Source organism: Periophthalmus magnuspinnatus, chromosome 4, assembly GCF_009829125.3.
Source record: "Periophthalmus magnuspinnatus isolate fPerMag1 chromosome 4, fPerMag1.2.pri, whole genome shotgun sequence".
Classification (NCBI taxonomy): domain Eukaryota; kingdom Metazoa; phylum Chordata; class Actinopteri; order Gobiiformes; family Gobiidae; genus Periophthalmus; species Periophthalmus magnuspinnatus.
In genome coordinates, this window is record NC_047129.1 from 10,901,434 (window position 1) to 11,027,881 (window position 126,448).

At 39.9% G+C, this 126,448-nt stretch overlaps 11 protein-coding genes across 13 annotated transcripts; 6 read left to right on the forward strand and 5 right to left on the reverse strand.

Moving 5' to 3' along the window:
• Window positions 1–9,459: 9,459 nt before the first annotated feature.
• Window positions 9,460–11,518, reverse strand: foxd2 (forkhead box D2). The gene has a single exon (XM_033964963.2). It carries the CDS (start codon window positions 11,215–11,217, stop codon window positions 10,132–10,134), a length of 1,086 nt encoding a protein of 361 aa, XP_033820854.1. The 5' UTR covers window positions 11,218–11,518; the 3' UTR covers window positions 9,460–10,131.
• Window positions 11,519–13,514: 1,996 nt separating this feature from the next.
• Window positions 13,515–14,717, reverse strand: foxe3 (forkhead box E3). Its single transcript, XM_033964952.1, has one exon. It carries the CDS (start codon window positions 14,715–14,717, stop codon window positions 13,515–13,517), a length of 1,203 nt encoding a protein of 400 aa, XP_033820843.1.
• Window positions 14,718–19,356: 4,639 nt separating this feature from the next.
• haus8 (HAUS augmin like complex subunit 8) lies at window positions 19,357–21,851 on the forward strand. The gene is made up of 10 exons (XM_033964962.2): window positions 19,357–19,456; window positions 19,585–19,649; window positions 19,844–19,905; window positions 20,037–20,154; window positions 20,265–20,375; window positions 20,445–20,554; window positions 20,625–20,783; window positions 21,133–21,274; window positions 21,378–21,519; window positions 21,655–21,851. Exons 1-10 carry the CDS (start codon window positions 19,392–19,394, stop codon window positions 21,776–21,778), a joined length of 1,098 nt encoding a protein of 365 aa, XP_033820853.1. The 5' UTR covers window positions 19,357–19,391; the 3' UTR covers window positions 21,779–21,851.
• Window positions 21,852–22,639: 788 nt separating this feature from the next.
• Window positions 22,640–24,511, forward strand: sac3d1 (SAC3 domain containing 1). Its single transcript, XM_033964753.2, has 4 exons — window positions 22,640–22,685; window positions 23,036–23,429; window positions 23,568–23,850; window positions 23,956–24,511. The coding sequence occupies exons 1-4, from the start codon at window positions 22,651–22,653 to the stop codon at window positions 24,429–24,431; spliced, it is 1,188 nt and encodes a 395-aa protein (XP_033820644.1). The 5' UTR covers window positions 22,640–22,650; the 3' UTR covers window positions 24,432–24,511.
• A 2,144-nt stretch (window positions 24,512–26,655) lies between these two features.
• On the forward strand, window positions 26,656–52,135 carry cpamd8 (C3 and PZP like alpha-2-macroglobulin domain containing 8). 2 transcript variants are annotated; one of them, XM_055221318.1, is made up of 44 exons: window positions 26,656–27,229; window positions 28,347–28,498; window positions 28,698–28,720; window positions 29,226–29,391; window positions 29,509–29,561; window positions 29,902–29,919; window positions 32,674–32,728; window positions 32,803–32,916; window positions 33,115–33,199; window positions 33,333–33,441; window positions 33,532–33,759; window positions 33,829–33,999; window positions 34,073–34,201; window positions 34,314–34,503; window positions 34,631–34,797; window positions 35,729–35,878; window positions 36,077–36,238; window positions 36,318–36,460; window positions 36,977–37,039; window positions 38,491–38,722; window positions 38,807–38,960; window positions 39,501–39,631; window positions 39,706–39,757; window positions 39,827–40,125; window positions 40,740–40,808; window positions 40,881–41,037; window positions 41,116–41,292; window positions 41,519–41,600; window positions 43,965–44,125; window positions 44,232–44,302; window positions 44,853–45,018; window positions 45,125–45,211; window positions 45,291–45,427; window positions 45,514–45,669; window positions 45,985–46,047; window positions 46,783–47,033; window positions 47,109–47,196; window positions 48,075–48,149; window positions 48,239–48,344; window positions 48,508–48,618; window positions 48,704–48,916; window positions 49,418–49,492; window positions 50,964–51,153; window positions 51,232–52,135. In XM_055221318.1, coding segments are annotated over exons 1-44 (5,556 nt in total). In that variant the 5' UTR covers window positions 26,656–27,155; the 3' UTR covers window positions 51,233–52,135. The 2 variants fall into 2 exon arrangements, with proteins under 2 accessions (XP_055077293.1, XP_033820822.1); XM_033964931.2 differs by having other exon boundaries at window positions 43,965–44,121; window positions 44,228–44,302.
• Window positions 52,136–53,767: 1,632 nt separating this feature from the next.
• Window positions 53,768–54,817, forward strand: odf3l2b (outer dense fiber of sperm tails 3-like 2b). Its single transcript, XM_033964965.1, has 4 exons — window positions 53,768–53,804; window positions 53,884–53,994; window positions 54,151–54,264; window positions 54,330–54,817. The coding sequence occupies exons 1-4, from the start codon at window positions 53,768–53,770 to the stop codon at window positions 54,815–54,817; spliced, it is 750 nt and encodes a 249-aa protein (XP_033820856.1).
• Window positions 54,818–54,915: 98 nt separating this feature from the next.
• cks2 (CDC28 protein kinase regulatory subunit 2) lies at window positions 54,916–56,226 on the reverse strand. The gene is made up of 3 exons (XM_033964968.2): window positions 56,136–56,226; window positions 55,684–55,811; window positions 54,916–55,306 (listed from the first exon to the last, which is right to left on the reverse strand). Exons 1-3 carry the CDS (start codon window positions 56,192–56,194, stop codon window positions 55,254–55,256), a joined length of 240 nt encoding a protein of 79 aa, XP_033820859.1. The 5' UTR covers window positions 56,195–56,226; the 3' UTR covers window positions 54,916–55,253.
• A 2,252-nt stretch (window positions 56,227–58,478) lies between these two features.
• Window positions 58,479–67,949, forward strand: shc2 (SHC (Src homology 2 domain containing) transforming protein 2). Its single transcript, XM_055221319.1, has 12 exons — window positions 58,479–59,587; window positions 61,225–61,295; window positions 62,970–63,030; window positions 63,109–63,228; window positions 63,305–63,358; window positions 63,534–63,585; window positions 63,828–63,954; window positions 64,145–64,325; window positions 64,508–64,595; window positions 64,884–65,060; window positions 65,135–65,469; window positions 65,544–67,949. The coding sequence occupies exons 1-12, from the start codon at window positions 58,817–58,819 to the stop codon at window positions 65,670–65,672; spliced, it is 2,166 nt and encodes a 721-aa protein (XP_055077294.1). The 5' UTR covers window positions 58,479–58,816; the 3' UTR covers window positions 65,673–67,949.
• Window positions 67,273–76,152, reverse strand: ankrd24 (ankyrin repeat domain 24). Its single transcript, XM_055221361.1, has 21 exons — window positions 76,117–76,152; window positions 74,765–74,895; window positions 74,583–74,671; window positions 74,436–74,500; window positions 74,310–74,367; window positions 74,106–74,176; window positions 73,920–74,026; window positions 73,602–73,774; window positions 73,156–73,239; window positions 72,574–72,628; window positions 72,270–72,489; window positions 72,059–72,188; window positions 71,814–71,944; window positions 70,884–71,041; window positions 69,880–70,652; window positions 69,120–69,439; window positions 68,764–68,997; window positions 68,221–68,397; window positions 67,978–68,133; window positions 67,830–67,895; window positions 67,273–67,358 (listed from the first exon to the last, which is right to left on the reverse strand). Exons 1-21 carry the CDS (start codon window positions 76,150–76,152, stop codon window positions 67,290–67,292), a joined length of 3,303 nt encoding a protein of 1,100 aa, XP_055077336.1. The 3' UTR covers window positions 67,273–67,289.
• A 2,056-nt stretch (window positions 76,153–78,208) lies between these two features.
• On the forward strand, window positions 78,209–100,317 carry shdb (Src homology 2 domain containing transforming protein D, b). 2 transcript variants are annotated; one of them, XM_033964954.2, is made up of 7 exons: window positions 78,209–78,584; window positions 79,149–79,519; window positions 81,780–81,930; window positions 84,402–84,623; window positions 94,156–94,315; window positions 97,125–97,244; window positions 99,126–100,317. In XM_033964954.2, exons 2-7 carry the CDS (start codon window positions 79,190–79,192, stop codon window positions 99,310–99,312), a joined length of 1,170 nt encoding a protein of 389 aa, XP_033820845.1. In that variant the 5' UTR covers window positions 78,209–78,584; window positions 79,149–79,189; the 3' UTR covers window positions 99,313–100,317. The 2 variants fall into 2 exon arrangements, with proteins under 2 accessions (XP_033820845.1, XP_055077405.1); XM_055221430.1 differs by having other exon boundaries at window positions 79,152–79,519; window positions 99,126–100,030.
• Window positions 100,318–112,974: 12,657 nt separating this feature from the next.
• On the reverse strand, window positions 112,975–115,830 carry s1pr3a (sphingosine-1-phosphate receptor 3a). Its single transcript, XM_033964953.2, has 2 exons — window positions 115,641–115,830; window positions 112,975–115,147 (listed from the first exon to the last, which is right to left on the reverse strand). Exon 2 carries the CDS (start codon window positions 115,096–115,098, stop codon window positions 113,926–113,928), a length of 1,173 nt encoding a protein of 390 aa, XP_033820844.1. The 5' UTR covers window positions 115,099–115,147; window positions 115,641–115,830; the 3' UTR covers window positions 112,975–113,925.
• Between the last annotated feature and the right edge of the window lie 10,618 nt (window positions 115,831–126,448).

The window sequence follows — 126,448 nt, forward strand, 5'->3', positions numbered from 1 at the left end:
ACTTGAAAATAGGAGAAAAATCCTACTGCATGTGAAGTAAGAAAAAACATACTTCTTCTATTGGCAAATCTTATTTTAAGAAAGTTGAAATATACTAAAATCAAGATAATTACAACTTGATTAAGCACTTATTGACTTGATTACCTTATTTATCTTATTATTTTATTTTTTGCAGTGATAGTAGTGTTTGTACTTAAGTACAGATTACGAGTACTTCTCCCACTGCTATTATTCCAGTGTGTTCAGCTCCTGGTCCTCTCTCCTACTGGGGTCCCTGTGTGGCTATATGTAACATCAGTAAAGCTGTCAGGCTCAGGCCAAAGTAAACAGGCAAGCGCTGGTTCAGGGGTGTTCAGGGGACGATGTGTTTTTCCTCAGGACCCAGGGACCCTCTGAGACTCTGGGCTGAGGCCAGAGAGGGGCTGAGGGAGGGAGAAGATGATCCTATTAGACACACACACTGACCACTGTTTATCCATAAGTCAAACTTTGTATAGGGCTACATTTTCTGTAATGTTTGATCATTAGTAACCTAATTCAAAATACCTGGTATAATTAAGGTGACTATTTAATATTTGTAGTATCAATGAAATTAGATTTTTTTTTTTCATATTTGTAGAATGATTGATTTCAGACCACTGTCATGTGTTTCAGAATGAATAAAAATTAGCACTAACATACTGCCATAGCAATAAACAGTTGAAAACACAATTTTCTATCTTTTGAATAGTCATAAGTCTTTAAAATGTCACCTATAAACCCATGACTAGACAGGCGTATTATTGACACAACAGAAATAGCAGGCTTTTCTGCAGCAACTGGCCACACTAAAACCTCGGTATAGGTTTGGACTGTTGTGCAATAATGATTAGGTTTTATATCAGATGCCCTTCCTGACAAACCATCATAAGTGTATTGAACCTCTACAAGTAGAGTAAAGTGTTGTTTGTTCCCTCGGGCCCTATGACAAAGTTATGCTGGAAGAAGTAATATTAGCCAAAGCACAGATTTATGTTCCCACAGAGCTACTGGGTCTTACCAAACTAAATCATAACCTGTGTCCTTGTTTATATAAAGTATTCATTATGGAATAAACTCATAAATAAGATTTTATTTCCAAATACCTCTCATTGTGCAGTGACATTTTAAAGGTAGAGTGTGAGTGAGGTTTTGGCTGCATACACACTGGAGTTGGATTCTGAAATGGAAAGCTGTGCAGGACTACAGTAAAGGAGAGCGTCATATGCAGTAGTACGTGAGGAGAGGATAGAATTAAATACTATACAGAGAAGTGATACAATTCACCCAGGTCTGACCTCCCAGCCCCAGTGAGCTGCTCCCTAAGAGGCAGGCAGACGACTGGTGCAAGGAGAGAACCAGCATCCACAAGCTGCAAATCAAACACACCAGGACTGGAATGATGGGAGAATGCTAGAGAGATAAAAACAACATGGAAAACACAGAACAGAAAGATTTAGGCCAGAGTGAAGAAGGGAAAAAATACTAAACGAAAACAAGCCAAGAAAAGCATGTAGAATTGAATTAGGACTGTGAGAGCCACCAACTGACTATGAGGCAGGGCAGGCAGGGGTGAGAGAAGGAGGAGGTGGACCATTACTTACTGCATATCAACCGTTACATCCCTGAAAGTACTGCAGAGGAAACCACAGCAGATTTAGCGTAAAAAGAGAGGTTAAGACCAGACGTTATTTACAAAAAACTGTTTGTTGTGGCTTTTCCAAGAGCAGTTAGTGATGCTGAGAGATAACAAAATTAAGGGAAATGTGGATTAATTTAGGAGGCTCTGGCCTGGCTACTGTCCACAATCATGAGAGTTTGAAATAAGCATACAATGTTGGGGGATAATTCATAAGGATTTAAATGAATGAAGAGGCAGATATGTATAGATCTTTAATCAGCAGCATTCAGAAGCCCTTACCACTGTTTCAAAAAAGACAATGTCAAAAAGTCTCGAAGAAAATATCATGGGAGTTTATTTGTTTTTTCTTTAAAATGCTCCACTCCAATTCTTTTTGTTGGTGCCATCACATCACAAGTGTTATGATGGCAAACAATGTACCTTATTTCATTTAGCAGCATTATATTATCATCAGGTTGAATACTGTATAAACACTACAGCTGTTTTACCAGATAAACAAGCAATAATAAACTCAGTTCAGTAAACCTATTTACCAATTGTGCTTTCACCATTCTTATTCCATTACCTGAACAAAATCATCATAAAAAAAAATAAAAAATTGTTTAACAACAACAAGAAAAAACTAAAAAGTCACAACTGTATTTTCACATTTGCTGACGATGCAAGGAGAAATGTATGTAAACAACACAATTTTATTTGTAAGTGAAACACTGACTGTGTGTAAAACTCCTCAAACAGCTATCGTAAAAGATTGGGATAAAAGTTAACTAAGGATGAGTGTAAATTAGGTCGACATACTTGATGTTAAGGTTTCATTTTTAAAAGTTGCCCTCTGTGATTATCTTTAACTTAACACATCTTTATGAACTTTTCCTCTCTCTCCTTCGTTTTAACTTGTCCATTTCCTGTTTCCCAGCAGCCCATGCTCTTCCTGTTGCTGGTCCCCATCAATCGCATTCTGCCACAATGGCCCATGACAGCTCAGCGACAGGCTCGTGACAGGTTTGCCCCCCGGACGGCCAGTGAGTCTGTACAATAAGAGAAGACAAACACACAGAAAATACACTGGGACTAAACTGTGTGTGGCCCATTCACTCCATACACAGCACCTTTCTCTAACACAGCACCCATTCAACCTGCACATCAAACTTCATAAAACACACAATTTTTCACTCTGGTATAACATGCATATTGTGACTGTGGTATTCAAATGTACTAAATAAATATAAACAGGGCAAGAAAGTCATGAAAAGTATTTTCTACTTACTTTTATACAGTAACTAAAGAGCAAATGGCAAAAAAAATATTAAAAGAGTAAATTGTAATCTACTTGGCATCACTTTTGATATTTTCTGATATCATAAGACAGTACAGCATCTCAAAAGATTCACTTCATACTTCATTTGACATGCATTATGTTTAAACCCAATGCTGACATTATTTTTGTCTTTGGGCGATAGAAATAAATCAAGCATTTGCAATCAAAGGATATCCTGAAGTGCAGAGCTTCACACCATGGTCAGCTAAGTAATTTGTTATAGCAGTTATGGCACCTATGAAAGGAACACTGCTGTAAAATTTTATAAGGCAGAGTTTTCACCTTTGTTGCAACCCAGTTCACATGCAAAGTAGTACTGAATACATTTAATTTTAGAAGGCGTTTTCCAAGTTATCCATGTGATTTTGTGAATAACTTATGTAGGATAAAACAATATAACATCCATACATTTATACTTTTTAGAAGTAATTTTAGTTCAATTGTGATAATAAAGTGTGATAATCTTTTCAGTTGAAAAAACATGACCATAACAAACCAATCTGACCACAGACTTTATTAACAGACTCTACTGTTTATCCTAATTATATGTTTTCAGTTGACAATCTGATGAAAACTGGTGCTGGAAGAAGTGAATCACTTTTTTCTTCCATGTGGATTCATTTTTATACTTTTACCCAAAACCTGTGAAGAGTCACATCATTGCCCTATGCCTGAATTTGATGTCAAATATGTTGGAATAAATTGTGAGATGTGTACAATTATGTCTGGGTGGCACTTTGTAAAATGGCATGTGCTTACCAGTGTGTCAAACTGTGCGTTGGCTCTGTACTGCACACTCCTCTCTTGATCTACTTACATGTGCAATATCCAACTGCCACTTAACCTCACTTTCCCTACTCAGCCATCTGCCTGGTCCTTCAATCCAGCCTTAGCCAAATGACTCAACTACTTATGAACAACATTAACCTTACCCCTTCCAAACACACACCCACACACACTCACACACCCACCCCCACACACACACCCACACACACACACCCACACACTAGACCACAACGGAGGGAACAATCTTGGGTAGCTTCACCCATCTTTGTATCCTTGTGTTGGTGCCTATGTGCGTTGTGTCTTGGAGAGGAGCAACTTTTTCCTTTTTAATGGGATGGCTTTAGTTATAGGCTTTTGATCTTTGGTCTAATCATCTTGCATACAAGACAAACACAATGTTGGGTACATGAGAACAAGACCAATTGAGACAAATAAATGTATATAGGCTGTGCATTTTTTGTGTGTGTGTGTGTGTGTGTATATATATATATATATATATATATATATATATATATATATATATATATATATATATATATATATATATATATATATATATATATATATATATATATGCAATATTTTATTTACTTTTAAAACAGTGAGTAACTGTTGTCGCACACCTGTGCAGCTATACAAAAATAATAATAATACAGTTAGCCTTAGAATTCTCAATGACCATCGTATTATCTTGATTATTGCTTTCTTCAGCTGAATAATGTAACTTAACCTATACAGGCTGCAGATTGGTGGCAAATTGAATTAAAAATGTAATTATTCTCCAGGAGGACAATGATCGTGTGGCACCAGATCCCAGTTATAAGCTGATGGATCTGAAAAAGAAAAAATGAACATCTGAAAAACAAACGTTCAGAACGGCAGCTCAGTCTTGTGACATGTATAGCTACAAGGTAAGAACCATATTATACCAAGGTAATTTGGGGCAATTTACCTGACTTCACCCTGCACGCTGTTGCTGGCAAAACTCTACAGTGTTTGATAAAAATTAAAGCTCTGAATTTGAGGAAACGTCACAAACATATGTGACATGCTGCTTTTTGATGACAGTGTAATACAGCAGCTCAGTATGGTGCTATATACTGATGTGCCTCCTGTGTACTATTACAGCTTACATTTTATACTGAAGCATGCTCCTAGAGAGATTAGGGATGGTGCTCTAGGATATCTCCACCCATATCTCAACTAGAACATCACCAAGCTCTTGGGCAATTTTTGATTATTGAACTTATGTCTGGAAGCAATCAGTGTAGTAATTTCTCCATTCACTGGAGACAGCACATAACTTGCATATGTTCTTGTCGTGTGGCAGGTGAGGCTGGGCATTGTTCTGCACCACAGACAGGACCCCACTCAACCTATGCTTTTCCTGCCTGTGCCATGTCTTCAATTACAGGTATCTTCTCAACTTGATACAGGCCTCACCCAAATGCCAAACTGTTGAGAGGGAAGAAAGAAGTGCTTCTTTAAAGATGAAGTACCCAACTTTTTTTTTCATAAATCAGTAACTTATTCTTTCCTCTAAAAAGTGAATTGCAAAATTTGTGACAAAATTCAGCTATCTTCATCTAATTATAAAACATTTTATTTATTGCAAACATCAGCTATGAGCCATGAAAGTCACTATGTGATTTTTGGAGTGAAAGCTGATTGGCTGTTCAAGGGTGGGTCACCCTGTTTCATTCTTCTGTCTGAAAAGGCTGTTCTAAAGCTGTGCTAATGGCCAAATATTTCTTGCATATGAACACCAGTGATGTGACAAGATGTTTGTGAGACCTAGGGAATAGATAGATTCAAATATTTGCTTAATTTTTAAAGGTTTGACATGCAAACATTTTGGTGCAATGGCAAATACAAAAAATCCATTTGTGAAAATTTAAAATATAAATTAATAGGCTAGCCTTTTATACACTTAAAATATCCCAACAATATTGGCTTAATTTGACGTTTTTCTCAGATACTCATGGCCTACTCCTTCCTCCTGTAGGCCTACACTTCAATGCGCATGTCGAAACATCGCAGCATTGCCACTGTCCCTATGCGTCACCGCTGGCGGTGCAGCCAGAGGAGAGTGTTACGTGCTGAAGGATCCTGAGAAGGGAGGGGGGAGTTGAGGCAGAGAAGGGGAGATGGTAAAGATAGAACTGGACGGCGTGGACACAATGTCTAATGGCAGATCCAGCTGAAAAAACAAAAATACCCAAGGAACACTAAAACTTGAGGGGTGAAAAATATGCGGCTCTGGCGAGAGGTCAGATTCCCCACCGTATCTAATTCAATTTTACAAACTGTAAGAAAACACGCTGCTGCTCCTCCGGCCCTGGGGACTTGCACTGCAAAAAACTCATCCTACTATTTTGCGCATATCTACATTGTACCTGGACTTTTGTATGGACTTTTTAGGCTTGACGTTTAGTCACACATTTTATCAAACGCTATATTTTGAATCTGTAGTGTTGGTGAGTCTGTCCCATAGCACACATGGCTTTACAGATATGTTGTCGGTGGTCCACTTAGGCCTGTTAAACGCATTAGCCAGCATTTTGTTGGATCGGGGGAGTCCCATAGAAAGCGCTCGCGTCTCTAAATAAACATTAGTCTTAAAAAGTTTGCCCCCTCGACCCCAGCGAGATCACATTTCAGTATGGATAGTAAACTTAACTTTTATCGTAAGGGGGTCCGTGCATTCTGAAAATACACAGTAAGCCCAACTGCTGAAAATATAGGCCAATATTGGGCATTCATGTTGTTTACACATGAGGCTGTGGCAGAGGCCTAGGCTGTATCACGACTATCAGAGCTGGAGTTCATTTTACTCGTGCACGGCCTAAACAGCCAAGTTACTACAGTGTACATAGAAGGCGATGTTGCTCATGAATTAAACTGGAGAGCGGCCTATAGTTTCCACTTATCATATCAGTGAAAGGTCCAGGTTCTCAATACAATAAACCTGGGCATTTTTATGTCTGAACAAAGGCGGTTAATACAGCATCATCCACATGTGACTGGGGAAAGTGGCATTAATGCAGCTGCGCCTCTCAGTCATTTAGCGCAGGGAAAGTGCTCCACACGAAACCTAATTTTGTCACCTGAAGGCAAGTCATCATCTTTAAATTTCGGCCTGTATGAATTAACTGCTCGAATTGGTTATAATTTAAAATAATACTTAACAAAGACGCAAGGACAACCGATCATGCGCTGAATGGATTACGCGCATTTGGGTCTGCCCTTGGTAAACCCAATGTATCTGGATTTTTTTTTTTTTTTTTTTTTTTTTTTTTTTTTGCCGACATGCTTCATAAAATATTGTAAATGTTGACCTCCCACTAACATTTGCTAGTCCTGCCAAACACTAGTGACTACAGTTAAAGGCTGTCCTATTTGCCCATTAGATTTTGCCAATTAAAAAACAATGTCTCGGGTTGTAGCCTATTTAAGCCGTAACTTGAAAGCATTAGACACCACACCAGGCCTATCATTTCCCCTTTGTCCCTGTTTTAAGACTTTATAGCAAGCTCACAGGCTGTGCGCTGCAGCAGGTGGCTCAAAGCAGTGCGCGCGCCTCACGGTGGGCCACACATCTTCCAAAGTTAATATTGTGCTTTGAGAGAAGATGGGGAGTTCACTGTCTAGGCTTTATTTGCTCATTCTAAATTAATTAAGTAAGGAATTCTTGTGACGAGCAAAAACACAGCGAGAGCGAAGGTTTGTAGAAAGTCACTGCTTTTATAAAATGACACAAGCTTGTTGGAAGTCTTAAAATCAATATAAATGTGTTGCAAAGTAGGCTAATAGATAAATAGCCTAAACCGTGGCAATTTAGAGAAAAAAACAACAAACCAAAAACATAATTAGTATGCCTGATGGACACTGTAATTATTATAAGCCTAAAGTAATTATATATATACATACATATATATATATATATATATATATATATATATATATATATATATATATATATATATATATATATATATATATATATATATATATATATATATATATATATATATATATATATATATATATATATATAAAAATTATAGGAAAATACATAATTCATTTCAACTCTACACTGACATAGCCCTATTTTTTATAAACTATAGCCTAGTGTTATATGTCATGGACTCTAAAGCGCGTAGCATATGGAAGCGCTTTGAAAAAAGAGCTGCTTTTAAAAAATATAAATGTGCTTTTGCGTCTGTTGGGTCATTTGGCTGTCACTTCTCATCGCCCACACACTTGTTCCTCTTCAAGTCGATGCGTTGTCATAAAGTACAATGACAGTGTTCCTGTTGTTAAATAAGAACGCGTCTTTTGCGCTCAAAGTTGTGGGTGGTCTTCAAGTGACAGCAGCGCATAGAGCACGGTCTATAACGTGTCAGTGCAATCAGCATCAGCTATTTGGATATCAAATTAAAGGATTAGGCTGTGTCTGTGCGTGTGTATGTATGTGTGTGTGTGTGTGTGGGTGTGTGTGTGTGGGGGGGGGGGGGTGCGTGTGTGTGCGCACGCACGCACGCCGTTTGTGCACGCCGTTTGTGGTGTAAAGACGAGCTGTCTATTCCCTTAAGTTTGTAATTTTAAAGCCATGGCGGTGCGTAAAACCATGCCAAATTCCCAACGTGCGCCGAAGCAGAGCATGCGTACAATTATAATGCCTTTTATTAGTTTACGTTCCTGTAGTCGCTTAAATGGGTGTCTAACCACCTCTGCAAACGCTCCATGTGGATTTTAATGGAGTGATGCTGTGCGTAATAACTCCCAGTGCCGAATAAACTTCAATAGTCTGTTAAGGTTTTTTTAGCCTCGTTCTCCCCGCAAATTACACAGTTTGTGGGATATCAATTAACACTGCTGAGAAGAAAATTATTCTTATTATATTTATCAACGGCACGGGGAGAAATGCGTTTGGACAATGGAGCTGCTGGTTTTGGTTTCAAAGAGTGCGTCTGAGCCCGCCCACCCTCCTTCCCTTATAATCATCTGTCAAAACATCCACAAACAAGTTGAACCGTTTGCGCAGAGATCTGGTAAATAAAAAAAAAGCTTTTACGCGGCCTTCTGTTAAGAAACATGTGGTCCAACAACTCTGAAAAAGACCAATAGGCCCTGTTTTCTGTAGCCGGGCGAGTCCCGCTGCTTCTCTTTCTTAGACAGGACAGATGACATGAAAGCACAGGCCCAAAACACGGGCCTTTTGATAAGATTGCTTTTCAGACTTACAAATGTGTGTGGCAGAGCTTACACAGACCGCTTACTGCGTCCACATTCACTGCAGTGGACCAGGGGTCTGAACTGACAACATCAACAAACGAGCAGAAAGCCGCATTATGGCGGATTAGGAACTCGATGAAAAATGCTGCTACAAATTAGCAACGAAAGCCCCCAAAGACCGCGGCTAGATCCTTGTGCACTTTCAATTACGGACCTCCGAGGCCTCGCTTGTACCCCATTCATCTGGGCCCTTTGTAACTTACTAGAAAACGGTTCTTTACAAGAGCCATACAAGAGAGAAAACTTGCCCAGTGTTGCGTGATATTCATAGCTGTTTTACACACCACCCAGGTCTGGGTGAAATACAGGCTTTTATTTAACAAGGTTCGTATCAATTTGTCATTTAGAAAATAGAGTTCCAAAAATAAACCTTTTGTTGTAAATAATTTCTAAGCATGTTTTGGTTCAACAAACATTTATTACTTTGTCATTACAACAAAAGGACCTCTAAACATTTAGATGTCTCTGTCTATGGCAGCACATGACTTTCACAGATTAACTCGTGAATAGAAACAAACAACAATTCAGTTGAGAAAAAGAGAGGTACGACGTCTTTCAACAAAACAAACTTAAGCACTCCAAAACCTGTCTATAATAACATGGCGTGATGTCACAAACCTATTTGGACACAGGCAGATTATAGTGAGATATTTTGTTGCGCGGATCCCTTTGATTTCCTTATGTGCTTTTCAATAATAAACCTGAGTTTACCGTCTCTTTATGTCAACAATAACAGTGCCATTTTCTCAAAATGCACATGAAGGAAACAATATAAATCACCACATATTATTCTGGTGTCTGTTAAAAAGCACCCCCCTTTAGGATGCCAACTTTAAATAATAGGATATTTATATCCATTAAGACAAATGCCAAAGACCAAAAGCAAGAAGACATTAACGTCCTCTTCTTTCCTGTTTCTATTATACACATATTTACAATTATAAATAATCTCCTCTCCAATTACTGAAACTATAGGAGAAGAAAAAAGTCTTCAGAGTGCTTGTCCTACCTTCACGCGATGCAACTTGCTCAGGTCTATTAAAAGTTTTTTTATTTTTTTATTTTGTTTTTAAAAAGGGCAAGTGTTGACGTTGGGGCTTTTGCTAGTAAATGTCTGAGTCTGTGTTCCTGGTGAAACACTGTCCTGCGTTAGATTCAAATGTCCAGAGGCTGAGGCCAGAGTTGGTGTCAACATGGCCAAGATGTGCGCCTGTCCGCCCGGCTGCGCACTGTACGCGGAGCCGCTGGAATTAGTCGCGCCGATGATATTGTCTATTGAGAAGGAAGGCCGGCTCGGTGGGCTGCTGTCCGTTTTAAGAGGAGGCAAAGATGGACTTAACTGGGGATAGAATGGTTTTGCGCTTAAAAGAGACGGTAGAGGATGCGGTGCTGGGAATAGAGAAGCTGAGGGCAAGGTGCATGGTGAAGTTCCTGGGAAAGGGAACGAAGCGCTTGTGTGGTGCGAGTGATAAGGGTTGTGATGGAAGTTTTGAAGCTGGAGTCCGTAGTTGTATCCATAGGGGCCGTATCCAAAACCAGGCAGATACCCACCCGCGTCTCTGAGGATCTCATTGCTTTGGTGCCTCTTGAATCGTTTTCTTCTGCGCAAGAAGCTCCCATTGTCGAACATATCAGCCGAGTCTGGGTCAAGGGTCCAGTAGTTGCCTTTTCCTGGGTTTCCAGGTTCCCTCGGGATCTTTACGAAACAGTCGTTCAGGGAGAGGTTGTGACGGATGGAGTTCTGCCACGCAGGAAACTTCTCCCTGTAGTATGGAAACCTGTTGCTTATGAACTCGCAAATCTCGCTCAGAGTTAGCCTCTTCTTGGGACTTTGCAGGATGGCCATAGTGATGAGCGCTATGTAGGAGTACGGCGGCTTCACCAGTGCGTTCTTTCGGAGTTTGGTGTCGCCTACACCAGAGCCCGCACCCGAGCTGGAGCCCATCTGATCCGGGGGACACTCCGAGCCGCTATGTCCGGGGGAAGGAACGCCATCCGTCGCGTTGTGTGAGTAGTTATCGTCCGAGTCATTGTCCAAGTTGAAATCGTGATGGAGGTATTTCCCGTCCTTCCCGGATAAATCGCCCCCGACCACATCGATGTCCACATCCTCGGACAAAGCAGAGCTGTCGGACATATCCGTTCCTAAAGTCATCCTTTGCAGCGATCCTCTGGCCCAGACTTCCTCCTGCTCTGCTCAGGGACGAGCTGCAACTGAGACTGGACCTCCCCCTTTGCGTCTTTAGACCACCTTCAGCTGGACTCACACATGGCACAGGCGGAATGAATGAAAATGGCTTTTTCTTACTTGCGTTTCGACTGAAGCTCCGAGTTGTAAAATTTTTTGCCGTTGTGGGTCTGGATTTTTGGTGCAGCTTGAGTCTCCACTGCGCTCAGCAAGATGCCTTCTCCTGTCTCTGTCCTGGAGTCTTCTAACGCACGTGATTGGGCGAGTATCTAGTCGCACTGTCACACTGTCCACTTTAGCCCATCAAAGGTATTTATAGGAGCAAACAGGTCACGTGGTCCCAGAGTTTCTATCATCAGAAACAATTTCATTTTCAGTAATGATAAAATTTAATTTTAAAATCATTTCTTTTTACGTGTGGCTTTAATGAATCCTGTATTTTAAAAGTATTCAAACAACAACAACAACAACAACAACAACAACAGTAAATGTAGACTTATAATATAATAAATACAATTAAAAATTGAATAATTATTGATATAATTGGATTTTATATGTATAAGTAGCAATTAGCCCATTTTGTATCAAACAAACAAAACTAAAGAATAAGCTTATAGCATAGCATAAGAAGTTTAACATTTTTGAACTTAGTAAGAATTATAAAATCCTTCTTTGACCTCACTAGGATCTGCGGCCTGTAACTGAGAACGCTGTCGGCCTATAGATGAGCTAAGATAAATAGCCCAGTTCAATCCAGTACAACATTTTAATTAAGAAGTGCATACAGGTAAAGGTATATAAAATACGTAGTTATTTAAAATACCCTTTTTTCTCTGTGCCCGTTAAAACCTTACCTGACCCTCGAGTCCAGACCAAAAGGCACGGAGCTTTACGCGCAGGTAGTGCCACAGCCAAGGCACAGTGCTGCTGTAATATTTAACATAGGCCTGTTAGAGACTATCCAGAAATGCACCAGATATTTTTGATTTTCAATATTTTATTTTTTCCCATTTATTAATCCGTATATTGCTGTTTTAATTTTAACGTCTTGAAACAATAAAATGCTTAGACCTATACAATAATTTATATAAACTATATTATGTTGATAAAATGTTTTTGCAACGCTACATTATTAGGAGAATATAAATATAAAATCATGGAACCAATTTGACCCAGTCTTTCTGTTAGTGGCACAGTAGCACTAGGCAGGGTTTGTTGAGTCCTTGGATTGTTTTTAGTCCTAAAGCGCCCCCCAATGGATGTGTTATGTAAAACAGAAATAGAGCTGTAAATGGTTTCAAGGCTGTTTAGATTTGACTATAAAATATTAATGTTTTCACTTTAATTTAAACCAAAACTACGCGTGTTTTTCTGCCTTTGAATTTTAGCCTTATTTATTTAACACAGCCTATAGCCTTAATTGTGCCTCTGTGAATGTGTTGATTTAAAATTGCACTAGCCTATATATAACTTATCAGGTGGGCTGTCTCCAAAAACGGGTGTTTTATTGCCTATAAATTCGAGGTCTCCTCTCCACAGACCTGGCCTGTAACTTGGCCTGCAGCCGGCTATGGAAATGATTATGTTTAATGCCTTATTGTGGAACATTCTAGACAAAGCAAAAACAGGGTATAAAAAATTAGTGTATGTTTAACTATAGTCTATAGGACTATACATGTGTGTGAACTCAGGTTTTCTAAAAACTGCCAAAACTAAAATTGTGGGTGAAGTTTAAGGACAGGGTGAACACTGAAGAGGGTTTTAACCTTTACTTGATTTTTCTCTAGTTGGTTTCGACTGCACTGCACGCTGTCAGGAGCCAAATGCCTTCATGTTTTAGAGCTATAATTTCTGCCCTCTAGTGGTAAAGTTATGTAAGTAGGTAATACCTGGTAGAGTTTCACACGTTTTTTCAATTGCCTTCGCTTCCAGTTGTGTCTTAGAATCACAGCCTTAAAATCATAATATCTTTTTTGCGAGACACCCTTTAGCCTATCAACAAATAGCTATGATGTTATCTTATTTATATTATTTAAATAAAAAAGTGCGCAGAATGAACCGAGCTAAGTGGTATTAATCAACAAGAAGTAATTAAAATAATTTACAAACATCATTTATTTCGGCTAGACAATTTTAATTATAACTAACTATAAATAGGTGACAAAATACAAAGAGTGGCTTTACACCTACATGTTTTGTATGACAAAATAAACAATGACCAAAATAAATCGAGGGTGACATGTTTGTCGGCTTTATAGTTCTTTTCACATGTATCTTTCAAGACCCGAGGCAAAGTTGGCTTGTCTCATATACGAATTATTGTATGAGTTTATGTTGGTCAGTCCCAGCAGCTGTTCCGTGTGTTCGGCGCATGAGCTGGTGCGTATTGGGGGCAGTGTAACTCTGTTGGCAGAACAGTAAACCTGTGAGCCCCCTGGCGAGAAGCCGGACTGTGTCATAGTGGGAAGGTTTGGGGGCGATGCTGTTGTGGAATATGGGTACGAGATGTTGGCACTATTCCTGCTTAATATGTTAGTATTTTGAGTCTGAAAACATGCAGATGGGTCCGTGGGAGTCACAGAGCAACCAGGGTTCATAGAGCCAAGATCGCCTCCTCCTAGAGCTAACTGGGAGTTCAAGTCCGCGCCTTGCCCAGGTTGTTGGCTGATGATGTTGTCAATGCTGAACATGCGCGCTTGACCAGGCGCGACCCCAGCAGCAGATGTTTGGTAATGGTGCAACATGGCGGGATGTTGGGGTGCATAGCCCGAGCCTATCCCTGCGTAAAGCGTGTTGGGATAGGTGGTTCTGCCCATCGGAGTGGGGGTGAAGGCACTGGAGCTCTGCATGTAACCTGGATAGGTGCTCACATCTGTGCGCTTGAACCTCTTTCTTCTCCTCAAAAAACTGCCATTGTCAAACATGTCTTCAGCAGCGGGATCCAAGGTCCAGTAGTTGCCCTTTCCAGGTCTGCCCGGCTCCCTGGGGATCTTCACAAAGCAGTCATTTAGGGTGAGGTTGTGGCGGATGGAGTTCTGCCACTTTTTTGAGTTCTCTCTGTAGAAAGGAAAGCGCTCCATGATGAACTTGTAGATTCCTCCCAGAGTAAGCTTCCTGTCTGGAGAGTTGGCGATGGCCATAGCGATGAGGGCGATGTAGCTGTAAGGAGGCTTTCCTCTCTGGACCGGCCTCTTCCTCCGGCGGCTCCCAGTGGGCAGATTCTCCTCTGTTTGGCCCAGAGCAGAAGCATCTTCCACATTGGGGCTGCTGCCTCTAGGCTCAGACTTGATCAGAATGTTGTCTTTGGAGTGTGGCTGTAGCATGAGCGCAGAAGGCGCGGGAGGCAGAGACGAGTCTAAACTTACGTTTGGAGACATGACAACAGGACTGGCCTCAGCGGGAGAGTGTTGGTTCTCTGCAGTCATGTTGCACATGCCAGAGTAATAAGAATAGTTTGGTAGATTCATAAAAGAAAACCTGAAAAGTTACCCTCAGTTGGAAGTAGAAAATGTCACGTGCGTAATTTACGCGTAAGGACGGCTACTGTGGACAAACGAACCCCTATCCCGCTGTGAGTGAGTCTGGGGCAGTCAGGGCAGGTGAGAGAGACGTGGGCCATTTTATAAGGCCGGACATATGACGCCACTGAGTCAGTGATGACGAGGGGAGAGCGACCAGTGCACGAGGATCTGTGAACTCTGAAGCAGGATACATTTAAATTCATATTCATCATTTTTTTTACAAAAAAAAATTGAGAGTGGCCACCACATGTTTAGCAGTGTTGCAGTGTTTCAGTGTAAAGAAAACACCTGTGGTGTTGTCTATTTTTCAACTCTAGCACGCAGTAAGGTCACACATTCATTTAAACTTAAACTACTAAACGATGTTTGAATTGAGAATGAGATTTACAGATAACTTCTCTCTCTGAGCTCTCTGTGTATCCAAACAACACTGCTTCAGCTGCACTGCAATTCTTCACCAATCCACCAACTGAAAACGAATAACCGACCACTCAAAAGAACCAATCAAACTATAAAAGCTTTTGGACCTGAAAAGTAAATCTCCTCCTCATTTCATTTTCATTTTTAGAGACTGATAATCAAACAGTCCATGGGCTGTGGAGGGGAACTGTTATCTTATGGATTTTGAAGTCAAAACACACCTCTGCAAACAATTGATATAAGGACAACACCCTTTAAACACAAGCTTATTGTAGAATAAATGGTTAATTTGTTAAATGGGGGAGGGAGCCACAAATAAGATGTGATTGGCTAACTTTATTTATGGAAAAAAATAGATTATATTGAGTCCACCCATGATTTTCAACCAGTGTGTGCCTTGAGGGGTTACAGTAAAAATAATAAAAAATAAAATTATCGTAATTATAGTGATAAATTAACCTAAATTGTAGAACCATGCTCTTTCTTATAATGCTTTATGGGTTGGTCTACTTTCGATGTAAAATGGAGAAAAAAAAAAAAATCCCGATTACATCTTTTCCACCATACACCCTTTAATTATGTCTACTAAAGTGGACATTTGGTTATCATATGGCATGTACCAACATTTATTAGAATGTCTTTAGTATAAATATCAGAACTGTGTTCATCAGATATATTTCAGGGGAACAAATACAAACTTTAAGTAGTTTCAAAGGCTAAGGTGTTAACTTCAGGTGGACACAACTTAAGTATGCAATTCTTGTATTGTTAATGGGTTTCCACTGTATTTGACATCATACATGAAGGGATAAAGTACTTTTCAATAATAATAAATAGTAAGTGGAGATTGTTCTTGGTCATCCTGACAGATGCGCACACAGACTGATGAGTCTCGGCCACAGCTCAGACAGCACTAAGCTCGTGGAGCTACTCACAGCCAGTGTCTAACAGCTTCAGACAGGCGTGGGAGCACGGATGTATCAGAGAGGATCTGCCCTCGGAGCTGCCAGGTCAGGCAGGACAAACAGGGCTCAGGCCAGGAAACGGCCTCTGCCTCGGGGCCTGGCCTCCTGATAATCCCCTCTCACTGCCCCCATACCCCATCAGGCACTACTTCTGCACACCTCTGTCAGATACTCCACAACAAGGCCTCCTCAAACATAATGCCAACCTGCAGAGTAGTCTGCAGAGATACAGATAGGTTACATGTTATTTTCTTTTGCATATTGACTAAATTTAAAGACATTAGAGCTGCTAATGAGAATATCATAATATTTTGAACAATGATGATGGGCTCAAAAAAGCTCAACCATTTAATGTGATGATGTTGACAAAAGTTAACTGGGCAGATGAAGTTGCTGAGCAAACATCTCATCCATCCATTCATTCCCAAAAGTTGGCTCTAGGGCTGAGAAAGAGGGGGCATGAGAAAGAGAGGGGGATAAAAAGAGTGTGAGCTAGAGAGATAGGGAGACACACAGGAGAGAGAGGGGGACCTTTTCTTGCCCAAGCTCATCAAGTACGGGCCAGGGCTCCTGAAAACGCAGGGATTACAGGGTTCCACCACTGTACGGGATGGGGCCGCCTCTGCTTCGTCCTGCACTGCACGCTACACTGCTCCACTAAAGCACTGCACATGGTTCTCACACACACTGCTACTCACTCACGCCTGGTGGATGCTGGACTTTCACATCAGTGTCAGAACAGTGTCAGAACAATCTGCACGTCTATAGGCAATGAGTCAGTAAATAAAAACAAAATAAAAAACTATATTCCCTCTCTCGATACAACAGGCTGACATATTTACAATTTCAGTATAGACCTACACAAATCAATCTAAAGCAATCTGTCCCCAAGACACCTTTTTGCCCTTAGCAACAGGACCAAGGATTTTATCCACAAGAGCGAACATCAGGTTAGATTCACATCCCACTAATAAGCACCTTTATAAACCCTTTGGAATGTTTAGTGACAACTGTTTGTCCTGATAATGCAATGCTAAACACATAGAAACTCTTTTGATATTTGTTTTCACAGGGGATTCAAAATGTCTTGGCAATTAAGGTCCCAAGGAACGATGTGTAGTGTGAGTGTTACATTTAATCTTTTAAGCAGTCTATAGGTGTCAGTGATGTCAAATCACGCTTGTTTTGAAGAGATATGGGTTTGTTCCTGATTTTTACATGTACAGAGGGGGGTATCAGTGAGGTCATAGTGACAAAGATGAATCCTTTTATAGACGTCAGAGTTTCGGAGAAAGGCCGAAACAAGGACCTGCTTTGAGACACTATGAACGGTCTTTCAACATGCACTTCTCAGCCTTTCACCTCCTCCATATCAGCTCAATTGTAATTTTTCTACATTAAAAGAGGAAAATCTTTGTAGCAAAATTACAAAATTGGAAAAACATTAATGAGGAAATACACTATGAATTATGTAGCATAGCCTATAATTTCTTTCTGGATTCCAACAACTGTTCATCACTTACTATAAGGTATTGCTTAGTGAAGAAAGATTGATAGGCTGCACACATGGCCCACTGTTGTCTTATTATTAATTTGTATTATTATATTATTATATTATTATGGCAATATGACAGAAAAAATACACCTTATAAGTCAGAAGTCTATCCTATGATCCTGATATTCCTATTTACATCCACACCCACTAACGCTTTTGTCAAAACAGATGGGATCAGCACTAAACGCTTGTACAAACAACTCAAAAGAAACCTTAAGGAGTTTACTAACTCTTTTAATGCCTTCCTTTGTCTAACCATGTGCATTTAACTCTATTAGAACAAGCTTTTTAGAAGACAAGCCAGAAAATGTTACTGAAAGAACACTGTTACATCCCTCTAGTGGCTGCATTCTAATCCACCTGTACCTTTCGGTGACACCACCTTTCGGATGTGTCTCTCTGTGCTGGACTAGCTAAAATAGAATGCTCTTTCTGTAGTGACTATTTATCAACAAAACTAACAAACAAAAGTGGTGACCAAACTTAGGACAAAACACAACTCAAATAATCACTTTGGGCACTATTGGTACATGGTTTACACAGTAAAACACAACAAAATTGATGTCCAGGTCCAAAGATGCATTTTTTATAAATGTATTTCCACATGAGTAGGCAAACAAACAAGGGTACATGTTCAGCTCTACTTGCTGCCTCTCCTGCCGACTGGTCCAAACCATAGGCCCACCCAGGTGTGCTCTGGTCTACCTATACTGACCACTTTTATCCCCTGTGTCCTACAAACTAAGTCAATTTAAAAAAGAAAAGAAAAGGTGCTAAGGTAAACAAGGTAAGGTAGCAATTTAGACTAAACAAATTATATAGAAATATAAAAATATAGAGAAATAAGATAAGATAATATAAGATAAGATAAGATATGCCTTTATTAGTCCCACAGTGTGGAAATTCCAGTATTGCACCACACAGTTAAAGAAGAGAAGAAAAGCGGTACATGCACTAAAACAAGATAATAGATAAATAGTTAAAAAAATAAAAATAAAAATATACTTAAAAATAAACTAAAAATAGACTCTAATATAACATCTTCATAAAGTGACTTAAGTATTGCACATAGGTATGGATGAATGACACATGTTCAGTGTTAACAGTGTTCATTGTACAGTCTGACAGCAGCAGGAAGGAAAGACCTGCGAAACCTCTCCTTCACACAGCGAGGGTGAATCAGTCTGTCACTGAAACTGCTCTCCAGGCCAGACAGAGCGTCCTGCAGGGGGTGAGACTCATGGCCCAGCATAGAAATGACCTTAGCCAGGACCCTCCTGTCCCCCACCTCCTGCACTGAGTCCAGAGGACAGCCCAGTAAATATTAACATAGCAATATTATGTAGTCTTTTAAATATGCAACTAATCTAAAATAAATTGGTAAACTAATTTCGTGCAAACAAAAATAATAAACACATTTTAGAATAAACAAAAATAGGCAATTAGGTCCTACATTTAAGTTAACACTAAATTGTTTCAAATTATTGAATTCATGTTAAAATGGGCATATCACTTAACATAAATGGTAAATGAAAGAACTTTATCTTAAATTCAGTAATTAATTAGGCATTTAAATATTTATTATGAGCTTAACAGCAGAATTTAGGCGGAACCATACATTGGAAATTTGTTTCTGTCGAAATAGAAAAAACGCCGTAAAGGCGGTTTTCTCAAACAAAGATGGCGTCCAGGCGAACGTCAACTGTCCCCAGAAGTTTTAAAAGCTCTTCTGCAGATAATAAAAGGTGACACCAACTTCAATGTCGACTTTGCTTGGCTTAGCCTCACTTTATCGCGCTACAGTGCATAATTATATTTTTATCTAGAATCAGACGTTAGTTGCATTAAACTGTGTGTTCAATTTTCATTTCAGTTCTAAGAGCGGAAATGTTACAAGTAAGGCTAACAACAGCGGCAATGAAAACAAGGTTGTTAAATGTAAGTATGTAATTTAATTTGTTCTAAAGTCAGTCGTTTGTATTTATGAGAAGCCCTTCGACACTGTCTTAAGATATTTTCGATATGGCTAGCACCTAAAGCTGAGAAAATATTCAAAACGAAACAATTGTCTTCTAATATGCAGTAGCATTACTAAAATGCTGCTGTAACATTGTGTATATTTTTTTTTTCAGCAAGTGGGACAGTTGTGAAATCACGTTATCTTCAATCCGCTGAGAAAACTGCTCTTTCAAAGGTTGGTCTGTGAAATCTACATCATATAGATGTCACCCTAATAATGCAAATAACCAGACCCGGAAATATATTTTACTACATAATTTTGGGGTCACATTAGGTTTACTCACAAACAAATATTTTCATTTGCAGAGCAATTCATCTAACAATGAGTCTATGGTGCCTTCTCAAAGACCCGCTTCACCTAAGCCCAGATCAAAAGTGGGCACACCCCCAAGGCGATCAGTTGCCCCCCAGGCTCTTGCAACCTGTGAGTCCCTCATCATAAGTTACAATGAAGTTAATTTTTCTTTTTTTACTGAAATGTTTTTTATTGTAGTTTTTTTTATATATATCTGTTTACTCTACACTCATTTGCAGCAATCATGGCAAAAGAAAATGAACCTTCCATTCTTGAAAAATATGTGATGCAGTCAACTTTTTCAGATGGACATTGCTTACGTCCAGATTTTGATATTTCAGTAATTAAAGGTATATAATATTTCTCACATTAGGATATGTTGCAATATTTTATGACTATGTTGCTGTACATTTGTATAGAAATAAATCCTTCAGAGAATTTCACAGAACCTGAACGGAACCCTGTTCCAGAGAATGACAAAAGGATAATAGAGATGCAAACATTGTTGCTGGCCTATCTAACTGCTAAGGTAATTCCAGTCATTTAACAGGATGTGATGAAGAAAACATTGAATGCATGCTTTGCTAACTTCCTTTTAGATGGAGAGCAATACAGCAAAGCTTCAGGTAGAGGCAGAAACCAGGATCCTCCAAGAGCTGGAAGAAGAAGAGGCTCTGCGTATTGAAGTTTTGGATAAGAAACGTCAGTATGACTTAAAAGAGAAGAACCGACTTCTAAACGAGCTGTTAGATGTGCAGGTTAGTTTGTAATTTTTTTTTTACTAAATCATTACTATGTATTGGCCTTCATTTGAGTCTGTGCATAACAGCTCCCAGTCTAGTTCCCTTCACAAAGTCATTGTCACCGCTTCTGCCCTTATTAAATTCCTATGGGGTTTTTGCACAGTTGTAAATACATATTTCATTTTCTATCATTTAATAAAAGTAGGTGTTTTTGCTAAGCTAGAAATCTGTTTTGATTTTGCTCAAACCTTATAGGATTGCAATTGCTGTGGAAGCGGTGACAATAACTGACCTAACTGTCACTTAGCCTTAGGTAGTCACTCATTCACTTTTCAACAGTAATTTGACAGCTATTTTTCACCAGATTGCATCATTGACCCCTATAGCAGAGGCTGCCACTCAATTCACTGAAGAATACAAGTCCTTTGCGGCTGCTGTTGATTCCACACGTCATGAGTTGCCTGTTAAGAATTTCTACATGAACAGAGAGCGGAGAGATTTTCTAGGTTGTAGTTTACTGCTAATCTTTCACTTAATAGTTGTGTATATCTGTATTGAACAAATGATGAATTTTATGTCAATAATATTAAACACTTTTTACAATTATAGACAAAGCAGAATCCTCCCTAAAAGAGAGTGAGAAGTTGTTTGAAGAGTGCACAGATGGGCATACACAGGACAACTGTACATCTCTACAGTTTCTTAAAAGCATGAAAACCACTTCAAAGGATATTGGTCAACAACTTACAGGGTAAAGGCATTATATGTTGTTTAGCTACAAACTGACTGTTAGTTTGTTACAATACACTACAAAATGAATACATTTCATGCCAAATGTTGACTCCCTTGCTGTAGATTTTTAAAATATGTCTTGTTAATGTTGCAGAGCATTTTCGGAGTTGCTGGAGTTGTCGTCTCTGATCTGCCAACAAACCATCCATCTTCAACAGGCCGCAGAAGAAGAGCAACTAGGAGCTGCTCGGACACATAAGCTCTTCTGTCTTAAATGAGTGGATGCACTTAAACACTTTGGATTTACCAGGCTTTTATAGATTTTTGGAATAAAATTTTACTCTTGAAACGAGTTGGTGTATATATATATAGATAGATGGATAGATAGATATGAATTGCAAATGGATTTTCACGTATTTTGACAAATTGATCAACTAGAGAATCATTGTTTTTGTTTCTACTGTAATGTCTGTAATTCCTCAGCCATCCAGGTCTAATTCATAGTAAATTTCGTAGTTGTAGGAGTGAAGACATTTAGCTGCTCATCCAAGCTACTTCAGTTCTGGTCAGATTGCTGGTGGACCCTACCTTATCTGAAGGGAGAGGCTAACTACACTAAAACTAGAAACAGCTATTTTTAACAGTTTCTGTATGTAGGCTGGGTCTATTGAGCTACACCAAGTATGCACTGTGCCTCAGTCACAATTAACATATTCATACAACTCTTAGTGGGTGCTTATACACCTATTGGCATCCAGGCTAGCTCTATTGTTCTTTGTTTCCTTTATTTGCTTTGGGTCTGAGGATGGAGTGATAGATCGGGGAAAGAACTGTAGTGAAAAGTGCAGTGAGCATTGACATATTTTACTTTTGGCTTTTATTGTCAGCTGTAATGGTAGCTCTACTGGAGTTGTAAAAAAAAAAGTGAAAACAACACTAATAAAGTATCTTTCATCTGCTAAGAATGCCAGGTTCTTTGTTAGTAATTAGTACCCCATATTCTAAAATAAATTAAAAAAATTTAAAATATCAATTATTCCATTATTTTATATAGATATAAAGATATAAACCAGAGAGGATGTCAGAGTCCAACAGGGCGGATGTGACGTCACCCCCCCCCCCCACACACACACACATTTATACAAAACAAATGAACCGCAGGAAGACCAGGAGAACACGTCCATTGTGAGTGCAGTGTATTCATTTGAAACCCATTCGTACACCGAATTAAACTCTAAAAAATATAATAATCTATATTCTGATATACCCACGCTTTCGGATATCCGGCAAACTGAGTTAGCGAACTATAGCCTTTCATGCTAGCACAGAGATGTAAACAGCATACATACAGACATACACACAGACATACACACATACATACACACATACATATAGACATACATACATACCTTGCTAAAGATTGTATTTGAAACGGAAAATCAAGATGAATTTTCTTTTACCAGCAGCCACAGTATTATAAAACCTCTTTGTTAAATACGGAATCAAACTAAATACCCTGTGTTAAATCCAAATAGCTCAAACTCTCAAAAGAGGGCTGAGGCAGACGAATGGAAAACCTCAAATCAACAATCATGGCGAGACCGAGGCTACAAACAGGAGGGCACACTGGAGACGCCCGTGGAGGAGAGTGTACCTAAGGGAACATGCCAGACCATGTGCCCTGCCATTGAAATGCGACAGCGACAATCACAGCACCGCCTCCATCGATATGAGATATTGACAGGAACAGAGAAAGATCGTCAGCCCAGAGCAGACCCCTTGCGTATGGTGAAGGAGTATGCCAGACCAGCAGCTGGCAAAGACTCCACAAACCCCAGTGAACTTCGACCCCCAGATGTGCTGCAAAAGACTGTTCACTATCTTATTGACGAAATAGCTACTTCCCAAAATCTACATCCTTGGACTGAGGTAGTTATTTTAACACATTAAAAATATGCATAGAAGACAGAGTCCTATTTCAGGACCTGTGTCACTAAAATACTATACATGTATTTCTTACATTAAAATACATACATTGTGTATTAATAATTCTTGTTTTTGTTTTAGGTGTATGGGTTCGTCTTTGATCGCCTGCGTGCAGTGAAACAAGACATGATTATCCAGCGGCTATCTGGGCCATGCTGTGTGACAATTCTGGAGCAAACTGTTTGTTTTCTTGTTTATGCATCGTACCGTCTTTGTGGTGAGCCTCTTCGGCTTTATGATCCCAAGCTCAATGACATGCATGTGCAGGAAAATTTGAGATGGCTTCTGGACTGTTATGTTTCTGGCTCAGCACCAAATGACCACCAGGAAGAGTATGAAGCACTGAATTTGCTTTACAATTTAGGTTGGTATTAAAACAATACATTATCAAAATGATGTCTTATACATACACTTATTTTTAGCAATAAAATTCACTTTTCATATATTTTAATGCTTTTATTTTAACAAGGTTGTACCAAGGCCCTGCAGCGTGTTATGCAACTTCCAGAGGGACTCCGCTGTACTCCTGACATTTCATTGGCTCTGTCGATCAGTCATGCTTATCTTGAACGTAATCCAGTTCGTCTTCTTAGATTGGCTAAGAAGTTGAGCTTCCTACAGATGTGTGCTCTCCACCGCCATCTCACAGCTTGTCGAAGGGATCTTCTTCTAATATACAGTCATGGATTCAGTAGCCGTAACTGTCGTTTTCCGCTTGAGAAACTGAGTCATCTTTTGGATTTGGATACATGTTATACAACTCAGTATTGCCAATTATATGGAGTTGAGATCAACTTAGAAAATAAAGTCATCTTTACCAAAAATGCCTTTCCTGAACTTGAACAGGGAAAAGGACATTGTTTCCAGTATCACAATACTACAACTGACAAACTGAAGTTAATTATGATGGGATGTAGAGTTCATAAATCTTTTTCTAATCAATAATGCTGTACAGCATGGGATGTTTAAGTAGAATAATGTTATTTTAATTAAAGGATTGTTGCTGCTCAGTGTTCTAAAATCTGATTCATCTCTCATCTCTGTTCATATGTCTTTTTTATTTGATTGAAGTGATAATGTGTAACTTTCTGGAGGAAATTCAGAAATTCAGCTGCATAATTCCATGGAAATAGAAAGTTAAAACCACACTTTGAAACATTCCCTGTGGAAGTAGATACATTTTATTCCATACTGTGGAAGATTATAGTCAAAGAAACATTTCCATGGAAACAAGGAGGCCCAGGCCAAGTAAGAGTCAGTTTTGACACATGATTTTATGTGTTTTTCAGTGCTATAAAAACATCCGTAATGAAAAATGGGCCTTCTTTTAGGCAAGACAAGTTTATTTGTATAGCACAATTTGTACTCCAGGTAATTCAACGTGCTTTACACAATAAAAAAAGACATTAAAATCACAATACAACAAATCAAAACATAAATAATCACAAATAATCATCATAAGATCAACATTAAAGGAGAAAAGTGCAGAATAAAAACATTTCTGTCATATGCAGAGCTAAACAGAACTGTTTTGAGTCTGGATTTAAACATTGTCAAAGTAGAGGCCGGTCTCACATCTTCAGGGAGACTGTTCCAGGTTTTAGCTGGATAAAACTGAAACTGATTCTCTATGTTTAGTCCTGACTCTGGGCCGGTCCCTGAAGTCCTCGGAGTGTGAGATGGTTCATATGGCACTAACATGTCAGAGATGTACTTTGGTGCATGGGGAGACTTGTTCACAAGCAGAGCTGCTTTAAAGTCTATTCTCTGAGCCACAGGAAGCCAGTGCAGAGACCTGAGCACAGGACACATGTGTGAAGTACTTCCTGGTTCTAGTCAGGACCCAAGCAGCAGTGTTCTGGATGTACTGCAGCTGTGTTAATGCTCGTTTGGAGAGGCCAGTGAGCAGGCCGTTACAGTAGTCTAACCTACTGGAGACAAATGCATAGATAAGTCTCTCCAAGTCTGTTTTAGACAGTATATCTTTGATTTTTGCAATGTTTTTAAATGGTAAAAGCTGCAGATCTATTGGGGTGACTGCTAACACTTTCTCTATGTTTCTGTGGGCCAAAGATGATGACTTCAGTCTTGTCTGAGTTTACCTGGAGAAAGTTGTTTTGCATCCACACACTGATCTGTTGGATGCAGTGAGTGAATCCACTGGTTCATATTCACCTGCTGCCAGTGAGACATAGATCTGAGTGTCATCTGCATAGTTGTGGTAGGACACATTATTGCAGTGTATTAACTGGCCTAACAGCAGCATGTAGAGATTCAACAACAGGGATCCCAGGATTGACCCCTGGGGAACCCCACAGGTCAGGGACATTTTGTCTGAGACAAATTTTCCGATTTCAAAAAAGTACTCCCTGTTTTCTAGATAAAACTTCAACCAGTTTAATGCTGTACCAGAGATGTCCACCCAGTCCTCTAGTCTCTCCATGATCCACAGTGTCAAAAGCAGCACTCAGATCTAACAGGATCAAGACTGAGACTTTGCCTGCATCAGTGTTCAGGCGGATGTCATTTGTCACCTTGATAAGAGCAGTCTCAGTGCTGTGGTGGGTCTAAAACCTGACTGGAAAACATCAAAGGAGTTGTTCATTTGGAGAAAGTTAATAAGCTGTTGGTAAACTACTTTTTCGAGAACTTTGACTTTGACTTTTATATTTTATGTATTTTATTTGTGTTTTGTCTGTCTTGAATTGTGTGAAACGTCTTTGAGTGTCATGAAAAGTGCTATGTATTATAGTGTTATGAATTATTAATAAATAATTTTTTGAAGGGTTCAATTCAATAGTATTATGATATGATATACAAAGTATGTACAATATAGTTCTGTGAGTAGTCTATGCTTGATTAAAATTATTGTTTATTTTTAATAGCTTTATTTTGTAATCCAACATTTGTTGCTTGGGTCTTTAATATCTGCAGTTCATGAGATTGCCCACATGATGGCAGCACTTGTTTATGACACGCCACTTGAACGGAGGAAAGCCCAAAACTTTAATTGAAGTCTTCCTTTTATTTGGAACCGTTTGGAAAATAAAATATGCATACAGTATAAATGATTGCGTTATAATTTTAGTTATCTATAGAGGGACAGAAAACGTAGCCCACAAGATGTAAAGTTTCTGCGTAAACTAATCTGTGTTACAGGCTTAGAGCAGTTGTGGTGGTTTTGGTCAGGCTTTGCGCAGTCCATAGAGGAGCCCAAGTGAATGGAGCGCACACCTCTGCTCACAGCGGAAGAAGTACGAGCAACTTGAAAGACATTTCCACAAGTAACAGAGCGAGCGAAGACTGCGGAGGAGACTTTAGGGATTTTCAACATTTGAGCGTTTTTAGAAGCTGAAGTGGGAGGACGCTTATAATAAGTATTGGTGAAATATGATCGAACAGAACCGGGGCGGGTGAAGGCACATGGGAGAGGACTGCCCGTATATTCTACTGTGGGCTCTAAAGAAAAAAAGCGATTTGCTTGGAAGTGGATTTGACGAAGTGGGATGGTTAAACAGCTGATGTTTGTTTCTAAGAGAAACTATGCAGATATAGCGCTCGAGTCAGCCCCAATGGACAGACTGAGTGGACTGTAGACAGACTACACTTGAAGATTAGTCTTCTGAGAGGGTACACAAATCCAGCCGTATTATCGTTAATGTGGCCAACATGTTGCACTGGTCTTTGCTGAGTGTTTTATGGACTTTGTTCATCTGCAGCAGAAGTTATGCACAAGAACGAGAGTAAGTACTCAAAGTTGCACGGGACGTTTTGGATGTGGTGTGTTCTGCTTACATAGGGCCAATGTTAACTTGACTCAACTTGAAGTGAGATATTTATAATGTGCACAGTTGTGTAATAATGTCTTATATCATTCATATATATTTTTTTATTTCTTATCGTAGCCGATGCATTTTAGGCCTAATATATCAGTCTAGTATGTGTTAAATGTTGCAGGCTATACATTTTGCATAGGCTGTTACAGTAAATTCTGACAGTGGTGGTGCCCATTCTGGGACGGATGCAGATGTGTCAAGAAGAGTTGAATGAAGAGGGAGAAATGCTGCCTGATATCTTTACCTTAGTTATAGCAGTGCAGAGCTCTACTATTATAGTGGATGGTACAAATCCTCTGCATTCACTTTACAACCTATTGATAACAGTTTGCCTTGCAATGCTATTCACCAGCCAATACAGCCTCATCTCAGCAGATCAAACACACCACACTCAATTTCCTTTTATTATCTTGCTTTCCCTCCAGCCTTATTTTTCAGGGGATTTTCTCACGACTTTCTCTCAGGATCTTTTGAGTTGCCCCTGGCTGTAATGCTGTATTGCCGTAATGCCAACCACCTGATCTCTTTCCCAGGCATGCAAAAGAGTTTGTTCTCATAGCTCTGTTCACTTCTAATTTGTCTGATCATCATTTAAGTTCATAACAGCCGTTTTTGCCTTTCTTAGAACTCAAGAAATGCCCATGTGCGATTAAGCCCACAAAATACATTGATATTTCTTGTGATATTTCTTACAGGCTGTATGCTGACTGTTTGTATTTGTGATCGTGATGTTTCTTCTCTAAAACGATTCATTATAAGCTTCAAAGTGTGACCATTACACCCTAATTCTTTTTTCCACAAATAAAGTATTAGTGTGGAATCTCATTATTATCTAATTATTTTTTCAATGCAAACCAAGTTGGTGCCAGACAACTCAAAGAAAACAGAATAAACATGAGAGGGTTAGTAATCATTGCTCACACACCCTGGTGTAATGATGTTAATTTAAGACAAAGTAAAGCCTACAAATGGTATTTTTCACAGTGTTCAATATTCATTTATCTCTTCTCCCCCTTGTTCCCAGGGGTTACTTGGTTGCTGCCCCATCCTTGTTTCGGGCAGGCACAGAGGAGTCCGTAAGTGTGACGATCTTCAATGCAAAAGCAGAGACACGAGTACAAGTGCAGTTGTCAGTAAAGGGTCAGGTGGTCGCCCATGGTCATTCCTCAGTGCTTGGTGAGAATAACAGCCTTTTATATAATTATTTTAAAAGTGAAAAAATTTTCTATTAGCTTCCCCTAACTTAGGAATATTTTGCCTGATCATTACAGCAAAATTAGATGGAATGCTAGTTACTATTAGCAACATTTAAGCAACGTCTCTTTGAGCAAACCCTTTCTCAAATAACTGGTGTATTTGTCCTCTTGTTTTATAGACAAAGGTACCATCAATCTAAAGGTCAGTTAAAATCTTATTGTCCATTACTTACACTGCCAATAGAAATGCATGACACAGTTTAATCATGCCAGCTGCACCTTAGTGTGAGTGCCATCTTGTCTGTTTGCACATTCCACAAGGCAAAATGCAAAGCCATACTAACATTATTGTGATGCTCCATCTGTATCCGCTCAATATGCCACAGCTGTTGATGTGCATCTACCGCCTCCACAGTCAGAGAGAGATCAATGTAGCATGCGATTTGCTTCTCCCAGTGTCTGTGTGTTTCCAACTTGCGCCCCTCACTGTGAACCACACCCTCATTCTCTTAACATACTGTCATCTGTAAAGAGCTATGCTCTTTGGGTTTCATTTCTGCTTCCCATTGTGTCATCTTTGTTTACTCCATAGTGAATGTAGTGTAAACCAATATTACACACAAGGTAACTTTGTCCAGTGACCTTACTGACTACTGACCTAGATTTAGTCTTGTTTATGCTTTTGTATGTGTGTTTACTTACAACAGGTTCCCTCTGGACTGAGAGGCCAGGCCCACCTGAAAGTGTGGGGGAACCGTCACCTCACTGCGGGAGGGTACATCTTCCATAACTACACCACGGTTACTGTGGATAGCAAGGGCACAGCTGTCTTTATCCAGACCGACAAGCCAATTTACAAACCCAAACATAAAGGTCTCAGTGCCATATTGACTCTAACAAGTTTATTCAAGAGTTGAATTTGAATAGATTCATGAATATGTCTTAAAGGAGTTTGCCACCTGATTCAGCTTTTATTCTTTTTCCCTTTAGTGTTCATCAATGCCTACATGGTCAACCCTGACCTGAGACCTGTGAATGAGAAGGTGACAAAACACATTTTAAATGTTACATTTATTATTATTTTTTTTATTATTAATGGTGTTGAAGTGTACCCTGGTTGAGTGGAGAAATGTACAATTGCATTTTATAGAAGTCAGTCTGGAGTTATTTCTTGTGGAATGTGAGCAGCAGCTCTGAACTTACGTAGCAAGTGTCCAGACAGACGCTTTATTGATGGTTACTTCTATAAAGCTCTACTGCTGCTAAATGGCAGTGCTCTCTCAACAGATGGATGATTGTTGGATAAAGTGGGGTTAACACAAGGAATAAATTTATCCCAGCAACCCAAGTGTTTAATGTATCTCTGTCTTTCTTGTTTTGCAGGTTGAGGCCTATGTTTTGGTGAGTAGAGGTTGGGGGACCACCCATGCTTTGCAAAGCCAATGGTTTGGATAGGACACTAGCAATTTTATTCCTAGTGTAGTTAGAGATTATAGAGCAGAAGTTATGGTGGTGCACGTAGATAACAGGATGGAGCAGTGCAAGAACAAACAACATCAAAGAAATGTTCCCCCTCTTTTCAAACTGTCCTTAACACTGTTTATCCCAGATTATTTTTCAGAATCACATTTATTGCCATTGTCAGTGAAGAACAATCTCCACTGTATTGTATTGACCCTTGTGGCTTGTTGAAAAAAACATGTACTGTGTATTTCGTTTTTGTTATTTTTTTAACAACATTAACATAAAATTCTCTTTAAAATGACATTGGGATTACAAATTTCTATAATTTATTAATCCCTTAAATGTCAGTTTTTGTCACATATCACCTACTGCCAATTTGAAAAAAATGTGATAATTCCATTATATTTACTCTGACTATGACCAGTATGACTGGCCTACCAATGTGAATATTTAGAGTATGGATTTGGGTCTATTTTTTGTTTTTGAGTCATTTTGGGGAAAAAAAAAAAAAAAAAAAGTTACAATGGGAGTGTTTCATACAAATTGTATATTTCAGTTTTTAAACCTCCATGAAATTATAAAAGATATTTATAAAAATATTTTATTTATTTATATATTTTTTCCCCTGAAGGGGTTCTCTTTCCATTGACATATTGATTCCATACATTGCCATAAATAATTAACCCTTTGCCAGTTTATGCCAGTAATATCACATACAGCAAATCATATACAGCAAATTAAATTATATGCAATAATTCAGCAATAACATGTTGTTGTTTTTTTTACTCTGACTATTATCAGTGTGACTGGCCCAGCAGTGTGGATACTTAGTAGGAAGATTAACTTTATTGCATTTTTTTGTTTTTTGCATAAAGCCAGTTTCTATAGACTCTCATCATAAGATCCCCTTTTATTAAAATAATTTAGTTTTTGCCTTTTATTTTATGTTTTTCCTGTTGAAAATTACATACAATTATATAAAATTTAAGAATGTTTGATTTTTTTCACTAAATTACCATATTTTCCGTGAGGCCTTAAATCCTTAGCTCTATTGTTGCTATATGGCCATATATTGGCGTATACTGTAACTCCATAAAATGAAAAGAAAAGTGACTTTTCCTGATATCCTTGTGTCTGGCTCACCCATATGAACAATCAATGGGAAAATTCAGTTTCTTGCATTTGTTGTTTTGGTAAACTGTCAGTTTGAACAAAAAGCTTTTGCCATTGCTGATTTCTCCCATAGATTTATAATAATAATAATAATGCCTTACTCTTGTAATGCGCTTTACAGGCTTGTCAAAGCCTCTCACTACATCTCTACACCTCTCATCTACACTATAGTCATTATTCATTCATTTCCACACTTGGTGATGTTAAGATACTATTGTAGCCACAGCTGTCTTGGGGCAGACTGACGGCCAATCTGCGCCATCGGCCCCTCCGACCACCACCAATCATTCGCGCACACACCACTTTCATACTAGGCAATGTGGGTGAAGTGTCTTGCCTAACGACTCAACGACAAAACTTGGTCTAACACTCTGAGCCACTGTCCATTATAAATGCACATTTTGTTGTCACTGTGGCCTGAATTCTTATTTTTTTAGGAAACTATAAAAGTTCAATTTTTTTCTAATATTTCTCACAAGGCATGTTTGCCTCCCTCTTACACGATGTCCAGTTATGTGAATCATCATAATGTGGGTTAAAACATATTTTAAAGTCTTAGGTGTAAAAAATGCTTATCATTTTGGGAAATTGTCAAAAGGAACCCCAAATATGCTGTTTTTACATTTTACCCAGCTTTTTACTAAAAATTTAGCGGGGGTCAATAATGAGATTATAATAGAAGTTAATGGAGACACAAATTTCCGAAACATATTCAGAGATACAAATCTTCTCACGTCACCAAAATTGATCCGACCAGGATGAAACTCACATATGTCTAATAACCTGTAAATCACTCATATGTGAATTTTCATGGCAATCGAACTACAGTCAAAGTTACCACTGAAATTGACCTTCAGAAGCACACTATGTAAGGACATGTGAGCCTCTGATTTTTTTTTTTTTTTATTCCAACCATTCAGACTTGAAATGTTACTCATTACCAACACATACACATTTCACACATTTTTGTGACAAAAAAATTAATAAATTTTCTCCTAGTTTCTAGGCACCATTTGCTCAAATATGGCTTTTTTTTTTTTCATATAGTGTCACAATAGAAGTGAGAGGAGAAGTTTTGAAAAAAAATTTATTTTTTTTTGCTAAAATTAAATGGGTTTGCTCCAGTAAAATAGAAACCTGCTTCAAAAATTATTTTCATCTTGATTTTTAGAGTAGGCTGCAAAAGATGAGTTTATAATGAAAGTCAATGGATATGCAAATTTCTGAAAAGTGCTCAGTGTATACAAAACATCCTATGTCTCCAAAATTGGTCTGACCAGGATGAACATATGTCACATATGTCTAAAATCCTGTAAAACACATATCTGTGTGAACTTTAAAGGCAAGCAAACACCCACAGCTATCATGATAAATGCACCTTCAGACACACAAATTTCTCTTAACAAGGCATAAGGGTTAACACTAAATATGTGATATAAAGAAGTGATGCATTATTTGTGACAAAAATCTACTGAAGTTAGTATTTGGTATTTTCGACACAAATGTTGGGTGTTTTAGGATCCAAGAGGATCGAGGATTGTCCAGTGGAAAAGTCTTCAGTCTGTTTGCTGTGGTAAGCTGCTCTTAGCTGTAATAGTGCATTTTCTACCTCAGCAGTTTTTATGTGTCGGCTCTTTTCTCTTTTAGGAGTAGTAAACATGAGTTTTCCTCTGTCTGACCAGCCTGTGTTTGGAGAGTGGTTTATCTTTGTTGAAGTGCAGGGTCACACCTACAACAAATCATTTGAGGTGCAGAAATATGGTAAGAAATGTATGAATGTTACTGTCATGTACTAAACATAATCATGGCATTATCTTGTCTAGCAACCTGTCTAATACATAATGTATGTTTTTAGCATACACTTGGTACACTGTACAGTGGATTTAATAAATCTGTTATTTGGAATAGGTTGAGATGTTACAAAAACATAATTTTAGGTTTATTTGTTTTTTCTAACAGTCATGCCCAAATTCGAACTAGTTATTGATCCACCGCGCTACATTCATGACCTGAAATCATGTGAGCAGGCCACGGTGAGAGCCAGGTACATGACTTATGTTGTATTTGCCCCTTTTGGGTGTTAAATGCTGTTGCTTCCTACTTGTCTATTTATGTTCATGTAATGAATTTTTAATTTTAATTTGGCTCAAATTGCAATGTTTTGCCCAATTTTGCAGGTATACGTTTGGAAAGCCGGTGACAGGGAAGTTAACTGTAAATATGACTGTGAATGGAGTAGGATACTATCGCCATGAAATGGGTCAGCCAGTCATTAAAACCATGGAGGTCAGTTTAAATGTAATTTAAGTGTACATGTATGCAGTGTATAGCGAGGTAGGTCCTTCACTAATGCATTTTACTTTGCTGTTGTTTCAGATCAAAGGATCTGCCAATTTCAGCCTCTGTGTGAGGGATATGATGCCACTGGATGTGGCAGAGCACTTCAGAGGCTCTGTTAGCATTTGGGTGACTGTAGTCAGTGTGGATGGAACCAAACAAACCACATTTGATGATTCAACACCTGTTCACAAGCAGCTTATAGACATCAAGTACTCCAAAGACACACGGAAACAATTCAAGCCTGGTCTTCCCTATAAAGGAAAAGTAGGAAATAGCTAAAGTTTTCTTTGGACTTTTGATTACTTGCATATTTAGCATATTTATGTCTTGTAGCTTGAGGTGACATATCCTGATGGGAGTCCAGCTGATGGAGTGAAAGTGCGTGTGAAGGCTGAGCTGACACCCAAAGACAATGTGTACACGACTGAGTTGATCTCAAAGGATGGACTGGCCACGTTTGAGATCCCCTCCATCCCTGCTGCAGCCCAGTATGTGTGGCTGGAGGTTAGTGATCATTCTTTCACACTGAAAAGTCCAAACCACACATTTGTCTTAAGACATGTTTTTCTTTGTATAGACTAAGGTGACATCCATTGATGACAAGACAGTAGGAGATCAGTACTTGCCCAGTTATCTTTCCATTAGCAGCTGGTACTCACCTAGCAGGTGTCATATACAGATCCAAAGCCCCAGTGCTCCACTTATGGTAAATGTTAGGCTTTTATTTTATTAATAGTAGATTGCTTTCTATTTATTTGAATATACTCATTTGACTTAAATACATTTAATAACTCTTTGCTTTGCCTGTCCATCTTTAGATTGGCCAAGAAGCAGAACTAGCAATCAAGTCTACATGTCCTTGCAACTTTACCCTTCACTATGAGGTGGCCTCCAGGGGAAACATTGTTCTTTCAGGGCAACAGTTGGCCAACCTGACCACCTCTCATAGAGGGAAAAGAGCCACAGTCACTTTTGACAAAAACATCCATACCACCCCTTCGACATCTGGTTAGTGTATTTTTTCCCTCATGCACAGTTATACTGCATTGAATATCTTTCTTAGATATTAAGTCATGTTTAATGTTTTTTAAGAGAAATGGCACCTTCTTCTAACTCCTGTGGCTGTGTTGCACAGGCTCTGGATCCCAGGCAGAGATTGACAGCTGTGTGTCTTATCTGCGTTTCCCTGTTAGACACAGCATGGCTCCTCTGAGCCGGCTGCTGGTCTACTACGTAAGGGAAAATGGGGAGGGTGTAACTGACAGCCTGCAGATCCCGGTTCAGCCCAGCTTTCAGAATCAGGTTGGTTTTGACATTATATAATTTACTTGATGATGTAATGTGGACAGCTGTTTATCCTAAACAGTAATTAACTGTTACAGGGCAAATCTTCTAATCTTCTGTTCAACAAAATTGACTTTTTAGAATACAATACATTACAATACTGGGCTGGGAAAGGAGTGTAACTCTTGCAGTATTAACACTTTTACATTTCACATTTACTGCACACTGATACATGAACATTTACTACCCTTAGCTGCTTACAAGAAACCAAATAGACACTAGTGGGTTCCAGACCTCTGCTTAAACCAATGCGTTTTAATTCTGTAGGATTTTTAAAATATGATTATAACAGAGTATTATCATGCATTTACTGTATAAATGTTGGATTGTTGCCAGAGTGCTCATGCACCAGCTCCCTCCACAGTGTAATTCATGTAAACAAACAGCTGTGTTGGCCTGGGAGCGCTCCCCAGTTCCTGGTTGCATTAGGAGTTAACTCCCTGAAGTATTTACAGCTCCCTGGTATGCCATTAGAGCATGTGTGTTTGTGTGTTGGAGGAGGGGGCGAGGGCAGGACGAGGCAGAGAGCTCCAGGGCTACAGGCGTTTGGGTTGTGACAGACTGACAGTACAATCACAGATTATATAGCGGGGAAAGGAGGCCAGTGGAACAGACCAACACACACTTTGTGAAAGTTTATGGTTTACTCTCACAGCTTTTTCATTTGATGTCTTTTAAAAAATAAAATATGGACCTAGTGTCAATGACTAGTGGTGGCACACCTCTGTGACTATGTAACAATAATTACTTTTGTGTCTGGGTCACAGAGAATTAGTTATAAAAAGAAAGATTAATTGCCAAAATGTGAAGCACAAAAAGTTAGCTGAATAAAATATATTAATTAATGCATATACTAATTAATTCTTTATTTTCATGTCTTTTTTGAAAGGTTTCTGTTTCACTGTCAACAAATGAGTCCATGCCAGGGGAGCCAGTGACCATGCATATCCATGGACAGAAGGGCTCCTGTGTTTGTGTGGCCACTGTGGATAAGAGCATGTATCTGATAAAGCCTGGCTTTCAGATTACTCCAGACAAAGTTAGTACAAAACTACTTTCTTAAGTGTAAGATAAATGTCTGTAACTGTTTTGAATCAATACAAAGCAAGCACAAAAGTGAATACACAAATGTCTTATCAGAGTATTTTCCATCTGGTATGTTATCCAGAAGACTTTGTAAATGATGTATGGACTACTCTTGGGTATATCTAAATAAGCTTGTGTTTCTTGTGTTCAGGTGTTTCAGGAGCTGGCAGACTTTGATGTGTCTGATGCCTTTGGTGTGCCTAAAGATGACGGGCATTTCTGGTGGCCTGGACTGTCTTCAAAGAGGCGCAGGCGCTCGTCTGTGTTCCCCTGGCATTGGGACATCACTAAAGACGCACGCTTTGCTTTTACAGTAAGAGGACTTACTCTGAGCTCTTTATTTAAGGAATAGCAATAAAATAATAATCATAGTGTCTATGTATTAAACACAGGAAGCTGGGCTGGTTGTGATGACAGACATGGTGAGTTTAAACCATAGACAAAGCGGAGGCATTTATACAGATGAGGCCGTGCCTGCTTTTCAACCTCACACCTCAGCGATTGTTGCAGCCACACATGCGCGTTCTCCAGCCAGGTAAAGAGCTGCTTTGCAGGTCATTGAAATAATACAATACATAAGACATTTCATTACATTTGAGCATTTCCTTTCTCTGGTGGAGCCGTATTAAGCTGTTTACACATTAATCTTTTTATGTGGAGCGTTGGGTGTTTCCATGATAAGACTTTGTGATATTGGAAGTATGTAACAAGTGTGAGTTATTGTACAACCCTGGGAGCTTACACCAAAATTATACAGTACATATTATATATTAATAAAGGAGTATTTTGTATGTCTCATAGGACCATGGAATGAGCTTTGGTTTGTGCGGTATTAAAAAGTAACATCTTAATTATCAGCTTTATCAGTGATTTTCCAGTTTTTATGACAAGGTCTTTTATTTTATGTGTTTTGGAAAGATATTTGATATTAGATATTTGTGGAAGAATGGCATTGACATACATAACTGCAAATAAGTTGTGCACTCTCTACATTTCACTGGTCATTTATTATATGTGTGTAGCTTCAGTGTATCTCTTTGCTTTGTTTCAGAGCAGAAAAACGAAGACGGACATTTTTCCCTGAAACATGGGTATGGCACTGCTTCAATATCAGGTATTTACACAAATGTAATTTTTACTGTATGTGTTTTTAAGGTGTATCAATATGTAGAACAGGAGTCTCAAACTCACGGCCCGAGCGCCAATTGCAGCTCGTGAGACGATATTTTGTGGCCCGCAGGACAATATGAAAGTTTAATGTTAGGGTGGCATTACCGTGTTGTGTAGAAGGTTCCGCCAAATCAGTAAACCCCAAACACACGTGTCGCGCTGTGTACTCCATCACAAAAGATTCAACAAATAACGATGTATATCCATAAAATCTACAAGAATTGGCATATTTCCTTATGTATATTGAAAACAGCGATGACTTTTGAGAAGATTTTAACAAAGCTTTTTTTGTGGAATACCTGATGCGGCCCAGCTTCACCCAGACTCTGCCCCCTGTGGCCGCCAGATAATTTGGGTTTGAGACCCCTGATATAGATTGTCTGTGTAATCCCGCAGTCGACCAAGTCTGATCCAATAGAACAATAGAGCTAGCCAGTAGGGCCAGTAAGGCTGAATGATTATGCTATGTAGGTCTCAGGCACAGTGCACACTTAGTTTATCTCAATAGACCTAGCCTACATATAGCACAATATATATATATATATATATATATATATATATATATATATATATATATATATATATATATATATATATATATATATATAATATATATACACACACAATAGCTGTTTACAGCTGTTTACAACTTCAGTGCAGTTAGCTCCTCCCTTCAGATAGATCTAAGGTAGTGTCCACCAGTAGACCAGACCAGAACTGAAGAAACGACTTGGATGAGCAGCGAAAAGTCTTCACTCCTACAACTTTTTGTCCCGTCAACAGATTTAACTTTTGCTTTTAATGATATAGAATGTTAAATATTTAAGCACAAGCTTAAAATAAGTAATGTTGGCCTGGCTGCCCTGGTCCTTTTGTCAGCAGATTTCTCAATTGATTATGAGCCAATTTAAACCAGCCCTTTTTCACATGCCTGTTGCCTTTGGGTGGGTTTTCAGCTCTGCCTAATTTCCTGTAAAGTTTAAAGCTTCCTGTTTCCCTCAGCCTTTAAATATGTATTTGGTCAATTTGATCCAGAAAAAGAGTGTAAATTTGTTGTTTGAACTGTATGTCTGTTAGGCTTTGCCAGCACCAACTCTGAATATGTGTTGCCAGATATGATCTCAGCTTGTATAATTCAAGGAAATGGAGTTCAGCACATAACTGCCCCTCACAGTATCTTCTTTGATGTGTTTTAGAAGCTGCTGCAGGTGTTGTTGTTGACACAGGTGTAGCTAATATAAAAATATTTTGCAGTGTATTGCATAAATCTGTGTTAGCATTCCGTATTTTGAGGTTTTATTGCTTGTGTTAAATAAAATTACTGACTGATGTTTAATTCTTTTTACCTCACTTCCTAACAAAGCCTGTTTATTTCCTACATGTGTCTCTGGTCAGCTCTGAGAGCGGGCACACTGAGCTCCAGTTAGATGTGCCTGATTCCATCTCCACATGGGTAACAGACGCCATAGGTCTATCTGAAGGAAGTGGCCTGGGCTTAGCCAAGAGGACTGAACTCCGTGTATACAAACCCTTTTTTGTTGATTTTACATTGCCATACAGCCTCATACGAGGAGAACAGACTAAAGTTCCTCTTACTGTCTACAACTACCTTCCAACCTGCTCTGAGGTAATAAATGACATTATTAGGGGTTTTTTCTTGATATTGTATATTAATCACCACAGGCATCTTTACTTGTTATCTTTTTTGCAGGTCCATGTTAAAATCTCTGTTCCAAAAGGCATCAAGTTTGTGGGCCATCCAGGAAAGCACCACCTGACAAGAAAGAAATGTGTAACTCCAGGAGAGGCTGCACCAACATCCATCGTATTATCTTTTACTGAACTGGGGACAGCCAACATTACAGGTACTTGCTCAAATAAACACATTAACAGAAGACCAGTTGGTAAATTAAGATACCACTGCCAAACACTAAACTGTGTGTTATCTAGTGACCCGGGAGTTACAAATAGAGGCACAAACAGTCACGTCTCAAATGCATTTGAGAACAAAGCTGCTGACTGCAGGAGAGCACCGGCAGCTCTACCGCCACACTTAGTGGCATGTTGATGAGTATCAGGTCATTGCTGGTCAATGGGCCCCCCATAGCCCCTCTCCTCATCCAGTGGCCCCCTGTACTTCCCTCTCAGTAGTAGAGAGTTGCCGCTGGCACTTGGCCACATTTCCAATGTGCTCCTCACCAACAGAACTAAGAGTACTTTAAATGGACTCATCGTCCCATGAAATGTAGCAGCTGATGACTTTGAACTGGTGAAGAAGTTGCTTTACCATCCAAATAAAGCATAACTGTATAGGCTTTATAACAGAATTGACATTTTGCATATAATATAGCTTCACAAAGCAAATGAAATGAAAGCTAGTAATAATGATTCATTTTCCTCAAAAGCTCGTGCCATTGCATACAGTGAAGCAAGCTGCTGTTCAGATGGCTTCCTGTCAAGCAGGACAAGCAATGATGTAGATGAGAGGAGGAGCCCCGTGGGCTTGGACTTTGTGCGGCGAACTGTTTTGGTGGAGGTACGTTAATCAGTCAGATAAAAATATTGTCTCTTGGTGAAAACTATTCTAGTTGTATTTTCTTTCTCTTGCAGCCAGAGGGCCTCCCCAGAGAATATACCTACAGTGTATTTTTTTGCCCAAATGGTCAGTGTATACACTAATTCCTATATTACCATTTTGATTATTCTTTATGAAGTGTATTTGTTTTCTCAGAGAGAATCCACATTTCAACCCCAAATAAGTATGAGTATCAGTACGTGAAAAAACCAGCCCGGATGAATCACTTCCAGGTGGCTGTGAAGACACACAACGATGCACACTTTGCCCTTTCGCCCAGTCCCCATGATAGTGCAGAGATGATAGAGATTGTACTTGGCGGCAGACAAAACACTCGATCCTGGATTTCTATTGGCAAAATGGGTGACCCCCTCAGTAGTGTTGCAACTCCAAGCATCTTGTCCTGGGATGAGTTCCGGAGCTTTTGGATCAGCTGGAAGGGTGGAATTGTTCAGGTAGGAACTTCTAAATCTTTTTCTTACAATAGTGTCAACCCTACCAAACCCTCCTAGCATCTGTTCTCAGAAATAGAAATTATACGATAAATGGCTTCATTGCAAAATGTAAAAGTATAGTTTGTACCATGGCGGGCTCATTGGCAGGATACTAAGCACATGGTGTGTGTTTGCGTTAGGAGGACTGGCGCCTCTTTTACTGGCATGCCTTTCTCTAAGGTCACGCTTAACAGGCTGCTGTCACTGTGGACTCTCTGATCAATGACCTGTTGCTTGCATGGCAGTCAGCGATTGGCACACCAGTTACAGGCCCCAACATTAGCTGCGCATCATTCACCAAAGGGAGCAATTATAAGAGCTCCACTTGATACACTACTACACTCTAATAGGATTCATTTTCTTCCAGCGACCATGTTTTTTTTGGCATCTATAACTTGAGAGCCTCTTTGATGACTTCAAAGTAAACTTGTGTGGCTCACTTTTATTTAGTTCTGTGTCAAAGGTAGCTTTACTTATACTAAAATGTGTTAAATTCATTATTTGGCCCAGATAAGAACATAACCAAAATTATAGAAATCAAAATGATCTTAATAGACTGTATTTGGTTTTGTTAGGTTGGCCATGGTTTGCAGCCATCTAATGACTCAGTAATTCTCTATTGGGCTGGTCATAGTGCGGGACAGGTTTGTATGTTTCTTTAAATTGATTTTCTTTTGGGTGTCAATTTTATACCTATCATTTGATCTTTTATCTAGGTGCGTCACATTGGCTTCTCAACAGGTTGGGGTTCAGTTGGAGAGTTTAAGATCTGGAAAAAGGAGGACTCAGAGGAAAACCACAATGAAGCATTCACTCTTGGTGTTCCACACAACGTGGTCCCTGGATCTGAGCGAGCCACAGCCTTTATGATTGGTTTGTGTGTAAATGTGATATTTAATATACCTTCTTATGGTTTTAAGAAATACAACAGACATTGTTTTGTCCACTCAGGGGATGTCATGGGACCAACTTTAAATAACCTGGATAAGCTGTTGCGGTTGCCATTTGGATGTGGCGAGCAGAACATGATCCACTTTGCTCCCAATGTTTTCGTCCTCAAGTATCTACAGAAAACACGGCAGCTCAGCTTGGATGTTGAAAGTGAAGCTACTGATTACCTCCTCCAAGGTAGTGAATTCATAGAATTTAATAGACCTGATATTTGCATTATGTCAGATAAATTACTATTGAATAAAAATGTTATATTGTAATTTAATTTAGACACATCCTGGAGATTAAATCAGACTTAAACATTTGTTGAATGGATTTTGTGAATATTGTTCAAATAGTTGAAATAACTCTGTTAGGTTGCATGTTTTGATTTCACTACTTCTTACATTTTTTTTTTTTTCAGGCTACCAGCGACAGCTGACCTACAAACGTCAGGATGGATCGTACAGTGCCTTTGGAGAAAGAGATTCCTCTGGCAGCATGTGGTAAGTTTCTGGAGTGTACCTATGCAAATAATGTGCTGTGTTGTAGCTGTCCTTATTGAACTGGAAGATCTCATCTCATTTATAAACTATTGGGTGTATCACAGGGACATTGAGAAAGCATGTAATCATAAACACAAATGAGACAGTTTTATTCCAATAGTTATTTATTATTAAGAATGTCCATTGCTTTTGTTGTCTGAGTTCCTTGGAAACTTGTGAAGATGTAATTAGCTGTGGTTTGCAGTTGCATTTGAAGACCAGGGCAACAGTGTGTTGTGGTCAACACAGATGGTGAACCTTTTATAAACCTGCAGCATTACGCTTTATGAATTAATTGCACCCAAAGCAAGCAAACGTTAAGCATTGGTTCCAATGTTCACAAGTTTAGCCACAAGTTAATGCCCATTTAAATGCCCTATTCAGTGTTTTTCTACAGCCCATAAAATGTGCCGCTGTGGTAATCGACAGGATGTAATAAAATGATTACAAAACAGATACAACATGGCAATACAATTTTTTATTGCTTGCCGTATCCAAGTCTTTTTAACACCTAATGGATCAAAAACATTTATAGTAGTTCACTTCCTCTTTATAAATTAGAGTTGCATTTATTTTTACTGCTTTACGCTTAGGAACATGTTGGGGAAATAATTCAAGGTGAGAGGCAGAATACTCTGGAGGTTTATTAAACATCAGTATGAGAGCCGAAGACATGAACACTCAACACATCAGGGTAGAATTGTCCTTTCAAGTTCAGCCCTGCTTCATTGTGTATTGTATCCTCTGATGACATAGGTCATAGAAAAAGCTATTCATACAGAAATACCGACAAGAACTGCGCAGGAGGTGGCTTTAGTATGGCTGTGCATTATGAAAAACAGAATTCATACTAAAATAAATTGGGGTCTTCTTTGTAACCACTGAGTTGGCCTGTACATTCACTCTTCATTCTTTGGCCTACATGTTGAGGCTGGCATGGCATTTGAGCCTGATCTGACAGTTTTAACAGTTTGTGAGTTGGGGGAGCTGAATACAAGAGATCGAAAGCTCAAGTAAAGTAAAGGTACACTTTATTGTCCCCATAGGGAAATTTGTCCTCTACATTTAACCATCTTTCAATGCCACTGGAGTCAGAAGTGGGTCAAACTGTGTAGCAACCAGGAACCCATTTTCATATCTTGAGCTAGGCTTGGTCAGAACTAGCAGGAGGATTTTACCTATTGGTTATTTTTGGGTATCTACTATGCTGAACAGTCACCTACCATACCTGCCTGCTTTCTTTTTACGAACGATATTGTCTATGCATCATGCCTATGTGACATCTAACAACAGCTCAGCAATCCTTAACAGCCTACAAACCCATGTAAGTCTATTCCAATGTTCGTCTTTGGGAAAAACTGTGGCTGAGTGGTTAGCACCCATGCCTCACAGCAAAAACGTTCCGAGTTTGACTCCCAAGTTACCTGGTCCTTTCTGTGTCTTCCCTTGTATGGGTGGGAAGACAATTTGGTTACCCCATCACCCCAAAACATGCACAATAGGTAAAATCCTGCAGCTAACATAGACCTGACCAAGCCTATCTCAAGATTTGGAGATGGATACCTGGGCACTACACTGACAGGTTGCCCCGACTGCAAGGACACTGAAGTGTACGTTACCTCATAGAAGAACATGTCATCACTCAGTTTTATCATCCCCTCACTGGCTATCAGTGGAATTTTGAATGGATTTTAAACATAGTCTTTTGCGCTTTTAGAGGGTTGCACAGTCAAGCCGTGAAAAGTGCTATACAAATAAAATGCACTTACTCACAAAAACATACAGTGTGGGCGCACTGCTACTCCCCAGTATTAAAAAATAACCATTCACATAGTTTGATATCTTTCTTTTCAGCCCAATATCTCAAACCGTGACAATGTATTTCTTGAAATTATAAAATATTCTAGCAGGCATTACAACTTTACAGGAATGAATTGCCTCCAGATTGAAGTCGGGAAAAATGTAATGCTTCAGTTTTATGAGAGAAGACTCTTTTTCTTGCTCATCTCCCCTGGTGCTCACTGCTCACAGTTGTATTGGGAAAGGAGAACATGACCCCCTTGTTTATTTCTTAATTTCCATTGAGTAACATGTTTTAATGGAAGTAGCATACCTGATCTTCTATGTCACTGGTTGTAAAATAATACATTATTATCATTATGATTCTGAAGGTAATTTGGAAAATTGTTTACTAATGGGGTCTGTTGTTATAGTTAAATGTTTGTTGACTTAGCAGTTCCCCCTGGAACTTTATGATTTTTCTTCTATTACCTTTTTGAACATATTGGCATCTTCATGATTGTTTACAGTCTGACATTTCTCCAGGTTAACTGCCTTTGTTTTGAAGTCCTTTGCTCAGTCCCGGAGTTTTATTTTCATTGACCCTGAAGAGCTACGTTCGGCTAAGTCATGGCTTATTAAGCACCAGCATGAAGATGGCTCCTTTCCTGCCATGGGTCGCATCCTCAACAAAGACCTCCAGGCAAGTTTCATGTGTTTATGTTAACAAAGCACACGATGCCTTGAGAATTATTGTGTTTACTTACTAACCTCCGGCCATTTGGTCAAATGTATATGATTTACCACAGGGAGGTATCCACGGAAAGATTTCACTTACAGCGTACGTGGTGGCAGCTCTCTTAGAGACAGGAATAACAACAGAGGTGCGTGTGCAAAAAATGTTTCATTAATTTTATAATCATAACATTGAAAAGAGACTGTGAGGCGAATGGAAAAAGTAAAGTATTGATAATTTGTTGTGCAATACTGCTACTTACTGCTACCTCATCATCGTGTGTAATATTTAATATTTAAGTGTTATTAGAGTTTTAAATTGCATACTACTTTTCAACCTTTTTTACTTGAACCCGAGAGCCCTGCACTACAACTTCAATGTGTGTAAACATTTCTGTGTGTATAAATGGCAAATACATTGAATATTAATTCAAGAATGATTACACATCCTATACTACAACTAGTGACTATGCAAGACTTCAACCAAATACAGAGTATGTCCAATGGTGTATAATTCCGCTATAAAGGATCACAAGCTAGTACTAATGTTCACTGGTCCAAGATAAATGAAGAGTCCACCAAGAAGAGCATGTGCCAACTATATAAGGCAGTGCACATATCATTGCCAACGCAAAGCTATAAACACTATACTAGCTTTGCTTTTAATTCATGCACACTAAAAATGACACATCTTTCCAGGAAGAGAAGGTGGCAGTGACTAAAGCCAAGGATTTCCTGGAGAGTAACATTTATTCTGCTGATGATCCTTACACCACAGCCCTGTCTGCGTATGCTCTAGCACTGTTACGGAGTCCATATGCCCCATTGGCTTTGCGTCGTCTCAATCACATGGCCATCACACAAGGTACTCTCAACTTCGCCAAGTAGTACAGAGAACCAGCTGAATCTGTGCACATGCACTCTAAACTGCTACATGCACAGTTTAGTTTATGTTTGGTTTGTTATTTCAGATGGACTGACCCACTGGAGTTTGACTGGCAGCACCATGACAGACGAGGACACATTCATGGGCTTTAACGATGGCCTTTCCCAATCGGGTATTTCAAAGTGCCTAAAATGTTGTACAGTAGATGGTTTTTTTCCTATAACTAACAGCTAAATGCTTCTCTTCCTCAGTGGTGTCCGCAGAGGTGGAGATGACAGCCTATGGTCTTCTTACATACACTCTGCTGGGAGATGTGGCCTCTGCTTTGCCTGTGGTCAAATGGCTTTCCAAACAAAGAAATGCCTTGGGTGGCTTTTCCTCCACACAGGTGGAATAAACCTGCAATATATAATATTTATAATTATTATTCACTAAAACTAAGTAATATTGTTTTTGTCTAAAATCATTTGGCAGGACACATGTGTGGCTCTGCAGGCTTTGTCAGAGTATGCAATACTGTCCTACATCGGAGGGGTCAATCTCACCATCTCTTTAGCCTCAACCAACCTTGACTTCCAAGAGACATTTGAACTTAACAGGGACAACAAGAAAATCCTTCAAAGTGCCAAGGTAAATACTATTACAAAACTTAAAAAAAATATTTATATGAAAGTATGAAGATGGTCTTCAGAAATTAGGAAATCACATTGCTGCAGCTATCTTGACCAGTCAATAGCTTTACCTGAAACAGCTCTGTTATAAGTGTGCTCATTTGAGACTGTGCTAGAGTCACTCTGCAGGACATGACCTCCCTCTGTGTTTATTCTGTCATTGCTTACTTATTATTTACAGACGTACTGACACACAACTGGTACTGCTGCAGCCCACAGCTCTTATTCACTTGATAAATGACTTACTTAGCCTGTTCCTGACTTTTTGTTTCAGATCCCCAGCATCCCCACTGGTTTATTTGTGAGTGCCAAAGGAGAAGGGTGCTGCCTTATGCAGGTATTATAGTTTCTACAATGAAACACTGAACATGTTATGTAGTATTATATCAAACTAATTACATTACATTTTTGCATATTATTTGTTCATATTGGCCAGAACAGAAGTTAATGAACAGAAGCCAGTGCTTTGTTGTCACATACAGTAATAGCAGAAGAGTTATAGTTGCCAGCTGTGTCAGTTCTGCTTCTGCTTTTTCAATAGGATTCTCCTTGGTAAAAACATTTCTTACCTCTTCCTATCTTTACTTTCTCTCTCCCTCCTCCCTCCATTCCAAATTGTGTGCTTCAACAGGCCCTCAGGCCAGCAGCACCTGGACTATAATGAAATACAAAAGTGCTAACATCAGAAAGCTCTGCTTCTGTGTGTGTTGATATTATGGATCTACAGTGCCTTTCATGTACTGGATTTTTATATCAAAACCATAGCTATATTTTGAATTATTATGTAGTACATTCATTATTTAGAAGCAATGACCAATTTTAGAACTACATGCCACGTGTATACTTTTGGACTCTTAACCAACACTAGTCTGACACTGGTGTATGTTTGTGGGAGTTTTGCCATCATTGGTGATGTCAGATGCTCATCACAGTTCATGTAAATTATGTGATGCACTTGCAATGGACTAATAGATGGATTTATTTAAGGTAAAGCTGCAGACAATTTCTATGTAAGTTGGTTTAATGTATCCTTTCGTTGTTGAAGATTATTTAGAGTTTTCTGTTTCCACAGATAGATGTGACTTACAATGTCCCAGACCCAGCATCAAAGCCAGCCTTCTATCTGAAGGTGGACCTAAAGGAGGCTCAGGAAAGACATCTCCACGCCCCTCCACCTTTCCGCCACAACAATCCACGACCCCGGAGTCGTGCTGACAACCGCTCTGAACTCAATCGCAAACGCAGAGCTACTGTGGAGGATGATGACCCAGCAGCACACCAGGACAAAATGGACCTCCATGTCTCTTTGGAAGTCTGTGCAAGGTAATTTCCATTTTCATAGAAGGTTGAAAACACATACTGCACAATCTAATTATAACAGGTTGGTTTTGGTTTTAGGTGGCTCCATTCAGGCTCATCCAACATGGCCATCATAGAGGTTCCTATGTTGTCGGGTTTCAGAGCAGATGTGGAAAGCCTGGAGAGGGTATGCACACCAACTTAAACTGTTTTAAACACTAACAGCAACATGCTTATCTGTGTAAATATGGTATGCACACTGAAGATGCAAAATGCATAAACTTAATATTTTGAATCTAATCAATTCCTTCCTTTTTACAGCAAGTGTAGATCAATTGGACAGTGAATTCATTTGTATTTGTATTTATATAAACAGAAGTGAGGATGAAGGCAGTGTTGTCTCTCTTGATACAGGTCATCTTCCAAGGTGTCCCACAGACAAATACCCTCATTACTTAAAGGAGGCTGCTCCTGTAAAACAGCTAGTGGTACCTGGGGAGATGTTAAAGCCAACACACTGCTGGTGTGTGTCAGCTGAAGCTGACCTGGGCTCTTGTGGCTGATGGGCTCAGTTTACACCCCTTTGGCCTCCCTTGGAGTTTTACTGCTGCTTACCGGACTGCCACTTACATTCCTCAATTTATGGTGGCAGGCTCCCCTCCTGCCTTGTGCTTCATGCTTTCACTGGTGACTTAGTTGTGAATTATTAGTTTGGTGAATAACATCTATTACAGATTCTGTCTCCTATGAGTTATTTCATTTTCCTCCACTGGTTGTCCTCATGTTGGAATATATTGTCACAGCTCTCATTCATGCAAGTGAATGAGCCATTCATTTTACTGGCTCTATCCTGACTCAGTTTATTGCAGACATGCATTTTTTGTCTTTATTCTAACCCATGTAATGAGAGAGCAATTTGTTTACTGTGGCCACCAGGCAAAGTTTACTGTAATCAGCAGATTTATATGAATGCAATAAAATACAATGAAAATGGCAGAAAATCTACTACTACCACTAAATCTGTATTAGAAGGCAAAATCAACTTGTGAGTTTCTATCTTTTCAGCTGCTGATGGACAAGAGAGTGGGCCTAAAACGATATGAGTTGAGTGGGAGAAAAGTATTTTTTTACTTTGATGAGGTAAGATTTTAGATTTTTAAATTCTCTGCTGTATTTTTGGAGTAATTATAATTGAAACAAGTTTCACGTGTGCAAAACATACCTTTCAGATCCCGAGTCAGTGTATTACGTGTGTGGGCTTTCAAGCTGTCAGGGAATACATTGTGGGCAAGACAGCACCCGTACCGGTCAAGATCTATGACTACTATGAACCAGGTGTGCCTCTGATAAATATTCTCTTTAGTAGTTACTGAGCCAAGATGGTCTTTTGGTGATTTATGAAGTTTCTCTTCCTTATGAAATTGAAGTGGTTTTATTTGTATGGCCTATTTTTGGTGAGTGGACGTGTAAACATGTTTTCTGTACCTCTCTTGTGCAGCGTTTGAGGCAACACGCTTTTACAACGTGAGCGAGAGTAGTCCATTGGCTCGGGAGCTGTGTGATGGTCCAACTTGTAACGAGGTAGAGAGTTCAACCAACCAGTGGATAGGTGTGTTTCTTTATGAATGTTTTAAGTACATATGACCCAGTAGATTAATAAACAACATAAGTATTAATTATATTCATTGTTACAGGCTTTGTACAAGGGAACCATTGCAATAACGTGTTTGGGTGTATGGAGGAGGAACAGTTTGAGCGCTGCACTTGCTACAGAGACTGCGGTTATGATGGGGAGCCAGTCTGTGGGTCAGATGGGCAGCTTTACCAGAACCAGTGCCAAATGGACGTTTTTGCCTGTCGAAATAGTACCCAAATCAAGCAGGTCCCAATGTCCCTATGTTCTCACAGTAAGTGCTCACACAAATATGATGTTCTTCATGTTGTTCTTGATTGTGTATTTTTTCTTTTACCACCAGACAGAATTACTTGACTTTGCACAGCTGTTCAGGTGTGCTGCTGATTATTGGATGACTTTTTTTGTTTTTGGTTTGGTCCGCCCGCAGCGGCCCCTGCACCCTTGCTTGCTCCGTATTACAGGGCTCTCCAAATGAGAGAGTGCTTTTGTCCAGTCCTTTGAAATCTTTGTCACATTCCTTTCCGACGCACAGCCCAACAACAAAGGAGCCTTCATGTTGTGAAGCAGATTGGGAAAAGACATAGACAAAACTATGGTGGGATTAGACCTGGGAATGTGCCAAATGCTTTGGAAGTATCAACATCATCATTTTATTTATTTATTTATGTTTTTTTTTTTAATGTTTTGTCTTGTTTGTTTGTAAACAACTGAGGACAAACATGATCTGTTGATCATGTTACTAACTATATGTTTGTTTTCATGTGTGTCTTAGTGGTGACCACAGTTGAGGACAGGACACCAGTGGCAAATCAGGAGACAGAGCAGCCCTCTGTGCCAGTACACACAGGTAGTTTTTAACTGCTGCTCAACCATATTTTCATACACTTGCCGTTTCTAGACTAGTTTCTCCAAACCTTTGTGTCTCAATGGAAAAGCTAAGATAAACTGTGTGTGGTTTCAACATTTATGTTTTTTCTGGTAAAGAGTGAGATCACTGAGTTAAGAAGAAAAGCATCGACAGATGAAAGAGCAAGTGAGGGCAGTTAAAAGGTGAAGGTCAGAGAGGTATCAGCCACAGACAGGTGGAGTGAGCATGACGTCAAGAGCAGAGAATGAAGAAGGAAAAGATGCACATACCACTGCACCCACATCATGGATCTGCATTAGAAAGGAGTCCTGCATTCCATTCACATCAGGAATAAATAGCAGTCACATTTTTGTTGTAATTAAACGACTGCATAAGAAAATCGGATACAAACCAAAAATCTGAATTGGGCCATATACCCTGCAGTGTGAACGTAGCTTCAGTCAGCATTCATTTTCAAACCTGGAGCTATTGAAATATCTGCAGTAGACATGGAGTTTTAATTTGCTGTACAACAGTACAGCTCTCGTTCAGTCTGTTGGTGTGAGAAGCACCCAGAGCGTAGAGAAAAATAAAGGGTGGCCTATTAATGACTGCTGTGTGTATAAAGTTGTACAACCTGCACTGACTTGTCTCATGCCTGCAGCCCCTGGTAGCTGCAGTTCACAAAGCTGCTCTCAGTCTCCTTTACAAAAGCTTCACACTCACCGCAGGAATGCTGTTATCCAATCACATTTACTTGTGCAAAATCATATAGAAGTCTATGCACACACCTGCTCACAATGCATGCTTACACAGGCAGATCTGCGCTCACATGTACCAAGCTGCAATGAGATAAGCTGAATGCATTCATTTCATTTCAAGTTCTTTGTAAACCATTAGGACAGAATGTGGACAGCATACCTGATAAAGTGCACAGAGAGTGTAATAGTTGAAGACAGGATCAGCCAAAAAACTGTCACTCTTCACTACAAACTAAAGGATAGGAATTAGTTTCCATGCAGAGACTTGTCTATTAGCTAACTTTTAAAAGAGGACAACATATAATAGTTTCACCATTGCATGTTTTTATGTAAAATATACATGAGCAGATAAAGTAGGAAGACTCAAGGGTATGATACAGCTGTTAAACTTGCCTATTCTAAAGCTGAAGAGTTATTTATCATCACTTTGTGAAATTTGAAGAGTTTAGGAACAGAGGGCCCCCTGCTGCCTCATTAGAGTATTGCTGGTGCTGCTCTGCAGGTGTCATATATTATTCTAATCAAGCATAACTTCACAAATAGTACTCAGGATGATATTAGATGTAAACGTGTGTATTATGCTGAACATTAGATCACTAGTCTAGTAGTTTGTCAGATCAGACTACATATCAACCTGCATTCCCTTCCTTTTTTACTGGCCATTATGGAAACTCTATTGAACTGTCTAATGTGTGTAATCCTATATCCAGGTGAGGAAGATCAGGTGTCGATAGCAGAAGTCTCCTATTATTCATATGAGTACGACACAGACTCTGAGCCGTTTCTTGCTGATGCCGACACAGACCAGCTTTACTTTCCACTTGGAGTAGAGATTGAGTCCAAGATTTCTACAGATACACAACTACCTACAGCAGACACAAGAACCAGTCCAGATCGATGGTACAATAATAATTTAGTCAAAATCTTCAGTAGAATTGTTGAATTGTAAAAATAAATGTTGTTTCCTTTTTTCCACAGAAAAAAAAGTTTGAGCTCACTTCCAAAATGTACATTATTTGTGAATATGCAAATGGACAAAAGACCAGAGACAGCAAAGCTTCAGCTGACTGAGGCCAGAGTCTGGAGAAGGTCCTTTGTGTGAAAGTGTATGTGATAAGTGTGAATGATTTACTTGTATATTGAAAATAGACTCCTCCAGACTCCAGTGCATCTATAGGGATTGTCCTGCCTTATAATCACTAGAGGAATCAAGTATTTATATTTGTAATTACACTAAAAACATATTTTGTAATATTTTTTGATGGTATTTATTTGTAGTTATAAATCTGTGTTACATTTTATTCTTTTTTTTTTTACCCTGCTACCTTATTGCTGCTTCACTTCCTGTGTGTCAAAGATATTTTTCTTTCATAGCAAGCTTTAACCCAGTTGATGAAATGTTGATAAAATTCTTGTGCTGGTATCCTGCTGGACATAGACATATGCTAACCATATGCTTTACAGGATCATAAGCTGAAGTGTATTGGGCTGCACAATATTAGATCAGAATGCAACATAAGATATCTTTGTTGATATTACTTTTTAATCCATTAAACACTGCAAAGGTCACGCTTGTTACATTTCAAAAAAACTTTATTTCTGCTAGATACATTGTGCAGCCCCCAGACAGGCAAATACTGGACCTGCTCCAGAATGTACAGATGGAACACATGTTGTACAGACTATAAGCTATTGTTTTGAATTCGAAAGCAATTATTGTCAATCAAGAATGAAGTTTTTAATTTGTGTAAATGTTCCAAATTGAGTAAATTACAGCCCATTTAATGTGCCTTTAATCAAATAACAATAAAAAAAAGTAAAAAGTACACATTTCTGAATATTATTTCTCTAGCTAAGGTTTAATACCCTATCAGAGCAATGCAGACAGAGAAGGGGCACATTGCTGTTGTTTATGAAAGCTGTGTGGTTCCATTTCCTTTCAAAGGATAGTTAAATCTGGTTATAATTTACTGTCAGCCACTGCCAGTGTAATGCCCACGTTTCTTCAAAAGACCATGTGCTGTGATACATGGTTCTCTCCAACCCCTGTCGTGTTCTAGGCATAAACCATGTGTATGGGCAAATACATCTTCAAGCATTGGACACGTGTGTTGTGTTGTGTTTGTGCACTGCTAACAACAGATCCCGGTTACCAAAGCAGCGGCTGTAAGTGGGTTCGGCTCTGTTAAAGTTTAATGTTTGTTTTTCTGCTCATGTCACTTGTCATCCATCTCAGCTCAACTGTGGCCCCTGGCAGAGCAGGCCCGTAAATTGCCAGTACAAATCATCATTTGCATTAGAGCAGATCAAAGAGGCCTGAAAACAGTGTAACAACATCTCAGAGTGAGTGTGCTCTCATTTCCAGAAGTGTGTTGCAGCTGCAATTCATGAAACACATCAACAGCTTTAGATAAAAGAGCAAGCCGTGTCTGCTTCACATGTGCTGAACTGGGACTGACCCGGCCTCTATGTGATATTAATAGCATTCACTGAATATGGAAAATAAACATCAGTCTCTACTTTCCCTTTAGGAACGCTTTCCAATGCTCTTAAAGGCCCCCTCTGCAACTTTTCTGTCATTTGCTGGTCTCCAGGGGGTTGTTTTTGCTTTGTCTGGAATGCTCCACAGCACTTAATTTTATTCAGTAACAGACTAGAAACATAATGTGAGAATATGTATTCTTTCTGTGAGCAGGCTTGCCTCTCTATAGCTCTGACCTGTAACTTGCCCTTTTAGGTATCAAATGCTTTTCTCAGTGGAGTCATTTAAGTTTTATTCTACACTGTGAAACCAGGCAAATCAATAACACCTCCATGTAAACAAGCAGGTGGTGGAACCTGCCAGGAAAGTGACATGGTGCACCCTTAAGTCAGCCAAATCAATCTGGACAGTAACTTACCATTGTATTGAATAATAGGTGTAGAACAAGTGCTGGCATTATTGACAAAAATGTGTGTTAGCAGTAGAACATCTAACTAAACTATACTTCTTTCTGAGTCTGTGCTGTCTTGGCTTTTGACTGCCTCTGAAGGTGAGCCCTATTAGCTATACTAAAGCAGAATACCTGGATTACTGTCTGCATTGGTCTCCCTGGTAACTTAATGCATGGTTGAAGAGTGATATTGCTTCTCCACGCAATGAGCAGAAAGGGAGAAAAGAGAAAGCTGGTAGAGGGGGATCTTGGTTTCATGGCTTTACTGTGGGGTAGCTAGCATTACATGAGAGTGAATCCGAGTGATGACATTGTTCTTTGGAAGCAGCTGAGTGCACCTTTACATGGAGCTCTGTTGTGGACAGACCATTCACTCATCAGTGACAGCCACTGGAGCGTCTGGTTAATAACGGGGCACCTGGCACTTGGACGGGTTTTGGAAGAATTTAAAGATATATTCACCAGTCACTGTGACAGTTTTGAACAGTCGGCTTACAATACAGGATCCAAGAGAAAATACTGCATGATAGAGAACACAACACAAAAATTCTACTTTGTACAAGTTAAAAGGTTCTGTTGATATGGAGAACTACCCACCAATTGCAGGAAAAGAAAAAGGTAGGAATTTTGTCTTCAAAATCAATGGTCTTAATGGATGCTATGTGAGATGGTCTGTTACTGTGCAATTTATTTGTAGGACCAGGCCCTGGTCGTTATGGGCTTCCTCCCACTATTGGATTTATTGGCCATGACTTTACGAAACCAACAAGTCCAGCATATTCCTTCCATGGTCGGATGAGTAATAATAGTAAGTCAACCAGTAACTAATAACCAATATTACATACTTTCACATTGTAATGTTGCCTTCTCAACAGTAGGGGGAGATAAAGCTTAAGCTAATTGTAGCTGTATTTTCCACTAATACAGACACATTAGTGTTGACTTGTTTTCCTTCTTGTTTAAGTGTACTCCGTTGACTCAAGTCCAGGGCCCATGTATTATATAAATGCCAAAATGACTCGTTTTGGGAAAGATGGGACACCTGCATACTCAATGTTTGGCAGAATGAAATCCCAAAGTAAGTGAAATTTTGATTTTTATTCCAGTTACTTCTGATAACTTAGTTTCATTATTATACAACAGAGGAACTCCTGCAGACCCCAGGCCCAGGCACATACAGCCCTGAAAAGGCCCCACCATGTAACCTTCAGCGGCGGCCCGCTCGCTACACCATGGGCTCTCGCACACTGTATCGGACTGTGGATGCAGTGCCTTCCCCCAATAAGTACTGCCTGCCTCCACTTTTGGGACCCCATGTCCCAAACAAGCCAGCCAGTGCATGTTACACCATGTCCGCAAGCTATCCCTCCGGAGGACCAGCTGTGGACCTGGCAAAGACCCCAGGACCATGTGGATATAATAGCACAGATCCAAATGTTTACCTGCCTCGCCAGCCAGCATTTTCAATTCTGGGGCGTCACACTTTACCAAAGGATCACACCAGGAAACCAGGTCCTGGGACATACAACCCTGAAGCTGTGACAGTCCACATGGCTCGGGCTCCTGCACACTCCTTAGGCATGAGACACTCAGAATTCATCACACCACTCATCATACATTTACCTGATTGAGAACAGCAAGTGTCATTTCAATGTAAAGTACATTTATTTGTTCCAGTAGAGGCCTTATATGACCTAGATCAAAATATCAAAAAATTAAACGCATGTATGTACATATACAGAAATATTAACAAAAACATTAAAACATACTTGAAAAATATTGGGGTTGAGAAAAAACAAAACAATGCTCTTAAACCATTTTGTTAACAACAAAATGATTGCATTGTTAAAAAGCAACTCACATGTTAACTGCAGTCAGTTAGACAGTGGAATAACAGTAAATAAAAGTTCGACATTACCTCATAAAAATTGAGGTGACTGAAAGGAAAATAAACTAGAGGACTGAGAAAAATATAAATTAGGACATAAGATATAGACTATTTGTAGTGCGTACACTGTCCAAAGACGATGACAATCCAGGACATAGTGGGTGTGAAATACAAGAACTTCATTCCTTTAAATCCTTTGGGAGGGGTCTTCTAAAAAGCAGTATGTGTGGCTCTGAAAAAACAAACAAGATGATGGTTTTCACAGCAATTTTACCTGGTCTGTCTCTGTGTGCGTGCGTCTGTGTGCGTGCGTGCGTCTGTGTGTGCGTGCGTGCGTCTGTGTGCGTGCGTGCGTCTGTGTGCAGTCTTCATTTGACACTAGGATGTCTTTTTCGGATTAACCTCAAAAAATAAACTTATGCTTAGCTATGTAATGTGCCCTCAGTCGTCTAGGTCTGCTCTATTGTAAAACCCAAAGTTAAATCTGTCAACTCATTTATTAGATTCAACTGGTTTGTCAGTAGAAATCTAGGACAAACACCATTTGATAAGACTTCTTTTTCTGTAATAAATCTATGTGCTCCCCTTTGTGAATCTGAGGAAACTTACCTGGTTTGTGTACCATATAGTGCATCCAGCCCTGGCTCTGCTGTACTCCGAGTCCCCTCCATTCCTCTTCTGTCATCAGATGGGATGTGGGCACCAGTTTCGCCAGCTGCTTTGGAAGTACCACATGCCTGTAGGAGTTAGAAAACGGTTTAAAAATACTATGCGCCGCGTGTGTTGAACTTCATGTAAGTGTCCGAGCGCGGAGACAGTGTTAGGCCAGTTTGTCAGTTACTTAAGAGCTAAACGCTATTAGCATAACAGGCTCTTATGATACCCCCCCGTATAAGTTCAATACAAACGGTCTAGTCAAATTGACACCAACATTTTCTTTTGTGTTTCTTTTAGTAGTTTGAAGTTAAATAAATCCACCATTTTGGCTAGCGAAAGCAACAAGCCAAACTCCCAGACGTTAGCGACATGTTAGCACCAAATCGTGTGATTTTTATCCTTACCTGTACTCAAAGTCGTCGTCGGTATATTTATCAGAATAATATATTTGCTTTTTCGACATATTTTGTCGACAATAAAGTCCAGGTTAATTATTAAACAATATGTTGTTTGTTTCTCGCTGAAAAAGTCAAAATACGGCACTATAAAACACTTAAACTGAGGCTGTCATCTGCCGCTGTTTGGAGGGGACTATTCAAAACTTCAACGGCCCGCCGCATAGCTCTGATTCGTCAAAAGTAGACACGTGACCGACCCAGGACCCGCCTCTTCTGTCCTGTTCACTGAGATCGTCTATTTTTATAATGCACCACTAGGGCTGTTTAAAGAGCCCATATTACGCTATTTTCCGATCTATGTTATATTGTCTCCTCATCAAAAACATACCAGGAGTTATGTTTGCTTCATTCACACTTTAACACACAAACCTTGCATATTTAGGCGGAGCTCTTCTCTCAAACAGAAAACACACTCTTCCACCTTGTGTCACGTGGTAATGCAGGAAGCGCTCCACTGTGTTTTTAAACTCCATACATCTTCACTAGAATCGTCTGGATAATTCCAGGCCTGGAATTGTCTACTGAACTATAGTTAAAAGATAGCTGTTAAAATTAAAACTACTACTTTATGACATCATAAGGTGGAACAGAGCATTTTGAGCTTTGGCTTTTGAGCTAGACAGACTAATAATAAAGGATTACTCAAACATGGACGAAACAAAATACAACTCCAGGTATGTTTTGCTGAGGCAACAACATTCTAAAATGGCTAAAACCTCACAGAGGTCAATTTTTCATAGTATAGGGCCTTTAAACTGTGGTAGATTGATGTTTTGTATCTATATTGTATGTGAAGAATTATGGTATTTAACCATTGCCTTATTATATTATAATTCAATCAATTAAATAAGGGAAAGGGGCCTACATGGGCGTCACTGACAGCCAGATGAACAGTGATCACCTTATTGTGATTTTAAGAATTAATTAATCTTTATTTTGAGCTATGTCATTGTAGAACAGCAGTGATGCTGGAGTCGATTATGTAGTTTGTAAACTATAAATCCAAAATAAATCTAAAAATATAAATTGTATTTGCAGGTGGGATTTTGTTCTTGTAATCACATTTGTCAGGACCATGATGGGAGTTGCTTATTCAGAGCATGCTTTGTTCCTACTCTTAATGCTAATGAGCAATCCCAAAAGTAAACATTAGCTATGTACTGAGCCAATTACATTTGAACAGCAAAGTAATTTAACTTATTTACTGGATTATTTTGTGATGAGTTGTTTGAATAACCTATTTTGAACACAGTATCCGTACTGGCACAATTGCAATGTAGTGATCAATACCACTAGTTTATCAGTAACTTTACCCTGTAGCTCAAGGTGATTGGCTGCATAGAAGAAGGTGGGGTAACAGTGGGGTGTTGCAACTTTTTAGAAAACATCATCTGAATAAGGAGTCACTGGATCTTTTTAGCTTGAAATAGTACCCAAGTAAGTCATTTTATTTCATAACAATTGCTCATTTGAATAAAAGAATGACTATAGGCTATATTTGCCTATATAAATAGGACAAGATCTCTTGATATACAGTTAAAGAACACAAAAAATGTTGTATCCTATAGGCTATGCTGTGGCAGAGGTTGTATAGGCTATGTCTAATTTTCTTTTTTCATAACATCTTGTTTTTTGTATTACTGGCCATATTTTAGCATGTACTTTTTCAGTTCATTATTAAACTGCAAAATGTTATCTGCTTTTATGACATTTGAATGCATTGTGTGCCCATGTTTATCCCTGCCCTGCTACCTGTTCATAGCAAGATGTGACTTTGTGAATTTGTTGTGCTGCAAAAGTAAAATAATAGGCTTTATTTCAGATCATTCGTGCTCACAGCTGTGCAAGGATCAGCCTGAGAGGTCCCGAGGGGAGTGCAGATGGGACAGGGTGGACTCTTCCCTTACGAACCTTTGTTTTTGTCTGTCAGAGAGATTGAATTGCAAGAGTGCACACATACCCACTTAAAATAATTGGATGTAACTCATGCCAGTATTATTTTTTTCATAGAACAGAAGAATAGATAAAATGCTTGGGTAGTTCATTTATAATTTATCTATCATCTGACATTGACAATTGTTTGTTTTGTTTGCTAAGTAACCTAAATATGGATGAAATATCTCCTAATTCAGGCTTAATAAAAAACATTGAAAGTCTGACAGTAAGAAATAGTAAAATATCTGTTAGTCATGGTTTGACAGTGGATGCTGTGTTGTGTATAATCGACTGTGTTGAATAAAAGAGAGTAGGATGGCCAAGGCAGATGTGTCTAATACTGTCTAAAAGCAGCTGGGCAGGGCAGGGCTAATAGACTCAATGACATCATCCAAAGAGAGAAAGGGAGGGAGAGAGCACAGAGCAGCCTGAGGCAGTAAAAGCCACCAGGCCGGCACAGACACAGAGGACAGCGGCATGGGACTGTGTGTGTGTGCAGACTGCAGAGGACCTGGCTGCCTTCATCTCCCTTTGACAGGAATATACTGCGGTGTTTGGGGACTGTCATCTTAGCTTTGGGCCTTTATTATTTTCACATCTCCCCTTCCCTTTCCCCTCTTCCCCTTTTCTACCCATCTATCCTCTGGAACTGACCCCCCTTTTCAGCTCCTGCTACAGAAGGCTCTCCGGGCATGCTCCTTAAGCCAAAGTATGGCCGCTTTCGCAATGAGTCTGTGACCTCCTCTGACGACCTGATGCAGAGCTTAGCCATGAGTGGCAAAGTGGTGGCCACACCAGTGGTCTCCTCCTCCACACCAAGCCTCCCTCTGCCCCCCTTGCCCTCTCTGGACCCTGGCCTCCGGTCCTCATCTGCATCTGGTGGTGCTGCAGCGCTGGCAGATTCACCCTGTTTGGATGGGGAGCAGGATGCCACCACTACCTTCTGTATGCTCATCCCTAAAATGCCTCAGTGGAAGTTCTCCAACTCACTGCTCAGTCGTAGCCCATCCAATTCCAGCTCCAGCTCCACTTCAAGCAAGGACTCAGGCAGAGCAGCAGGGCCGCTCTCACAGACTTCTGCCTCTCCTTCCTCTTCTTCCTCACACAGGCTAAATGTGGCATCCAGCGGCCCTGTGGCCAGTTTGGCAGCTGTGCTTAACTCATGTGACCCTGTGTGTGTCACTCCATGTTCCTTACAGGCCATTCGGGGTCAAAGGGCAGTGGCATCTGCAAATTCAACCAACCCCGGTGGGCACAGCTTTGGGGCTACTGAGGCTATGGCAAGCCCTGGGAGTACTTTCAGCTGTAGGTCAGGACTAAACCGCAGGACCAGAGGAGAGGGAGCAGTGTGGCTCGGAAGTGAGGAGTTTAGCCAAAAAAGCAGCTTCATCCACAAACCTACCCAGGGCTGGCTCCATCCTGACAAGAAGATTGCAGGACCAGGTGCCTCTTATATTGTCAGAGTAAGTGAGACTATTTATCCAGAATGCCTGTACTTTTAATATTTCAGAACAGCTAAATCATAATATTCTACATTGTATTCACTCTGGGTACAGACAGACAGAGCAAAGACTGAGCACTGCAGCTTATGAGGCAAGGGTTGAAGAATACATAATTTAATCAAGATAGAGGCTCGGTGCGCCTGCCTGAAGGACTGCGTCAGACAAAACATAGGGTGGAGATAAACAATGATTTTCTATGGTGTGTTGAGTCATTTGTTATTGAAAAGACATTTTGATTTGGACTTGAGTATCATAAACCTTAAATAAAATATTTTAGAATAAGTATTAATTGCATAATACAAATAGTAGTAGCTCTTAGCAGTACAATAAAACACAATACAGTCATGTGTTTACAAGGAACCCCATACGGTCTGCCTGCTTGGCTCCACCCCCTGCGCCTATTCGTCTCCTCCCTCAATCACTACGCAGCTTCCTCTTCCTCAGCTTAATCCTGTAGCCTTAAACTAATGTCATGGTCGTTGATTAGTCCTGTTTGGAGCCTGAGATGCTGTGTAATGCTATTATACAGGCTCCATTTATTTCTAGATTCAATTAGATTTAATCACAGTCATTTGCATCATGGGATGTGGGAAAGGATGGCATATGGGAGTGGTCCCTCTGTGTAAACTGTTTTGGATATCTTTTTTGCAAAATGCTCTTAATGTTTCTTATACTATGTTTAAAATCTTTTGTCAGTCATGCATGCAACTGTTTTGTTCTTAATATGGAAAGTGTCTGCTGTGTGTTAAATATATGCAGTCTGTGATAAACATTGCATGCATTAATGTCAGAGTGACATTAGATTTCTGCTGTGCTGTGGCATTTTTAATCAGCATTTCTCCCATAGGAGACAGCCATACCGCATCTATCTTATGCGCACTGTTTTATGGTCTCACAAGATATATGCATGTATAAAGCAGAACAGGAAAACATTGTGTCATACTATGCCATATACTATATACTCACAATACTGTTTTATACCATCTGGGAAGTATCTAGACACTGCTAAACCTACACAAAGCAGGTTTCTAACCCTACACCACCATATTGTTATTATATTATTATTATTATTATTATTATTATTATTATTATTATTATTATTATTATTATTATTATTATTATAACCTAACCCTAACCCCTTGCAATATCATTGTGTTACCATAGCCTACAATGAACAACAGTGGTCTGTGTTGAGGCACTAGCGAAAAGAAAAAATTAAAAGGCCAACATAATTCTCTTGATGGAAGACTTCCCTTTTCCCCTAAATTTGGTTAGGCTCATTAAGCTGAAGACTCCAATATCGCTAACCTGTCTCTATCTTTTTCCAGTTTGGTTTTGTAGCTTTAGTCTTACGTTTGTTGCAATGAAACTCACAAATATAAATAATACTTTCCATAATGGTTCCAAATGTCACAGGGGACATGTGAAGCTTTTAAGGCTTATAATCTAGTAAGCAGTCCATTATCACCTGAACCATTAGCCATAAATCTTACATTAGCACACGTCTTGTTTGTTTTAGGTTATTCCTAAATGAGATATTCCAATGTTTGTGTACAGTTTCTCCATAAACAGCCAATAATACCAACTTGCTTTCACAGTACATGGGATGTATTGAAGTACAGAAGTCAATGCGCTCTTTAGACTTCAACACCCGCACTCAGGTGACCAGGTAAAATAATCTCTCTTTATAATGCAATGCATGATGTAAATATTATGTATACCCTGGCCTCAAAGAACACCTCAAAATAGAAGGACCTAGAGCCGTAAATGCAAATGAACCATAGTCCAAAATATAGTGTCCTGTGCACCTTAAGGTCATTGCCTCTCAGGTTTACTGTCTGATCATGTGATGTTGTTGTTATAAAACGGATTTCTTCCACTCCATTACCTCACAAGAGGCTTGCGCTCTTTAGTCCCTCACCCTGCCTGTCTCTCTCCCGCCAAAAAATCAATAGTTGGTAATCGGAGCCCACAGTGCCTCTTGGGCTTAAGTGCAGAGGGAGAAGGAGGCGTATGAGATGGAGTGATAGAGAGAGAGGGGGATGTATTATTGATGATGTTTGCTAATGACTGTTGAAAGCTGCAGTGGTCCAAGGAATGCGCCCTGCTGGATAATGTCACCACAAGAACAACACAGTGGGAATGATATTTAAAATTCATCACTACTCCAAATATATGTATACTGACCAGAAAACATAATTATAATTTTATATTTTCTATATTTTTTATTTTATTTATATGTATATATAAATCTCATCCTCACCCTCTGCGGGTGGTCTCATCCTCTTTTCCACACTCGGGACCTCGGGAGGCCTGAGAGATTGAGGGTTCTGTCCAGTATTTGCTGTTCCTAGTACTGCGTTTTTCTGGAATGAGATGTCTGATGTTTTTCCTGGGATCTGCTGTAGCCACTCCTCCAGTTTGGAGTTTGGGGGTCACTGCCCCGAGTGCTCTGATGACCAATGACCATGGGCATGATGCCCATATACCATATATATATATATATATATATATATATATATATATATATATATATATGATGATGATCAATCATATATATATAGTCATATATATATTTGTACACCACGTAGCATTGTGCCATCTTATTCATTTCTATTTGACAACAGTACTCTGTGTGAAACAGCATCGGCAGCCATAATGCAGACAAAAACAACAGCAGTCCATGACTCCTCCTCCTCTCTCTGTCTCTCTCTCCATCCACATCAGCATGACTCATAACAACATGTTTTTTTGTTTTTTTTTTCTAAAATCCCTGAGAAGACCTCTAGATGAGATGTGCTTGGGCCATGTCTTGTTAAATATTTATGAGCCACTTGATAGGGGCAGCGGAGTTCTTCACTGCTGTCCCCTTGCAGCAAAAGCACCACCCTGGCCCTACACACTTTCTGGTAAACACATACAACATACTAAGAGCTAAATGGCCATTAAGCTTGTTTATAGATCAGCACTGATCATCCTGATTCATATATCTGACATATATCATTTATTATATTCAGTATTTTGCACAGTATGATATGTTTAACTTTAGTAAAATGAAATATGAAATCTGTTGAGTGTGAGCATGCTTTGAAAGCTTTTACAACATTTTACTTGTTCTGGGCCTATGACCTCTGACCCTAGCCCAGGACAGACGGGACAGAGCTTCGGTTCATATTTAACCATCGCAGTTTATCCATTGCAGTAAGGCCCTGGTTTGAGCGGAAAACATTCATTCACTATGCAACTTAGTTAAAAAGGACATTCAGAAAACATCCAATTTTGTTTAATGTATTGTCCACTGTATTAATTTGACCTATGAACCCATATTTATTCTCTTGATTAGAGAAGCCATCAATAGACTGTGTGACACTGTGCCTGGTGGGAAGGGTGCGTGGCGTAAGAAGGTTAGTTCAATATAAATATTTTTATTTTATAATTATATGAAGTGAACTTACTTCATAATGTTGTTTAATCTTTGATAGGCACTTAATAAAGCCCTACAGTCCATCATGGGTAAGAGTAACCTTCGGTTTGCAGGCATGAGCATTGCTGTCAACATTTCTATAGATGGACTGAGCCTCCTCATCCCAACTACACGGCAGGTGCGGCCCTCAGAGGTACACCACACCTTTATGTCATGATAAGCAGAAGTCATTACCTGTCGTGTCTGTGTTCTAGGTGATCGCACACCATCCCATGCAGTCCATTTCATTTGCCTCTGGGGGAGACACAGTGAGTGCAATTATACCTCTTCTTCCTTTAAATTACTAAAATGGACATTTGGCAGTGACCAAATGGGTGCTCATCGGTTTCCAACATCATTGCCTAGGACTCACTAAAACTCATTGATCTAGTTATGTGCTATTTTTCTATCTGGGTTTTTCAATTTTCTTCTTTTCTGCCCCAGGATACACCTGATTATGTTGCATATGTGGCCAAAGACCCAGTAAACCAAAGAGGTAGGCATATTTTGTGTACATATACTACAGGCATGAATGTTGTTTTATTTTGTGTGATTGTTGGTCCAAGGAGCCTTGACTCTGCTCCAGGACATCTGTGGCTATTGCTCATAGAAGTACCAGCACATATTTCAAAGAAGGGGTTTATGAATAATATGCTAAACAAGAATAAATATATATTTGTATTATTGTCCCTTGATAAATTGTATATATTGACTCTGTGTCTTTCATTTGTCCTACAGCTTGCCATATTCTGGAGTGCTCAGATGGTTTGGCTCAGAGTGTCATCAGTACAATTGGTCAGGCTTTTGAGCTGCAGTTCAAACAATATCTACACAGCCCCCCAAAGACCATGGCATCTGCTGAAAGGTGAATATTCTCAGTTGCCTCATACAAACTGTATAGTGGAAAGATGTGTGCGATGTCAGTTTCAAATCTTCTAATCTAATGTATATTAAAAGTAATTTAATAAGAACTACTCAGTCTGAGAATTCACATTTTTTTCTTCAGTTGGAGATATTCTTCAAATAGTAATAGGCATCATGTTGCCATTGTCCAGGTCAGTGAGGCCAGAGGAGCCGGTGTGGGGGGAGGAGGAGGACTTCTCAGATCATGACTATTACAACAGTATCCCAGGAAAGGAGCCCCCTGTTGGTGGAGTAGTAGACACCAGGCTGCGGCCCAGTGCATCCCTACTTGGTCACATTCACACGCAACCTCAGAGCAAAAACACATCACAGGTAAAATCTCCTTATGCTCTTTGCTACTTTTCAAAAAGAGGAAAAATATCTTTTTTGAAGCTATGACACATTTATGTATTTGTCATGTTGCAACATCTAAATTGTAAAAGAATACAAATAATATAATTAACTTTACTTTTGCTGTTATTGTTATGACAAAACGCTGTGCTGTGTTTGAACAGATGAGCTCTCGGAGAGAGCAGACCTCACACCCTCCTGGACAGCTGTGCTATGAACTTCACTGGGACACAGAGGTGACCCACAGCTCAGGTGAGACCCCATGTGGTAGAAAATATACACTGCCTGAACTCAAAGACTTAACAATGTACAGTTTTAACATATTATGAAAAATGTAAATATTAAACGTCACATTCATTTTACATTTTTTTTATGATTTCCTTGAAAAGTTGCAGTTTGTTTACCTAACTGTTCTAATTGTTCATTTATACAGCACAAGTCATTTCACATAATAATCAAACTAGACAAACTGACTTTTAGTGTTAGTAACTGAAAGTCTTGTATCATCAAACAAACTTGATTTGTATCTCTATTCCTCAGGTTTGACCTCAGATGGATACCTGTGTGCTGATGGACATCCAGGAAACAAAGATTATGAGGAGCATCAGTATGTCAACACACAAAGTCTGGACAACCTGGAGTCTCTTATACATGAGCCCAATGGACACAGTGCAGCTAAGGCATCAGACAGCCCCAAGAAAGACCTCTTTGATATGAGTAAGAATTAGTATTTCAATTTGAGATGTTTTACTTTTAGTGTCATTATTCATTTTTGTCCCTATTTCCTTCAGGGCCGTTCGAAGACGCTCTGAAACTCCATGAGGCCAGCGGTGGACTTGTAGGCTCTACTGTTCCCCTTGTGTCTGTTCCTGGAGGAGTGCATGTGCTCGAGGATCAATGGCCCAGTCCTCCTCGCCGCCGGGCCCCTGTGGCTCCAAATGAGGAGCAGCTGCGCAGAGAACCGTGGTACCACAGTCGTATGAGCCGGAGGGACGCAGAGAAACTCTTGATAAGAGATGGGGACTTCCTAGTTCGGGAAAGCACAACCAACCCAGGGCAGTATGTGCTGACAGGCATGCACTGTGGCCTACCCAAACACCTCCTGCTGGTCGATCCTGAAGGAGTGGTGAGTTAAGTTCCCATGCCAACACATATTTCAGAGTACACAAAATCACATGTTTTAAACCGTTCTCCATTCAGGTCCGGACCAAAGACATGTTGTTTGAAAGCATAAGTCACCTTATTTCATACCACCTGAAGAATGAGCTGCCAATTGTAGCAGCGGAGAGTGAGCTTTACCTCAAACAAGTGGTCAGAAGAAAACCATAAGAATCTCTGCATGAAATGGTAACAAATGATATGGATTATACTTTAATTCACTCATTGTAGATATTTTATGATTTCTGTTCTCATTCATACTGGCATGAGAAATTTTGCATTATTGACCTTCAACAAATCAAAACTGTGAAGGACAGCGTCAGTATTTTTGGTGAAACACTGTATTCTCAACAAATGACAGTGCTCAACATGAAAAAAGTGTAACTAATGGTTGAGCTGGAAATGTCAAAGTTCTATGGCTGCAGATGTTTTGAGATATCATCAAAGACAGAAGATTGTGTTCAAAGATACACACAACACACAAGACTTTGGGGTTCCTGCCTTGTAACGGATATCTTAAAGTGTTAAAAGTGCCACGCAAGGAAAGAAACCTTTACTTTTCCGTGAATCAGCGAGGTCTACTGAACAAAACTGAAACTTGTTTAGGATTTGTCAAAGAATCCCAATGAGAGTTATTTGCTTCATTTGGTGACTCAGACTTACAGGTCACACAAATGGCACAACTGATATTTTTAAGATATAGAACTAAATATATACTAACCAGAGACACAATTATTTGTAATGTCCTGCTTTTAAAAATGTGTTATGAACATCATTTTTAAGGCAAGATTTTGTTACAGTACGCTAATCCTACTTAAGCCATTTCTGTTCTTCTGAAACATATTTTGAAGGGCTTTTCATATTTTTTATGTGTGACTTGACTGTTCTTGTTCTCAGAGGTCCTATAGTTTTCTTGGCTGCACTTAGTATCTAAGTCTGTACATCTCTATCATGTTCAACTTCAGTGCCTTACAACTACAGGCTTTGGGCTTCTTAAAATGCAGTTATGACACAATTTCAAAACAATAACCTGGATAAAAATGACAAAAAACCTAATATCTATTAACAGGAAAGTAAGCTGCTCTTAGTTTATGCTGGATGCTGTATAGTAGTTTAGCAACACACTGTAAGTGTGTGCGTATGCCCTTATGTGTATGTCCATTGCAATCTCAGGAAAAAACATGATTATTGTAACATTTCAACTCTTTATACTCTATTTCTGCATACTGTTACAACATTTTGTTCTATTCTGTTCATCTTCAGTACTTCACAAGAGACAGTTTGGGTTGTGGGCATTTCTACTCAATCTATTTATCTGCTGTCTGCTATGTATCAGTCTGATGCACAGAAAAATCATTTATGGTTTAAAGGTCCATTTTAATCAGTAGCTTTGCCAATAAAATAGACTATTAACGACAAAGTTACAATGTATTTTGTTGATATCAGTGAAAGTACAACCCCAACAAGCAGTAACAGTCCTGCAGGCAAAACAAGAGAAACAAAACATGCAGCATAATTTACTTTTTCTTTTATTATTACAAAATTATATAAAACAACCACTTGTCACACATTTTGGTACACTTTCCTAATAGATACCCTGTGTCATTCAGGTTTGGACATCAGCAAAGCTACGGTAATTCTAAAAAAGGCACTCAATTGTTCTTTACTGCTTTAGTTTGATCAGCTGAGGCTTATAACAGCAATATGCAGGACAGTAGTTTCAATGTTTTTGGCTCAATATGATCTTAGTCCGGTGGCTTTCTAAGCATTATTTAAAAGTCTGTCAGATTAGTGATCTGGCTGTGACATCCTCAGTATCTGAAACAGAAGACCCTGAACATCCTCATCCATATGACCCTGTAAATCAAGAAGAAATAGTTGGTTTCAGTTACTCAATAGCGACACTTTGAGTATCTGCCCATACCCAATATCAAACCAATATTATACCAACGCAAAGTCTGAAAAAAAACTTTTATGAGAAAACTGATCCAAATGTACAATGTTAATCCTTCAACTAACTTCAGAACAGCTTTGTGTAAATAAAATGTTCTGGACCATAATCACTCAGTCTTACTACATCAATTTGTAGCTCACACCAGAATATCGACAGAACAGACATCCTGGAGGAGAACCGATATCAGATACCAATATTGGTATAGTGCATAACGTTGTTTGCTGTTAAAGTTCACAAGGGTAAATAGTTTTATAATCTGTAATCTAAATAATAAAAGGTGAAAAAAATGTTCCAAAATTACACATGATGTGACCTCATATTTGTGTTACATGATTTTTTTTTTTTTTTAATGGTAATTTGTATACTGAACAAACCTGTACAGCTGACAGAAGATGAGAACGATACACTGCCACAACTTGCTTGTGCTTTCTCTCCCAATCCTGAAAAAATATTTGGTCTAATAATTCAAATAATAAACTTAAATCATTAATTTCACTTTATGCATTGATTTGCCATCTGTACCTGAAGCTGCTGGGTGAGTATAGCCACTCTGTTCTGTAAGGCTACTTGCTGCCCAGGGTTGTTGTTGTGATGAGGAGATGACGAGATTCCCAGTGGAGGTGAAAGAGCACCTAAGGCCTCCTTTAGTCGGAAAACCTCTTTAGACAGCTCCGTGATCTACAACAAGAAAATCATTTTGAGTCACTGCTAAATAAATGTTGTATGCCATTGAATAGACTGTAATACGGTCTATGGTTCTTGTACCTTACGATCCTTCTCCTTCACTAGATTTTGAGATTCCTGGATGCCTTTATGGAGCTCTTGTATGTGACTGGACTGAGCTTGTATTTCATTGAGTTTCTGTTGCATAGCAGCCACTTGAGTCTCTGCAGCCTGTCGCTCACTTTTGTTAAAAAGAGCCTCCCTCTGTACCTGGAAAACCTGTAGTATGACAATATAATAATAATAATAATAATAATAATAATAATAATAATAATAATAATAATAATAATAATAATAATAATAATAATAAATATAACCATTGTATTTAGATATGTAGGATATTTAGAATATACGCTTAAACACAGTACCAGGACTATACTATTTATAATGTATAGGAATAGGGAAGATATCATTGTACAAATGCAGCTTTGGTCCAATAGTCAACAAGAAAAGGACCTATAATTGGGACAATTGGAACAAGAGAAAGTGATATAAATAATGTAAAGCGATACATGAGACCATCATAGAAGCCAGCCCTCATTGTTGTATCCACAATAACGGCAAACTTAACCATAATAGTCATACCTCTGTGCAGGTTTTCTCATGTTTACGAGTGAGATCATTAAATCGAGTGGTTATGGCATTTATTTCCGCTTGCATAGAAAGACGCAATGCTTCATGGTCCTCCTTGGAGATGAGGCCCTGTTCTGCTGCCTTCAGTGACTTCAGTTCTCTCAGCTCCATCTCTTTATCAGTCAATGCGTCCTCAGCTGCTGCTGCCTTACCCTGGATGGCCTGTAGGGCATGCTGTAGCTCTTCCTGTCATATGAACACAAAGCACAATAATTGAAATGTAATGGTTCTCCAGCTTTAGGTAACCTAGTAGAACTTTTACCTATCTCAAGATTTGGAATATTTTAGGAACAATCATTTTAAACAACCTTGACTTTCTCATGCTCCTCTTTGGAAACAGAGTCTTGTAGAGCTTCTAGTTTGGCCTCTAGCCATGCAGCTCGCTCCTCAGCTTGTCCTCTCTGTGTCTTCTCCTCCTGGAGCTCCTGCAATGTCTGTGCTAGTTGCTCCGATACTGCAGAGAGTGCCTCCTGATGTTTAGAGAGTGGAACTGCATCTTTCAGCTCCAGGGCATCCTGAGCTCGGCCTTCTCTTTCAGCACATAGACAGTCCAATGCCTGAGCTGCCTCCTGTCTCGCAACTTCAAGTTCCTCTCTAACAGCGGCCAGGGTATGTCTCGAATGGTCTACTTCAAAAGACATGTGGACACACGCAATTACAGTTGAGTTATTATAATGCATTGGATTTATATAGTGCCTTTCAAGACACACAAAGCGCTTTACATTGCATTATTAATTCATTCCATACTTGATTGTCATAAGCTACTTGAGTCGACTGATAAAAGCAAGGCTGCCTTTCTGTGACATCGGCACCTCTGACCACCAATCACTCACACACAAAACACATTCATACCAGGGAAGGTGGATGAAGTGTCTTGCATAAGTAACCATGACAAGTACGCACTACAGCCATCAACCCGTACAGTAATTTTTTGGAAGGTAAATTTAAATCTGTTATTTAATTAGCTATAGTTCTCAGTTGCCACTTAGAGAAACTTTATAGGAGACATTTTGATAGAATACTTTTACAAACATTTTCATAAAAATCATTAAAGACTACTTATCATACCTGATCTCCCTGATCGTTCAGAGCTTTGTGAATGGTCTTCATCATCTTCCTCCTCTTCTTCATCTCCATGTTGCTGCGGCCTCAGTCTCTCCAACTCCAGGAGGGCATCATTGAGCTTACGTGCGACGTCGGCTCTCTCTCTGGCTAGCTGTTCACACTGCAGTCCCAGCGTGACCTGAACCTCCTCCAGCTCTGACCGGGGCACGCGTTTTCTCAGCTCTGTCTCCAGCTCCCCCAGTCGCTCCTGGAGTCGACGGATTTGGTCATTCTCTCCACTGACTGCACGTTCACTCCCTGTTTTGCTCTCTGCCAATTCTCCCTCCAGCTCAGCCACTTTGTCACGGAGGCACTTAACAAGACTTGATTCTTCTTCCTCACCCTCAGCTTTACAGTCTTTCTTCTCCAGTGCAGCCTGAAATTCCTTGACTTTCTCTGTCAGCTGTTTGATTGTGTCACTGTCGTCACTGCTGTTACTATTGGCCTCAGCCTTTCGCATGCTCACAAGCTCCTCCTCCAGCTCAGTCACCCGGGCTCTGAGCAGCAGTTCTTCCTGGGTAGGACCCTCTCTGGACCCACCCTCTGCCCTTGCACCTGCCACAGCCAAATCCCCCTCACCACAGTCCACTGAGAGAACGCCCAGACGCATTTGCTCTTTCAGCTCTTCCAGTTCAGTGTGTGCAGAGGTCAACTGCTCCTCAAGCTCATGCAGCTTTTCTTTGAGGGCATCTGTGCTCTCTCCTTTTGTATCTCTTCCTTCAGACTTGTTATCCTCCCTGCAAGACAAATGTGTTATGTAAATAAGAAAGCATGATATGAACACTTCCAGCCAAAAGGGGGAGCATAAAGCAACATTAGTTATAAGCATAGAACATTTGCCAGTTGTTATGGATTTTATATATAGTGCACTTCACTGTAGCCACTAATTAAAAAATATTGTGAAAACTAGAATATTGTTTTGCATTTCCATGCACAAAACTTTTACTACCGTGTCTCTGAGTCCTTACCGCTCTTCTGCCACACTCTCATCCACAGACTGAAGCTGAGACAGACGCTCCTGCAGGGACTCAAACTCCTTCCTGAGGGTCTCATACTGCACTAGGGGCACTGAGTCTGGGCTGGTGGTCTGCATGTCTGTGTCATCTTTCTCAAACATCTCCAGCATCTACAGACACATACATTTAAATAATTTATCTTCATCCAAGACAGTGGGCAAGTATTGGCATCCTACATAGGATAGTTCACAATGATGATGATCTTTAATCAATTATGATATTTCTAAAACTATTCACAGGTGTCAAAGTATAAACAAAAACATGGATACCAAAGTTAAAATTATAGATGCACTAGGTACGCCCAAAAATACTTTGAAAAACATGCATTATTCCTTGGTCTGGTGGCTTCACCTACTTGTATCCATGGGGATAGATTAATGATAGATGATGGGGATAGATTAAAGGCCAAACTGTGGAACTGTGACATCTCCATAGAGGCAAGCAGGTGGTATACTTTCCACCAGAAAATTTACATAGTGCACATTTAAAGAAGAATCAACTACATCTCACTCTGATAACTTTCATTTCATATTTGACCATAAGAGCATTATTTATACTGCAAGACATTTCATGTAACTTAATGCCACACTGTGACTAATACTTGAGTCAGGGCCATTCAACACATTCATGAACCTCTGAGGACCATTACCTATAATCTCCTCACTTTCACTTCATGTAGCTCTGTCATGAGTATTCCTGCTCAAATATGTAATGCGGTTATTCTCAACTGGATTGATCCTTTCAATGTGACCTTCATTATTTATAGAAAAGAGACAAAAGTGTATTTTAGAACCTGCCTGAGTTACTAGTATTATTATGATAATTAAAAAAATTAAAAGTTTGAGAAACATTAAACTATACCTTAAATGAAACAGACATTACCTGCACTTTGAGGACAAGTTCAGAGTTTTGAGTAGCTAGTTCCTCTATTTGTTTGCGTAGCTCTGCCACTGAATCTTGCGGAGCCTCATCAGGGGCAGGAGATGCTCGTGAGCGTTTTGACAGCAGTTTTTCTAAGTGCAACAGAGAGAGAGCAGATACACAGACACATGTTAAATATCACATCATCAGTCCAGATCAAAATATATATATTTTTTAAATAGAACTGGTGAAGAAGATGGACACACCTGGAAAAGCCAACATTTCATCTGCATCATCAGAGTCACTGGCCCCAACACCATGGGCCTCCTTTATCTCCTCCAGAAGTCTATCTCTTTCACTTTCTGCTTCTTGTAAGTGCTGCTTCAGCTGGGCCACCTGCAAGATTATACAAAATATGTAAGGTATTACAAATCTAGGTTGATGAAGACAAGGCTTATTTAGGTTTCAATAAAATACCTCCTGCAGGGCAGAGGAGGTGCTCTGTTGTTGCTGTTCCAAAGTTTTAATCTTTTGTAACAAGCGACCTCTCTCAAGACGCAAGCGCCGTATTTCCTCAAAGACTTCTTCATCCTCTGACTTACAAAGACAAAAAGACATGGAATAAAAACACTCAACGAACTTTAAAAAGTCATAAAATGAAAACCCACTGCATTTGTTTGGCCTGTGTTCGGCATCTCTGTGAGTGGGGGAGAAGGAGACGGAGAAGGTGACCTGGGAAGGGGCTCAGGCGAAGGGGTCACAGGGGTCACAGGGACTACACGGGCTGCAGGAGGAGCAGGAGCGGAGGATCGTGGTTGTGGAGAAGGAGCCAAATTCTGAAATAAAAAAATTGAAGTAGACAAACTTAATGAAGAGAAGTTTGTTATCTTAAGTTCGGGAACAGGACCACACCTCATTCACGCCTTTTCCAGTGCCTACACTATTTTCGGCACCCGGTTGCACACATCGCTGGCCATTCCTCCCACCCTCCTACCCTTTCTTGTTCTATTTTGCCTTTCAGACAGGGAGTTACAAGGCCCTGGAGCCTGTAGCCCTCACAAGAACGCCCAAAACAGCCACCACTACTTGTGTTGCCCACTTTGCTTAAATAAATTATTTCTGCATCCAGGTTTGAGGTTGTGATCCTTTCTAGAGAATTAGATTAAAATTTCAACTTTTGAAAATAGCTATGTTGATCATTTCTAAAGACACACTGAGGTAATAAAATCTGTATCTCTGATAATGATAAATGTGCAGGTCAGGCTAGGTGCAGATATTTAAAGAACTATTGTATGCCAGATCTTGTATCTAGGACACTGGAAGCACCACATGATATATCTTGAACACATGTTTCTTACACTACCTGCAGAGGGGAGCGCGGAGGTGGAGGTGCTTTTCGTTTGCGGGTAGTGGTCCCCCCTTGCACTGAGGAGGTGACTGAAGGAGGCTACAATTATGAAGGTATGTTAAACAAACGTAATTAAAACAACAGTGAAAACAATTACAAAGAAAAAAGCCATGTCACCAACAGAAAGAAACTAAAGAAAACAGCAAAAAGTGAGGTCATATTGGAAAACATGCAAAATAAAACTGAGCCAAGAGGGCCATGATCTCATTATGGAGGAAGTGATACAAAACACAGCTATGTAACATTACCTCCTCGCCTGCACCCTCTGAAGCTTTATGAAGTGGAAAAACAGTAAGTTTTAACTGAGTGATGCTGTAAAATTGCTAAAATTTACTGTTGGGTCTGAATAAAGCTACAACAAAGACACCATGCTTTTAAATAACTGTAATACTGAAACTGACCTGGCGGTGGCCCATCCTTCAGCATCTTTAAAATCGTTTTGTTGTCTGTAACTTCACTGTAGTCACTTGCTTTATGTCCCAGGGCATCGACTAGCTGAGTGTTGGCCCCACCTCTCAAGAGAGCACCCACAGTCTCCACACTGTCACTCTCACAGGCCACCATCAGCGCAGACCTGAAATACACAGAATAAGTACAACATATCAAAACGTAGGCAGGCATACTGATAACTACTCCACTACTACTTATACTAATAAGCTTTTTGACCATTAACTGTTTCATTATCTACTGTTATTAGTTTGGTATATAAATACTATTACCTGCCCTGGTTGTCCTGGATGTTACAGTTTGCACCTCGTCCTAACAAAAACACACATAGCTCCACTCTGCTCATCTGGGCTGCTAAGATCAATGGAGTTGCACCTTCCTGGTAGAAATCACACAAGATCACACTGGATATAATTATACTGTTCATAAATACTATTGATATTCATATGGGAATTTACCCCATCTTGGACATCTATGTTGGCTTTAAAATCCCACAGGATTTCAGTACAGGACAAGCATCCACTGATTGCTGTAGAAAAAAAAAAACATAAAAGATTATATCACTCACTCAGAAGAATGTTTTTATAAATGCTGATGCAAAGCTTATAGAAGGGGACCCTTCTATAAGCTTAAGTAAATAAGCAAAAAATAAATAAATAAACCTGCATGATGAAGTGGGGTCCGGCCAATGCTGTCTGTGCAATCTACAGGTAATCTTTCCTGAAATATACAGATAGTTAGTCTCTGGTTCAAACGTCATTTGGGTGTAGTATTTATTAATGCTTGACCTGTAAGAGTCTTTTCAAACACTCTGATTGCCCATTCTTGGCTGCAAGATGAACAGTGCTTAAACCTGCATAAGTCAATAATAATATATGTAAGGAAAAGGTTAATAAAATCAAAATGTCAGCTTGTGATGAGCAAAAATACTTTACCAGCCCCATCTGTGACAGTGAGGTCTGCACCATTTGCAATGATAACTTCCAAACAATCAAGTCTTCCTCGAGATACACAGAGGTGGTATCTTAAAAAAACAAATCACAACAGAAAGTCTCAAAAAGTGAGACAGTTTTACACTATTGTTAAACTGAAGTAGGTTTGGTTACAGAATACTTACGCCGACTTTCCCTCAGCATCCAGCTTGGTAGGACATAGACCCTTTTTAGCAATGAGAGCTGAGACTTTGTCTGGTTCATTTTGCTCCACAGCCTGCAGAAGTCTGTCATCATTTTTGCTCCAGTCCTGACTCTAAAAAGGTCAGAGGACAGGTCATTACACTGCAATGATCTGTACAGTGCAATCTGATACCAAACAACATATCTCATAGCATGCTAAACAATGAATGCCTGGTCCACTCCAAATGCGTACGTACCACAGCCTAATGAGTATGTGGATATATAAAGTGTATGTGTGTGGTCTTATGTTATGTCTTTGAATTTTCAGGTTATCAAAAGAAACAGAAGAAAATACATACATGTAGCGGCAGCAGGGAGAAACATGGGCACAAGCACTTCATCAGGCTAAAGGCAGGCTTTTGAGGATCCATACTGCTAGCATACAAGCTGGAACTACTAAGCAACTGTTCTACTTACTCTTGTATGTACATACACATCACAATAAGCATGCTTAAATTCACATGACTTCTCCTTAGATTTAGGGAGTATTTGTTTACTTGCACAACTCGCACTGCATCCAAAACTGCATCCTATCTGCTAGCTGGGACATCCTACGTCCAGTTCAGCCGCAGCTCAGCTCTATACACAAATCTGCTGTCCTTCTTCTATAACCTAATACAGAATCCCAAGTTTCTCTGTCTTTCACCAATTCTGTGCATCTGCCTATTAATTTGTTTTGCCAGAGTCTGCATGGCTCCCTCTTGTTGTGTCACTGACGAGATCTGTTTCTCTGCAGTCACAGGCTAGGTCTGTTTGATTCGAGGACTCAGCAAAATAGGAGAAACTCGTTGGATAAGCTATGCCCTGCCAGATACTGGTCATTTATAGGGTAATATGACAAATAACAATAACTAAAACACACCAGAAGCTATCAGGAGGATAATATGAAACAATATGCTGCATGTTTGGCATTCACATCAAAGTATATACTGTTAAGAACATGAATTGAAGTATTTCCAGCAATTTGTTAGCTTTTAGCATTCCTATAAGGCAATAACAGCAGTAAAGTATAAATTCTTTGAGAAAGTGTGTGGGTGTATTTGTGTACACCTGAATAATTGAAGGCCACCTGAGATGCAGCTATAGCAGTAGTCTGGACACAGCCCTGCTCCCCTGCTGCCGCTCAGTGACACTGAATCCCCCTACCCCTCATTCACATGTGTGGTTGTGAATGACTATTGACAACCTTCTGTCCTTTGAAAAAAGATCTTTTAACTTATAATGTAGTGTAGTATAGAATAAAAATGCCCATTTGGCACTGAACACAAGCATGTGCTACAACAGGTGCACTTACCTCATTCTTCTTAAACTTTGCCTTCAAACTCTTCATAATGGTTCAAAAGTAAATACTTATGGGGGGAGACAAACATTAGTCTGCGTGAGTATTATGATAAACCGTACAGTGTATGTGCTAAACAGCTAGAACCATATTTGCGTTGATGCTATCACAGTATTAGACACATGTTATAAAAGGCTTATTAATGGAGGAATCTCATTCCTTCAGAAACTCAGAATCAATTTAATACAAAAATGCCTTACCTTTTGAGGGGAAGTTGTTATAAAAAGTGGTTTATTTTCACCCCTGGGACCTTACAGAAATGCTGAATTGCGTGTGTGGATGTGCTGCCAGCTGGAGGGACTATTGAACCCGCCCCCCAAAATCTAAACCAATCAGGTAGAGTCAAACTTCCGCATCCGCATTTGATTGGGTCGAACATGTGCAAGTTTATATCGTTATTTTAGCTTCTTTCCTTGGCTTTAGTCTGATTTTGTGCACTATACTACTATGCAAAAGTGTCATTGTAAGGTCAACCTTTGGCAGCAGCATCAACACCAAGATAGAGTTCAATTAATTTCAAACAAGCATGTACATCACTGAATAGATTAAATATATTAACTTGTGGCAGTAGTTTCTTTGTGATATTCCAAACAGCAGAAGAAAAAAATAAATAAATAAATACATAAAAATAGGCCATTTGAAATTGTAGTACATGCATTCAGCCGAGTGAGGGCAGTATATGCAAAGGCTATGTAATGCACTGCAAGACACAATATACTTTTCCACAAAGGAGCAATTAATGTCTAATTGCATTTATATTAGTGTTACAGTTCTACATTGAAGATTGCTTCCTTCTAAATTAAGATCCACAAATAAAGTTCAGGTATGAAATATGTAGTTTAGACAGGTTTATAGTCCTTTATAGGGAATCTAAGGAGTTTACAGTTTACATTTTTATGCAAACTCATCAACGTTTTGACGCTTGTATATCTTTGAGAGTAAAAATGTAATGCTTACTAGTAAACATATCATATATTAGCTTTCTGGCTTTGAAGGCCTTTGGGTTGTTTTTGTTGAACTTAATAAATATTAAATGAAATGGTTAAATTCAGTTGTCAAATTGGAACTTTGGGTTTGGTTATTTACAAATTGTAGTGTATGTATGCAATGTGATGATTTATTAATTGAATTATTTTCTATTGATTCAAGGACCATGAGACGCGCAGATTTACTCCAGTGTTGATTGGACTGGACCAGAGTGGACGCCCTGTGGATTTCATTGCCTTGCTCATATTGGATTCTCGAGGCCCTATTCCCTGCACAGAGCGTAAGTGTTTAGTGAATAATGGAACAGTGTGCAGGAGGGAGATGTGAACGTCTTGATGGGATAATGTTAATGGTTGTTGTGGCGGTGATAGTGGAAGTGGGAGGAGGGTGGAGATTCCAGCCCGGTGACCTCATCTAGGCTCCATCTCGGTCCTGAGAGAAAGTGAGCTCATGAGAGTCGTAAAGAAAAGGCATTTACGGTCCTTTAACAAACTCAGGGCCTCCTCACTTTGGCACTTTTTTTATAGTTTATAGATCTGGGCTTGTGGACAATGGAACGTCTTTGAGGGGAAAGAACTGCCATGAAAAACTTTCAGTCTCCATGTTTATGGTTTCACGTGTCCATAGATGTTACTGAGAAATACCCAGGTGAAGTAACAGTACGAAAGTATTTCAAGTAGAAAGTGGTACTGCTAGATTCTGCTGCAGCTCTCACTGTGGTCATTAATGTATCATTAAACCACAATATATTTACTTAAGTGTGAGAAGAGAACACTACTGGTTTAATATAGGTTACAGGTCATTTGTCACAACAAGGCTATGGCGTCCTCTAAAAAACTGAAAAGAGAGTCTCTGACCTTTTAAGAGAAGACAAAAATATTTTATAGAAGTGTCAGCCCTCCAGCTCTTTCACTCATGAATGAAGTCAGGCTTTCCTGGATATCTCCAGTGATGTCATGTGAATAAATAATGCACTTCATGAAGGCAGATTCGTGAGAGCTAGGCTTTTCCTTCTCTGTTTTTCGTCTAGTTCTTCTTGTATTTCCTTCTGAAAGCCCTGAGTATCTGTTGCTCCAGCTTGTAGCGTGCCTATCATGTGGAGATATTTCAATGAATGAACGGTCGGCTGACTGCAACAGGGAATCGGATATTCCATTGGGAACTAAGCACCTCCCCTTTAATCGCTTGGCTGAGTTTGTCTCGGAGCTGTTGAGTCGCCAGATTCACTCGCACGTTTGCTGTCAGCGGCTTGAGCAAGTCCCCTGGAACTGCGCGCTTTCCCTGCGCCTGGGAAGCGTCCGTGCCCTTTGTTTATGCTTTATGGAATAAAAAAGTAACTCGGGCTGGAGATTTTTCTTGTTTTACCCTTCCGATTTCTACATCGTCATGAAGAAAGAAGAATTAAAGCACTCGAAGTGGCGAGTGGACTGAACCAGGTTTGGATAGGCTACACAACACAGCGCTACAGTTTTCAATCTAGGAGGATAGTACAGATAAGATAAATCAATTAATATTTGCATGTAATATATGGATCTTATTCGTGCCTTTTTCCAGTGTCTTTTGAGTCACCGAGAAAATACTCAATAGAGAGATAAAGCATCTGCGGCGTAGACGTGTGCGTAATTTTCATATTACCCATAAACATCGTCTTTCCTTCCTTATTTCCATGTTAACGCTGTACTTTATTGCTCGTCTGAGTTGTAATTGCAGCCTTTGGGCAAAGTCCAGATGCCAGACGTGATTGCTCTGTAAAACAAAAGGAGTGCGTTAGAGCCAGCTGTTGGTGCAGTTTGGTATTGAAAGCGCATTGTGCGTCTGCTTAGAACCAAGAGAAAGTTATCTTATGTTTCAACAAGAGAATTGTGTGCGTGACATATTATGGTTCACTAAATAACGAACTGTTTATTTTCATTTGGATAGCTCTATTGCGCAAAGCAAAATCTCGGCAGTGATGAGATGAGATCAGTTTGTAACCACGTTGTTTTGTGTCCCTCCTACAGCAGCACTCTACCACATTGGGCAGTTGTAAACTACAGCAGTGATGGCCAAGTGGCTCAAGGACTATCTGAGCTTTGGAAGCAGGAAGGTACCACCTCAGCCACCCACTCCGGACTACACTGAGAGTGAGATCCTCAAAGCTTACCGCCTACAGAGGGATCTGGATTTTGAGGACCCATATGAGGACTCTGAAAACAGATCGAGGGGCGAGTCCGGGGCTTCAGAACCTGCCACCCCTGTGTATGGCTCTCCAATGAAGACCATTGGGGACAGCAAGTCACCAAAGCATAGACTTATCAAAGTGGACTCTCAAGAGCTGGGCCGCACCAAGATCCTTCTCAGTGCCATCTCTTTGGAGGAGCAACAAGAACCTGTAAGAGACCAGTTTGGCTGTTGCATCTATTAGTCAGATATTAACTATAGCAGACAGTGGTACAGAATTAATAAGCCACTCCTACTTTTTCTCGCATAGTGACAGTTTAATTGATCCATAAGCAAGTGCACTGGAAATGCATGTCAAAAATATACAGAGTTCACATAAATCACTCAAGATCCCATGCGTCCCATAAATTTGTCACAGCAGATGGGAGGAAGTATTATTGATAGCACAAGTAGAACAGTGAATGAGAAAGGGTCATAGTCTCTTGGGTTTATGTTTTCCTATAAATAATAAATTGGGTTTGGTTTGCAAGCTGAGAGACCCCCGCATGATCACATGTTAGGGACCATACAGTAATGGTGTATGGGGAGAGTCACAGAGAGCAATGATTCATACTGCTGAGCTTTTAGTTATAGTACAGTTATAGTTATAGTGCAGCATCCTCCAACTGAATGTATGGTAAATCACATAAACACAACGTCATTTTAAGTACAGTTTCACCTAAATGAAAGCAACATCTTTCTAAATTACTCATATTAAACAGTGGCTAAATCAAGAGATTGATATTTGTTATAATTACTAGGATTGGTAAATTTATTATTTTTTCAATATGATTATGGATATAAATAAATGTTCCTATTGTATTTGCAGAACTGAGTAAATGGCTTTGCTTTTCAAAACAGTAAAATATGAACATTCTGAACTTACAAAGTTCCTTTACTTCTTTCTCAACTTTTGCATTTAAGTTAGAATTTGAAGTCAATAGCTATTTCTTCTCCACTGTACTTTTTCCCCTCATTAATCCTCCAGGATCTGTGGGAACAACATCCTTGCACTAATTACCATTGCAGATCTGGATGCGTTGCCTCCGTCGATAACCTGTTACAGCAGCAACTTGGGATTAGGAAGCAATTTTCAAAGGACGTGCTCATGTTAAGATGTAATTTGGGGCTGCTTTTTTCCAACAGTGATTTCCTTTGTCAAAGCTAGAAAAAAAATTGAAATAACTCTGCCAAAGGCAGATGGTTGTAGGTGTGCACAATTTATAGGGCTGCACCGATCCAATATTGGTATTAGATATCACCACTGATACAGAAAAAAATGCTTGATTGGATATTGGCTGCCAAATATTGGTTCAGCCAATATCCTGTTGAACATATAAACCGATGTAATAGGACTATTTACTGGTCGTAGTCGGCCCAGAAAGTCTCAGAATCTTTGATGTTGTATTTTATTTGAGTTCTTCTGTTGTCACTTGAGAGATAAATAACAGCTCTATAACACGTTTGAATCAATTTTGCCTTCTTTTATTTTTGTTCAAAGGAAATAAATTCAGTTTTCAGTCTCTGCACTGATATTAGTTGATATCTGGTATTGGCAGATATTAAAGCTATAGAATGGAAATCGGTACCAGAACTGAAAAAGCTGGATCAGTGCATCCGTCACATTTGTGCATGCCCATTTGACAACATGCCCATGTGGCTGTCAGTTTGCCAAACACAGTTTCCTCTTGCTTCAGCCCTAAGCCCTCTGTGTTTCGCTCGCTTCATCCAACAAACTCACCTTCAGCCTCAGACAGGGTGATTTCATGCTACGATGCTTTCAGTTTAACCATGGTAACCAATGGTAACCAATATACAATATAGCTCCCAGGGTGCTCTTTATAGTATGGCTGCTAATTATACATTGTGGTACCTCCAAGTGAAGGCGCAAATTATCATAGGATCAGAATTGGAAAAATCTTTTCATGAACCTGCAGGTGCACAATGTGCCTTTGAATAGAGATGTAATTGCTTGTAAAGATGCAGGTCTTTTCATAAGAGTCTGTTACTTTTTCCATTCAGCGTTTCTCAAAAAAATTATCAAAGATTTAAGTAATGCTCCATTGTTCTGCTATAATGCACCCCCTAATTTTATGAAATTACTGTTTATTTCTATATACACATACATGGCTTAATCTTTGTAACAGCGTGAATGTATGACTGTAGCTACTAATGTATTATTTACAGAATATCACCCTATCAGTCATAAAATAATACAAACTACAGCAACTACTAATACTAATACTACTACTTTTACTGCAGATAATGAGCAACACTACTGAAATACAACAACAAAAAAACGTTATCAAAAATGTTTTTACTGTTACAGATATTTAAAAATAAATGGATAAAAAAACACTGGGTAGACGTATGCCTCACAGCAACAAAAACATAAAAACATTTTTATGAGTAAATGCACTCCCGTCCTTCAGGTGGTGCCGTCTGCTCCTTTGGCCGGGGACACAGATTATTCAGATCCCTTCGATGCTCGCCTGGACCATAGAGTGGACTCAGAGCTTGGACTAGTGCCGTGTGAAAACAACGGCTACATGGAGCCTTATGAAGCTCAGAGGGTCATCACAGGTCAGTGCAGTGGGAATTCTGCCCCATATATTCACTCACAGCATACATATCTTACACGTTTTATAATAACGCTGACATGAAAACCAATAATCATACAACACAATACTGGTGTAAGTGCATTACATTCTAAATAGAATATTCCAGTTGGCAAAGCTTATTAGCGGTCAGCAGCTTTTGCTGTCAATATCTATCAGGCTCTTCAGTTCTTTATTTCTTCCTGTCTATTCTCTTTGTCTCTTTGTTCTAAAACAAAACAGCCAGCTACCATCCTCAACAATTGATATTAAATCCTTGATGTAGCCAAACTAACTAAAACTAAGTGGCTATCCAGTAAATGTCCTTTGAGGGGGTCTCATTTGTTTTCCTCTTTTATTTGGGTTCCATCTGTCATTCTCTGTTTGTCTTTCTGCTATTCCCAATGCTGACTGTATCTCAGTAAAACGTAATTGTACAGTTTCTCTCCTCATCTCAGGAACTCTCCATGGAGTCTGGCCATCTTTTAATTTGCCTTTCAGCTTTTTTCCAGTTCTGTTTTATTGACTTTGTAATTTGTGGATTCTCACCAACGCTGCATCTTCACCATAGGAGTCTTCTAGGAAATCTTTTTTCTGCACAGCTGGATGGAGCCATAGGAGCGATTAGGTTTATGTCGATGATGGCAGAGCGTTTTGGTGAACCATTGTCAGAGCTCTTTCATTGACTTTGAATTGAGCCTGTCTCCCTGTTCCCTTTTGTCTGCCACTCTTCACTGGCTTTTGCTCATTAAAGACACAGGAGAGTGGCAGGGCAGATGTGAGATTTGAATAATAATGTGTTTTACAGTGTCCTGAGAAGACACCTGTGTGCTTTATGAGTGCCATCTAATAGTTAAAATGCTGTCACTGCTCTGGTCAAACCCAAGTGCAATTTGGATAAATGAATTTGTATCTGTTTCTTTCCTCTTCTCCCAGTCTTCAATGGTTGTCATCTTCATGTAATATTGCTATTTTATTTCCCTCTGCCGCTTGTTTCCTGAATTCCTCATTTTATTTCCTCTGTTCGCCTGTTTTTTATCTTCCTACCTTCATCTTCTCCATCTCTAGGCTGTCGCTGACGCTGTGTGCTCCCAGTGCAGGTAGAGCAGTATTGAGCCCCGCCGTGCTTCTGTCTCAATGACTTAACATCAAACAGTGACAGTCCCCCCCTCCTCCTCCATACCTCCTCCCTCGTCTTTGTGTTGTATCCTGGCTCCTTCTCTTCTTCCCCCTCTCACCCCTCCACTGTCTCCATTTACCCCTCCACTCTGTTCTTTATAACCTGAGGGGCTTTCCCCAGGGCCACCACTCAGTCTCCATGGTGATAACAACTCTGGCCAATCACAGTGGTTGGTCTTGTCGTGTTGTGTGAAGGTTAAAGTTCCTCTCATCCACCTTTCACTATAGTCAATCCACCATTTGAACACAGGATTATATCTTCTTTAAAGACCCCAGCTTTACTGCAGAAACCTTTGAAAATATGTGATTGAAGTTTTAATACATTGATTTGACAATAACAGAATGATTATTAACAGGATGACTACCATAAGCCAACAGGTGTATGTAATGTTTAGTGAGTGGTAATTATGTTATGTTTCATGGGTTTATTGAGTCTTTAGTATATCAATAAGGTTGTGGTTTTGTTCTGTGCAGCCACCCTTGATCTTGGAGGAGAGTCTTTATTCTTTTCTTTGTGTTGTGGGCTCTGTCAGGTTGCTCCGGCCAATGGGAAAAGTGGATCCGAGAATCTAGCACTGTGCATTTCATTTGTGATTACAATCATTGCTCCAACTTTTAACAAAGAAAAGTGTCTTAAAATATATATTACCTTTTATTCTCAATGTTATGAGCACTCATTCTGCAATTCTGGAAAATCTTCAGCTTGTCCAGTCTATAGTGGCTTTAAAATACAAATTATGCCTAATAGTGCAAAGTAAAGTCCTTCTCCACAGAGTAAATGGTCGTCGTTGACTCCAGCCACAGATGGTATTGTGGTTAAGAGCAATGTATGAATCATTTCTTGTAACGAAACATGAATTTGAATGTCTAGCTGCACAGATGTGTTCACCTCATCACCACAAGTATCTCTACATCATAGGTGTGAGTGTGTGCAGTTGGAACCTACTGTGATTGTAATGAAAATGTTAACATGAATACATGGATCCCGTTAGGAACAGAACTAGATTACTGCTGAGAGTCTAATGGATGAGGAGGGGGGGGGAGCGGGTCCTCCATGTTGCTTCTCAGCATCCCGCTCGAGGCCTTGTTAAGTCCCCCATATGAGATCCTGAGCCCCTGGCAAGCTCTCAAAACGTCATTTGTTTCTTTATTTTTTTCTAATTATAGTAACATCAGGGGCTCTTTGTTCTACTTCTACAAAACAAATTCATCAATGTTTTGTTTAGGGATTTACAATACCGCTTTTCTGTGCCTGATCTTGTTTGAATATATTCGCAGAATTACAGCGCGGTCCTGCAGGAGGGCGGTCCCGCGGAGGAGTGCAGCTCTACGATACGCCTTACGAAGACGAGCGGGGCCATCGGCTGGGTCTGATGTACGGAGATAACTATGAGGAGAGCAAGGAGAGCTCCAGACTGCCCCAAGATGACGAGAGACCAGCGGATGAGTACGACCAGCCCTGGGAATGGAAGAAAGACCACATCTCCAAAGCCTTTGCAGGTAAACAAACATTACTCTTTGTTATCCTAAATGCTAATTGTAATAAATAGAATGACATACAAGTGCCATCTACAGTATATTTTTCATAATATTTTTTCCAAGCATGGATAAATAGCAATGGGAACGTTAGGAAAAGCGCGTGTACGTTATACCTTATACCAAAATCAATGTTCAAATCCCAACCATATGAAGAAGCATGTATTCTATACAGGCACTAACCAATGCTAACTGAACATCTCATGAATTATGAATAAACCAACTCTGAAAAGAATTAGTCAAATAGGTAAAACCCAGTCTAAAAGGGTACAGTTTTCAAAGGTCAAACGTCTCCCATGAGCACACACAGATCCTTACTGCTGACTGGCTGAATCATCTAGCCATCCTGACCTTTAATGTACTCTACCTCCTTTCGTTTTAATAGATTTCGTAAACCCATTTTTTACACATAAGCTTCTGTGACCTTCACTGCCTCAGCTCTTAAATGACATATATCTGTCTCCCTTTGCTATATTTAACCACTGCTTGGTCGCTATTGATTTCTTGTTCACTCACACTGGACGGACGCTCTCACAGACCTCACCCAGACGATCATTAGTGTTGACAGAGTTGTCTTTTGCTGCTGTTTGTCCATTTGTGAAGGATGGGCAGTAAGCATGGGTAAGCATGGTCAACAAAGGAGGATCAATATGCTGCACTGAAGAAGAACTTTAGGACTCAGGAATTAAGTTTTTGATCAATATCTCTAATTGACAATCATATGGTTGGGATTTTTTTTGTGTTTTTTTTTTATTTTTTTAATGGAGATGTCTACAGCAAACTCTCTATCAGTAAAAGCATGTGGTTTGGAGCAGAGTTCAGACTTTGGAAACATAAATTGGTCTGTTTTTTGTGTTAAATTGCACAGATTAAAAGTTTTGTTCAAGATTATGAAATTGTACTGAAAGCCCTTCTTTTTTTGCTTTTGAAAAATCAAGAAAACATACTTTTTTGCCAAATTGCCCAGGTTAAATAGATTTAACTTTTTATATCTTTTTATATCTTTGGGGAAGTTGGATGGAGCCAAAGTGATTGCTATGTGAGGAGTAGATCAGTGTAAGCCATGCCAGGACCTAATTGAGCTGCATCTCCAAGTCACCAAGGTCAAGGTGATGGTTAATAAATCAAGCCTGTCTCATCCACAGTTCGCTTGCTTTGCTCCTGTCTGCTTTAATTATAGGCCTGCAAATGTGTGACTGATCCACTGCTAATAAGAATCATGGTCAGCACATATTTTCATTCATTCACAGCCAAATCACATTAAGCAAGAGAGCAGATGGCACCTTAAACACCTTAAAATGAATTGAGAAATGACATAAAAGCAGTTTAGGTTAGTATCTCTCAGCATCTCTCACCTACTTTGTGCTTCAAATTTTTTTTTAAAGGAACTGTGTGTAAGATTTAGATTTTAAATGTCATAAACATGACCTGTCTCTGTCTGTGTGGACATGTTCAAATGAAATGTAGGTCTTACTGATAACAGTTGTAATGCTGATTTATTCTTAAGTACAAAAACATTGGATACGATGGCCAAGTGGTTTATATTGTAATTTGTTGTTTGGTTCTCAAAAGAATTATCCAATCAGAAAGCAAAGAAAGAGTGTCACATGAGCTTCTCATGTGGGTTGCCAGTTTTAATGCTGAAATCCAGTTAGTTTAAACCTAAAAAGACATTCTCTGATCTGAATGCATCTACAGCTATTTATTAAGTAGTGCAAGTGCAGCCTTTGCAGCTCAGTGAGTGAATTCTTGAGGAGCTGAGCTTTTACATGAGACATGTCCCTATACAGAGAATGAGGAAAGCTTTTACATGTTCTCTATATGCAGGTTAAGGCACTGGCAACCAAGGTTCAGCACAGGTTACATACTGTTGCTTTAAAGCTATATTTTTCTGCTCCAGTTGGTTTGTTCTCATGCATTAAGCCTTGCTGTGAAGGGGAACACTTGTGCATCTCCCACTATTTGACCCTTTGTTTTTTTTTTTATTTGGAGTCAGCACTGTGAGATTGGCGTGCCGTCTGTCTGTGCGGACCAGAGCGTTAAACTGTAAACACTATTTCGATTCTCGCATCTAATCCATATTCCCAGGCCAGTCCAGCTTTGGCTGGGTACAGCCCACGTTTCTGCAAGGGCAACTGTTGGGAGGATGGGAATGTTGCAAAAAGAAGAGTGAAAATATATTGAAAGCAGTGTTGTGTTGAAAGCTGGCTGTAGGGAAAAAGATAGGGCCGTTCAAGGTTATATTGTAGGTTTAGTGGCAGCAGAGGCCCAGCGGTTCAGAGGGGAGGGGCTTGAGCAGAATTAATGGATGTTGGCTACGGATAGGTAAGGCTGAGGGAGGGGAGTGGGGAGGCAGGGCCATTGTGGGAGCATGCAATCAGTCATCCACCACCACTACTACAGCCTCACTTACACACATACACACACACATGAAGTGACAGACCCCTCCCTCCCCCTCCCTCCCCCTTCCTCCCCCTCCCTCCCCCCCCTGTGGATGTGACACACTCACTCAGATAACCCGCTACAGGGGGCAAAGGGGGGCATCATGATCTGCCAGCACTGCCTAAGTCCTTGCCTCATCATCACCTTCACACACGCAACAGATCACACATGTGGATTCACAACTACACTTTATTCCCAGCTCTGATGCCTAATATAAAGGTGGGAGGACACTTTTGTTAGCACAAATTAGCACAGAGGATTTTGATGGTAGTTGCTGCATATTGTATGTACATTAGTCATGTATTGCATGGATTTAAATGGCATGTATTAGTGCTAATGCAATTGTTGCATACATGATCTAGTTTTTGATTAACATGAACATACTCTTGATGGATGGCTTTTTAGATTTCATGAGCACGACTCTATGAAGGATAATGCTGAACACATTAAATACATTATGCATGGACGACAGTAGCTAAGTTGGTAGAGTGTTGGTCCACTCAAAAGGCTGGCGTTTGAAATCCTGCTCTGGACATAAACATCATTGGTTCAGCGGTCAGATCCACTAACCCACAGATTGGCGGTGCGATGCTACTCCCACAGATGAAGGGTGTTGTTGTGTCCTTTGGCAAGGGGCAACACCTCGCGTCTGTGTACACTGGTGTATGAATGTGTGTGTGAATGGGTGAGTGGTTCCTTGATGTAAAGCGTTTTGAGTGCCTTGAAGGTGGAACAATACTATATAAAAATGTGACCATTTACCATGTGACTATTTACATTAACAATATGAGCATAATAAATGCAAAATCTATACAACTTCAAGTATCATCATTTATCATCATCATTTTTTGCTTACAAAGTTTACAACATCATTTAGTAAACAGTGTATTCATTACTTTATTTGTCATTTTTATTGTCCTTCCTTCTGTATCCTTTACCATTAATCTTTGCTTGGGACTTTCACTGGTATGTATAGTCATTCCATAAGAGATAAAGAGACATCATATATATATGTTATATTGTGTTTTTCTAGCAGAGGGCATTCTAAATGGTCCCCATAGGGCCATGGTCATGACACTTTTCTCTCAGCCTGGTAGCCTTTAATTATAACACTAGACAGCTGTCACCGGTCACCCCCCTCCAACCCAAATTACAGCAGCTATTAATTTGCAGAAGTCAATATAGGGTCCAGCATTGAGAATGTGACCCTGCAGCCATTCACCGCCAATTAGTGAGCTAATGAGGGACACCAGTCATTAGCTATCTGACTCTCACCCATAATGAACAGATGAGTGAGCTCTCCAGGTGTTGCTTTTGAGATAGCCTATATCAATTTTTATTGTCCTATAGTACAGTTATGTGCTATTTCTTTTGTATGTGAACCCTTCAAGGTAACAAAGTGTTAACAATGAGGTGTGTTTACATTTGCAAACACAGTCTGCATGTCTTTCCTGTGTTATGGGTTAGTCTGCCAATTGCACAGATTGGCAACCTTTCTTCATTCAGTTTACGCCAGGGCAGCTGTGGCTACAATAGTATATTACCACCACTGACTATGGAGTGAATAAATAATACATACAATTGTAAAGAGATTTTGAGCCTTTGGATCAGTGCTGTATCTTACCATTATTATTACCATGTGATAATGTCTATGTCAATTCGTGCCCCACCTCTGACCATAGTTGGTGGGAAGGGCTCTTGCCACTTGCAAACCATAATTGGAATAATCAGAGGTAAATGAATGTCCTCGATTATCTTACAGGGAGGAGGGTTGGTTAAGCAATCAGCTCATTGTTTCTTCTTAATTGTCAATTCATCACTGAAATTTGCTGGCCACATAAGATGCAAGTGAACAAAGAGTGCCATTACAGTATGTGTTTTTACAGTGTTAGTGAGAATGTAAGATTAGAGGTGATTGAAAGTTAAAAGGCGATGTTTGTCATTAGCGAGCATTGATTTATTCTTTTGTGTTAATGGAAGTGTAAGCAGGATGCTGAAGTGTGCTTTAAGTGCTAATGGATTCCAAAGCAAAGGCAGTTTTTAACGATGCTTGCAAAGAGACACCTTGGCAGATGGTGTGTGTGTCAGAACAGTACAAGGCGATGGAGTGGTGTATGTGTAAATATGTGGGCAGAAAAAAACAGGAAATAAAATGTGATTTCCATTTTGTTTTTGCTTTGTGCAGCTATAAGCACACCCTTGGGCCATGTGGGCAGGGCGGCTTCTTCATCAATTTGCAGGCACAGAGGAAAGACCCCTGTCACTCGCTCTCTTTCTCTTGCCCTCTTTTTCTCTTTGTTACATTTTCTCTTCTTTCTTCCCTTGACGTTCACTGCTTTTTCTGTCCCTTCTGCGTGAACCCTCTCTGACAGTAATGAAAAGCCATGTCCTTCATGATTCCCCCTTGTACTGCAATATGAGACACATGGACTTAGCTGATGGAGCAGGGCTGCAGAGGTGGACTGGGAAAGGATTGAAAGATGTAATGCCCCTCTTATAGGGCAATAGGTGAAATAAGAATATTAAATTTAAATTTAAATGCAAATACATAATCATTTTCACTGTGCAAAATGAATGTTAGAGCATAATCCAATGCCAAATCCCGAAAGACCAGTGTGTATTAATATAGTTTATGATTTACTTTTGTATGATTTTTTTGGTGCATTTTTACAGAAACACACTGGAAGATGTAGTAACAGCATTTTACAAATGTGTGTATAATCACATTTTCACCACATTTCAAATCACCATTGATATGCTTGGGTCTTTTAAATAAAGAGGTCTGGAGCCAATCCTCTGTTAGTAAAGCCATGGGATTTGGAGTTCAGAAATTTGACTATTTTTATGTGGCAATGATTTAAAATCTGTATTGGTGCAAGGAATTGATACTGAAAGGCATTCATAACATATTTAATTAAAGGGCTTAGGGCTCATTTTATGCTATTTTTTGATCTATGTTATAATGTTGTTTCCTCATCAAAAACAAACACACAATTCCACCTTGTGATGTCATGTGGTAATACAGGAAATCCTCCACTTTGTTTTTAAACGGCATGCACCATCACTAGAAACGTTTGGATAATTTCAGTCCTGGATTTGCCCATCTCTACTGAACTAAAGGTAAAAGGAGCTGTTAACTTTAAAACTATTGCTTCATGACATCTCAAGGTGAAACAGAGCATTGAATTGGGTTCTGGGTTAAATTTTGTGCCTTTCTGTGCTGAGTTGTTCTCTCTGTTCTCCTTGTGTCAGGGTGGGTTTCCTCTGGGCACTTTGGTTTCCTCCATCAATGCAAAACATGCAGCTATGGTAGTCTTGACCAAGCCTAGTAACAGGATCACAAAGATGGGTCCCTGTACTCCCAATGAAGGATCCCAGTGGCATTGAAGGATAGGTCAAAGGCAAGGCAAGGCAAGTTTAATTGTATAGGACAATTCGTACACAAAGTAATTCAAAGTGTTTTACAGAATAAGAAAGACATTAAAATCACATTACAACAAATCAAAACATGTACGATTAATCATAAATAATAATCATAAGATTAACATTAAAACAGAAAAGTGGAGAATAAAACCCTTTCAGTTCATACGTACAGCTAAATAGAACCGTTTTGAGCATGGATTTAAACATTGTCAAAGTCGAGGCCTGTCTCATATCTTCAGGAAGGTTCTAGGTTTTAGCTGCATAAAACTGAAACGTTGATTCCCCATGTTTAGTCCTGACTCTGGGCACTAACAGGAGGCCGGCCCCTGAAGTCCTCAGAGTGCGGGATGGTTCATATGGCACTGTGCAGAGGACAAATTTCCCTATGGGCATAATAAAGTGTACCTTCACCTCAGAAATTTGGATTGATAAATAAATAAAATAATAAAAAATATTTTTCCTCAAATCTCCCAGCCCTAAAATTAACAGTTTTGTATTGATTGCATGAACTAATAAAAATGGAGAATATTGTAGGATCACATGCAACAGTTGACATCTATGGCCACAAACTATACCGGCAAACACTTCATGGGTTTTCTATCAATTAAAATAATCCTTGTCATGGAGATAATACAGAATATTTTAAACTCATTCACAGGCTCAAAAACAGTTATGGTCAAATAAAACAATGAAATACAGATTACACTCGAACAAATGTAGAGAGTTTGCCTGTAGAGATTCTTATGGGAGCTGTGTAGTTGTGGCATAAGGTTTTTGTGAGATGCCAGAGCTCTGAGAAAAACAGATGTCTTCTTTAATGGACTTAATGAAGCTGTTCCATTGTCTTTGTGTGCCTTTTTATTCATGGACACAGAAAACAGCTGGTGTGCACCGAAAACCTCCTATCTGTCACTCTGCAGAGGTGTGTACATAAAGGAGCACAGTGTTGCCTGTCCTCCTGCTGGGATAATTTATAGTAATGGTTGCAAGTAGCTGAGGCTGCATTATTAATGGCTAATGACTGAAAAGCATTCACCTGTTTTACATATGGTACTGAGATGCAGATTTTTGAGGTGCTTAAGATGAAAAAAATATATTAATCTTTACTTATATCAAATTGTCTTGTACTCATACTGCTGCATGCTGGTCTTGTCACACTACTGACATTTCAGCCTTGATTGACAAATACGATTTTGATACCAAAATGATAATAAAATACTCGTTTTTAGACAAATTTTCAACTCAAAATAGTGGTTTCCTAAATATTATCATGTGGTCTTGTATTAGTCCTAATATAGATTAACACTATTCAGGAAAGATCTTATTTTAGAATCTAGTGATCAATATTTACTGCTCACTGCTCCTCTTGTGCTGCTGCTACAGACTATTGATATGCATGCTTGAGCTTATTCTTGTCATGATTCAAATTAAAAGTCTAGTCTCTGTGTCCCACTCTGTATTCTTTGCCTATTATTTCATCTGTCATACTTATTTAGAAGTCAGGATTGCGTGTTGTCTTTGTCATTAGCTGAAGAGTCATAGTTGTGACAGAATGTAAAGACTGTCCAGCAGAGTGTGTCAGCGGGGTCTTTTGAGAGGGTCAGGTGTTCAAGTGTGGACACGTGGACAGTCCTGTGCCCCTGTATGGAGCCGTGCCAGGACAGGCTTTAATCCTGGCTTTGGTGGAGGTGCGGGGTGTTCCAGATGGGGCCATTGTACCGCACCATTCATCAATAATTCACGGGGAGCCAGAGAAAGTGGCGAAGTGTGTCTGCCTGCTAAATAATTAACCAGGGAAGGAGAGAGCCATGTATGTACAGGTCGGGTCTCTCACCAAAACGTCCATTCAAACTGCCTTTGAAGTCACAGGCCTGGGGGTCCTGTGGATTTGTCGCCTCATTAAGACGTCATCCTCCTTTCCTTTATTTGTTCTGTAATCCCTTTTAGGGGCACACACGGGGCTGGAAGAGAGGAGCGGGCCGGGCAAATTGCATAATGTGTGTCCGTTTGTGTTGAGGGCTTCCTAATGACTGTTCCACTAGATGACTGCCTGCTAGGCTAGATAATGAGCTATTTTAGGTTTGTCTATGAGTGCACCTTCCCCTCTCATGAGCTCAATATATGAAGCATTACTCTGCCCCCACACTCTGAACTTTCTCTGTCACACACAATACTCCAAAGCATCTTTTAACTCATACCTCCAGGCTGCAAATGAGATAGTTAGACAACAACTTGCCAGTTTGTTACTACTTCTTTTAAGGTAATTTTTAAGATAATTTTGACTTTAGCTGTGACTCAAAGTTATTTTAATGACTATGATGCATTGACCCCCAGCCCTAATCCTAGTATTTGTTTATGGGAAGAACTTGTCCTATATGGGTTCACACACTCAGAACTCAGAATACAAACTAGACGGTAACTAAGGTACAATTTATTGTCACCATAGCGAAATTTGTCATGCATTTGATCCATCCTTCAGTACCACTGGGGCAACCTGTCAGGAGCAGTTTGAGCTACTACTACTACTGCACTGTAATAATAGTGAAATTGTAAAAAAAAAAACTCCTACTCCTTTTCACATCAATCTTCTTAACTTTTAAACGGAATTTTAAACCCATCTGCTGTTGCTACTGCCAGATCTGCTCCATTGAGGAGTGAGCTGACCTTTGACCCATCCACACTATTGTCTCCCCCTTCTGAGCCAAAAACATGGAGTCACTCTAACCTCATTGTCCCGCTGCATCTGTTCTGTGTCCACCTTTACTCTCTGTGAGCTGCATCTGCTACACCTGTCTATACTATTTCTAATTTAATTGGAGTGCTGTGTTTTGAGGGCTTAAAGAGCTTGAAGTTGTACCTGACTTTTATTTGTTATAGTTTAAAAACACCTTTAATGCCACACAGTATTGTAAAACATTGATCGAGAGGTGGCTAGACTAGCTAACATTTGTACTCAAGTAAAATAATGTTACTTTAAAATATAACATTACTGAAGTTTAAGGGTAAAGTAAGAACCCAAATAATGATTATTATTATTATTATTTGGAAAAACTAATACTTGGGTACTTCATAGTAGTTTGGAGGTAAAGTGTATTAAAAATGTGGTGTAAGAAGAAGCGAAATGTTGAAATCATTTAATAGTGTCAACATAAAGCTTTGAACAGAATAATCAAAACTTTTACTTAGTATTATTATTCACTGAAGTAAAATTATTATTCACTGAAGTAAAAGTATGGTGTCTGAAAATGACACAACGAGTTCTTCACTCATGATGCAAAACAGGTACAGTCCCTTTAATAATGCACTTTGTAATCAAAACCTGTGTAAATTGAACTTGTCTAAAAACACTGCATGGATAAAAAGTAGATAAAACTATAGTCTATACTGTATATAAAAAACTCCAGCACATTATTGTGGGTGGAATATAATGAAAAACAAATCAGCTCCAATGCTCCGGGAAGAATATAAATAAATATCTGTCTAAATGTGCCCCCAGGGAAATATTATAACACAATTGCGGTGATTGTTTTCCACCAGCCGGATGTGACAAGTTTGCAGACGCCTGGGTTGGTGTTTAATCTGGTGTGATCTCTGTACATAGAATGAGTCATATTTTCTGTCTCACCCACAGTGCAGTTTGAGGGGGCCGAATGGGACCGCTCCTCATCACCCACAGAGCGCCTACGTCCACCAGGGCCCAGGTCCAGCCCCATGAAGTTCCGGATGCCCCAAGAAGGACTCACAATGGTCGGAGAGAGAGTGGACCCTACTTTACCCCTGGAGAAGCAAGTGTATGTAATGTGTTTATGTTCACAAGCCTATATTATTATCCTGTTTATTTTGTGTAATATGTGCTATTTGATGTGTTTGTTATGTGCTGTGTAACATTTCTGGTGTAGAGTCTGCCACCTACTTGTCTCCATGGAGATGTTATTTATTGTCTGGAGTTTTCCACAGTAGGGCTTTCAGTTTCAATTCAATTCAACAGGTGACACTACCAGAGCATGTTACAGGTCAGATCTATGAAGGGCTGAACACTCACAATTGATGAATGAAGGTGTTTTTGAGCGATAACAATACCTGTACGGCTGAGTAACTGTTTAAAGTCACACTGTGGAACATTCAAGACAACTTTGACCTTTATGTTTTAGGGAAGGTGTTTTTTAAATGTGTTTTTTTCTCCCTCTATAGAGCACGTGCTTTCAGATTTGATTTACATGTGGTAATCAGGTAGTGGCTATATTGTTATGTTCTATTTATCAGCAATATTACAAACCAAATAAAAAACTGCCTCGGCCACAGAATACTTTTCAGTAATGTCGATAGAAGATTGAATATGTTCTAAAAGGATTTCAGTCTGCATGAATGGGAATATGATTATATGTCACAGAGTATTAGATTAAGGCAGGCCTTGTCTGGGTTGTTATTTCGAGCATCCTGAACCAAACAACCTTGGGCTATGCAGTTATATATGGCTATGAATGCAATTAGCCTTTTTAATCTCCACGGATCTCAACTGCCTCTCTGCAGATTGTTTACTAATTTATAATTTGCTGCAATAAATGTATAATTCATATTTAAAGATAAGCAGAGTGGTATATACATAATGCTACTAAAGAAGTGGTCCGGAAACAAGCTGTCCGACCAGGTTAAAGTCAAACCTAATTAAGCTGCAATAGTATAATAGACTGACAAGTACTTTAATCTTGTCATTTCAGACATCATTTGTATAAATTTTTTGTCAACTGCTGTTTTGTTTTGCTAATTAAGCCTAAGCCTGTGACAACCCCACGTAGACATGGTACCAGAACAATTATGCATATCCACTTGAGGAACATTGTGGATTATTCCGCTCCATTAGCCCCTGATGATCACTGAAGTGCTGTCAATGGCTTTGTCGTCTTTTTCAGCTTCAATTTAAAAGCAGGATCACTGTCAACCAAAAGCTTCCAGTGGTATTAATTGAATGCACTTTAAGCAACAAATGTGGTGAAGGAGACTGCGAGATGGAGATGAGCAGTTTTGGCAGAATACCTCATTGAGATTTTCTGATAAGTAGTGCAATTGCGATTAGATTTGTGCTTTATGATGTAATAGCAGTATTCAGTTCAAATTTCACAGTTAAAACATAATCAGGAGGAGCATTAACATTTGACAGAAGATAGAAATATGAATTGCTAAACTAATTGCATTTAAGTAGAGGTCTAAACTGCAGGGATAACTACTTTTTTTTTAATATGATATTTTGCTGTTTGCAGGGAAAATTATGTTACTTATTGCATTCTTTGGAATTTGTTCATTAAGCCCGCCATGATAATTACTATATCAACTTATATATCCTCTAATATATGAAAGCTGGAAAAATGTTTCTTTGGGAATCTCTTGGAATTTTTTTATCATTTTCAATTTAAGCCGTAAAAGTTTGTATAAATAACTTAACTATGACTCACTAAAGTACTAAAGTGTTTTATGCTGCTATTTATTTATTGCAGCTCATGATTTTTTGACAATATTGTACATTTGGAATAGTTTTTGTGGTTCTTTTCCTGGGTTATTCTCAATATTATCGTTTATCGTCTATATATACTTCAGCAATATATCGCACTTCAAAATCATTAGAACCCTTCAAATTACGGATTGGTTTCTATGGCAATGTATAAAGCCTTAGTGTGAAATATATGAATGGTGCTCCCATTGCTGTGGTGGTGATGAGGTGGAAGCAGAGGAACAACAGTGACTGAGAGAGAGGCATGACAGTAGTAGAAGGAGATTTGAAGATTAGTTGAATTTCGGTTGTAGTTATTGTGGAGGTTGTTGGAGGTTGTACCAGCCTTTCCTACTTTCTACTCTGGAGTCTTGACTTAATCTATTAATTGTTGAACAGGCTCTTTATATTATCTTTGAGCTGAATCATCTGTTCTTTTGAATGCGCTCTCTGCCTGCTCATTCTTTTGTTGCATTGCTTTTTTAATCAATGCCTTATCAGTTGTCATTTATGCTGACACTGGCCTGTCCTTGGGGAGTCCTATCACTCCTCTTCATGCCTGGGCTGTCTTCTCTGTGGGACTCATAGACTGTATTTATAAATGGACATAGCGAACCTGCTAGCCGCTGAGTACCAAATTTGAAGTGAGCATGGGTGTGCTCCAATTCACTTTTTATTGAAAAAACAATGCCTCTCTCTCTGTAACTGCTGCTGTCAGTCTCGTTATTTTGGTCTGAAAATGTTGGTATTAACCCGCTCTATGTGATTCTGGTATTTTTATTCACTATTGTGTCCGTAAATGAAGATATGAACATAAATAACAGACAAAGGGTTAACAACAAGATTGATTGACAGTGTTGCTCAGCCCCTGCTTCCTGCTAAACGTTACCATCAACAGCCTTGTTCTGGATTGGCTCCTTGGTTCCAAATATGTAACTTGGCTCCAAATTCGCTCCATAACTGCTAGCCTGGACGAGCCTCATTTAACTGGAGCTGAACGCTGCGGGTGACGTCACATTCTCTTAGTTCATTTCTTTATGGGGTCTATGGTAGTACTGCATTGTTTATCCCATAAAATAATTAAAATATTCTGAAAATGTTGTGTTGTTTTTCAGATGGTACCATGGTTCATTGTCTCGGTCAGACGCAGAGGCACTGCTAACACTGTGTAAGGAATGTAGCTACCTGGTGAGAACTAGCCAAACCAACCACACTGACTACTCCCTTTCCTTACGGTGAGACACACACAAAATATAATTATCCTGCTATATTCAACACTATATTTTAGTCAAACTATACTGATTTAGCTTCACGTTTTAATTGCAACACTTTTCATTTCTGAAGTACGTGAAGCCACCTGAGCTCCTAGTCTCATAACACACTCTCCTCCATCTGCCATCGCCATCTCACTCGCTTTAGATCACTGCCACCCTGATTCATCTCCCTATACTCATTTGCAGGGCACATTACTGCTTATCTGGTCAAATCTCTCCAACATAATTACTCCTCCGATCCATTGTCCAGGCCCCACACCACTCTTTCCATCATTTCTCTCTCCACCCTTGGCCCCTTCTCTTTGGCTCTTCCGTCATGGCTCCCCACGGGCTTTCTAAGTGGTAATCAGGCAGGTAGAGCACACTTCAGCGCGCACATCATCCTTTCCATAATCACTAATGAATATGAATTACCTTCTGTGGGCCACACAAGCAGGGGATGAGGGAGAGAGGGGGGAATAAGGGGTTACCAGTGTGTTGTGCTGACATATAAACAAGCTCATGCATTACTCATTTACATGGGCACAGTGAGTCTGACATGTAGCACGTCATGCCCAATCGACAAGGTCTCTGTTCGCACCAGTTCCACTTTAAACAGTGAATGCTGGAGGACGCATTGTATCAACATATCATTTTCATGTGGCAAATTGTCCTTCACTGAGATGTCAATGTTCTCAACTGTTACACCCTGAATACAGCTTGAACTTTTTACCTCCATGTAGTCATCTGAGTATCATGCCCACTAGAAATGTTTTGAGATGATGCATTAGCTCCTATTATGTAGTACTTTTCACTCTTTTGCCCTTTCAGCATGCACGTTCAGTTGCCTATTGGATCATGAGAGCATGTTATTACATTGTGAATCAGCACTGCATGGGGAATGTGATCCAAAATTAAATCAGAATGAATATTTATGACAAGACAAAGCCCTGCTGGAGTTTGTAATGTATCCGGAGATGTGCAGTTCCCAAACAAACAGCACTGGATCAAAGAGCGCTGTCAACCCCGGAGTCTGGTGGGACGATCACACGCTGCCTCCTGTTTGGATCTCTGTCGCCTCCTTCTCTCTCTGACAGAGTTTGGTTTTAGTTCCCTTTAAAGTTTTGTTTTGTTTACAATAGCATTGAGAGTGCTGACCAGCCTACCCCTTGTTCTTCCCCTTGGTTGTATATTTAGACCTTGACTGGTTGGCTGCCTCTTAATAGGAAAGTCCATCTGCCCACTGTGACTATCCTATATGTCTTTCATTGCTAGACTATTTTCACAGCTCAGCGCATCACCCTTTCTCTTGTCTTCCCTTTCTGCAATATTGTAACATGAATTCATCCATCATCGTGTCTATTGCACCCTAATTTGTGACATGTTAAATCTTATATGGAAATGTGGGGATGAGTGCAGAAGAAGAGAGCTCTTGTCAATCAAGACTTATTTCCACAGAGACATTTTGAAAGATAGTCACGGGAAGTTTTACAATAGGGATGCACCGATCTAGCTCTCAGTAGCTTTAAGTATCTGCCGATACCCGATATCAACTGATACCAGTGCAGAGACTGAAACAAAACTGATCCAATTGTGTTATGTAGCTGTTATTTATCTGTCAAGTAACTACAGAACAGCTTTGTATAAATAAAAGTTCAATCATTATGAGACTTTCTGGGTCAACTACAACCAAGAAATAGTCTTATTATATAAATTTATATGTCCAACCAGGATACCGGTCGAACTATTATTTGGAAGTCATTATCTAATCCAGCTAATTTTTCAGTATCGGCACCAGATCAGTGCATCTCTATTTTACTTGCCCTGTATTTTATGACATTTTATTTTTCGTCTATTTCATAGGAGCTGCCAGGGCTTTATGCACATGAAGTTCACCCGGTGCAAAGATGGAAAGTACGTGTTGGGACAGAACAGCCCCCCATTCGACACCATCCCAGAGGTCATCCATTTTTACACCACACACAAACTCCCGATCCGTGGAGCTGAGCACTTGTCCTTGTTGTTCCCGGTGCTGGTGCAGACTCTCTGACTCTTGTAGGTGCTCCAACATGGGACATGCAAACAGCTGGATAGGTGCCACTGCCCCCTTTATGACAGACTGGTGGTCTACCTTTGAGGACTTTTGCCAAGCTTCTAACACCAACATGGCAAATCAATTCATGTGAAATGCAATACCTGAACCGTGGACCTTTTTTAGAGATTTTTTCAGTATTTCAAGCACCTGGAATTCCCATTTGAATCAGTCCTTTCTCATAAATAAAACTGTGGACTATGACTCTCTGAGCACTGTATGATCATTATCACAATTTCTCTAACCATTAGTGACAGACGTATTGTTATGTGATGATAGCCCAAGTCAGTTCATATGCAACAAACTGAAATACACTGTGTTTGACATCTTCTTATCAGAGCCAGTGTTAAACGTGAACACACTTGTTGAATGCCTTTTTTTCTCACAGAACTTGTCAGTTTTCGTAATGTTATGCTTGATTAGTATTTCCTCATCTAAAAATGGCTATTGGCAGATAAAAGATTATTCTGTCAGAATAATCATCAAATGCTTGCATTTTGAACCCAACAACATTCAACATGCAGCCTGCAGAGGTAATGGCTCTACTACAGTTGCTGTGCTTTTCTTGGTAATATTCAATCCATGTATCAGTGTAATTTCTGCCTTCCTTTGGGTATTTTGTTTTACAAATATCAGTGTTGACTGTTTTAGTTTCCATTGTAATTATTGATTTTGCCACTGCCATCTACAAATGTAAATTTCTTTTTTTTTTTTTTTTTTACTTTTCTGTAGAGAGATGAGACTTTATTACTTTAATTACTGGCCATTTTCCAGTTTGTATTTAGCCAGCTGATCATGTGAATAGAGGGAGTGGGCAGTTGTACTGAAGGTACATGCTTACCATCTGGAGTGAGTTCCAGTGCCTGTTGGAACGCTTGCAATGTTTTGCAGTATTTCTTAAAAGAAAAGTGTTATTTGTTTTTATGTCATGTATGTTGCTTGATAAATTATTGTTGACACCAAAAAAAAGAACAGGTTATGATTTTTCACTTGTCAATGCCTTTCATTTGGCCTTTTGATTAGATTAAAATGAAAATCTGCCTAAAAATCATATCATCGTGAATAATTAAATTTTATATGACCAATCTTTCTTCAGACAAAAAAGGAGAAAAATTTACACAAAGGATTTGGCAAAATTGAGCGTCTCACATATGCAAACACTCGCACATCCCCATCTTCCAATAACGGCAGCCCAGGCAGGGAAGGGAGGGGGGAGAGGTGTGAGGAACTGAGAGGGGAAGGGGTGGGGCGGGGAGCCTCATTATTTGGGCTGTGCTACAGTGAAAAGCACTGGGATTGCTTTCATTACGGTGCCAAATGAAATAGCTGAGCCTGATTACCCGGCTGACAGAGAGGAGACAGCCGGGATCACTCTTTATTCGGGAAAAAGGTTTGGAAAAGTGGGAATATGAAAAGGCGACGGGTGTGGGGTGTGTGGGTGAATGTTCTCAATAAGATCCTATACCAAACAAGTGTGTGCACGGTGATGTGCCAGAAAGAAGAGGTAGTTTAGTCCTATCTCTCAAACATGCTTCCCCGGGGAGTTCTGTGAATAATAATGACAGTGGAAGTGCTGCATGTAAAAATCAAACAAATATAATCCGCACGTCGCGCAGTGGGAAGTGTCTGGTTTAGTTGTAGTTACCAGTTTCCTGCTGTGCAATACTTTTATTTCTAAAGGAATTCTTTTCTTTGGTAGAAGAATCGTTTTTATCACGATGTATGATTTTTGCTGGTGTTTCGTGTAGTCTGTTTGGATAGCTCGGAGGGTAATGGACTTATTTTCAGTTATGGCATTTTGCTTATCAGGGTTTTGTGGTTGTACATTTCTTCAGTACACTATCCCCTTTTTGAACAGGAGGAAGGTTGGCGGGTATGTCAAAAAAGTCACTATCAGTCATTATATATAGTCATTATGTAAGTCACTCTATTTTTTTTGTCATATTGACTGATTACATTTTTTATTTTATTTTGTCTTACTAAAAACAGTAAAAATGGCTTTTGCTGTTAATTTCCTGAACATAAACAATACAGACATGTAATAATTGTCATAAAAAACAACAACAAATAAAATATCAATTTGTTCCTCCATAGTCTGGGCTCAGCTCCAAATGCCGTCCTGACAGAGGATTGGCCTCTCAAGTAAAAAGACCCAAGAATATCATTAACAATTAGACGTGACATAATCTGGATCTCAATTGAAATTTGATAAATTCCACAGCACTGAAATCTTTGTGTTTGACTCTCTATTATAAGATATAGTCCGTTCTTTGAGGTTCATGTCCTTGTTTTCCTTTAAAATGTTCTACAAGTATACAGACATGTGCAGCTGTCATCTCAGAATAGATTTATGCATACAGCGTCACAAGGGGGTGTGAACAATTTGCCTCTGACTGCAGCTGCTAGAGCTCAGATCTACTGTGAGGAATGAGCACCTGTGACCACCACTGCCGGGGAACCACAGAACATGTACACACACAAGGGACTCCACTCATCACCAAAGTACTGTGCTCAGTGCAAAGGCTCCCACTGATCAGAAACAAGCTTTGAAGAGACAATGTACTTAAACTGGGTACATTTACATGGCTAGTAAACATCAATAATATGACCTGATTATTATTGTATGTTTACATGCACAAAGGAAATCTCATCTTCAAAAACACCTGTATGCACCAGTTCAATAATGGATTTTTAGAGTAGCCTACATAAAATAACTCTCAATAACTTTCTATTTTCTCTTTAATATTTGTCTTTGCCACATTAATTTGCCCTTTTTGGTACAATTGTGCACAGGTGTGACCAGTCAGAAAGAAATCCAATTGCTCACATCAGATCGAACTGCACATGACATTTCCATAATCTGATAACTCCGGAAATCAGATAATGATCAGGTTTCTGGTGTGCGTGTAGATATAGCCGTTGTTGGCCCCCGTTGCCTGTCCTTATTGATTACAGATAGGTAAAAGCTTTATTGTGTTCAGTTGGATTGGTAAGGCTAGATTTTCTGTTTTGTTAAAATCATAATCCAACATTGTTGCCATGGAAACAATCAGCATAATCTTTTTTAAGCCCCATTCAAGTGTTAAATCTTGTTCTTTGTATACACTCCTTTCAGTGCATCCTCGACTGTATCATTTGCATATTAATTTGGCATAGTTTTTATGCCAAATGCCCTTCTTGACAACCATCCCTATTTTACCTGTGGTCATGAAAAGTAGCACAGAACTTCAGACAACAAGGAGAGGAACCCAGTGAAATAAATCATAACTGCAACAATAAATATTTTTGTCCCTGAAGAACTATTATAGGTCCTTTCAACACAATGTTAAATATAGACCATTCTATAAAAGACTAATGCTTTTAATAGCAGTGTCAGTGTTTTTATATTTCTATATCTGTCTGAAAAATACTCGTTTTGAACTACCTCACAGATTATTCCATGAGTTGAAACACATGTTGCCTTTTCCTCAGATTGCACATTTGCAGCCCTCACGCTCTTCTCTGATTGGTCCATTTCACAGTCCAAAACCTGAAGGCAAAAACCCAACCAGCTGTGTACACTCGATCAACACCACAAGTGAGAGACAGGACACCATACTCCACCCTTGGATAACTTTTCCCCAGACATGCTAATCCCTGCAGTTGTGCCGGGCGGCCGCATAGAGGAGATAGATGAGAGGTCAGAATGAGCAGGTGTGCTGTCAGGGCCCCCCCGAGCTGCGCACTGCAATCAGAGAGAGTTTGGAGATGAAGCAGCTGGTGTCCAGGGAGATTAGGGAGGGGAACCAGTGATATTTACTTAGGGATAGGATCAAGAGGGAGAATGGTCCTCCATCACAGCAAGAAGGAAGTTACGTTATTTAATTGCTGAATACATCAACTTTATATATATATATATATATATGTACTGTTTCACCCAACGTGACCTCGTGCCCTAATTGAGTGTTACAGCCAGTTAAACTCTCCCTTGCATTTGTTTCCTCCAAGGAACAGGCAGGTGTCGTATTTTGGCAGGCTTTAATGCAAAAAAGTGTGAAACTGCAACACAAAACACAGTACTCAGTAAACACAGGGCAAACAGTGTCTATACTATACAAATATAAAAGGCTAATGCTAACAAGAACTTAAACTGACTTTATTATCCTATCTGAACCTAGCGTTTATAAGATGCAACAAATTTGCACAAATTGCTGTAAGTATAGCTCCAAACATTGATATCAAACACAAAAACGTACTCATATTGTTGCTCAAAGGATCAGAAATGAGTAGATGGCATCAGATAGAAAAGAAACAACACATGATGAACTGATTGTCACTTCTGCAGCTAGTGGTTTGCTTCTGGCCTCCTACTGGCTGAATCTATTGCTACATTTGCGACTAGCGCCCTCTAGCGATCTGGCTGAACAAGATATAAAACAGTTCCAATACACTCCCCGCCTGGCATTATTTTAAGAATGCCACTATAAACTAAACAGTGGGAGATAACAGTAAAATACAGTCTGAGATAGGTCTGGAGAATGTCTTTGTAGTCTTGTCACGTGCCACTTTAACCTCGATCTTCCTCACAACTCCATCCTTGCTTGGAAGAGTCTTCACGATGATTCCCATGGGCCATTCATTCCGTTTTAGTTGTTTGTCCTTCAGAAGAACGATGTCCTTTTCTTTCAGGTTCGGCTTGTTGCATTGCCACTTCTGACGACTCTGAAGCATGCTGAGGTACTCTCTTTGCCACCTGGTCCAGAAGGTGTCGGCAAGAACTTGTACTCTTTTCCACTGGTGTTTGAGCATGTCTGCATTGGTGAAATCTCCTGGTGGAATTGGGATTGCCTTTGTCTTTTGAGTTAGCAACGTCATAGGAGTCAAGATCAAAGGTGCGTCCGGATCTGAGGAGACGGGCACCAAGGGCCTTGCGTTGATAATAGCTGTGACTTCAGCCAGCAGTGTTGTCAGGACCTCGTGTGTAAGTAATGGATTACCTGCTTGCAAGAGCATAGAGTCAAGGATGCGCCGTGCGATTCCTATCATACGCTCCCATGTGCCTCCCATGTGGGATGAGTGAGGAGGATTGAACACCCAGGAACATCTTTGTTCACGTAGATAGTCGTCCACACTTGTGCTACCAGTCTTTTCAGGACCCAAATTCAACTCCTTGGATGCGCCAATGAAGTTGGTACCGCAGTCGGACCGTAACTGTTTAGCAGGCCCTCTGATGGCAAAAAACCTACGAAGAGCGTTGATGAAACTTGATGAGCTTAGTGTCTCAATAACTTCAATATGAATGGCTCTTGTAGACATACAAGTAAACAGGACTGCCCATCGTTTGCTGTTAGCGTGACCACCTTTAGTACGGCGTGCTGTGACCTCCCATGGTCCAAATACATCCAGGCCAACATACGAAAATGGGGGATCAGTTTGTAAACGTTCCGCAGGCAGATCTGCCATGATTTGCTGCTCTGTTTTTCCTCGAAGCTTTCTGCAAGTAACGCATTTATGGATGAAACTGCTGATGGATCTCTTGGCACCAACCAGCCACAAACCACTTGCTCTCACTGCTCCCTCAGTGAAGTGTCTTCCTTGATGCTTGACAGCTTCGTGATGATGTCGAATGAGCAGGGTAGCAATGTGATGTTTTCTTGGGATCAGAAGGGGATTGGCTTCCTGACTTGTGAACCTTGACTGTGACAAGCGTCCTCCTACATGGAGTAGATCTTTGTCATCAATGATCGGCTTAAGCTTGTACAGAGGACTGTTGCGTGGCAGATCTTGTTTGGTCTTAATGCGTTTGATTTCTTCAGCATACACTTCATGTTGGACACATCTGATGATAGTGTACTCAGCTTGAGTTAAGGCTTCTTCTGTGAGACTTGTTTTGCAGAGGTGCCAGCCTTTACAATCTTTGGACTTGAAACTGTGGGCTACGTGCTGGAGGTATGCTACTGCTTTGACAAGAGAGATCCACTTTGAGAATCGTTCAAAGCGCGTGGAACCTAAACTGCTTGATGTGGTTCTAGTCACCAGCACAGTAGCGTTCTGTCGAATTTCCACATCTGAATCTGGGTCAACGAGTTCAAATGGGCCTTTTTTAGGAGCGACACTCTTGGGGTTGAGAAGAAATGCTGGGCCAGACCACCATGTTGTGCTTTCTATTTTCTCTGCAGCCACGGAGCGAGAACCATGATCAGCTGGATTGTGCTCAGTTGGGACATACTTCCACTGCTCAGGAAGAGAAGATTGCTTGATTCTCTGGACGCGGTTGTTCACATAGACGTGGAATCTTCTGTTTTTGTTGTGGATGTATCCCAACACTACTTTGCTGTCAGTGAAAAATGTGATTTTGTCAATCTTGATCTTCAGCTCATCTCTGAGAAGCTCTGACATTTCTACCGCAAGCACTGCAGCACATAGTTCTAATCTGGGAATGGTGAGCTCTGGCGTTGGAGCGAGTCTGGCTTTGCCCATGACGAAACCAACTTCGTTGTGGCCATCTTCATGTGTAGCTTTCAGGTAGGCCACAGCTGCTATAGCTTTTACTGAAGCATCTGAGAACACCCAGAGTTCTAGATAGGTGACTTGCGAAATGGAGAAGGAAAGGTAGGTACGAGGAATGTGTAGGGTTGTAAGGTGCTGCAATGAATCTTGCCATCTTCTCCATTCATCGTACATGTCTTGTGGTAGTGGGTTGTCCCACTCAATATTGCGACTGGTGAGCTCCCTGAGAAGTAGTCTGCCTTTGATAGTTACAGGTGCAAGGAGCCCGAGTGGATCAAACAAACTATTTACAGTTGAGAGTACACCACGACGAGTGAAGGGCTTCTGCTCTCGTGGAACATCGAACGTGAATGTGTCTGATGTGGTGTTCCAAATAACACCTAAACTGCGTTGGACTGGAAGCTTGTCTGTTGTCAGATCGAGGTCTTTGATCTCTTTTGCTCTATCTTTAGGAGGGAAGGCACTCACAACTTTGACTTTGTTGGATGCTATCTTGTGGAGGCGTAGATTAGAGAGAGCAAGCATTTTCTGGGCCCTCTGTAGGACATCAATTGCCTCAGCTTCTGTTGAGAAAGACTTAAGTGCATCGTCGACATAAAAGTCTTGTTCGATGAAGTAGCGAGCATCAGTTCCATATTCGTCTTCAGCTTCTTTTGCTGCCATCCTCAATCCGTAGATTGCCACTGCAGGGGAGGGGCTGTTACCAAAGACGTGCACTCTCATGCGATAGTCCACAACATCCTTGGTCGGGTCATTGTCTTTGTACCACAGGAACCGAAGGTAATCTCTGTGATCCTCCTGGACAACAAAGCAGTAAAACATCTGCTCGATGTCAGCTGTGATAGCAACAGGTTCCTTTCTGAACCGGAGGAGCACGCCCACGAGTGTGTTATTAAGATCGGGGCCGGACAGCAGGACATCATTGAGAGACACTCCATCAAACTGAGCACTGGAGTCAAACACCACACGGATTTTCCCAGGCTTCTGTGGGTGGTAGACGCCGAAGATGGGTAGATACCATGTCTCTTTGTCTCTGGGGCGAGGTGGTGCGAGCTCAGCATGTTTGTTGTCAAGCATCTTCTGCATGAACTCAATGAAGTGTGCCTTCATATCTGGCTTCTTGTCAAGCGTGCGTTGGAGAGACCCAAGTCGCTTTAGGGCATAGCACCTGTTGTTTGGGAGAAGGCGCCTTGGGCTTCGAAATGGGAGTGGTGCGACCCAACTGTTAGTGTCATCTTTGAAGATCTGCTCCATCTTTTTCAGAAAGATGAGGTCTTCAGCTGAGTGTGCAAGGCGGTTGTCTTCACTGGTTTGGCAGAACACAGTCTCTCCTAAGCTTTCAACTGTGGTCTTTACTTGTAGGCTTGGAGGTGGCGGTGGATTGGAAATGGCTTTGGAGTTGCTCAGTGTGAAGCTCTCTTTTATGTTGAAGCGACTGTTGCAGGGAGTGAGATAGCTTGGGCGACCATTGTCCAGCACATGTGTCTTTAGAGCATTTACTTGGCTTGGCTTGTGAGTGCTACCCAGACATACATCTCCGATGATGACCCAGCCTAGGTCAAGCTTCTGTGCAAATGGCTCGTTATGCTTGCCGCATATTTGTTTTCTGACCTTGTGGATTCTCAGAAGATTCCGTCCAATCAGCAGCAGGATGCCAGCGTGTGGGTCAAGGGGCGGTATCTCACTAGCTATAGCTCTCAAATGAGGGTGGTGCAAAGCAGCTTCTGCGGTGGGTATCTCGTCCCTATTGTTGGGGATATCGTTGCACTCTATAAGCGTGGGGAGAGGAAAGCTAATTTTTCCATTAAATGACTGAACAACGTAGTCGCAGGCTCTTCTGCCACTTACTTGTGTCACGCCGGAGCAGGTTTTTAGTGTGTAGGGTGTGGTTGTGCCTTGTATTGCAAACATGTCAAAAAACTCGGTCTTTGCTAATGACTGATTACTTTGATCATCTATTATTGCATACATCTTTTTCGTGTTGTGTGGCTCACCTTTGGGGTGGACTTGCACCAAGCAGATCTTGGAGCAGGACTTTCCAGTAATCTCGTTTCCACATACCTCTGTACATGTGGCTGTAATGTCGGTGCTCTGTGTGACTTCTTGCTCCCCGCCATGCTCTTTGGGGGATGGAGGAGGCTTTGATGTTGGTGGTGCAGGACCTGGGTGAAGAGCTGCTAGATGCCTCTCGCTGTCACACTCTTCACATTTTATTGTAGCCTTACAGTCTTTCGCTTGATGAGTGGTAGAAGCAAGGCAACGATAACAGATGTTATTGTCTTTGAGGAGCATTTTTCTATCTTCCAACAGCATTGTTCTGAAACCTCTGCATCTTTTCAGTGGGTGTGGTTTGTGATGTATGGGGCATTCCTTTTGAATGTCTTTGCATGTGTCTGACACTTCTATCTTGTGCACTGTAACAGATGGTCTTTGGCCATAATTACTAGTTGGCTTTCCTTTTTTGTAACTGACTGTTGGCTGAACAGGAGGGTTGTAAGCTGTGATGAAGCTAGGGTCATTTCTTGCTTTGGCTTGGCCTTTCACAAAGTCCACAAAGACTGAGAAGGGAGGAAAGCTTACGTTATGGTCTTCTTTATAGCGTGACCCTACCATTGTCCATCTCTCTTGAAGGTGAAAAGGCAGCTTTTCCACAATTGGACTCACTCCTCTAGCTGTATCAAGGTAACTCAAACCTGTTAGATAGCCATCTAGTTTTGCCGCTTCTAGTTCACACAGTAGGTCTGACAGGTCGCGGAGCTTGTGAGGCTCTTTGCTTGAAAGCTTTGGAAAGTTCTGTAATCTTGTAAACAGAGAGTTTTCTATTGCTTCTGGTGAGCCATAACATTCTTCCAGTCTCGCCCAGATCATGTTCAGCCCAGCATCTGGGAATCTGATGTTAACTGCCTTTAATCTTTTTGCATGTTCACAAGACTCAGGGCCGAGCCACTTGATGAGTAGGTTAATTTCTTCGTTAGCTGTAAGACCCAAATTTCTGATGGTGCTCTGGAAAGTGGCTTTCCAGCTGAGGTAACTCTCCGGTTTGTCATCGAATTTAGTTAGCCCTCCGGTTACTAGTTGACTTTTGGCTAGGAACCTGGCAAGGTCACTGGTAGTGTTATCTGCACTGTTTGGACTTGAAAATTGCTTTGGCTGTTGACCTATGTCTCTTAGTGGTGGTCGCGTGGCTCCATCTGGTGGCTGAATGGAGTATTCGTTTATTTTTTGTTTGGCATGGAAAGGCGTGTAAACATTTGGTTGGTATGGTTCTTGAAATGTATAGTTATGTTGAAAAGTCTCTATATTTTGAGAAGGCTCATTGTTGTGACTGTGCTTAATTATATACTCACTCACTTTTTGCTCTGTAGTTGGTTGTAAGGGCAAGAAACTGAACTTGTTACTTTTCTCTGCTTCCTCGAACTGAGCTGCGGCTGTCTCCATCACCTCAGCTTTGGCCATGGCCGCGTCCGCTTCCTTCTGGAGGCTGAGCACATCAAGAGTTGCTTCTAACCTTGCTTTTTCCACTTTGATGCTCAGTTCTTTCTCTGCATAGGCTAGCCTGGCTCTGGCAGCTTGAGCTTCTGCTTGTGCGTGTGCTGCAGCCATACTGACTCGGCTTGACACTGACGACCTTAAAGATGCACCAGCTGATGAGCGAACAGTCAATTTTCCTGAATGTGTTGAGGATGTTGATGAGTGTGCTTTTGGTGAGTGAGAGGAGCGGGACTTTTGGCTTTTAACTTCTTCTTTCTCCATAGTAGTGTTTCAATACAATTGCAGATGTCGAATGTGTTTTCTTCCACCAACCGTTCACCGTGGTCCCTCGCAGAGCGATATGATTTCACTGTACTGTTTCACCCAACGTGACCTCGTGCCCTAATTGAGTGTTACAGCCAGTTAAACTCTCCCTTGCATTTGTTTCCTCCAAGGAACAGGCAGGTGTCGTATTTTGGCAGGCTTTAATGCAAAAAAGTGTGAAACTGCAACACAAAACACAGTACTCAGTAAACACAGGGCAAACAGTGTCTATACTATACAAATATAAAAGGCTAATGCTAACAAGAACTTAAACTGACTTTATTATCCTATCTGAACCTAGCGTTTATAAGATGCAACAAATTTGCACAAATTGCTGTAAGTATAGCTCCAAACATTGATATCAAACACAAAAACGTACTCATATTGTTGCTCAAAGGATCAGAAATGAGTAGATGGCATCAGATAGAAAAGAAACAACACATGATGAACTGATTGTCACTTCTGCAGCTAGTGGTTTGCTTCTGGCCTCCTACTGGCTGAATCTATTGCTACATTTGCGACTAGCGCCCTCTAGCGATCTGGCTGAACAAGATATAAAACAGTTCCAATACAATATATATATATATATATATATATATATATATATATATATATATATATATATATATACAACAACAACAACAAAAAAAAGTTGATGTATTCAAAATTAGTATTTTCAACTTTTAACCTGAAATGTTGATGTGATACGGATATTTAAAATTTATTTTACTGCAAATAACTAAGCAACACCCTGTTTACACTTTAATTTACCTTAAATAAATATGTTATTTTTAATACATTGTCATAATGCCAAAAGGAGGAATACTTGCTGATTGTGATAGAGTAGGGAGCAGTCCTCTGCTGCCTTTATACATGATCTATAGTAAATCAAAATATGTTAATTGTCCAACTGGCCCATGTCCTTATGATGTCCTGGGATGCTGTGATATGCTTCAGCTATAAATAACTAAATAACTTTATTTGATTTAAAAAACAATATCCCTATGCTTTTTTTTTTCAACTCATAACTTCAAATAGAATCCTGATGGCCTGCAGTGAACCTGAGAATTACTGACAGCGGGATGTCCAGGGGAGATGCAGCAAAGGACTGACCAACAAATTGAATCCCATCCAGCTCCTCCAGTGGTCTGCCTCTAGGCTGCCCTTTGACCCTGAGCCCAGCACCTCATTCGGCTGCTCCCCTGAATAAAGCCCTGACCCAGCCAAGCTTATCTCCAGAGTCCAACTGGGCCTCCTTTGTTCCACAGGTAATTACACTGTATTGAATGTGTCAGATCTGACAGTGCAGATGAGGAGCCAGGTCCAGTGCATATAATCACATGAAATCACTTGAAACCGTTAAACTGTTACTCCTGCATAATGAAGACAGAGAATATTTTTTGCCCGAAGAAGGCTAGTTAATTTTTGATTAAGTTTTTGGTTAAGATTTTATTATTTTGAAATCAGAAACAGTGGATCAGTGGCGACATGAATAGCAAAGGTCTAGTTGCATGCATGGAGTTGAAGTGGTCAGTTGAGGTAAAACAGCATGTCTTTAATACTATCTTGAAGCAGAAATAATTTCACTTGAGTACAGATTTTGAATTAGTGTTCCAATGTTCAAAATTGCCCCCTCACCACCGCCCAGTGCTTCTCTGTGATGACAGAAGTGTTTCATATTGGCTCATTCAGACTTCATACCAGATGGAGGCTTTGTTCTGTCTCTCTCTCTCCAAAAACACACATTCATGTCTGTCGGCTAAACAAGCCAACCACAACGGGACAGCGAGATAACCACTCTCTTACAACGGTGTAAAGCATGGATTTCAGTAACAGGGGAGGCGGCTGATACTTTTATCCTTCACGTGTTCACATGGGTCTTATGCAAATGTCCATTATGCACCGAGAATGACACAAATGCAGCATGTCTAAGCCTTCAAAGAGGACTTGTAATGCTTATTTGGTTAACACGATTTAATAAGGTGTATGACCCAGTTAAATGCACATTTTGTGGTTCATGCTCTGTAGCTTTATTGTTATAATAAATGAAAAGATATTATGTAAAAAAAGATATTAAATATGGTGATAAGGCTCAAAATCACATCAAATATAATTCGCTGGATGTATTTTGTAATATGTCAAATGACTACTATGACTTGTAATCATTTTTTGGCATTAAAGAGACAGTAAGTAACATTTTGATTACATTTCGTAAACATGACCCTAGACAGGAGATAGATGTGGTAAAATTAGCTTTTACTGTTAAAAAATAGTTGATGATGATTTATCCATTTGAAGCACTGTACATAATGACCAAACTGATGAGGTTATAATCAAGACAAAGTCTCTCATTTGGGTTACCAGTTTCAATGCATGGCAACCCAAATGAGAGTTTCAACTTTGAAACTGGGTTGTCACTTTCAGTACTGAAATCCTGTTAGTAAAGCTCAGGACTGTCTCATTAGAATACTCACTATGAACTCCTACAGCTTCAGCTCTTCATCAGTCAGTGCTAGTGCAGCCTCTGCAGCTCAGTGAATTTGGGATGACAAAACTGTGTATGTGTCCTCTGTGTGGGTTAAGACATTAGCAACCCAGGTTCTGTTGTGATTGCAGTACTTGTGATTGCAGAAATACTCTCCATATTCTCACTTTTCTATATTTTGGCATTTCCCAAGGTTCCAGATGGCATGAGGCCACCAGCAGCTCAGTCAAATTTAGAGAGGAAAGTGCTCAAATGTTTGTGACAGGAAGCAGGCCCTGACCTTTATACTGGAAATGTTAGGCTGATGTGGCACTGCTCCCACTGTCTCTCAGGAGGACTGTATGAGGTAGGACTCTGAAATGCTCCTGTCTGTTATTCGGGACCAGTGACAGGCAATCTGTGTCTCAATGAAATTTCAAGGTTCACTGTAACCTTTTGAATAAATAAAAGATTATTTGATTGGTATGAAAATTGTCATACCATCAGATAGCAAAGGGTGGATTTTTACTTATTCTCCCCAGCCTTGTGTGCTGAAAATAATGCCACTTTACATTGCATTATTCATTCATTCCATACTCTGTAGTGGTAAGCTACTATTGTAGCCACAGCTGCCCTGGGGCAGACTGACAAAAGCGAGGCTGCCAATCTGTGCCACTGGACCCTCTGACCACCACCAACATCCACTCACACACTGCATTCATTCCTTTCTGCTCTGTCAGATGATATTTTGTCATAGTAGTACACCTAAGTATTTCATTATGAACAATATATGCTTTGCCTTAGCATCATTTAGATAATCAAATGGAAATTTTTAAATGTCCTAATTGTAAGACAAGGAACAGGACACAAATCCCAGAAAATGTATTTATTTGCTGTACAGCGTTTACAGATAAGGCACCTCAAACATGCATGACACACACGTGACTATAGTGGTTGACTGTGTGAGTGGTTCAATAATGAAAAGTGTTGTATTGGTCCCACTTATAGGATCGTTTAGATCCACAAAGGACCCAAGTGGACTAAATGAAATCTACTGAACACAGATATAGCTCTCTGGCGCCACCGTGAGGACAACCATCACATTACTACCTTTTAGTGGTAAACCTAATACATTTCAGCTTTATCTTCATTAAAATGCGACATGAATGGTATAGTAGCCTACTGCAACCCAGAGGCCATCTGTCTACTTGAATTTGCAGTGCATTGCAATCAGTAACAAAGACTAGTACCATGATGGTTTTATACACAAAGAAATGCGTTAATGTGTTTTCACAGAAAATAAATAGTTTTATATACAAAGTAAAATACATATAAACTGAAAGATATTGCATATACATGCAGAAAGTGCACAAAACAGTTTTATCTTCTACACACAAAGATAAAACTAAACACATCCAGAAGAAATCCGGCCTGTGGTCAGTTCCCACAAGAAATTGACTTCACTTCAATGGTGTAATACTGACAACACTGTTCTTCTTTGGTGTGATCCACGCAGATGCAGACTACTCTGCAATACACAATTACTTTTTCCAACTATTTGCCATAGTTTGCTTACAACATTATGGACACAAAAGTATTTTCCAAAACAATAACAAGAGTGTGGTACTGCATATTTAAATACTCATTTGTCACATGAAAAATACTGACAAACCTTTGTACTGTGTAGTTGTGCTTCTGCTTTACATCTGTGCCATAAGTCTTTAGTGATTTGTTTCTTTTTGCTCACATGACCCTAACTGCCTTTACTTTGTAAATAAGTGTGATTTAATTTCATTTGTCATGGTAACAGTCATGTACATGTTTTAGAACTTGCTCAGCTGTGGCAAAGCACCTGCCTTCACCAGGACAGCAGACAGCAGGTCTGCAGGCCCAGAGGGGTGGGGCACTGTTGCACAGGGGTCTTTGCTCTCAGAGTTCACTGGTCCTGGGCCCTTCCCTCTGGGGAGAGTGCCCCCTACAGGCCCCAGGCTGCTCTTGCTGTTCTCAGCTGTGGGGATGATAGTGTTCAGATGGGGGTTTCCCACCCCGGGGTTCCCGCTGGGCTCCAGACTGGCCTGACCACAGCAGAGAAGTTTAAAAAAGGCGGCTCTCATCTCTCGGCTGGACAAAGTGTAGATGAGGGGGTTCAGGGCTGAGTTAAGCACTGCCAGAGCTATGAACCAGTCCACCTGGTACAGCACGGGACACCTCTTCGGACTACACCCCACATCCATCAGCAACAAAAGGAACAGAGGAGACCAGCAGATGATAAACACTCCCAACACTATCACAACTGTCCGGAGTAGAGCCAGGGACCGCTCTGAGGGCCTACTGCTCACACGGCGCCCACTGGAGGTCACCAGGCGGTATATCCTGATGTACAGGATGACTATAGCCACTAAGAGGGCACTGAACACACTGATGCAGAAGGCCACATAGCTCTTATCGTAGAGTGGCAGTACAGTGGAACAAGATGACATCTTATTGAGGCAATTCCAGCCCAGGCTGGGGAGGGCACTCAGCAGAACTGAAACTAACCAACAAGCTGCAAGCAGTCCTAGAAGTCTCCCCCGCCCCGCCGTCTCACACGGCCGCAGCCTCACCATGGTCATATGTCTTTCTATCCCAATGGCCAGCAGGCTGAAGGTAGATGCACTCAGGGCCACAAACATACTCCCCTCCCGGGCCAGCCACTGCACTGGCGTCAGGAAAAAGGTGTTGCGTCCGGAGGTGAAGATGTTAACCACATAGGCAACTCCCGCCAGCAGGTCAGACAGGGCCAAGTTTCCAATCAGGAAGTACATTCGACTGTGGAAACGTTTGTTCCTCCATAGAGCCAGGAGCACGGTAACATTCTCCAGAACAATGAGGATACAGATGAAGAGCAGCAGGGCAGTCTTACATGCCCCACTACCACGAGGTCGGTCCCACTTTCCCGAGTTGTTATAGTAGTCAACAATAACGAGGTTCATCCCCTCCTCAAGCTCGGCCCCCATGGTCACAGAGCTGTCCCACGTCAGTCAAACAGCAGAGGGCGCCACAACACTGTGGAGACAAGAGTGGACGTGCCATTAAACGAACGCTCATGTTCAACACTATAAAGACTAGAGATGCAAAGGTGAGAAGTTTACAATAGTAGACGTAACATCGTGTGGACACGCAGCGTGTGTCGCACTGAGACTTGAAACACAAAATAGGCTGTTACAAGCTTTGTAAACTGATGAGTAGGACTACTACAGCTCTATAGAGAGTAAATAATTAAACAAAAATATATGTGTAAAGCACACCTTTAAAACTACATCAAAAGGCCTATTCTATCGTTAGTATAAATTCAGATATCTAACGTGTCCTAGCTTTTAGTCATGACTTTTCTCTTGTCTACAACTGAAAAAGTAGTCTACTAATTTGCATATAATGTTGTTACACCACCGTTTGACCACCACCTTTTGTTAAGCCATTTTCATACTATTTTTACACTTTATATTGTGCCGTGTAGAAGTTCTTGTAATAAGTTGACAAACATTATTAATAAACATACCTTTGAGTAGGCTACTTTTCTTCATCTAAACATCCCGGGATTCGTCTAAATGCTGCGGTTTCACTGATGCTTCCAAACGTTTAATATCCAGAGGAAAGGGCACATCAAAAGTCTACACTATGTCATGGTCAAAATAACAGTCTCCTCTCTCTGCTTTGGCCGTTTGCTCAGGTTGAGTCTGTTGCACACTGGAGCTGTTCACTCCCTGTCCCACAGCTCTCCTCTAGACGTGGGCGGGGCTGAGGTAAGAAAGAGGATGGACCATCAATTACAGTGAAGAGGGCGATTAAGTGCACATTAAAGTACTAACAGTGACATTCTAGTGTTTTGAGCTAGTGCCCTCTTGCCATGGGAAAGGTAAACCTGTCCAGACATGAGCACATAATCATTTGCTCTATTTGTTACAGGCAAATAACCTCATTACTTGTTTAAACATATTTTGCCCCCAAGGCGTCATTCTGCCACCTACTTCACCATATTTTTAAACCAATCCACGCTGTTGGTGTTTAGTTGGCAGGAGAAATCTGTGCCTCTCCTTGGCAAACCTGCCCTTCCCCTGGCTGGAAACTCAGATGTGACTCATTTATTTTTTAATGTTGGTGTATTATGCCCCTAAACTGGTGGTCCAAACTTTAACTGTCAGTCGCATTGTGCATTAAACCTAAACATGTTTTCCTGTTTGTTTGTTTGTTTGTTTGTTTGTTAGGCCTATATGTAAATTAGATATTAAGTGCATACCAATGGAAAGGCAAGTCAAGTTTATTTGTATAGCACAATTGGTACACAAAGTCATTCTAAGTGCTTTAAAGAATAAGAAAGATATTAAAATCACAATACAAACAAATCAAAACATACATAATCATAAATAATTATCACAAAATTAACATCAAAAGATAATAGTGCAGAATAATCTAAATCTCTCAGTCATATGCACAGCTAAACAGAACTGATTTAAACTAAGTAGAGACCTGTCTCACATCTTCAGGAAGAATCATTGTCAATTGCAAAATATGACAAAAGAATGCCTATTTGATTAACTATTACTTTGTAGCTTATAAATTCTGCTGAACTGCTGCAAAAATACGAAACAGTAAACTCAAAGACAGTGTAGCACAACATTTTCTCCAGTGAATTCCGTTGGTGTAACAAGCATGTAAATACATTTTAATCAAAGCTATTTGGGCACCCCATTTAGACTAACTTAAATGTGACATTACTACGGGAACTCTTTGGAATTGTATATGGTGTGTGGTTTTGGTGCAAATTGCTGAGGCCTGTGTCTGAGCAGATAACACCTCTTCTTCTGTGGAGTTAATCCGTCCCACAGCAGACCTCCGTTAGCCCCCTGCTCCATCAGCGTCGGCATTGTGTCCCAAACTCCGGCCCCACATTCCCATGACATTCTCACCAGTCACTTAATGCAGCGCACGTCATACAATTTACTGTAGGACAACAGCCCAGGGCAGATGGGACAGTTGATGAGAAACACAGAAAGTTCATGTTTGTTTAAAGCATGTCCCCTGCAACCCTCTGAACAAATCAGTTTCCAAAATGAGTCACTAATAAACTGATGTGTAGATATAATAAGATATAATGAGCTGAATATCTTCTGTTAACACAAACAGCACCCACAGTGATGTTCTTCAGTGATTGAACACACTTTATGACTTAATGTTTTGCTAAACTGGATCAAACCTGAGAATTTAACACTTTAAAACCACAATTTGCCATAGAAAACTGAGAGGCCTTATCATTTGCAATGTCACTAAGAAATATAGCATTATTTTTCCCACACATTTTCTTATTGGTATTTCTGAAGGGACCCTGGGTATATGATTCCCGACAAAGTGTTTCTGACAGATGTTGATAAAAAATGACTGAAGACAGAATCAGGCAGAGCATACATAAGTTATTGCCTGACAGCTTTCCCTTCCCGCTCAGCGTTCCCCTGGTATCAGTGACTTCATGTTGCCCATGTCAGAGCCACCAGAACACACTAATGAATGATCCTAGCTGTTGACTTTACCCTGAGCTGCTAGTGATGCCGAATACTGGGACATGCCATTTATAACTGCCTGAAAACACCCAGAGGCCTTGGTAGTGTGTTACTGCCTGATGGAAGCTTCCTGGATGTTTGGGCCTGAAAATACAGGAAGTGTAACTATAGGTTGGAACATCACAAAAAATAAAAGCTGGGCTCTGAGTTGTATGCTAAAGAATGTGGAGACAGTGGGAAAGAGCTACGCCAGTGGAAAACCCAGGTCTCTGGGGCAGTCTCCTCTGAAGCTAACGTGTGCCCAGTGCAGATGGCTCACTGACACATGGGAAATAGTCTTTAGCTAATATGCATTAGTCATTTACAAAAACACTTGACTTAACTGTCATTGAACTGGGGCATTGAGTCTTGTGTGTGAAAAATTATAATTGAACTGTTTTTGGCCATACCACTGAGAATGTGTGATCTGAGCTCTGAAGCTAAGTAGAGTCAGATCTGCTGGGAAGTTGGACTGGAGACCACTGTTGCTACAGAATTAGCTTGACATCACCAAGTGTGGAGTGCCCAAAACTGTAAAGTGACTTTGAGTGTCTAGAAAAAGCTTCTATAAGACCAATGTATTACTGTGTTACTCAAATGTGTTTCTAAATTCTGTAAAACTGTATCACACCTCAGGTACATCAGAATAAACTCCCATCTCCCTTACTCCCATCAGTAAGAAATGATAAGTAAGCATTTTAAAAATGGGATAAGTCACACTTTGCTTCAATCTTTTAAACAAATGCAGTTGATAAAAGTGCTGCATCTTCAGTAATTAGTGATTAAAAACACACACAAAGTCATGAAACAATACTGAAACACTCTAGACAGAATTTACACAAATGGCTTCTTTTAACGCTTGGTTCGATTATATATTGCTTCCTTTACTTTCCAACACATTTCACCACATTCTCCACATATCTCCAGGCCCTTCGCAGGTTTTTCTGTGCGGGCCACACCGGGACCATCTGTGAAGGAGGTATAGTCCTAATCGAGCCTAAAAGATCTGTGTGCTGCTTCTGTGGCTTTATCAGCAGGACTCTTAGATATGTGGGCCACAAGGTGACCACATGTCTGAGCCCTGCATCACTGCCCCTGTCTGATAACCTCTTTATCACTGTCCCCACTAGAATAGGACACATCAAAGAACAGGCCTACTATGTGCATGTATACTAAGCTAAATAGAGATTTGTGCTCCCCGTAAATGTTTTGGTCCTTTGGCATGATTTTATCTACAGATGAAATACAAAAAGACTGGAGCTATGTTGCCTGGGCATATATTTTGAAGTATATTTTGTATTTCATTATGATTTGTCAGAAGATTAGATCTGCTAAAGTCCTCATCCTGGATACAATCAAGCACACTGACAGGAGGAAGACATGGGTTATCAACAAGGAAGTGGCAGAGGATCTGAAAAAGTATTACTGTTACTGTAACTCAGATGCTGTGCCAATCTCAAATTCTGATGAAAGAAAAGACAAATTGAAAAAAAGAAAAAGCACAAATAAATAAATGCATACATAACAACTTTTGTTACCTTCAAGGAGTAATAAACAGTAACAGATACAAACAGCCTCTTCTCCAGTCTTATATTGTCTCTGTCCTCCTGCATCCTACAGTAAGTGATAGTGACAAGATGTTTACCTATAGATGCACTGTACAGGTACTTAAATCAAGGTATGATTTCAAATTTGGTTTAAAAATGTTGAAATGTTGAGGAACTTGCAATGGTTTTTCGCACTTACATAAAACTGTATACATCTTTCAAATTTATAAGTGTCCCTGATTTCATTCTCACTATCAGCTCTGGTGTCGCCCCAAATCCCAAATGTCAAATTCTTTATAATGCTGTATGTTTTCTTTCAAATCAGAACTTTCAATTCTAAATAACAGTGAGCCAATTCCAGCACAAATACCCTAAAAATAACTTGGACCTCAGTCATGTAAACAATCACAACCAACTTTTTCTCAGAATGGCTGTGCTTGATGTCTGGGAAAGCTGGTTGAAGAATGTGTGAGTGTGCGCTTGGTGTGTAAGACAAATGAGTGTGTGATGGTGACCGTGATCTGTATCTGTCGCAGTGTTGCCCTGCATCCTTCAAAGCACTACCAACAATATTTACTCAGCCCACAAAGATCTCAAGAGCGACTTCTACGTATGCATCTCTATAGAACCGGTGCATCCTATTTTTAAACCCTTTGTGATTCTTGGCCAGACGTCTCTTGCTTTTCTATAAGACCAGGTCATAAGTTTACTTCCCTCGAGATGTGGAAACTAATTTGATGTCACACACACACATATGTTTCACTGACCTTGAGTCAGACATATCATCTACCACCTCCAACACCACCTAACACTAACAATCCCCTTGAGTGCTGAAAACCCCCAGTTTGAGCCCCATGCCGTCACCAACCAATCAAACAAAGGGAGCAAGAGCCTGAGAAAGCACTCACCATGGAAAAATCATAGCATCTTAAAATGCCATCAGAACATATTTAGAATGGCTCCTCAGAAGTAATGGCTTAGGATTAACACACAGACGTTTACGATGTACTCTATTCTAAGATTTTTTTTAAATTAATATTGAATGAATGTAATAATGAGCGGTTGTCTACTAGAGCGGTCTACAGCGCTTTATGGGGGGTCCCCAGGGGTTCATAAAAAAGGACCAAACTAGACTGCATGAATTATAGAGAGGGAACTACATGCTTGAGTATTTTATAATGATTGATGTTCTATAATATATGAACTACAAAACAATTATATTTTCCTTATAAGACACTAGTTTGTCCATGATGTTAGGTCGCAGAATATCCACTGATAAAAGAGGGTTCGCTAGAAGAAAAAATTTTACCACTGTAAACTGGAGAAGTTTCAACTTGTCGCTTCAGGCCCTTATGACAAGGCATATATAATTCAATAAAAACATATAAATGGTAAATTGTCACAGGGTTCAAGAATTGATCATATGGCTCAACTTTGCTTCTATATTCTGTTTATTGTCATAATGACATTATAAAATACAGATGTAAAACCCCATTGTACGAATTCAATATATGAACTGAATGCCGTATACTTGTGAATGAGAGAGAAGCAGACATGTAACTGCAAACAGCACCATGTGACAGTGGCTGTGGCTGCACACAAAGAGAACCTCACTGCAGATCTGCACAGAAACAACTACAGTGACCACTCAACCAGCAACAGCAGCAGGACAGGCCAGACACAGGGTACGGCCTGCATAAAGCTTCCTGGCTCCAGAAGTGAGCCGAGCAAAATAAAGACTAAACATACACTTCACATGTGATTTCACAGGGCCACAGTGATAAGTGACTATAGGATTAAAGCAAATCTTTACATTGCATCACTGAGTAAACCCAGTAACACATTCTTGAGTGGGATATCTAACAAAAACAGGTCAATAATAAAAACCTTAAATCCTATACTTAAATGCATCTGTGTTACTTTTTAGGTGTAGGGCCTTGCTTGTCTCCACGGAAATATTACTGCTTTACCTGAAATGTTCCACCATCGAGTATTAAACTTATTGTTTCCAAAGAGACAAGTTGGTGACCTCACCAGGCCAAGTCAATTCTGTGGAACAATCTTGCACAATAAGAATGCATGTTTCCCAAAGTTATTTTGAGCAATAAAATACCTGCAGTAGGTGAAAGTTATCATCTGGAAACCTTTGTTACCATTCTATGTCAAGAAAGCGAATCCTGATTAAGAGATTGTGACGTTTTATAGTAACATTTATTATGCAGCTTTATAGGATATTATATTATGTAATTACTGTCCATCTGTAAGACATATGCGCCTCTAATAAGCACTGTGTGTCTGTCTGTTGTACCCACCTGTGTTTATGTGAAGACAGTGGCCCCTTTCAACTGCTGCTCAAAAAGCCTACAAAGTGGACACATACTGTCTTTCTGCTGAAGACTCTCTTGTAAATAGGACTGTTTCGTTTATTGAACAAAGGTAGACAGAGCACCTGAGGTCAATGTGGTGTGAAAGGCTACGTCAGATCTGTCCACAGTGTATGCCTTCCGTGTAAACACCTCTAGACGAATCATGTACATCATTTTTTCCACTGTTTAAACTTGCACCTATAAATGCAGACCAAAAGTTGCCCCTGAAAGTTCAAGGAACTGCTGCAGTCCTGCCCTGGCCTGGACCTCTGAGCAGTGGTTTCAAGCAAAACAATCAAACTCCTAAAACAGGAAGGTGAACACATGTCTCCAACATCCATCATTTTTACAAGTCACTTCATACCCACTATGTGAAACCCAGGTCTGGATATAATCTTTACCATCTCACCTGGGAGCATGCACAAGCCTTATCTTTGTTGTGTCTGGCTCTACCAAGTATTTCTGAGATATCATCTGAGGTTGATGTACAGCAGGTTTCTACCATGCAGTGTCAACCCCAAATATGAGCAAGAAAAGTAGGAGAACCCCTATAGAAACTGTTTAAATAGAGTTGAGGACTTGTTTTTGCAATGAGATGGATTGTTGTTTGTGGACACCAACCAAAAGATAAAAGTTAACCGGTGGACGGCCAGCTCTACAACACGTTCTAAATCGAGACATTTGGCATCGCTGCCTAGGAAACAGTGACTACAACTATAGGCATTCAATGTTTTTCTGGGAAATCATTTGGCCTTGATGCTTGTGGATTTTAGTTCAAGAAGATGTGAATCATATGCTTGATCTTAACCATGCTATTTGGTAACTGCTGAAGGACAATTTCAGTTAAAATCACTTGTTAAGTACCAAAGATTTAACCGCACTTGGAACATAGCTAACATTCTTGTTTTGAAATCACACACGCTTTCATAAACTCTAATATGCTAAGCCTCAGTCCATGTAATGATTTTTGCACGGTGTTGAAAGGCAGTGTCCGTTAAGTAGTGATGTAATATTTGATGTAATATTTGAAACTGCCATGTCCAGTTCAGTCATGTGACCCATGCAGAGGTAAAGCGGTCAGTACATGTGTCTGTAGATTAGTGCGGTCTGAACAGTGAAGCACTTGTGAGGTGTTTCTGAGGCACATGTGTGCGCAGCAGTGGACCTGCAGTCAAAGAGCCGTGTGTCTGGGCGTCGCTGACTTAATGACACCACTTACAGCTCCCATTCACACTCACCTTCTTGTGCATATTTGAAAAAAAACATCTCGCAGGGAAATCCTACCAACAGAGTAACAGTTGTGTCAGTCAGATTGCAGCATTTTAGGGCTTGCTGATTGCTTTTTTGATCTTTTCCTTGGCCTAAAATAGATATTTGTTTTTGCGTTTATGAAAGAAACATAATTTGGCCTGTTTTCAGGTTGGCCATCTGAAAGTAACACCTTTGGAAAAACAAATTTCTTTCAACATTTCTTTCAACAGAAGTTAAATCCACATCTACCTCTGGGCTAAATAAGGCCAGAACCTTTGAATTTGAGGAAAAGGTGCGGTGGTGCCCAGGATCAGAGGAACACGGTGGAACACTGCATGGGCGTAGGAGACATGGACAAAAACAGGATTGGGTACACGCCGCTGACTCTCTCTACTCTTTATGTAAGCGTCTCACAGGAAATACCCTGCTCTGTTTCCACCAGTATTCGTTTTTCCACTTCTATGGTAAAAGTCACCAATAAGAGACTAAGATATAACAAACCAGAGTGATACATTTTCCTGCACCATGAAAACCACTGATGACCAGCTAATTGAAATCATTGCATCAATCTCTTTTTGTTGGAAGAAATGACAGGAAATATAATAATTCAACAGTGAATAGGTCCCTATTCTTTAATAGTGAACTATGTGTGCATAGTTCATACGATTTGTTGATGATGTACTAACATCACAGATACTTGTATTATGGTTTTAGATGCAGCCTTTAAAAGCATTAAAAGAGCCCCGCACATACTACACATATATTTGTTTCTATATTTTTCTCTCTCTCAAACTCTTCAGAAACATTTGTCTGTCATTAAATAGTTTGTACTATGATTCAGATCCTGTACGGTGCCTGGACTACCCAAACATTTACCAAAAAGCTACACACAAAAGCAACACAATACACGGAAATACAAATCTCTGAGGAGTAATGATATCACCTACTGAACTGGAATATGCTTGAATTATTAGTCACTTCTGCTCTTCTGTTTGCTACGGCCATGGCATTATGGACATGATCAAGAAAACACACCCTATGGCATCTTGGCTACATTGTTGTTCATTGTGTTTTCGTTATTTCAAGAAGCATTAATAGATTTTACCTCCTAATAGCCTACCTCAAATTCAGTATAATTGATTAATCAATTAAGTGCTGTGTTTTTATTACAAGCCTTAAAGGTCCTATATTACACAAAATGTACTTTTGTGAGTTGTCACTTAATCATAAACATACCTGGAGCTGTGTTTTGTTTCATTCACACATGATTGAGTAATCCTTTTTTATTTCTATCTGCATCTACAAAGCTCAAAATTCTCTGTTCCACCTTGTGGAACATGACATCACAAGGTCGAACAGTGTGTTTTCAGTTTGAGAGAAGAAGTTTGAGAGTTTTGAGAGAAGAAGCCTAAATATGCAGGGTTTCTGTATTAAACATGTGTGAATGTTTGTTTTTGATGAGGGAACAACATACCATAGATCAGAAAATATCATAATACAAGCCCTTTAATATGTTTTATGAAAACTTTACTTTGTAAATATAAATCATTTTAAGTTGTGCACCACAGCTTTAGAACCGACGTGTCTCATAGTAGATTGTTTTTGAGTAAATGCAGAGGGGAAGTGACTGCATGACCTCTTGTGTATTGCTGTTTTGCCATGTGTTGCTTTAGTAGTGAAACTGAATGGACGGCTCTAAATCCCAGTTAATCTATGACAACTATGGGAGCATACAGGGCACAACTCAAACCACACTATCTACTCATCAGCTTTGTAATGGTCTGCGACCAGTGGCTCACTCACACACAAACTTCCTGTTTAATGTGGGAGTGGGGGTCAGATACCGCTGAGAACGCAGTGCAAATTGACCGGAATGGTCTTATGAAAATCTGCATTCCCAAAGTTAATGCAAGTCGTTTCCCAAGAACGGTTTTCAAAGGAATAAATGTTGCATTGGTTAACATGCATGCGCAACTAAGGGGCTTTGTTTTTGTTTTTGACTTTCATTTTTATAATACAATGCTGTATTATAAACATCAAGTATATAAAACTGTCCGCGTCTAATGTGCTTTTGAAGCATTATTAACTTTCTCCCTCACGCTCACAGAACAGCATTGCCCCCTGGTGGTCAAATATTGTTGTTGAACACATTTTTATGGAAAAAAATAAATAAATAAAGTTTTGCCGAGTGAGGTAAATTATACTGTGGTTCACACGCGTTACTATGATATACTCCCATGAACTATCATTTGTGTATAACAGCTTTTATAATACAGGATGTATCCCATGTTTTGAATTATGTAATAAGTTGTACTTAAACCACAGATTGTCATAGTGTATATCCTCATGACACACAGATGATGACAGTATGTGGCCTGTTCCCATGAGCACCTGGTGCTACTGTGGCCAGCTGTTGACACAGATTTGCACTCAGCTATAATACTGCTACTTTGACAATAAGACAATAATATAATTTACTTTAAGACAATAATTAACTTTGTGTGTACTGGAAGGCTGTCTATCATTGTATAGGTAAAGTATATTCAGAATGTATTTATAACTAATTCATAATACTTACAGGAATTAGATCACCCTCTCTCTCTTCACTGGCCATGTGTAAAATCATTCTTTTGACAAACTCATTACAAAGAACCACACATTGTTGTTATTCTTAAAAGGTGCACTATGTAGCTTTCTGCTGCATGTCTGCATGGAAATGTTCCAGTGGCATTGATTCAAAGTGTGTTATTGCTCAACAACATGCATTCTCCTAACCTCTCCACTGATCTGACCTAACTTGATCCAGTGGCATCACCTGCCTGTCTCCACTGAGAGAGTTTCACTGGTCTAGATGTTATGTGTACATCCTTGAATCATTACATGATTGCCTCTTTTGGAGTTGATTTGTACAATTACAGGACAGGTTTGATTGAAAATGAGCAAATGAGTTGGTCTCATTTGAATATGGCTAGGCTGCTTTTTCAATAGCTTAAGGATGCCTATAGTCAAGATTATTGATATACTTTTAATTGTTCAATTACTGATATACTTTTAAATGTTTAATTGTTCAACAGTTAGTTTTCATGGTACTAAAGCTTTACTCTTCCCATAGTGTGACTAAGCTAATACATTGAAACATAAGTTAGAAGAAGAGATTCATAGATCAGTGGTGAGTGCAGTGAATAATTCTAATGGATGCATTTAGTAGAGGTTTGACTGTCACCTGCAGTCTATGGTCCACCTCACTTTTATTCTGACTGTTAACCTGAGAGTGTGAGGTCTGTCTGACACCAAAACGTTTCATTTAGGATGGCAGGATTATGGTAACTGTGGCAGTTCATCAGGAAGCTGTGAGGGCTGCCTTTGGCCTTTTGACATCCCTGGGTGTAGGTGACAAAAACCCTTATAATGATAATGAAGAGCTTCCACTGTGTTTGGGCGAAAATGTTTCTTCTGTCTCGTAGATTATATACAGTAGCCCTATAGCGCATTTTAATTTCGTGTAAAAGTTTTAATTAAGATAAGTAATATTTTAATGATTTTTTTTTTCCTGTAAATCAATTGCCCTGTTAATTCTAAAGACCCAGTTCCGCTTTTTTAAAGTTTGTG

What these genes read in the sequence shown, in the direction of transcription:
- foxd2 (XM_033964963.2), bottom strand. Translation starts at nt 11,217, where the DNA reads ATGACTTTAGGAACGGATATGTCCGACAGCTCTGCTTTGTCCGAGGAT.
- foxe3 (XM_033964952.1), bottom strand. Translation starts at nt 14,717, where the DNA reads ATGAATCTACCAAACTATTCTTATTACTCTGGCATGTGCAACATGACT.
- haus8 (XM_033964962.2), top strand. Translation starts at nt 19,392, where the DNA reads ATGGCGTCCAGGCGAACGTCAACTGTCCCCAGAAGTTTTAAAAGCTCT. An exon ending in TGAAAACAAGGTTGTTAAAT is followed by an intron (nt 19,650 to 19,843) that starts GTAAGTATGTAA and finishes TTTTTTTTTCAG; the next exon opens with CAAGTGGGACAGTTGTGAAA. An exon ending in ACGAGCTGTTAGATGTGCAG is followed by an intron (nt 20,784 to 21,132) that starts GTTAGTTTGTAA and finishes ATTTTTCACCAG; the next exon opens with ATTGCATCATTGACCCCTAT.
- sac3d1 (XM_033964753.2), top strand. Translation starts at nt 22,651, where the DNA reads ATGAACCGCAGGAAGACCAGGAGAACACGTCCATT. An exon ending in ATCTACATCCTTGGACTGAG is followed by an intron (nt 23,430 to 23,567) that starts GTAGTTATTTTA and finishes TTTTTGTTTTAG; the next exon opens with GTGTATGGGTTCGTCTTTGA. An exon ending in GAATTTGCTTTACAATTTAG is followed by an intron (nt 23,851 to 23,955) that starts GTTGGTATTAAA and finishes TATTTTAACAAG; the next exon opens with GTTGTACCAAGGCCCTGCAG.
- cpamd8 (XM_055221318.1), top strand. Translation starts at nt 27,156, where the DNA reads ATGTTGCACTGGTCTTTGCTGAGTGTTTTATGGACTTTGTTCATCTGC. An exon ending in TCTTCAGTCTGTTTGCTGTG is followed by an intron (nt 32,729 to 32,802) that starts GTAAGCTGCTCT and finishes TTTCTCTTTTAG; the next exon opens with GAGTAGTAAACATGAGTTTT. An exon ending in TATTTTTTTACTTTGATGAG is followed by an intron (nt 48,150 to 48,238) that starts GTAAGATTTTAG and finishes CATACCTTTCAG; the next exon opens with ATCCCGAGTCAGTGTATTAC.
- odf3l2b (XM_033964965.1), top strand. Translation starts at nt 53,768, where the DNA reads ATGGAGAACTACCCACCAATTGCAGGAAAAGAAAAAG. An exon ending in AATTGCAGGAAAAGAAAAAG is followed by an intron (nt 53,805 to 53,883) that starts GTAGGAATTTTG and finishes ATTTATTTGTAG; the next exon opens with GACCAGGCCCTGGTCGTTAT. An exon ending in TGGCAGAATGAAATCCCAAA is followed by an intron (nt 54,265 to 54,329) that starts GTAAGTGAAATT and finishes ATTATACAACAG; the next exon opens with AGGAACTCCTGCAGACCCCA.
- cks2 (XM_033964968.2), bottom strand. Translation starts at nt 56,194, where the DNA reads ATGTCGAAAAAGCAAATATATTATTCTGATAAATATACCGACGACGAC. An exon ending in GACGACGACTTTGAGTACAG is followed by an intron (nt 55,812 to 56,135) that starts GTAAGGATAAAA and finishes TAACTCCTACAG; the next exon opens with GCATGTGGTACTTCCAAAGC. An exon ending in CTATATGGTACACAAACCAG is followed by an intron (nt 55,307 to 55,683) that starts GTAAGTTTCCTC and finishes TTGTTTTTTCAG; the next exon opens with AGCCACACATACTGCTTTTT.
- shc2 (XM_055221319.1), top strand. Translation starts at nt 58,817, where the DNA reads ATGCTCCTTAAGCCAAAGTATGGCCGCTTTCGCAATGAGTCTGTGACC. An exon ending in AGAGCAAAAACACATCACAG is followed by an intron (nt 64,326 to 64,507) that starts GTAAAATCTCCT and finishes GTGTTTGAACAG; the next exon opens with ATGAGCTCTCGGAGAGAGCA. An exon ending in GAAAGACCTCTTTGATATGA is followed by an intron (nt 65,061 to 65,134) that starts GTAAGAATTAGT and finishes TATTTCCTTCAG; the next exon opens with GGCCGTTCGAAGACGCTCTG.
- ankrd24 (XM_055221361.1), bottom strand. Translation starts at nt 76,152, where the DNA reads ATGAAGAGTTTGAAGGCAAAGTTTAAGAAGAATGAG. An exon ending in ACATAGATGTCCAAGATGGG is followed by an intron (nt 74,027 to 74,105) that starts GTAAATTCCCAT and finishes GATTTCTACCAG; the next exon opens with GAAGGTGCAACTCCATTGAT. An exon ending in ATCTTCTGTCAGCTGTACAG is followed by an intron (nt 67,359 to 67,829) that starts GTTTGTTCAGTA and finishes CTTGATTTACAG; the next exon opens with GGTCATATGGATGAGGATGT.
- shdb (XM_033964954.2), top strand. Translation starts at nt 79,190, where the DNA reads ATGGCCAAGTGGCTCAAGGACTATCTGAGCTTTGGAAGCAGGAAGGTA. An exon ending in TTACCCCTGGAGAAGCAAGT is followed by an intron (nt 94,316 to 97,124) that starts GTATGTAATGTG and finishes GTTGTTTTTCAG; the next exon opens with ATGGTACCATGGTTCATTGT. An exon ending in GACTACTCCCTTTCCTTACG is followed by an intron (nt 97,245 to 99,125) that starts GTGAGACACACA and finishes TCTATTTCATAG; the next exon opens with GAGCTGCCAGGGCTTTATGC.
- s1pr3a (XM_033964953.2), bottom strand. Translation starts at nt 115,098, where the DNA reads ATGGGGGCCGAGCTTGAGGAGGGGATGAACCTCGTTATTGTTGACTAC.